The 144,179-nt window shown below is 42.6% G+C and overlaps 4 protein-coding genes across 4 annotated transcripts; 2 read left to right on the top strand and 2 right to left on the bottom strand.

Moving 5' to 3' along the window:
• Window positions 1–11,289: 11,289 nt before the first annotated feature.
• Window positions 11,290–22,599, top strand: GRPEL1 (GrpE like 1, mitochondrial). Its single transcript, XM_065404785.1, has 4 exons — window positions 11,290–11,413; window positions 14,711–14,879; window positions 16,620–16,701; window positions 21,998–22,599. The coding sequence occupies exons 1-4, from the start codon at window positions 11,343–11,345 to the stop codon at window positions 22,342–22,344; spliced, it is 669 nt and encodes a 222-aa protein (XP_065260857.1). The 5' UTR covers window positions 11,290–11,342; the 3' UTR covers window positions 22,345–22,599.
• A 7,438-nt stretch (window positions 22,600–30,037) lies between these two features.
• On the bottom strand, window positions 30,038–34,319 carry TADA2B (transcriptional adaptor 2B). Its single transcript, XM_065405644.1, has 2 exons — window positions 34,050–34,319; window positions 30,038–31,030 (listed from the first exon to the last, which is right to left on the bottom strand). Exons 1-2 carry the CDS (start codon window positions 34,317–34,319, stop codon window positions 30,038–30,040), a joined length of 1,263 nt encoding a protein of 420 aa, XP_065261716.1.
• A 460-nt stretch (window positions 34,320–34,779) lies between these two features.
• CFAP184 (cilia and flagella associated protein 184) lies at window positions 34,780–36,571 on the top strand. Its single transcript, XM_065405739.1, has 2 exons — window positions 34,780–35,679; window positions 36,026–36,571. The coding sequence occupies exons 1-2, from the start codon at window positions 34,780–34,782 to the stop codon at window positions 36,569–36,571; spliced, it is 1,446 nt and encodes a 481-aa protein (XP_065261811.1).
• A 7,676-nt stretch (window positions 36,572–44,247) lies between these two features.
• Window positions 44,248–134,906, bottom strand: TBC1D14 (TBC1 domain family member 14). The gene is made up of 13 exons (XM_065404894.1): window positions 134,173–134,906; window positions 102,959–103,079; window positions 78,397–78,515; window positions 71,068–71,150; window positions 69,335–69,452; window positions 66,190–66,296; window positions 65,068–65,148; window positions 63,431–63,525; window positions 61,999–62,070; window positions 58,777–58,905; window positions 55,226–55,335; window positions 46,672–46,930; window positions 44,248–44,372 (listed from the first exon to the last, which is right to left on the bottom strand). The coding sequence occupies exons 1-13, from the start codon at window positions 134,889–134,891 to the stop codon at window positions 44,307–44,309; spliced, it is 2,079 nt and encodes a 692-aa protein (XP_065260966.1). The 5' UTR covers window positions 134,892–134,906; the 3' UTR covers window positions 44,248–44,306.
• Window positions 134,907–144,179: the final 9,273 nt, after the last annotated feature.

The following is a 144,179-nucleotide window of genomic DNA, read 5'->3' as shown; positions in this document are numbered from 1 at the left end:
GGACAGAATTAATTGCTGGTCAGGAGAGTGGCAGATGCGAGGGTGAGCCAGTTGATAATATGAGAGAAAAAACTGCATGCTCCAGACTCAGCCTGCATGATGCAGAGTGGGTCTCCTTATGGCTAAGTGAGCCATTTCCCTCTGCTAAGAAAGAGGGAGTCCTGCTGGAGTCACATGGTCATAGGTGCTGGAACTAGGGGTGCTGAAGGTGCTGCCGCACTCCCTGGCTTGAAGTGGTTTCCATTAAATACAGGGTTTACAGTTTGGTTCAATGGCTGTCAGCACCCCTGCATGCAGTCCCACATTTAAGTCACTCTTTGCTATTACTTTTGATTTCTCTGCAGGGATTTTACTTATTGAGCCAGATTCTTCACTCACACTGATGTAAATCAGGAGTGACTCAGCTGAAGCCTTTGGAGTTGCATTAGTATAAGATTGGTGTGGCTACGATTATGTTATGGAGGTCATGGAATCCGTGACTTCCAGAGACCTCCGTGATATTTTCTGCCCCAAGGCTAGAGCTGTCAGTAGGCAGCCCTGCAGCTCTCAGTGCCCATGGGCAGTGGGGGGACCCCAGAGTCCCCCGCCGCTGTGGGTACTGGACCCTCCTCCTCCCCATTTTGTCAGGGATATTTTTAGTAAAAGCCCTGGAGGGGTCACGGGCTTGTGTGAATTTTTGTTTATTGCCCGTGACCCCTCTGTGATTTTACTAAAAATATCCATGAGAAAATCTGAGCCTTAAAAACTGACACCAAGGGAGAATTAGATCCATTATGTTGGAGTGATAGATCAAACATTACAGCACTTGAATGCACTATGGAAAAAAAACAGAATCTGCACAACCTGCTTAGTTCTCAGTGAACAGTGAAGTTTCTTTCAGCCAGGGTTTACTTTTTTTTTATTATTATTAAATAGTCAAGCACCTAAAGCTCAAAATGAATGGCAGTCACCCCATAAGGAGACACAGATTGGGTCTCCTCAATATCTCAGCATCTCCCTCACTCCTATACTTGCTGATCTTATATCTCCACCCTTTGGGGAATTATGGTGTCTGCTGGCAATTAACTTTAAGGACCCAACAAGAGTTTTCTTAAAGAAATATTGGTAAGCCTAATTGCAAGTAGCTATACAGCCTCGAAAATCTGTCCCAGGCAGCCAAACCCCAGCTTGCCATGCAAAGTCCAATCACTCTGTGACCGTCTGCCTAATGGAGGCTTGTTCTTTCCTACCTAGTGCGGCCAATCTTACTTGCAGGCAGACCAAGCTTTTTTGTAGTAGAGGGGGAAGGTGAGAGTGGGAGGTGTGGAAAAATCCATATCAAACCACTTTCCACTCTAGTCCCACTGCAGGAAGCTAGCTTATGATTTGCAAAGTGAGTTCAAGACTTCAAGGCCTCAAACCCATCACATGTATATCTTATGCATAGGCGAGACCTCCTACAAAGCATATAGTGTTGAGCTGCTATAGTTACTAATTCTTATTGAAAAGAAAGAGCTGACAGCCTAAAACAATTCTTTCCCTGCATAGCAAAGAGAAGGTGGCACTGGTACATGAGTAGACTTGGCAGGACGTGGTGACACTTCTTAACAGGTCATAACTGCAATTGCAATCAACAGAATCCATTTAAGGATGCATTTTCATTTATTCATTCTATGATCCTTAAAATAATTTCAAGGTTAACCTTATGCCGGCAGCTAGTCTTCCCATCTTTCTGAGCTCTTTCAAATTTACAAGCCCCATTCACAAGGAGAGAATATTTTTATAGCTGTAACATGACAATTTTATTTATTAAGCGTTCGCCAGCCAAAGCACTCAAGGAGTCATACAACACAATAAACACCTGATTAAAAACACAGTAGAAACATAATTTTAAAACAGATGCTTAAAACCTCAAACAAAGCAAGCCAACTGAGGGGTCTAATAAATATGATGGCAGCACTGTCAGACAAAAATAAATAACCCTTTTGCAATGGTAAATTTTTGATTTTTTGGGGTTTGGTTTTGTTTAGAGTAGGGAGAGATGAACTGAGTCAAATGTCAAGAGACGAGGGAGTTCCACCCCCACAGCAAAGGCAGGTACATACTAGCTGACCTTATTAGCAATATGTATCTCCACAAATATACATAGTGCTGTATAAAGCAAGTTTAGTGCCAAACAGGTAAAGGGGTTCCTGGCCAGAAGGGCTCACATTCTAAAGCCACTGATGGAGACGGACATTACAAACAAAAACATGCACAGCGTGGGAGTCCCTCTTAGAGCCTTAACGATTCATAGAAAAGGTGGCATTAGCATAGTTTCTTGAAAGTGAAGATGGAGGAAGCTTGCTGGAGAAGCTATTTCAGGCAAAGGGGGCAATGTGATAGAAAGCATGGAGGTGAGATGAAGGCAGAGGAGAGGCAAGTAAGGATGCAAACTTGGGCAGTGTTAGGACCAGCTAGGTTCAGAAAGGGAGTTCTAAAGGCAAGGAGAAGCAGCTTGACCATACAGAACACGGAAAGCCAATGTAGAAATTCAGAGATAGGGGAAAATGTGATCAGAGACAAAGAAACAAGACTGTTAGAGCATTGCCTCTTTAACAAAAACTATGGGAATTTGGAGCAAAGTGCCATCTTTTATAATCCAAAGATAGTAAATTATTCCATATATTCTCTGTCATACGTAGAGAGTAGAAGGGAAATATTTTACTTTGTTTCTTGGGAGGTATAAAATTCTCCGTTTGCACTAAAAATTATAAATTTTGAATGGTCAGATTCATCACCTTAGCAATGTTCAAATTTAGGGGGTCTAACTAGCCTTCACTCCCACTTCTTATTGCAGGTGGTTAAAATTTTTTCCAATTCAAGCACCGGGTTATAGGTTCATTTACTGCCTTTCATCTGCAGTGGATCAATGGTGTATGTGACTCTTGATCCTGATAGTCCTTTTAGGGGGCATAACTTTTTATTATATTGTTCAAAGATGGTTCTCTTAATGATTTTTTTCCCCAACTGGAATGCTCCCTGGGACACACTGCAGTATATTATGGGTAAGTGGTCTTGTCTAAGAGCTTTTCTAAAGGGCACAGGTGGGAGTAACAATTTGTCTTCATTTTTTGGTAACTTGTTCAGTAATGCTCTTGCAGATGGGATAACTTTTTTAAAATGAAGTTCAGTTTATATCTCTGTATAACTGGTTTGCAAATATTCTAGTGCTCAGGTTTCAAAGATATTTTTGTATTTCACTTTTGGCTTTTCCCCCTCAATTCAATATTTGAATTGATTAAAATTATATACAAATACCTGATCAGAGGAGAGATAATATATGAAAGTCACCTTTGCTCTCTTTTACCCTTAAGGCATAGTTAACACAGTTATGGTTCACATTTGTAACAGCATGTAATAGGATTCTGTTTGCCTATTGAATATCAGTGGACTGAATCTTAGCATTAAGAGAAAGAACTATTACCGTGTCTCTTCACTGAAATAAAAACAATTTTAAATTTTGCTTCACACTAAAGCAGAGATTATTTAAGAACAAACATTACATTTATATAGCACTTTTCATCCTGAAGGACCCCAAACCCTTTTCCTACAAATAAATAAGAGAGACTTCCCACTTATCTGACACTTTATATCTTCAGAATACTATAAAAACATTAGCCTTCACAGCTCCATTGTGAAGGTCCCACATCAGAGATACAGAGACTGGAACCAGTTGGGAATTTTCAATGAATTTTTTCATCAATTTGTCAAAACTGAAACAGGTGCTGGGTTTGACAAATTTCCCAACCTGAAAAATTGTTGCGAAAGTTTTGACATTGTCAAAACATTTTGTTTGGTCATTTTCTAAATGACAAATTCTAGTTTTCCTGTTTGAAACAACTTTTGTTTTGAAATTTAAGCTTAGACTGAAATAATGCTAAAGAAAAAAGGTTGAAATATAAATGAAATGTGTCAAAGTTCTTGAGATGAAACATTTCAATAGAAAAAAAAAAGAGGAATTGGCTTTTCAGTTCACAAATATTTTCGAGATTTCAACTTCTGGTCATGATTTGAGAGTGGAAAATATTCACAGGTCAGGAAAACTGTTTCCCGCCCAGCTCGAATAGAAACTAAGGTAGAGAGTTTAAGTGACTGTCATGGGCCACAGAGGGAGTCATTAGCAGAGCTGGGATTTGTACTCTGGGATTCCTGGCTCTGTATCCCATATTCAGACCATTAGTCCATACAAATGATCTGTAGCTTCATCCACCTCTGGGGCAAAATACTGCATGAATCTGTTTATTATCTCTCAACACTTGGGATTTAGGACAGCAACTAACAGAAGGCATGGCTACACAGTGTTACGCATTATGCACATATGTCATTTATGTGTTGGGCAAAAGACTGCCCAGCTTGATATTGTGAGAACTAGTCAATAACACAGGTGTACAGGCTATTCAAATGCCGCTACACAGAACATTCAGCAAATGTATATTGGACACTCTTATCTGCACAAATAAAATAAACTCACTAGGTGGCACTATAACCGAAACAATACAAGCTGCAGTATTTTAAGTAAGAAGAGAGAGTGAACACATTCTCACCATATTTTAAGTTGAAATTAAGCCTTTTGGAGGCGGAACTTTCTTCCTATGGGTAGCTAGCATAATGGGGCTCCAAACTCAGCTGAGCTCTCTAAGTGCTCCCTTAATACAAATAATAATGTTCGTGTAACTGGAACATTAGCCTTGGCCAACAACAGTCATAATGCAAACAGGCAGTGTGTAATCTTGCAAGCTTTGCTTTGCACATGTGCCTCAGTCTTGACCCACCAACATCTGTGATATTCTAGTTGTAGGCTTTTCTTCACAGCTGTGGAAGTAATGAAAATCCCAACAAACTCACTTTCACAAGGGTCATTTCCAAATCTTGATTTCCCTTAAGCTTGTTTACTTGCCGAAAGCTTCTGAACTACCAGTTGGATTAGTGCATTCTAAGGGCAGAACAGAACCTAATTCACATCGGAAATATTTAGTCTAATATTTATTTCTTGATCACTAGTCACATCTGCCACCAGAGGCTGCTCAGCAATAGTTTAGCTCAATCCTGTTAGCTTCTTTTGTTACAATCAGAGCAATTGCAGCTTTCAGTGATGAGAATAGTATAGCATCAGGACCAGAGGGCTAAACAGGAAGACCCATGCAGAAGGCGTCAGGGGAAGGTGACAGGCACAAAGAATGAAAAGGACAGACTGTCTGAGTTTTTAAAAAGAGACCAGTAACCTCCCCATGAAACATTAATATGTCAGACATTGAGTCCCTACTCCCTGTTCACTTTCTTCCTACCCTTCTGCATGCATCTCCCTTCATGAGCCTTCTCCACTCATTCACTCCCTGCCCTCAATCCTGCTACAATATTATAAGCATTGTGTCAGAATCTACAATGTTTTTCTTAAGTCTTGGTAAGGACAAAAATTGAAATGCAACAGTATCTTTGAAAGCAACAATGTCACAACACAAAAGTCATTGTTTTTTCATGCTAGTAATGACAAACTCCCCCAAGACACATTGCTAATTCTGATGTTGGAAGTGAAAATTACAATGTTTGTTGCCACTACTATCAGATCATTTACTGGGATGGCCAACTATCTTCCAAAGCATCATATGCTAAAAGAAACCCCACTTCCACATAACTAGTGGCCAGTGCTAATAAAGATGCATCTGCTACACTCATTGTTCTCAGAACATAGGATTTGTCATATATCACAAGGCCATTTGTCTTGTAAGTTATATATGCTGCTTCCTGCAGCAGTCAAGCAGTGATGCTTCAGAGGAAGGCAATACTACCCAAAAGAAACCTGTGCTCAAGCCCGTGAGCTCTACAGCAAGCTTGACCTAAAAGTTGTGCACTAAAGTCACTAGATTCTGCAGCACTCTGGTATTCGAGACTGGAAATGCTGCAGCAGCTTCAGATGAATTTTTAGGGAAGGTTCTTTTTACGGTACTGAAAGCTATGAGAACAGTATTTCTTGCGTTTAATTGGATAATAAATTCAGTTTACTGTACTTTTTTTTTTTACTGCCCCCAAGTTTTCAGTGTGCTTCAGATTTTGTATGGACAGTCCATAAATGAAGGAAGAAGTTGTCAGGCAGCAACAGTATGATATAACACCAGTGAAGGCATGGGAACTGGTTTGAGATAAACACATCAGCTTGATGTTTCTGCTCAAATTATAACAGTGAGATAATTATCAACCATGACACCACTTGATACCTCATTGAAATGAACAAGGGCAGTTCACACTTCTTAGAATATTTTTCAGGCTGCCCATAGACTCAGGCAAATACCGTACATGTTTATGCTGTTCACGTTTGGAAAGTCATCTTTGGAACAATTGGGAAAGAAACTTTAATGTTCTTAAATAAAAGCATAGACTCTAGACCAGGGGTGCACAAATTTTTTGGCCTGAGGGCCACATCTGGGTATGGAAATTGTGTGGCGGGCCATGAATGCTCACAAAATTGGGGGTTGGGGTGCAGGAGGGGGTGAGGGCTCTGGGGTGGGGCCAGAAATGGGGAGTTCAGGGTGCAGGAGGGTGCTCCAGGCTGGGACCAAGGGGTTCGGAGGGCAGGAGAGGGATCAGGGCTGGAGGCTGGGGCATGGAAGGGGGTTAGGGGTGCAGGTTCCAGGCAGCACTTACCTCAAGCAGCTCCCAGAAACAGCGGCATGTCCCTACTCTGGCTCCTACACGGAGGTGCAGCCAGGTGGCTCTGCGCGCTGCCCTGTCCGCAGGCACCACCCCTGCAGCTCCCATTGGCCACGGTTCCTGGCCAATGGGAGCTGTGGGGGTAGCGCTTGGGCAGGGGCAGCATGCGGAGCCCCTTGGCTGCCCCTACGCATAAGAACCGGAGGGGGGACATGCCGCTGCTTCCGGGAGCTGCGCAGAGTGGGGCAAGCCCCAGACCCTGCTTCCCAGCGGGAGCTCGAGGGACGGATTAAAACATCTGGAGGGCCAGGTGCGGCCCCCGGACTGTAGTTTGCCCCCCCCCCCCCCCGCTCTAGATGACAATTGTGCATCTAGGGTGTATTCTGCAGTCAATTTCACAGCCACGGGATTGTACTTAACACTTAACCAACTATGCAATGCTATACATGGGGCAGAGGAGGACATTAATTCCTAACGTGTTGGCAGCTGTTTCTCAGAAACATTAAGGTTTTCATATCTTGTCTAGACTGGGCCATGACTTTACTTGACTGTCCCTTGTTCTTGTTTTTCAGAACAAAATAAAGGGAAGAGACTGACCAGCTTCCAAATACAAATGTTCTAATTCTGACTACCCCACTAACTTTTGTCACTGTATTGTTATTTAGGTAACCCACACTTACACAATGTGTCTCTTTATCCCATACTTTGTAAGGGTGGTACATTTATATCACAGCAGTCCCAATCAGGGGTCAGGAGAACAAAGAGTCCCTGCCTCAGAGGTCCCAACCCAAATTTACGATAAACTAAAACAAACAGACAGACAAGGATGGGAGAGAGAGAGAAACAAAGATGGATGAGTTTGTATAAGTTAGTAGTCTTGGGGTACGTGCAGACTACCCGCTGTATCGGCGGGTAGCGATCAATTTATCGGGGATTGATATATCGCGACTCGACGAGATGCGATATATCGATCCCCAAATGCGCTCCCCGTCAACTCCGGAACTCCACCGGAGCGAGCGATGGTAGCGGAGTCGACGGGGGAGCCGCGGCTGTCGATCCCGCGCCATGAGGATGGGAGGTAAGTCGGAATAAGATACCTCGACTTCAGCTACGGTATTCCCGTAGCTGAAGTTGCGTATCTTACATCGACACTTCCCTCCTCCAGTGTAGACCAGGCCTAAGTGATCAAATTAGTCTTAAGTGGCCACCATCCTAACCAATGCTAAGTCTAGCTCCAAACAGATAAGGTCTGGTCTTCAGTGCCCATCTCTGTATCTATACATTCATGCTACACAATATCTTTCCTAAAGCTAGGTAACCCAAATGAGGTACAGCAGCACCAGAAAAAAGGGCATACCCTACCTAGATACGTCACTATTGCATATTAGGCTATGTCTATATTTATGGTAGCTTGTAGAGTACATACACTACACACCCACTTAGCACTGGTATAGGTAGCAGCATAGACCGTGAGGTGGGTAAAGACCTGCTAGAACCTTAGGGTATGTACCCTACACAGCTCTGTACACACCCAAGCAGCACCTCCCACAACTACACTGCTATTTTTAACAGTGTAGAATCCAGAGGTAAAAGTAAGCCAGTATGTCGTTCTGGTAAGAGCTGGTACACAGACGACCATACTGGCAAGGGGCAGCTTTCCCTGGCAGCGGCTGGAGCCCCAGGCCTTTTAAATTGCTGCCAGAGCCCCAGGGCTCCCGGCCGCCGCTACCGTGGGGCTCCAGCAGTGGTTTAAAGGGCCCGGGGTTCCAGCAGCGGCAGCTGGGCCCTTTAAATCGCCACCGGGCCGCGCTGAAGGGCTGGCTGGGGGAGTCTGGCCCCAGCCCCGCCCCTTCCACCCAAGGTCCTGCCCATTGAGCACCGCCCCCCGCCTTGCTCAGGCCCCTGGCCGCCCTACATACCTGCAAGTTCCTTAAGTTACTTCCATCCCTGGTAGAATCCCACTGCCTGAACCTTTCCCTGCCTCAGATAAAGGCGTCGGCCACGGGGAAAGGCTCCAACAGTTCCCTGCTGCCAGAGCCTTTCACTGCAGCATGTAGCTATGCTACCCTATGCATCACGGCTAGCGTAGACAAGGCCTCAGTTAGTCTGTCCCTACCCTACTTGGCTTTTTAAGCTAGTGTGACCCTAGGGACAGAGAGAACCACAGGAGCTCCCAGCACCACAGACGGGGCACCATTTAGGGGGGTAGGGGAGCTCTTAACGGCAACAGCTTGAGTGTGATGTGATGAGTTCAGAAGCTGGAAGCAGCACAGCATTTGGGGCAGTGAGTTTACACAATAACAAAAGGCTTGTCATTAAAGTAAATTAAGGATCCTTAGATGATCCTGAAAGCATTGCTAGGCATTCTAGTTAAAAGATAGGAAACAAAGGGCTAGTCTACACTGGCAACGTTAAAGTGCTGCCGCAGCAGTGCTTTAATGTGGCTTGTGTAGTTGCGGCAGAGCACTGGGAGAGAGCTCTTCCAGCGCTCTAAAAAAACAAAAAACAAAAAAAACCCCACACCACCTCCATGAGGGGCTTAGCTCCCAGCGCTGGTGCACTGCCTACACTGGTGCTTTACAGCGCTGAAACTTGCTGCGCTTAGGGGGGGTGTTTTTTCACACCCTGAGTGAGAAAGTTGCAGCACTGTAAAGTGCCAGTGTAGACAAGCCCAAAGAGTAGGAATAAATGGTGAGAATGGAGAGAGGTAAATAGTTGTCCCCCAGGGGTCTGTACTGGGACCAGTCCTATTCAACATATTCATAAATAATCTGGAAAAAGGGGTAAACAGTGAAGTGGCAAAATTTGCAGATGATACAAAATTACGCAAGATAATTAAGTCCAAAGCAGACTGAAGAGTTACAAAGGGATCTCACAAAACTGGGTGACTGGGCAACACAATGGCAGAAGGTTTCAGAGTGGTAGCCGTGTTAGTCTCTATCAGCAAAAAGAACGAGGAGTACTTGTGACACCTTAGAGACTAACAAATTTATTTGGGCATAAGCTTTCATGGGCTAAAACCCACTTCATCAGATGCATGCGGTGGAAAATACAGTAGGAAGAGATGCATACACACACGCCTCTAACGAGACTAAGATCTTGGAGTCATTGTGGATAGTTTTGAAAATATCTGCTCAATGTTCAGTGGCAATCAAAAAAGCTAACAGAATATTGGGAATCATTAGGAAAGGGATAAATAATAAGACAGAAAATACCTTATTGCCTCTATGTAAATCCATGGTACACCAACATATTGAATAGTGCAGATTTGGTCAGCCCATCTCAAAAAAGATATATTGGATTTGGAAAAGGTACAGAGAAGGGCAACCGAAATGATTAGGGGTATAGAACACCTTCTGTATGAGGAGAGCTTAAAAAGACTGAGACTTTTCATCTTGGAAAAGAGATGACTAAGGGGGATATGATAAAGGTCTATAAAATCATGAATGGTGTGGAAAAATTGAATAAGGAAACGTTATTTACTTGTTCACATAATACAAGAACTAGGGGTCACCCAATGAAATCAACAGGCAGCAGATTTAAAACAAACAAAAACAAGAAGTATTTCTTCACAGTCAACCTGTGGATGTTGTGAAGGCCAAAACTATAACAGGGTTCCAATAAGAACTAGATAAGTTCATGGAGGATAGGTCCAGCAATGGCTAACACCATGTTCTGCATGTCTCTTGCCACTGTTTGCCAGAAGCTGGGAGTGGGCAACAGGGCAACTTCATGATCGCCCGTTCTGTTCATTCCCTCTGAAGCACCTGGCATTGGCCACTGTTGGAAGACAGGATACTGGGCTAGATGGACCTTTGGTCTTACCCAGTATGGCCATAACCATTCTGATGTTCTTATATAAAATCCAGATGTATCTGCCTCCTGCTAGACTCAGCTCCCCTCCCAGAGCGGAGATAGAACCCAGGAGTCCTGACAGGGTCTCTCTCTCTCTCTCTCTCTCCCCACAGAGTTAGTAACGAAGTAAGACTCCACATGAAAATTTTAAATCTAACCAGTGTCCCTTAAGTGACTTGCCACAAGATGTCAGAACATGCTACTAGAACTGAGTGGGTCTAATATTTATTTAGTTTTCTTTATAAAGGCATTAGATACAGGGCTCCTGTCAGCTAATTGCTAAGTTACCTGCCAAAACACGGAGTTTAAGTGCCTAAGTAGCCCCAAGAATCAGAGTTAAAGGTGCCCCCTCCCCCATCTGAAATGGGCACCACAGCCACAGGCAGCCCTGGATGGGGGAGGGGGGGCAAGGCACTGGCTTAGGCCAGGGCAGCAGGGGGGCCCTAGTCCCCTTCCCCAGAGAGCCCCGCAGGGCCTGAGCCCACCAGTGCGGGAAGAGCTGACGGGCAAGAGCAGCCTAGAGCGCTCACTGTCTCCCCCTCCCCCCAATTGGCCACGCCCAGCCCTCACCCGTGGCCTCGCCCCTGAGCGAAGGCAACGGAGTCGTCTGCGACCTTTCAACTTCTTCTCACCCAAGTGTGCTATGAGCCAGGGAGGGGGCAGGCCCCACCCCCAAGGGGAGGCCGGCCCGGCTGATTGGAGCTTGGTCCTGTCACTCTCGGCCCCAGAAGGGTGCCCCTCCCGCTGATTGGGCCGTGGCTTGGCCGTGACCCCGGGCGTTCGGCGGAGAGCGAGCAGCACGCACTCAGCTCGGAGAAGTCATGGCGGCGGCTCGGTGCGTGCGGCTGCTGTTGAGACCGCGGCGCTACCCGCTGCTGAGCTGCCCGCTGCGGTAAGGGCGGCGCGGGCCCGTCTCTCCCCCACCGCTGGGGGGCTGCGGCCCGGGGGCGGGGCGCCGGGGCGGAACGAGCCCTGCGCTCCGGTCCCGGGAGCGCGCAGAGGGGCCGGCGGGGCGGCACGGGCAGCGCAGACCCTGACCCTCCCCCTCCCCCGAACGGCTGCTGAGTTCGCCTGGGGTGGTGGCGGGTAGGCGGCTCCCCCCGTCCCGCTCGGGGAGCCCAGCGCCTGTTGGCCGGCCCGCATGCCTGGGTCTCCTCCGGGTTAGCCTGTCCTGGGGCCTGTGTTTTATAGGCGAGGCCCTAGGGAAGCCCCGCCCACAGCAGGGTCTCTGCCCTCGATCACCACCTGCCCCTCGCCTGGGCTCGGCCTCCTCCTTCCCCCCACCTGGGGAATGAACATTGGTGACTCTCTCCCGGCCTGGGTGGGGGAGTGAAGATTCTTGCACCTTGTCCCACACATCTACCCTGGAGAGCAGCAGAAAAAGGGGTAAAGGCAGGGCCCTACCGAGCTAGGGAGTCACTCATTCACTCAAGGGGAGACAAGGTTGGCAGTTTGCTTTAGGGGATGGAGTTGTGCAGCTCTGTGTGGCACATCTCCTTGCCATCAAGAGAAAAATGTCCTTGTCATGGTCTCATCCTCCCCCACACCCCCACCCCCAAGAGTGGGGGAGAAGGTTTAAGCTTAACCTGTTTGTTGGGAGGGAGGCAGCCCATGTGAGGGAAATCAGTGGCTCACGGGTGAGAAGCACCCCACAGGGAGCTGCACAGAACTGTGTAGTTCTGGTGGCTGCACTTTTCACTCCCACCATAGAGGCTGCAGGATTGTGTGTAATAAAATGCCTAATCTCCAACTCAGTGGCATTTTAAATGCTGCAATAGAAAATCCTTGCTGTTGCCAAACTTATGAGAGTAGTGTAACAGCAGGGAGAAATCCCCTGTGAAAGCAAATTAGCAGTAGCCACACTCAATCTGGTGCTATGCTGTCGTGTCATGTCATTACTGCATGTCATGTTTCATGTCATATTTTCCCCCAAAATGTCATGTTTCACAGCTCATGCAGTTTGGATGCATTTCTGTTGAAGGATTTAATGATCAGATAGACAAGGCAAGGGGGAGGGAGCCAGTAGTTACTGTCATTCAGCAATGGGTGTCTAGGATAAAAGTGCTTTATTTCTTAAAAGAGATCACAGGTTGGAGTGAAGAGACTCTCAGGCAACTTTCAAACTCACTCAAGTTAATCAGCTGCATCTGTATTTATTAAGGCATCTAAATAAATATGGCAGTGCCTACCTGTGTGTAGGCTTATAGGTTTTAAGTTGTTGATGCAAGATGTAAGAGGGAAGTGTTCTAAGCATATGGGGCTTTGTGAATAAAGGCCTAGAGTCACTTGTAGGAACAGAGGCAAAGATACGTGAGGGAAAGAGGATGTCCTCATGTGCCGCCATCTTTCTGCACTTGCTGCCCCAACACATGCACCTCTCACTCATGGAAAAATGGGCACAAAATCATTCTAAAGCAGAGATTCTCAAACTGGGGGGTGGGGGCCAGCGGCACGCAGAATGTATTCGAGGGCAAGGGGCATGACAAGCTTTTAGGACAAAAAAAAAAATTACTGTGCACACTTTACCCACAGCAATGAATAGCTAGCAAAGCTGATTCATCCAGACATATCAGGTCCTCAGATGGCGCTGTGCATTTTGATGGATTTCTGTTAAGATTCATAGCATTATGCCAAGTCGTTAATCCATTTGCAGCATTGACCACAATGCAGTTTTGCTTTTGCTCTTATTACAATGGATTGTTGGCTCATTTGTGAAATTCAAAGAATTGCTCTGCTCCAAAAAACAGGCATACCCATCACACTAGTAACAGCAGTGTGATGTCTGTAAGCAGCATCTTACTTAAAATTTACATTACTATATACTGAAATGGCTCTGTTTGAATCAATGCCTGACTGTTTTTAATATTTAGTGAGAGTTGCATATTGATTTTTTTATCAGTATATGTACGGGTGGGGTGGGAGGGTGCAAACTACTAGAGACACAAAGAAGGGGGTCACGGTCAAATAAGTTTGATAACTACTGTCCTAAAGAATAGATATTTTAAATTAAATGAACCACTAAGAAATGTCAGATACAGATGATTACGCAAAGACCTCCATTTCTGCTGATGCCAAAGAATCAGTAGTGTAATAGAATTCTTTTGCTGATTCCGAGTTACTCACAATACTTGAATTTTTGGACTAGCCATTTACAAATGAGAGAGTTTTCTGGATTTTTCTTCACCAGCAGGTAGTTATTCCAATTCCTTTGTTTTAGAGGAAACTTAGTGACTGAAGTGTTGCAGATTATTGCATCATGAGACTTCAGCGTTAAATGTAAATTAATCAGGACATTAGGAAATTAAATTGTTGTGGATTTGTTTCCAAATTATATACCCAATGAAAAGGAAGTGGCCTCATTTTCCCTCAACCATCTGAAACTTTCCCTAGTAAACTTAATAAATCTTTATTTGAAATAATTAAAATGTGTTTGCCTGTATTGCCTGCTAGTGGTGGCTGTCTTGCTATGGAATGACACCTGCAGCTGTACAGGCACACCTGAATCCAGCTAATGAATAAAAGACTTCCATCATGCTTGAACACTAGAGAACAGTAAATTGATGTGACTAAGGACTTGAGGCTTCAGCACACCTTTCAGGCCTGATTTAGTTCTAACCAGTGTTCCTAAATGTGTTATCAAATAAGCTTTTATTTAAAAACATGCCAGGCCTCATAATTGCAGAATCTGGGGCAAAAAAGCTAGTGAGTAGTCACCTCTCTTTAAACGGGGAAGGAAAATACTACCTCTGTTATGGTAAGGGTGTAATTTCAAGCTTTCTGTGCATGCTTCCAAGATATTTTTCCCCAAGATAGTTTGAATAGGAGCGGGGGCGCAGGTAGATGGGAACAGTGATTAGGCCAACTTGTAGAGTTTTTCTAGTTTTGGGCTGTCAAGACTGCAGAGATTCTTGTGGACACCATTCCATATCACATATGGAGTTACAGTTAGCAAGGAACTACAGACTAAGGTCTTGCAAATCTTATGCACTGTGGGACTACTCACAGTTTAGCATATGCACATGGCTTGCAGGACTGTAGCCTTAGTTTCTTCATAAATCATTTTTCTGACTTTAGGATGGAGGTTTCTTCTGTATGTGATAAAGGCAAATCAAGTGTTCAGTATGTCCAAAAACCACTAATCTTTCCTAGGATGAGCAGCTGACTATTGCTCTGACTATGTTTGCTTTAGGACTTCTCCACGGTTGCTTTGCATAGCAACACAACAGAAAAGCACTGGACAGAACTTGGAAGATGACCAGAGTCAGAGCCAGAATAAACCGAAGGCTGAACCAAGGTCTGCTGAGAAGATATTCATTGAAGAAAAAGCCAAATTGGAAGAGCAACTAAAAGAAATGACTGTAAGGGTCTTTTGGTCAGCCAGCATGCACACATTTTAGGAAAAGTGTGAAGTTCCAAGTGCACTGTACACAAGCTAGATAAGACTATGTAGCAATTATTTCATGAATGTAATATTCTAATTGGACTTTTCCCTTTAAGTAGTACATAGTCATTTTGCTGGGAACAGACTGCTAATAGGCTCTCTGGGCCTTATTTTTCAATCTAGAAAAATGTGGGTGATAATACTCATCACTGAGGCCTGGGAACATAAGCTACTTTATCTTTACTCACATATTTTCTCCTTAGCCTCTCTTTCTCTTTTAGTAATCCTGGAGGAGTTAGCCTTTTTATCCAGCTACTGAACTAAATCTGAGTTTAGTGGTTATATTGGTAACAATAGCAGTGGCATGAGCAAGGCATAATATATGAATACACTCTGCAGAGTTCTCCAAATTCTGCCAATCCACTTTTTCCCCAGCCTGCAGTGGCAAAACCTACTGTTTTGCTTCTTGGCATCTCTAACAGGCACTTCCAGAGGTGCCAAACTGCATAATGTCTTTATGACTGAACTGAGACCAAATTAATTTTTATTTATAACCTAAGACCTGAAGCCCTTTCCTGTATTTTCAGCCTTCTGGGTCTGCATGCTCATTCTTTCTTCCTGAAAGTGCACTCAAAGGCTTATCTCTTTCTCACCAACAGAAGTTGGTTCAATAAAAGATATTACCTCACCCACCTTGTCTCTCCCTTAGTTAAGGAAGAATGAGCAGACAGGTTTTGGAAGGTAAAGCTGAGCAAACATGTAGCCCCTGCAATCTGAAGATGTTGGCTACTATGATGAAAGAACTAGTATATGGTGACTCCGGCATGTGATAAATTTGCATTCATGGGCTAGATTGTAGCGTTCCTTCCTCAGTTGGTAGAGAGCAGAGGTGCCAGGAAGCAGAGGTACAGAAGTGTCCTATTCCCTTGTAGTGTGGGGTTCAGAATGTTTAATAGGTGAGAATAGGCGGTCTGGGAGGATGTGAGGACAGTTCACCAACCAGTGGCTAAGTAAGACTATTTTGCTCTGCTGATAACAAATGGATTGACACAAAAATAAAAAGACAACATCATGCCATGCTTGTGGCATACTGAGTCAGTGCAGAGGTATCCCATGTGATGTACTAAGTCTGGTCTGGAATGTATAAGGGTTTAGGAGAGGCAAACTTTTTGACATTCCAGTACTTCACAGCTCTAGTTAAGAATTAAAAAAACCCACCCCCACACTGACGCCCAGATCCACAAAGGTATTTAGGTTCCTAACTTCCATAGATTTTGATGGACGTTAGGAGCCTAAAATACCTTGGTGGATCTGGGCCTGACAACCTGGAAGCACATCTTTTCTTCCTGTGCCACCTCCGTGTATCTTCTCCCTGCCCCAAGTCCCCTAAAAAACAAAAAACCACTTGTGGGCAAGAGAGTGAACACAGAAGTACTGAACCCTCCCCTGTTTTTCCACCTGCAAAATGAGGCTAATACATGCCTACATCACAAGGACATGAGGATTAGTCTTTGTATACTCATTTGAAGTGCTAAGTACAAATATTGTTTGGAATTTAGATGTAACTTTTAATAACATAATAAACCAGAGTCTAGCTTGTTAAACTGCTGCTTTGTAATGAAATTAATAGAATAAGAGCCTTGGTTTGAATTATTGGCACGCAATATACAGGCTGTAATGGGATCTTTTCTGTAATATGCTTTATCTTCTTCCTCAGGACAAGTACAAGCGAGCCCTGGCAGATACAGAAAACTTGAGGCAAAGAAGCCAGAAATTGGTAGAAGAGGCAAAGTTGTATGGTGGGTGGAGACATTACTTGTGTGCATGAGCTGTATTGTAAGGTGCTGTAATACTAACTTGAAAAATTAAACTTGGAAATTCAGAGCGGACACTGCCACTCACCCACAGCTCCACCATTTGGAACTCCCAGATATATTGGCATATCCTTGTTATAACGTGTTGCTGAGAGCCTGAAATGTTAGTGTCCTGATTTAAATTTAAAGTGATTTGAGATGCTTCAGTGTCATTACGATTTCACTGGATGGGTGTAAAACTGCGTGAGTTTTAGAAGCGTTAGATTTAGATGTACCTGGATTCCTCAAAAAACTCTGGATTGCTTGGTGTCTGCAAAATTTTCCAGAAACTTATAAGTATGAGTCATAATGGCCCTTGTACACTGAAATGATGTATAATCTTCATGTTTGGATCTGCATTTGTTGGATTTATTACATGTGGCATTATTATACCAGTTTCACAAGGAAAGTATTTACCATACTGCACTGAAGTGTTGCTGCTTTTACTAGGAAAGTTTTAGCTGTTTAACACCTAGGGGCAACATAGTCCATATTATGAATTTAACTGCTTGTGAGCTTTCATTGTAGAAAGTGAGGGAGCCAAACCCAATACATATAGGACTGGTGAAGTCTCAGTGCAACTTGTAGCCTGAATTCTCTTCCTCTTCCCAGGTCTAACACCCCACCCCTCCACCCCCAAATCCAATCTTAAATTTGAGTGCAAGGGATTTGAAACCAGAAGTATTCAACTACTTGCTTTCTTATTACTTTTTTGAAAGCCTGTTGAAATTTAAGTAGATTTTTCGGGTAAGTCGGAATGCCAAAACTCATGAATGCTTAACGTTAACTTAAGTAAATAGCTAGATTTTCAGAGGGCTGAGCACATGCAACTGCCACCAACTTCAAGGAATGCTAATTGTGCTAAGTGTCTTTTTATGTCATGTTTGACAGTTCTGACTAAAGCATATTTTAATAGCTCTTTTTATCCTCTGAAAACAAATGTGCAAAATGGAAATGGTATTGTAAATATTGTAGTAGCAAAAGATAGCACTGTGACCCAGATCCACAAAGGGACTTAGGCCTGGTCTACACTTAAAGCTTGTAGTGGTAGAACTATGTTGGTCGGGGTGTGGAAAAAACTGTTGTTTCTTGCCAGAACAGTGACAATACCCACCTAACTCCATACATACTGGCTACAGGATGCCTACCATATAACCTTTAGCACAGTGGTTAGGGAACTCACCTTGGATGTGATAGAGCTGGTTATTCCCCCCCCTCCCCCCCCACCTGAAGAGGAGAGAGGATTTGAATAGGCATTTCCCACCACTCAGGAGAGTGCCTAACCACTGGACTGTAGTTGTATTCTTACTTTATCTGGCCACTGCAAATATACAAAATCGAGTGGCTTCAAGATGAGAGATTGAGACCCCTACATCAGAATATTCCATAGTCCTGTGACCAGGGCATTATTGACTTGTGAGGTAGGAAACCCCTGTTCAAATCTCTTTTCCTCAGGCAGAAGGGACAGTTGAATTGAGATCTCCTGCTTTCTAGGTAAATGCTCTAACCACTGAGCTAAAGGTCCCTCTGCTGCCATGGCCTGCCCCCAACAATTTTGTGTTGAGTAAGGCAAGTTTAGCACACGCCCACCAGATCGGGCCTCATGGGCGAGATAGCCATTGCCCTACCTATCTTCCCCTGGTTTGAAGATCGCGTTAGGGCTTAGGCATGAGGGTAAGCGTCTGGGCTCTTGCCTGAGGCAGCAGTGTGCATACTCAGAGATAGAAACTTAGGCATTTCAAAGACACTTACAGAATAAATGTAGGTGTTGAGTTTAGGTACCTACAGAGATAGGAGGCAGCCAGGCGGAGGTTTTGTAAATTGCAGTGGTGCCTAAATCTGGGATTTAGTTTCCTTTGTGGATCTGAGCCTGTATAGTGTGAATCCATAACTGTTTCATCTTCTTTCCTAACCTACAGTTGACAAAATGTAGCAATATGAACGGTTACATGTTAACATTCGTTTAACTCCACAGTTAAAGCCTAAAAACAGGATAGCCAATTAAATAAAGATTAAAAAGAAGCAGACTTCAGTTCAACATCATTCAGGACTCTTGTACAGTTTCCATGAACATTTGAATACTTTAATTTGAAATTCACTCCTCACAAGCATTCATACTAGTATGGTGCCTAGCACAGTGGGGTTCTGATCCATGATTGGGGCCCCTCGATGCTACAGCAGTACAAAAGATTCAAGTAAATCTTGAGTGAAAGAAAAATTTCAGATTGTTTACATGATTGTAAAATTGTCCATTCACACTTGGCTAATTATTTCATTGAGGGAACAGAAGCTCTATGCTGAGATTTATTCAGATACCCACAACAGCACAAAGTGCAAGTACTTGTAAACTGCAAACTCTTACTGGAAGAAGCTTGTCAATTTCAAATCTGAGACCACCTTGGATATCTTGTAAGCAGCAGAAGGACAAAGCAAACTAGAGAAATGCAGTCTAGATGAAATTACCGTAAGGGGGGCGCATAAGTGGTTGAAAGACTGTACTTGAAAGGTAGTTATTCGTGGTTTGCTATCAAACTGGGATGGCGCATCTAGTGGGATCCTGCAGGAGTTAGTCCTGGGTCTGGTATTACTCAATAGTTTTCACTAATGACTTGATAAAAGAGTGGAGTGTGTTCTTATAAAATTTAGGATGACACCAAGTTGGGAGGGGTTCCAAGCATTTTAGAGGACAGGATTAGAATTCAAATTGACATTGACAAATTGGAGAATTGGTCTGAGTTTAACAAAATGAAATTCAGTAAAGAGAAGTGCAAAGTACTGCACTTAGGAAGGAAAAATCAAATGCACAACTACAAAATGGGAAACAACTGGGTAGATGGGCATTATAGTGGATCACAAATTGAATAGGAGTCAACAATGTGATGCAGTTGTGAAAAAGGCTAATATTCTGGGGTGTACTAACAGGAGTGTTGTATGTAAAACATGGGAGGTAGTTGTCCCACTCTGCTTTGCACTGGTGAAGCCTCAGCTGGAGTACTGTGTCCAATTCTGGGCATCACACTTTAGGAAAGATGTGGATAAATTGGAGAGAGTCCAAAGGAGAGCAACAAAAGTGATCAAAGATTTAGGAAACCTGACCTATGAGGAAGAGTTTAAAAAAAAACTGGGCATGTTTAGTCTCCAGAAAAGAACACTGAGGGAGGACCTGATAGCAGTCTCTAAATACGTTAAAGGCTGTTATAAAGAGGATGGTGATCAAATGTTCTCCATATTCACTGAGGAATAGGACAAGAATGGCCTTAATTTTCAGGAAGGGGAGATTTAGGTTAGATATTGGGGAAACATTTTCTAACTCAGCGTAGAGTTAAGCTCTGGAATAAGCTTCCAAGGGAGGTTGTGGAATGAAGATTTTTAAGAACCAGTTGTACAAACACCTGTAAGGGATGGTCTAGGTTTAGTTGGTCCTGCCTCAGTGCAGGCTGGACTTGATGACTTCTCGAGGTCCCTTCCAGCCCTACATTTCTATGATTCTCTGAAAGTTAATAAGTTTTCACTCTGCTCTGGACCGTGAACTATTTGCATACTCTGTGGTGTGGCCATTTTATCTGTAAGCTTAATTTGGGACTTTCAGTGTTTAAGGTAGCTATACTTGAAGTTTTGGTTAGTTGTTAGGTTTAAAATCCTTTGCTTAGCATTTGACAATCCCATATCCATTATCGGTGTCTAAAGATACCCGTATCAAACTATGCAGATATTAAAGTGACTGCATGGCCTTGCTGGTAAAGTCTGCATTGTTTTGCACAGGTTCTAGGCCTGCATAGAGGAAGGAATCAAGTGGATTTGAAACTTACTTGGAAAGTTTCCCTGAGCAGCCAGGGTCCCTATAGAATTCTTGCATGGATACTGTTAGCTCAGCACCCTAACTTCAATTTTAGCTGATGTACGTAACTTTGCCCCTTGGTAGTACCCCAAAAAAGCCTTGTCGATGGAGGAGGGAATATCTAAATGCATTAAGTGGCAGCCACATAGGCCAGTCTCACCCAGTTCTCTGCTAGAACTTATTCACACCTAATCCTGGTGTCCTGGCTACATCAGTTACCCTGGTTATAATCTAGGCTTTGATATTCTCAACTTGATTTTGTCCATAATGCAGCATCTCATTGGCTCACCTTTATGTGGAAATACATCACTGCTCCTGAAAAATCTCCTCCACTCTCCTTGACCACTTTTCTGGAGACAGTCCTACAGCAGGGAAGGACTGATCATGACTGTAGCTAGCCAGCAAGCAGCTTCAGGGGACACAACCATTGTGCTATAGCTCTTCTTGGAGTTACTACATTAAAAAGTCGGATGAACTGGGAGAGCTTTATGGGACTCAGCTAAAATCCCCTGTGGAAACTAGCCAATGGAGTTTTGGGCAGAAGGTGTGGCTTCAGAACCCACCTCTTTAAATGGCACATGGGGGAAACAGGGGGAGGAGTTCTGCTGAATAAGATCTTCAGCTCTGTCCCTGTTCACATCAGTTAGGCTACTGGTTGAATAAGGGCCTGCTTCCTCTCCCTTTTTTCCCATTCAGTGCTATTATGAGCAGCTTTAGCAGCTCAAGTGAAAATGCAGATGTGGGACACAATGTGAGAGATCGGACAAAATAGGAGTGACACCAGAAAAATCCCAGGATGGGAGAGGAAAAAAGTGAATTACTTAACTTGAGGGTGGTGATTGTGTTTGTGTCTCTTGGCTAATTTAATAATAATTGGACTACTTGCTGAGGGAGTCATATACTTTCCCTACTCCAGAATTAAACAATCCACTTCTGTATTCTGTATTTTTATATTGTTGTTAGGTTGGTGGCCTGCAGGAACTCAGAAATATAACTCCCTTGATAAGATGTGTTTGGGAAAAAAAGCGCATAAGTGAAATTGATTTAGTATCAATTTGAAATCTACTCATAATTTTAAAAATGAGTCAAGTAGTTTTATTTACTACATCTGCCTATTAGTCCACCTGTGACTTTTTGGTTTTATAATTGCATTTTCCGGTTTTAAAAACTCTCTCTCCTACTGCTGTATGACAGAATCTACACAAACAAGGGATGCTGACACTGCACAAACTGCATAAATGCACAGACTAAAATGGGGGGCGTGGGTGAGGGATATTAACTTTCCCCTGATCTCAGATAACTGTAACAATACTAGGGTTTTTTAAAATGTAAATTTAACTATATCCCCTTAAGAAGAATGAATTTGATGTTGCTTGTGATTTATGGTTGTCCATCTCGTTATAGGGATTCAGAGCTTCTGCAAGGACTTATTAGAAGTTGCTGACATTTTGGAAAAAGCAACTGAGAGTGTTCCAAAAGAGGAACTCAAGGATGAAAACCCTCATCTGAAGAACCTGTATGATGGTCTTGTCATGACAGAAGTACAGATTCAAAAAGTGTTCAAAAAGCACGGCCTGCTCAAACTGAATCCTGTTGGAGCCAGGTTTGATCCCTATGAACATGAAGCTTTGTTCCATTCTCCCGTGGAAGGGAAGGAGCCTGGTTCTATTGCATTAGTATCCAAGGTTGGCTATAAGCTGCATGGGCGTACCTTGAGGCCTGCCTTGGTGGGAGTTGTGAAAGAATCTTAGTGGCCCAATTTATAAGAATTAAAAATGCCATACAACTATTAGATGGCTGACTAGTTTTCCTCTTCCAATGTGCTTTTTTTTCCATTCCCACACTCTGTGGAAGGCTTAAATTAACCAGTGAAACTGAAGCAAATGCTGAAATTGTATTTCTTAATGGACCATAAATAATCTGATGGACCTCCAGAGTGCATTTTTTGTATTGTATTTTGCACTTAAGCAGAGCTGACAAGAGCCATTAAACCATCTGTATTTTGGATAACATTTTATCTGTAATAATCCTGGCTACTGAAGGTATGTTAAGTTGAAAGATACAAAATATATCCACAGGAAACTGCATGGTAACAGTTGGATCACTATTTAGAATGAAGAACCCTTTGACGTTGTGTGTTCTTTTGTGTTGCATTTCCTAGTATCACTGTGAAGAGGTACATGTAATTAGCTGTCTGCAAATGCCCACACCAGCTTTCACAAAGCAGACAGGCTCATCAGCTGCTTGCTCACTTGCTGGATTGCTGTTTCTATGACATGTCTATTTCCTGGAATAGGGCCTTTCTTTGAACAGCAAAAGTTTCAACACCTGTGTGATTCCTGATCTGGGTTTAAGAGGTTGTAAATAAAATACAGGGGGGAGGGGATTGGCTTCATTGCTTTTATTCATATGCTTCATAATCTCTTCTTAAGGAAACCATTTAATATTTGTATGGCATTGAAGTAGTTATAGAAGAAAAAACTGTCCAATCTCTGGATTTTTGAATATAATCAGTTTGCTATGCAAATTTTATTTGCAACTATATTGAAGGTCAAAATAGCAACCACCAGAAAAGTTAAGTATATAAAAGTGGTTTTGGCATCTGTTACCTTTTATAATTCATGTGGAGGTATAAAGACCTGGTGATCATGGTTAAAAGTAACTGGATCAAACAACACAAGTGAACTCTACTTCATTTACATTCCTTAATAAGAGTTATTTTCCTGTTTATTGGTTTATATTTTAGCCTTGACTACACTAGCTGGGAAGCAGCATCACTTTATGAACAGAGTAATGGTTAGGCTGGGCATTTACTGTAATCCTGTTCCTATGTTACCCTCAGCTATGATTGGCTATAACCAGGCCTATCCCTTCCCCCTTAGCCAAAAAGTACCCATGTTGTAAAACATCCTCCCTCTACCTCTTCCCATGTTTACATCCCACCCATTGGGGGTGTGATTTTCAAATGCACTCAACATGGGCCTAACTGTTGCCACTGGAGTCATGGGTAAAACTCTGTGACTTCAGTGGGAGCAGTTAGGTTAAAGCTGAGCACTCTTAAAAATTCCACCCCCACATTTTTGGGTGATGATTTGTGGTATAGGTGTGTGTTACCTTAAACCTGGGAGTCAGCTGTGAGAAATTCTTATCTCTAGTTACTGGGGTGCCTGTATACATGTATTCGCTGAACCCTCTCTGTGTAGCAGTGGGAGGAGGGAGAGAATGACTGGTTTTTAAACCTCCTGATGCACCCCAGTGAATTATTTGATAGCACCATGCCAGCTGATTTGTACTAGCAGAGGGCCTAGTTTGTTCCCTTTAAATTGGTCTCCGTTCAGGCAAAAAAGTCTGGATATTTATTTAGTTTCTAACCTGGCAAATTAGAAAGCAAAACAAACACTTCTTTGAGATTATATATATAGAGAGAGAGAGAGAGAGAGAGAGGGAGGGAGTCTTTCATCTCTCTACAGAGAGAGATGTTATCACCGTTGTCTTGGTCAACAGCTGCTGATTTCATACCAACTAATGAATAAATCATCAGGTATTTGTACATTAGCCCATGGTGTCTTCATCCTTGAAGTTATTCTACAACTTAATTAATAACATGGTGGAGAATGCAGTAATGGCAAAAAACCCCAATCTGGCTGCATTAATTTAAACCATGCTGGTGCCATAAGTTTTATAACACCTGAATAAGAAAACAATTAGCAAAGTAAAGTACTTTGTGCTCTGATATACTTTGTATCAATGGATAGATGTCACCATACTGGTATTTGGTTTTGTGACTTTTACAGCAGGTGTTGCAGGGGGAAGGGAAGAAAAAGTGGTAGGGCTTTATGTTGCATCCCCAAACAAGCTCTGCCCATGTCTGTGAGAAATCTCTCATTGTGCTAACGGTAGGTCATCACAATTTGACACCTTCAGCACACACACAGTCATGACTGTCTCTCCTTTGGGGTTTGAGTGCCTCAGTTGTGTCTCTATGAGGTCTGGGAGGTGTTTGATGCTGGTTACAGTCTCGTGCTTCTGTTAAGCAACTGTTTGGACATAACGTGACACTAGCACGAAGAAGGGGGATTGCTGCAGTATGGATTGTTTTGGATTAACTGACCTAGACTGCAGAGCACTATATTTATAACATCAAAATTGTCTCTGCGATGAGCTATCAAGGGGGCACAGTAAAAGTGACACACATTCTTGAGATCTACTTACATATATGCATGGGCAGCTTTTTACTGCTTTCCACCTGATTACAGAGCAGTGGCTTGGGCAATGTTACTCTAGTTACAAATATAGCAACTTAAGCTGCAGTTTTTGGTGAAACAAGTTTGCTGTTGAAAGAGCTGAAAATTCCCTCCCTTCAAAAGGAGAGAGCAATTAATGTGACACTAATTGTTTCAGTTGTAGCTTTTCCCACTTGGGAACAGGCTGGAGCTTGCTACAGTAGATGCTAGGCTCCTGCACTAATAGCAACAAAAAGGACAAGGTGAACTGATTCATACATTGTGCATATAGCCCACCTAAAGGGCTCAAAACAGCTAGATACAGACCTAAGCACAAATCCATAAGCAGGAAACTGGTTTTGTTTTAATTGAGGCAGTATTGGGCCCTTTTATTTTAGTGTGTCTGTGCCTATTGTCTCCTTTCCCCTGTTTGAGAGTCCATGCAACAGAGACTGCGTGACCAGCTATATACCAAGAACCAGTGCATGCAGGAGCAGCTGGGGGAAATAGGCTCGCCTACAACCTCTTTCCCTTCCTCTCCGCAATCTAGCATGAAAGAAAGGGGCAGGGGGAAGAGTAAGATGAGTAGCAGGAAGTATAGCATATGGGGTTGAGGAAGGAGACAGGAGAAGCAGCCCGAAGTCAACATTGGACCAGTAACACAAACCTGCCACTGGCTCTTTTTGAGGCACCAGCACTGAGTGCTCAGTCCATGGCATAAAACAGAAAAAGGTACTTGAATAGAGTGTACTCCTGTACGATTACTGCAATTTCACACTGGCCTTCTCCTGGGCAAGAGGAATTATTTGCCTGCTTTAGCTATTTGGAATGATGCAGTTACAAACTGCTCCCTTTGATTCTCCTGCTTTTTCCCCCTCTCTCCCCCTCCCACCTGTGCAAGCACTTCTACTTGCAGGAGTCTAACTGCCTTTCCTTAAAATAGAGGCTCCATCACTAACAGTAATGAAAAAGACACTATTAATGTAAAAACAACCCAGTTATAGATATACAATGGGAAGAAATCTGTATATGCACAATGCCCCCATTAGTTAGATTTTACATGACTGCAGCACATGGTGTGGGTATAGCACACCTACACCAGAGCACACTTCAAATGAATGCACTGGGTTTTTTTAAATAAAACCAAAGCCTACTGACCTGAATACACTTAACAGGAAGCTGCTATCTTCCTTCTTTGCAGTATTAGGTTACCATAGTTTAAGAGTAATTGGGGTACATGCAAAAGCATCTTGCAAGAACTGTATTAAAAAGAGATTGAGTGGCACACACTACTGCTACACCAGCCCTACAGAAGAAAAATGGTAAAGTGCTTCGGTTTAACTGAAGCCCAAGGCCGTTCCTGCACCCTGATTCATGCAAGTCCACTAGAACCATTCTAGCACCTTGAACAGCTACAGAATACTGGGGAGGGTTTCCCTAATTCCAGCATACCGGTACAAGCCCTCCAGCAGCAAGAAGTGCTAAAATCAAAATTGATTAGCACACATTTGTAAAGGGAGGGTGAATGTTTCATAGTTACAAAAAAAGCTGGTTGGGTAAGGCCTCATTGGAACTTGGTTGATCACAATAGATGTATAGCGTTAGGGCTAGGATACAGTAGCATACTTAAAGTGGAGAGTATCACTGTGTTTGTAGTACAGGGTCAGTACTCTAAACACAAGCTCAACTGTCACAGTTTAAGCTCATTTTAACTCTTAGGACAGATAAGCTATTTGAGGCATCCACTGAAAGTCAAAAATAGCATGTATGTTTAAAAACAGTTCCTCATGAATTAGCAACATGCAAGTTGGGATTAATTCAGCACAAGAAAGGATATATATATGTATATACACCGGTACGGTTTGGAGAGCTATTATGAAATATTACCCTCTGCCACAGAAAAGCAGTACAGTTTCAGTCAGTTACTGGATTAGGATAATTGCATGGCACATGTAAAGAGTTCACTCATAACAGAAGGAAGGCTTAGGCTAAGAGATCAATTCCATAGGAAAACGCTGAAGAGCAGTATCCTCTAGCACAGGGGTGGCCAGCCTGAGAAGGAGCCAGAATTTACCAATATACATTGCCAAAGAGCCACAGTAATACATCAGCAGCCCCCCCATCAGCTTCCCCACCCCACTCCCAGGGCCTCCCACCCACCGGCAGCTCCACCCATCAGTGCCTCTCCCTCCCTCCCCGCACCTCCTGATCAGCTGTTTCGTGGCATGCAGGAGGCTCGGAGTGGGGGAGAGAAGCGAGGGCACTGCAAGGGAGGGGGCAGGAAGGGAGTGGAGTGGGGCAGGGCCTGTGGCAGAGCCAGGGTTGAACAGTGAGCACCCCCCAGCACATTGGAAAGTTGGCACCTGTAGCTCCATCCCCGGAGTCAAGAAGCCACATAACTTCTGAAGAGCTGCATGTGGCTCCGGAGCCACAGGTTGGCCACCCCTGCTCTAGCCCAAGTCATCTTTAAATAAAAGGATAGTTGACAAGGAGACCTTGCTTCTAGGGAAGCCCTTTCCAACAGATTAGCAGTCAAAGCTAATAAACACTCTTGCATCATTGAATCTGCTTCCAGGATTGAAATAAGTATTGATATCCATGGTTTTCATACATTAAAAATACTTTATTTTACATTCATTCAGATCTTCAATAAGTTATGTCTAGCACCAAAGTAACATTTTTGGAAGGGCTGAGGAATTCAGAAACTACAAAGTGTAAATGCAGAAGAACTGATTTATACAATGTTTAGTTGAATCATACGAGTGCCTAGAAGTCTGATTCTTTTAGTTATCCATCACATGGGCTTCAGAATATTGCTTCAATTAAACCCACTAAGAGTTGTGCCAGAGCACCTTAGAAGTATAAAAGTGATGTAGATTTAAAAAACTACTAAATGAAAGTTATTTATGCAGGTGAGGTTCCAGAATACTGAATGTATGGTGATGGTATGGCACCCAGATAACAGGGTTTACAAATTGAAAAGAAGAACCAACCACCTAATCCAGTACCAGGCTTGAAAACAGAGACAGCTTGAGAACATCTTTCCCCTTTCCATGTAAGTAGGGCATGGAAACTTATCACATTTTGTAGTATCTGAACTTGTGCATGCACAAAAGGATACACACGACAAGTGGAGGTGGTTCTCATAGCTGTTGAGCACATTGCAGTCATTTATACTGCAAACAAAAATGTGGGACTGACAGTTTTGTCTTAAGCATCTTACAACAAGCCATTTACAGTTATGACAAACAAAGCCTTACACAGCTGGGGACGTAGTCCTTGCCTTTCTGAAGAGACTTAAAATACCAAGCTCAAAAGAAAAAGGCACTATAGATTCCCTTGGAAATGCTGGCTTTTGTACTAATATTCTTCTCTTATTAGGACTCACTGTTAACATTGTTTTGGTAATGCTGGATACATTGACAATTAAGAACACTCAGAATTCCATGTGTAGAATTCACTCTGCAGCTTGAAAGAATATTACACGGTTTGGTGATTACTTCTCTGTCCACTGCATAAAATATCAAAACAAGTGTTACGACATTCTGAATGCTCAATTTTTTTTTTCTAGTTATCTTAATAAATCTTCAAGTCCCAATTTTTCAGAGTGCCTGCATTCCAAACATATCAAGTTAGCTTACTGTTAAGAGACCTTTCCAAACAGGGATGCTCTAAGGAAGGAAAGCCAGCAAGAACACAGGGAACAAGGAATTAAAAAACATAAAATCCAGAAAACCCTATATAGCACATAGTTCCCTGCATTTTACAAGAATATCAACTGTAACCAATTTTTTTTTATTTGATACATTCAGGTAAGGTACTTGTAACAATAAAAATTCTGCTTTAGTTCTTCAGATTCTTTCCCTGCTTCAATTAAAAATCTGATACATAGGATTAATGTTTTATGGATCAGATACTTCTTTTTGTATGCTCGAGTTAGGGAGAGAAACTTGTGCTTGTTGCAAGCACTAAACTTGGACTGTAGCCCTTTAACAATAATTAAAAAAAAAAAAACAAAAAAAAACCCCCACCACCCACACCTTTTCCCCCAAAGCTACCTACGAGGTTGGTATGTCACATTTTCAGTGAAATATCACATTATTTGTACTGAAGTAGACCAAGTAGCAAATTAAGATTTTTGCTGCCATTTGCAATAAATTTGTCTCAACATATTTTAAGCAAAATATGTGCAATGGGTAACATGTAATGGCTTGATTTAGTTTCATATTTTTTAATGAGCAGGGGACTTTAGCTGCAAGTCTGAAGTAGCTCCCATGTTTTTACGTCAGTGGTTTGTACATCAGTATTAGATGAAAATGTACATTAACAACTGACCAGATTCAGAAGAACATTACATTTCGCTGGACCAGTTAAGCCCCCCCATGCCCAGAGTAGGGGCAGGGAACTCTGTGACTACTGAATTATCGGTCTGCAACAGGAGTTTCCTACAGGATCTATGCCAGCACAGACCCTGGAGTAATCTGCCTAAGTGGCAATTCAGTGTGAAAATAAGTTTTTAAGAATCTGCTCCATGAGGGAAGTGACTGGAAGCAACTTATCCACCATATTCCATGTCCCTGTCCCATCCTGTTGGCTCACCTCCTCTTGCATTTTCTATATGTGCTCACATCACTCTACCACAATACAGGTCCTTGTTACTGAGTAAAGAGTGCTGGAAGCTAAGCACTATTCACAAAAATGCTCACTTCAAGTGTTCTGTACTTCAAAGCTCAGAATTTTTGTAAGTTTCATTTGGCTACCAGCACCATGAAGAGAGAGTGATACAAGACAGGCTCCACCAAATGAATGCTTCCATCTCCCACCCCAAAACAAGCAAGTGTTGCACTAATAACCCTTTTGTCCAACAGCAGAGAGTATAACAACTAGCCTTGGGCTACTGGATTTGAATATATCAAAGTAAGAACATATCCGTTCCAATAATGTTCCAAAAGAGATGAAATCTGATCCACCTCATTCTGCAATGAATATTTAGCGGCAAATCCTTTATCTTAAAGTACTTAACTTTAAGATCACACAAGAAGTTACAGTTTGGTATTTTCCATGATCCAATGTAAGAGCATCCTTTTGGACAGAGGATTGTAAATACTCATGTTTTACAGGGAAAAATCCTAGCTTTGGGGAGGCAGAGAAAGTAACAGAGTCATTTGGCCCACGATGAACCATTTATTCACATTGACTCAGCTTTCAAATCAGACGAGTTTCATGAAGCATCCCTAGATATCCAACCACTTTCTGTTAGGAAGTTTAAAATCCTTTTCTTTAGTACCTTGTCCAAATAACTGGGAAGGCGACTTTTTGAGGGAATACCCTGTCTTTTTTGGAGATGGTCTTTAATAATTATAGTTTTCACAGTCACATAACGTGCCGGACTCAGATTTAGAGAGCTACAGAGCACCTTTTCTCTGTCTGATAAGAGTTCAAAGCCAGGCAGATTTTCAATTGCAGCAAATTCCCCATCCTTACCATCTTCCTTTCCTCTCTTGGAATTGGCTATATTTTTATTCTCCTTCCTCTTCTCCCGTTTATGTCTAGCTGCCTCATATTCTGCTGACTCTTCCATTTTGGTGATTCCATTTCGACGGTACCGCTGCAGTTCTCGAATCTTTGCTCGAAGTACCCTCTCCTTGTGCATGTTTTCAAAGAAGTCTTCAAACTCCTTACAAGACATGAATTGATAGAGAGGCCTCAGTTTTAACCTCAACTCCTTTTCTTCTTTTGTGATCTTCCGTTTTGGAGTTTTTTCCTTGTCCTTTTTATCCTTCCCAAGAAAGGCAGGTACCAGATTATAATCTCGTGCAATGTTTTTCCTCCGTTGCCTCTCCTTAAGTTTTCTTACATACATATCAACGTGAGCTCTTTTTAATTCTATTTCCACATCATCATCATCATAGTTCACTGAAAGACCACTGATCAGAGTCTCAGCATCCTGGTCATACTCAATCTCATAGTCATCTCGAAGTGGCATATATCCCAACTGCTGCTGTTCCGCCACTGATATGTCCAAAGGAGGGAGGGGTGTGGTCAGGCTAGGAGAAAGTGGGCCACCACTAGGACAAGTGTGATCTGTCACTCTGTTAGGTATAGTGTCAGGGATGCAGGCTTTTCCAAGGTTGCCATGGATATACATGCTTACATAGTGTTCCATCACTTCCTGGGGAGTTCGGGATGCTCCAACATGAGCAGCCATATCCTCCTAGAAGGAGAAAATTAAGGAAATTAGTGATGGCTTGACTTATTAGCTCAGTTCTAAAAATACACCCAATTATTAGGGATAACCTCTCATGTTTTCCCCACACATCAACCTGAAATATCTTTGTTTTTCTAGCAATATTTAGGTTAACCATTCTACTGTGCATTCACAGAGTCTTCTTCTGGTCCAGTATAAAGTCCACCCCACCTATAATATCTCTTTATTCCACCAAGATGTTTCCTCGATCTAGCTAGATTTCTAGAAGGTATACAGATGCGAACAGCACCTCAGTGACTAAGCTCTAAGACAGATGCTACTAATGAGTATTAACATAGCAAGCTACATCAGTTTCTCAGTGAATCTCAAGACACCACCAGGATCTACATGAGCACCATCTGGAAGTGACATCCTCAGGGCCACTGCCAAATATAGGCCTTTCATGTCTCAATATCAAGTGCACCTTGACAGTATTGTAGCGTCCCTGAAATCTAGCAAAAAGTAGAGTAATTCCACTGGTTGAATCATATGTCAAAATTCTCTGGGGAACAAAAGTTAACACATTTCTTTGCAGAATATAAGAGGATCAAACAATCCTATTTATTCAACAGCTTGCTTGGCACATAGTGTAGGAAAAATAAGTGGCAATCATTCAACTCATAAAAGTTGTTTCCATGATTCAGGTCCTCCCTCCCAACAGAGTTTCATACCCTCTTCACTCCAACATTTTACAGAAGGGGAAAAAGATTGCAACACTGAAACTGTATACATTTAAACAAATGAGAGGCCTAAGTCTAGTACCCTAGTCATGTGTGTATGTGGTTGTTTAACTAGAGAAACATGGAGGAAGAAGAGGGAAAACTCTAAACAAAATTTTAAAAAGTATTTTGTCCTGCAGAAGTTGGTAGCAATTTTTCTAAGAAAATTTAGAAGCAAAATTCAGTTCTATGAATATTTATTGTGCCAATATTTTAATGATTATTTAATTCAATAATTAAACTATGAAATAGAGATATTTAGTTCTTTAAATGTAATTCTTAATGCAGCCTTAGCCATGTAGTCAAAACTGATGCCTTCATATCTAATTTTGCTCATTTGGAAGTGGAAGTTCAATATTTGGATCATATTTCCCATTCCCCCCCCCCCCTTTTTTTTTTTTTAAATACACAGTACACAGGTGAGAAAGATTAGTGCTTGCACATCTCTGCAAGAATAGTTTGTTAGGTAACAAAAGGCCACAGCCATCATAATAAGAAGTGTATTTAATGAGATTAGGTTTTATTAAGCAGTAAGAATTTCAAAAAGAAAAAAAAGACTTGCCCTCATATTTATGAAAAAAATGGGATGTGGAGTAGGGCACTAAACAGTACGAGCTTGGATGAGTTGAGGTATCTTGCTGTCTTTCTGAAGAAAAGCCCTGTTTCAAGCAATTATCAACATAAATGGTGATTGAGTCAGCTTCCTATATTGTACCAAAACAAAGAAAATTTTGTTAGTGTAGATTAAAAAGGATGAGTGTGTGAGACCTGAGAGTTGTGACATAATGGAGTGAAAAACATAAATACAATGAAGACAGGTGTGATGAGAATAGGGAACAAAGGAGTAAACAGAGTCAAATCTGCAATGAAACTGGGATGGGAAATTGTGTAAAAAGGGAAATCTTTACTGTTCTTTTTTAGATGACAGATTCTGTTGTAAGTCTTTGGGGAAGCACTTCCTTTACTAGAATCCCCCCTGCACATACTAAGTTATTGTGCAATCTGTGGGGTTCTTTGGTTACTATTTCTACACACACACCTATGGACTATGACACAGGTACGGGGGTGGGGGTGGGGAGGGGGGGGGAGGCAGGGTGTCAGACATAAAACTTGATTGACCCTTTCTGAAAACCATGTTGTTGATGGGTCAGTTTTAGATTAAAAACAAAAATAAAGCCCCAAGGTTTCACAAAAGCTTTTTATTAAGAAAGTATTCTTAATTTAGCTATTTAATAGAGCCTTTGACTTTAGACACTCACCTGCAGTGTTTGTATCTCAAGTACTATATACAATGCCACAGGGGACAAGAATATTTCAAAAATGATGTTATTCATACCCTGCATACTATCCTAAAATAAACAGATGTTTGTGTCAACATGATCAACAGTTAATGCTAACTTCAAAAGTGTCATAACATTTCAATGTTATCTTCTTGAGAAGAAGGAAGAAGTTGCCATCTCCATGTTACCATTTTGGCTCCTGCAGACTCAGTAAGACAGCTCAGCATCATTTTGTGCAGGTTTTCTTCACAGATGTAATAACCAGAAATTGAACATTCCCCCGGACACTCCCTTAAGTGGAAACCTTAAGTTGGACCAAGACTGTTGGTCTGGTCATGACCAGAAAGTTGTTGTATGGGCCATCACTAGCCAGAGACTCAATTCAACACCTATGCATGGGACCCAGAAAGTGACTGACTAGATACACCACAGAGAAGTGAAGTTTGTCCAGCAGCAGCATAAACAGCACTAGCAAGTCTGATGGTGTGGAAAGTGGTCAGGTTTCAGTGACCGCAGGTATAACGAGCAACAAGAGGACAGAGTTTCTATTTTAAAGACTTGTGAATTTTACCCAGACCATGGAGCGCGCCTGAGCGGAAAGGAGCAGCTGGGGAGGGGGGGCTAGCTGCCAGCACCTAGACGCCGTACAGCTGACACGCTGTACAGGAGGTGGATGGGCAGGGGGGAAATGGGCAGGGGGCGGGGGGTACGGCTGGATCAGCCCCCTGGGGAGCTGTGGGCCCGCTTCGCGGAGCGGGGGACGATAGAAACGGCACATCACAGTCGGAGGAGCCCCACTGAGGAGCGGTCCCAGGTCCCGAAGCAGCGTTAACCTCCCCCTGACGCACCGACTCAGAGACCGGCTCCCTGACAAGCCCACGGCATGACGGGCCAGCGCAATGCTCGGCCCTGAGGCTGCCAGGCCGGGCAGGGAAAGGGGCTCTGAGCTCCGCGTCCCCCTGCGCTGCCCGGCGGCCGCTCGCTTACCCAGTTGCCGAAGCCGAACTGCTCGATCGCGTCCAGCAGCAGCTGCTCCTCCCGGCTGCTCCAGCCGCCCTCGGCCTCGGCCCCCCAGAGGGTGAAGCGGCCGCCGTCCACCAGCTGGTAGCCGTGCCATCGGCGGTGCGGCCCGATCTCGGCGCCTGCCGAAAAGCAGTCTGGGCAGAGCTCGATGTCGGCGCACTCGGTGCAACGGAAACGGAGCGAGCTCACCTCAGCCAGACAGTACACGCAGTACTTCTTCCCCAGTTCCGCCATCTTACCCCGCCCGCCGCGCCGCACTACGCACGCGCGGCACCGCCCACACCCAGGGACGGCCAATGGCAACGCGCCCAAGGGGCGGGGACCCGTAGTGGGAGCCCAATAGAGCCAAACAATCTGACACGCCCCTCGTAATTGAACCAATAGGGTGAGGGCGATGAGGCGTGGCGAAAACCCAAGGACCAATAGAATTCGAGGCTCTGGTTCCGTCCGCCTCCACTACAACCAATCAGGTAAGCGAGCCTAGGCAGCCCCTTCACTGAGTGGTCGACCAACAGTTTGGGGCGTCGGCACAGTGTCTCCGCAGGGAGGAGGCTACTCCTCCCATTGGCTGAACGAGTCCAGCCTTGTTGCCTTGACAACGGAGAAGACAGGTAAACAACGAAGCGAGTGGGGCTGAGACCGACGCGCCCGAATCAAGCCGTGGACCGGCCCGGTAGAGGGCCCAGCTGAGGGGATGGAGGAGGAGGCGGAGGCCGAGGCCCCGGTGCACCCCGGGGAGTCCCCTGTGGAGGCAGAGGGCCCGGGGCCCGTCGCGGAGGAGCAGGCGGCCGGAGAGGAGAGGCCGGAGGAGGCCGGGGGCGAGAGCCCCCTTGAGAAGCCGTCGGGGGAAGAGGCTGCCGCGGAGGAGGGGGCGGCAGAGCCTGAACACAGGGCGGGCACGGAGCCTCCTTCCCCGGCCGCTGAGGGAAGCCCCGAGGCAGAGGCGGGAGCCGCCCCAGAGGCGCCCACCAGCGCTAGCTTCACGGAGGGCGAGGCCGAGGAGCCGCCCCCGCTGCAGGTGGGGGAAGTGCTAAGCCCCCAGGAGAGCTGGGGGGAGGGGCGGCCCAGCCTGCCCCTGCTGGAGCTGGGCAGCCCCACCGACGAGGAGGAGGAGGAGGAAGAGGAAGGGGAGGAGGAGGCGGCGGCGGCGGAGCAGCGGCGGCGCGCGGAGCTGACCGAGCAGTACCGGCTCCTGCTGGCCGAGCGCGAGCGCACGCGCCAGTACAACGGGCACCTGCAGTTCAAGCTGTACGAGCTCTTCCGCAAGAAGGGCGAGGAGCCGCCCCGCGCGGAGCTGGAGGAGCTGGTCTCCGACAAGGAGCAGCGCTACACCCGCTACCTGGCCATGCTGGAGGAGCTGAGGAGCCAGCTGGCCCAGCAGCGGGCATGGTACCAGCTCCAGCTAGACGACCTGGAGCAGCGCTGCACGGAGAAGCTGGACCAGGTGAACGCCGACTGGCTCGCCTTCCAGGCCTGCAAGAAGGAAGTGACCCTCTTCACCCTGGGGCGCCAGCTGGGGGGGAAGGAAGCTGCCATTAAGGAGGTGGAGCACATCCAAGCCAAGGAGCAGCGTAAAGAGAACGAGATGAGTGAGGTGAGGCCACCCCTAACATGGGACTTGTGCTTCCAGAGCAGCGTCCATGAACCCTATGGGATGTGGGACCACAGCTAGCATCACATTAGAGTACCTACCCTTTTAATGTAGATATCTTCAACTTTGGGCCAGATTTGTAAAAGCAGTTAGGCACCTACAAATGAAGGAGCCACTTTTGAAAATCCTACTTGGTATCTAGCCCCTGCTAAAAATCAGTGGAAGATGCTTCAGGGATTATGTCATTTATACTTAGACTTGACAAAGCACAAAGAAGGCCTATCCTGATAGAGAGGTGGATTAGAAACGCTAATAAATCTTTCCTGGTCTCTCATTTCTACCATTCTAGGTCCGCCTGGAAAACATCAAGCTGCAGCATAAGATTGAAAAGCTTGAAGCAAGCCTGAAAGCTCAAGAGGAGCTGGCAGAAGGACTGCACCTGATAGACTTTGAGCAGCTGAAGATAGAGAACCAGACCTACAATGAGAAAATTGAGGAGCGCAATGAAGAGCTTCTCAAGCTCCGGAACAAGATCACTAATACAGTGCAAGTCCTGACCCAGCTCAAAGAAAAACTCCAGTTTGTAGAAGCTCAGAATCAAGACCAAAGGGCCCAGCTGATGGAGACTGAGACACTGGTGGCCCAGAAAAGAGAGATTCTGACCAAAACCAAACAGGCTAGGGATAGTTTACGGGTACACAACTTGAAGTTGCGACAGAAGTGTGGGCTTCTCGGAAGTGAGGCACTGCTGCAGGACTTTGAGAACAAGGTGGATGCTGCTGAAGTACTAAGTCAGCGGCTGGAGATGCTGAAACGTCACCATGCTGGACTCACCCTTACTTGCAAAGCCGTAAAGAAAAAAATCAAGGAAGCAAAATCCTTTCTACCAGGATGAGGATTTTGGAGAAAGTGAGGTTAAAAGACAGAAAAACAAAAATTGAGCACTTAAATTGGTTTATTTGTCTCTGAAATTGTTTTTCATTTACAGGCTTGGAATATAGTAAAAGGGTGAAATAGTCTCAATTTCACATCTAATGAAAACTTTGTTTCCAAAGTTTTAATGTTATACATTCCATCAGGAGACTGCCATGAAGTTCTGCCTTTTTCAATGGTTCATGAAGAAACCAAGCATATTTGGCTATTTACTCTATCATATTGATATTTTAAGTATGCATTTAAAACACACACACACACTGGCACTATTCTAATCGCTGGCAGCATCACCCTCTGGTGTAAGCAAAAAACTGCAAGTCAAATACCCTCAGATTCCAGTCCTGGTTCTGCCACTAACTCACTGTGTGGCCTTGGCAGTCTGTTCCCCCGAACTCTAAAGTAGGTGTACTTACCAACCTGTGTCTCAGACATGTTTTGAGGATTATATCTTCAGAGAGTTTTACAAAAATTAAAGTGATATATATAGATTGTAAATAATACAATTTATCAGGAGCTTTAGTATTAATACATAGCAATTGTCTTGTATTTATATGCAGAATACAGTGTACAGGTGTTAACTAACCTAATTATCCTCAAGCTACGGTTGGTGAAGCACCAGTGATCTGCAGGGTTTTCCTTATTGGTCCACAGAATTAAACATTTTGACAGCCAAGCAGCAGAGAGTTGAAAGGGAGATCCATGAAAAGTTCTCTTATGAAGATGTTCACAGAATGAAAGAGCTGCAGAACTATGGATGCTAATGAATCCTTAAATCATTGCTGCGAGGGAGTTAACTTATTGGCCACTGGTGGATGAAAAATGCTTGCAGAGGGCAGAGCTGGAGAGGGCTCTCTCAGCCCACTCGTAGCATGCACTGGTCTAGTAAGTAATGAGTGGCTAGTGACTGACCTTTTTCTGGTTTCTAAAGCTAGAAGAAATGTCTCTACAACAGTGAAATGATGTGGGTCAGAACAGTGGCAGGGGGTTATAACTTCAGTACTTAAAGAGCAAGATGACACGTAGTAGTTTTAACACTGGTATTTACATACTAAGGCAATAGATACCTTAGACCAGGGGGCGGGCAAACTTTTTGGCCTGAGGGCCACATCAGTTTTCTGAAATTGTATGGAGGGCCGGTTAGGGGAGGCTGTGCCTCCCAAACAGCCAGGCGTGACCCGGCCCCCTCAGCCTATTCGACCCCCCTGCTTCTCACCCCGACAGGCCCCCACCGGGACTCCTGCCCCATCCAACCCCCCCTGTTCCCTGTCGGCCCCCCAGGAACCCTACCCAATCCAACCCCCCTTCTCCTTCCTGACTGCCCCCCTGGGACCCCTACCCCCATTCAACCCCCATTTCCTGTCCTCTGACTGCCCCGACCCCTATCCACACCCCCGACCACCACCCCAAACTCCCCTGCCCTCGATCCAACATCCCCCCCCCCGCTCTCTGCCCCCTTACCGCACTGCCTGGAGCACCAGTGGCTGGCAATGCAACAGCCGTGCTGCCCACAGCACCAGGATAGGCAGCCGTGCTGCTTAGCTGGACCAAGCCACGCCACCACGTAGCACAGAGCGCTGGGTCAGGCCGTGGCTCTGCAGCTGCGCGGCCCGGCAAGAGCTCGCAGCCCCGCTGCCCAGAGCATTGCACCGGCGGCACAGTGAGCTGAGGCTGTAGGGGAGAGGGGACAGTGGGGAAGGGGCCAGGGGCTAGCCTCCCAGACTGGGAGCTCAGGGGCCGGGCAGGAGGGTCCCACAGGCCGGATGTGGCTTGTGGGCCATAGTTTGCCCACCTCTGCCTTAGACATACTTTCCATAGAGATCCAAATCTCTCCTAACCCCAATAAGTCATGGTGGTTCATCTGTGGACTTAGTACAGATCCTAAACTGCACAAGTTGATGCAATAAGCATCATTAGACATATCAGTCTCAAGGTCTGCACATGTTCAACATACATCTGAGAAATGACAGCATCATGAGGTTCTAATTACAAAATGAACAACAAATATTCTTGCCTTCTCAGTAAGTCCAGTGCACTAGATCTTGGCTAGAATCAGCAAACAAACTTATTCTGAGTTTTCTTAGCTAAGATATATAAAAGAGTAGATTAAAAAGCATTAAGTTTCTAAAAATGTTTACAACTATTTTTTTCTAAGTGATCTCTGAAGTAGCCTTTCTGAATCACCTCAACACTGGGAAAAAGAATTGATACCACACTAAAAAATTGTCAGTTGGGAGGGAGGAATTGTGATCATAATGGAAAGCTGGTCATTTTATTACTGAGAGCATAAAAGCTTGGTCTACTGTCCTGGAAAGATGATAGTCTGAAAACAATCCTGCACAGGCTTGGAACAGATTAGATGCCACAGTATATGTTTTTCCATCTCTCTAATTAGTTTGATTGGTGATTTTTTAATTTTTTTTTTGCAAAATGGTTTAAAAGTCACAGCAAAACAATTCAACTGTACTAAACACCCCATTTTTATGTCAATTGGTTTTTGGTGCTCTACTAAATCTCCAGTAGTGATGAGAGACTACAAAATAGGTTGACTAATTGGGGCAAAACACCACTACCCAATTTAATCTCTTCTAGACACTAGCCAGCACATGGAGACATATTCCAATAAATATAGTGGCCAACATCTTAAGTGAAAAAGGGAAATAATTTATTTATAAAACCCTGTTTCTTTCAGGTTAAGCCCCGTTACTCAGGCTAATAGGTAAGCTCTTCTCCAGCTAAAATTTTAAGTTAGAGATGTCCTGTTGTGCAGTAGAGCATCTATTTGGTTTCCTACTCAATTGTTTTGGTAAAGATATACGGTCATATGAATAATAGACTCCCTGTAACAGAATTACACGCTATCTACTTGAGCCTCAGTTTGATGATCAAGTTACAGTTCTCTCTCACCATAAAACAAGCTTCATAAATGCCATCTTCCGTTGTACTTACTACTCCAAAGGAGCAGTATCTATTATTCCTACTTTTTGGTGTATGTTCCAAAGCCCTACCAGTGTAGTTGGATTTCCTTTAAATAGTCATAAAACCATAAGAACGGCCATACTGGGTTAGACCAAAGGTCCATCAAGCTCAGTATCCTTTCCTCTGACAGTCCCAATGAGTCTTCTTACAGTTTGTTCCTTTGGTCTTAAGCCTCAAGTAAAAGAAAGGGTCATATAAGCCATTTTCTTTTAAGACTATTAAGCAGCAAGGGCTAACATTCCTTTCACTTTCAGGTACATATGGCCTGGGGGAGGAGAGGCTAGTAAGCATGGAAAAGAAGCTCCTCAGGATGGAGGTTTGACTCAGATAGGGGAAGAATGTAGGGAGCAAATGCACTATGCAGCAGTTAAAAAACAAACATTCACTTAATCTTATGCAACTTCCTTGGGATTTTGTTTTCTCATTGTGTCCCAATGTTGTGGGAACAAACAATTACCACTCTGGTCTTCCAAAGCCCTTCCTCCTGAGGAAAATGATTAGAATTTGAAACTGTAACCAGGGGTCGGCAATGTGTCTGTACATGGACACAAGTGTCCATGGTAAAAATTTTGAGGTCCGTGGGGGTGCTCACCTCAGGCAGCTCCCCACAAGCGTCTCCCCCCCATGCTGTTGCTGGCGGAGGCGCAGCCAGGCGCCTCTGCAGGCACGCTGCCTCCATGTCCCTCCCCCCGCCCCACCCGCAAGCACTGACTTTGCAGCTCCCAGCCCATTGGCCAGGAACCATGGCCACTGGGAGCTTCGGGGGCAGTGCCTGTGGAGAGGGTAGCACGCAGAGCCACCTGGCCGTGCCTCCGTGTTGGAGCTGGAGAGGGGACTGGGAGCTGCTTGAGGGAAGAGCTTCCTGGAGTGTGCACCACTGACCCCCTCCCACAACCCAACCCTCTGCCCCAGCCCTGATCCCACTCCTGCCCTACAAACCCCTCATCCCCTGCCCCACCCCAGAGCCTGCACCCCCAGCTGGAGCTCTCATCCCCCCCAATCTCCTGCTCTAGCCCAGAGCCCACTCCCATCCTCTGAACCCCTCATTTCTGGCCCCACCCTGGAACCTGCACCCCCAGCGCAGAGCCCATACACCCCCTCCCACACTCCAACCTCCTGCCTCAGCCCAGAGCCCCTTCCCACCCCCCGCCAATGTCTGTCACTAAGTCTGGTAATTTTGTCAAGTGTCCGTCGTGCTAAATGGTGGTGCTGACCCCTGACTGTAACATGAGACTCAGGAGATCCATGGACCCTTTGTTCCCTTCCTATGGGAAAGTACAATATGGCACCATACAAGAACTGTTAAACCTGAAAATCCCTTTCTTTGTAAACCTTATGTACCAGTATGTGCTAGCTGAAAAAAAAGGAAGCAATTCCAAATATTTTCAAGCAGACTGGATTATAGCAGTCAGAACAGGGAAGGGAACACAAACAGTTTTAAAAAAAAGAATACACTATGAAATTGTAGCATATGCAAAGTTGGGTTTCTGGTTCATTCATTGAATGGAGTCAGGAAGAGGAGTTGATTCCTTATCAACAGGTTGGGTATTGGTATATAAACTCAGGAACTTTGGCCTGGATTACACTGTAATTGACACAGTGTGATCTAGGTAACTTTACATGACTTTAATAAAACCATATTTACAGTTCAAAAAAGTTCATTTGATACACTTACCTAAACAAAAATTGATAATTGTACATAAAAACAAACATATACAGAGAGTGTCAATAGTTCTTTACATATTGTTCTAGTATTTAAAACATTCAAAAATAGAAGCCATTATAAAGTACCTTTCAAAATGAAATTCTTTACTAAATGATACATTTTGACTATTACTGATTGAAGATGCAAAATATTTTGTTTTACTGTAAAGTGCAGGTTGCACAAAATCCCAAACCAGGTTGCAGTCTTCCTAGTTTCTCTTATTTGCTGCATGTAAAGTGAAAGTTGCAGACTTCTAAATTATTGCAGCATTTTCATTTTTTTAAACCCGTTGGGAGGAAAAAAGAACAGCTCTCTGTTTTGATGGAGAATAGGGAAATCTCAATGCATCATGTTACACGTATCCCTGAACAATAAAATCAAGATGGCAAAATCTGGTATGCAATCCCTGAATTTAATTATGAAAACCTTCCTTAATAGCTAATTAAGATATTTGGTATGCTGTCAGAAAATTAAAAAGCTATAGTGGCAAGTAATCCTATTCCATTATACATCTCAACAGCATTATCAAAATTCAAGCGTATTTTCAAATCAAGTATACTGAAAAGTTTAAACTGCATCTTTAGGCAGGTGAAAAGTTTTCCCAAATACAGGGTTTTATTTTAAAACAAACTGTGCAAAGCTCCTTATTGCATTGCTTTTCTTCATTACTTAAAGAACATACCTTTATGTACACAAATAAATCAATTAGAAAATATATACATCTAAGAAAACACAAAACAAAAAAATCAATCACAGAACAAAATAATTACATCTGCAAGTAACAAACAGTGCACAAGTGCTGCAGCAGGCCTTTTTCCACAACCAAGCCCATTTTCAGTGTTAACATTAAACATCCGATTAGATGGGGAGCAAAATGAGACCGACTGGGGATGGCTGCTAAATATCCAGTGGCAAACATTGTATTCCAATAAGGTAGGTGAACCGTGTTCTGACACTTGGTTTAAAAGGACCTACAAATTAAGTTGTAATGAAGACTAAGTTACAGTTTCAAAGCCAGCTACAGTACCATCTAACTGGATGTATACCGAGGATAAAGTTGGTCTACATAAATACGTAATGTATAGTATGTAAATGTATAGTGCAAATGTTCTGGATGTTAGGCCTCTATACACCTTCACAAAAAAGGCATATCTGTGATATTAAAAAGATAATGTAGATCAAAAGGTACCGACTTTCCAACTTTCTATTGCACTTCATAGCATCTACAATGTCAATACCAGTCATGAAAGGACCAAAGCTAAGCAATTTCTGATGAAAGAAAGGAAATGCCATTCTGATGCCTGGACATTTACCTTCACTAGAATTTTTACTATGCTGCCAGTTACTGAAGAAATTAATGGCCAGCACCAGAAATAAGCTAAGTAGCTAATTATGGTAGGTATACAAAGTGCGGAAGGGGAAGAGAGGCCAAAGAGGTAACAGACTTACAAGCTGCATTTGTATTACATTCTCTTTGAAGTGACAGAATCCTGAAGCACTTATTTAGAAAAATCATTGTTGCATTTGAGTCTTTTTAAAGATTATGGTCAAAATGCCACTTAAGGAAAATATATTACTTCACTAATGGATAGTATTTTGCATGTATCCTATAGACATTTTACATTATATGCTGTATGTGCTTGGAATTCAATAGTGTGTGCAAGTATACTTCCACTTTTATTTCAGTTGTGTTAGTTCAGGTTCTCTCTCATCTATACTTGTGTTTCAGACAACATTAGAGCAGCCAGCATAAAGACAGACTGAAGGGTGATTGTGAACATAAGATCCAAAGCTAAAGAGGATTCAGAAATTCCCATTTACAGCTATCAAATGCATATTGCTTCAGTTATTTTCCCTTTTCAGTGTTGAAATTCATATGATTTATAAAGCAATTTATCCCACGCAGTTTTTTGTATAGTGTACAATGTAAATCATGGACACTTATGATTTACAATCAAACATTCAGTTGATGAAGGCAGAGAAAATTTTAGCTGTATAATGGAAATATGCAACTGCAGTTTGCCATCTGCGTAACTTGCTCAAGCGCAGTACCATGTGGTACAGGCTGGTCTTAAAAACACCATTATCCTCAAAAAGAACTAGATCAATGGATGAATTTTACTCATCCCTTTAGGGAATTACCATTTCTTGACACTTTCCCCAGCAAACCTCACTTGCTAATTACCATTTACTAGCATCTTACTTCTGTTCAATAGGGGCATGGGAGTGAGCCAATGGGAAATAATGCTATAGTAATACTACAGATCATCCCTTGGAGAGTTTAGTATCCAGTGGGATTAATGTGGCACTTTCCCAATGCATCTATATTGGGAAACACTGTTGCAATGCAGGTTGAAAACGGACTCTGTTGCTGTACTGCTAGTCTGACTCCTCCCTCCCTAGTTTTTAAGTGTATTTTCTACTTACCATGGTGTTTTTGTTTGGTCTTTGTTTTCAGTTAATGGGATGGAATGTAGTTCTATTTTACTTTAACAGTCTCTTTGGTAAATGAGGCCTATAGCTTTTAAAAATAGGGGACATTTCTAAGAAAGTGATCCTTACCTCACTTAACTATAAACTCCAGCACCAGTTACTGAACAGGTTCTCCAAATCCACCTACTCTTATGCATGTATATTCTGGTTAAGAATCAAACTGGGGAGTAGCTTTCAAAGCAACTCACACTGTTACCAATTACCAGTATTTAAAAATACTTATACTGAAATTAAAAAAAGGCAAGCTTAAAATTGCCTGGTTTCATTGCCTTCGTTAAAAGTGCAGAATGTATAATGCTGTCCACAGCAAACACTCATTCTAGTACGCTTCTTAAGGCTAAGCCTTGGTTTTGTTACTTAAAAAGTTTTTCTTTTACATTTTTTTCTTTAAGGCCAATTCCAGTGCTAAACAAAACTCAAAACAACACACTTATTTGCAGCTCTACGTATGGAGTTCATCCTGACATACATTTGCCACTTCAGATTCTTTTCCCTTGAATGTCCATTTGAGGCAACCATAGTTTCAGTGTTTGAGTGAAGGGCTTCCTCTTTCCACTTCCCGGTTGTCTTTCTGCAGTGCAACCAGTACCTAGACATTTCAAAAAGGGAGTTGAGAGGAAGAAAAAACACACAATTAAGTTAAAAATATACTTTAACACATGTTTGGTTACAGTGCACCAACAAGCTATTGCATGGTTTTCAAAAAAGTTTCAAACTTTGAAAGAACCTCTACACTAAATGGGAGGTCTGAAACACAGCTAACATGACAAGACTTTGGGGCATTCTGCCATGTGGGCACTGTGTCACTTTTCCATCCCATTTGACAAGGTACAAAATCTAAGGTGAGGAGAAAAAACCAAAACCATACACCACGAAGCCTAGAGGTTGGGTTCTCTACTCTGCCACGCTTATAGGAGAACATCTCCTTCTGCCACCAGAAATTGCCTGAGAAAAAACATAATACCAAATGAATCTTAACTGCCTGAGACTGTAGTGAATAAATGTTATGTTAGGTGATGACAGTGGTTGCAGTAACTATCAAAGAAGAGGACTGAGTTACTGGGTTTCAAAGGAAGATCTCAAATGGCACTGCACTGATTTGCTTGTCTTGGTCAAGGCACTGAAGTGAACACATGTATAGCTTGTAGCCTGGACACTCGAAACAAAGGGTACGTCTACACTTACCGGAGGGTCCGGCAGCAGGCAATCGATGTTCTGGGATCGATTTATCGCGTCTGGTTTAGACGCGATAAATCGATCCCGGATCGATCCCGGAAGTGCTCGCCGTCGACGCCGGTACTCCAGCTCGGCGAGAGGAGTATGTGGCATCGACGGGGGAGCCTGCCTGCCGCGTCTGGACCCGCGGTAAGTTCGGACTAAGGTACTTCGAATTCAGCTACGTTATTAACGTAGCTGAATTTGCGTACCTTAGTCCGAAGTGGGGGCTTAGTGGGGACCAGGCCAAACATTTGTTGCAGGACACAACTGTTTGTGGTCTACCCTAGGGCTCAGCCAAGGTGGTCTCTACATTTTCATACTTCAGCGCACAAAGAAATGCAGCTACCAGTAAGCAGCTTCTTTCTCTGCAGAAGTATGGGCAGAAAGCCAAATTTGCTTTGCCATATTTGACCACTATTTGGCTGAGGTTATGACTGGGGATCCTAGTTTTCAGTGATAAAACAACGAAATTATCTGATAAAAATCAAACATACATACAAATATGTGTTTTCCTGCGATTAAAATGAAACGCTGAACTTTAGTTTCCCTACCCACCATATATATACGTATCAGTTGAACCGGTTTTATTGATATATTTACAATTTTAAGCACGTTTGAAGCCTGTCAGTGCCAATCATTATGATAAAATAAAATTAACAGAATAATCCAATCACAGTGCCTTGTTTCTTTATTGTTGTCGATGGCCCTACTGATTTAAGCTTTGTTTTCATTTCTTTTCATTCAGTTTATGTTTAGCGCTTTCCATATGTTCTACAATTGTCTGCCTTTGAATGTAATCTACAGCCCTGCTGCATACAGTACAGAACAGCCTATTACCATCAGCGTGAAATTTGTCCTTGCCAATCTCAATGACATGGTCTTTAAGGGTGACAAAAGTTTTCAGCATCTTTTCAGAATTTAATTACTCACATCTAGAGGCTGAAGTGGAATTTAAGATGCGTTAAAACACAAACCCCTATATGCTGTTGAATAACCTCTATATGCCGAAGCAGTTTATTGAAGTATGCTTAGTTTAAAGCACATTCAAAAATCAACCACAAGAGAGGGAGGTTGCATGCATTGAATAAGTGACATTGATACTTTCAGTAAAATTTAGTTAATAGTAAAGATGTTTTTATTTTTTCACAAAACATAAAAACTAAAGATTCTCTGTAAAAAATGCAAATTCCAGGTTTTCTGGGGCAACTGGATTTCTAGGCTCCCTGTTAATTACAACAGTTTGGCAACAGAGTACTGATGGAGTGGAGAAAAAAAATTCATACAGGATTCAGTTGTCTCATCTTTTCCCACAAACCAAACCAATTTTTTTTTTTAAATATGAAGTTGTAATACTGAACTTCTATGTCTGAGGTTTTTTTAGCCTCCTTTGCAATTAATAGGAGAAAAATCCTGCACGCTGCCACTATTCAAGCTTGGATCCACCAGAATTTTAGCGTAACGAGGATTGATCCAACTCCTGATTCCCAGAGGGGAAACGTTCAGGACAACCAGCCTTTTCACTAAACGTTCACCTGCCAGCATTATAAAGTGATCTACAAGCCTACCAAACCATAAATATACTCCGCTGCACTGTTATGCATTTTCTCAGGCATTGCCAAATGCTCCTTCATTTGTTATACAAAGGAGACAAACAAATAAGTTCTCTTTACCTGAGCCCACTTTTTGTTTCTACTTTGCATCTGAATCGCAGCAATAGATGTGAAGAATTCTTCTGAAGGCAAGTCCTCTGGTAACTTTGTTAGGAACTGGGCTATGTGAATAAAGTCCATTTTGGTCAAAATATCTTCAAAAAGTCTTAATATTCCCAAGGCTGTACGGAATAGGAACTCCTCTCCATCCCGGCAGAACACATCCCAGACACGACATGCAAGGTCTAGTGGCAAAGACTTGCTGTACAATGTGAATATCCTGAAAACAGAGGAAAATCTTTAGGGTTAGGATGTAAGAAAAAAATTTAAGCAGCAGCACAGAGGTACACAAGTCTTAAATAACAGCTGAACAACAGTTTGTTAGTGATCAGATACTGGAAAGTTCATTTATATTTGGTATAAATATATACACTGTTTCACAGAAAGTATAATTTAGATTGCAAAGCTATTCAAAATGTGCTAGGTGATGTACATACCTATAGGAAGACCTAGTTCTTTTCCCTAATGGGCATAAAATCCGTAAAGAGAAAGAATGGGGGGGGAAAGGTATGTAATATACAGAACAGCTTGAATGACATTAGGCATGTCTTATATATTAAGTTTCCCCACTGCACTCCCCCGCCCAAACTCCTTTTGTCTTTTCCCATGCTAATTTCCAGTTTAAATTCCAGGGATCTTATGCCATGCATCTCCCAACATTTGATCCTGCTCCCCTCCATATAGATGAGTAGTTCTCTCAGGATATACAAGTGAAATAGGTGGCTTATTTAGTTTGTTCCAGCTGCCATGGAAGAAGTAGATCTTCAGGTAGGATTTGTGTAAGGAGAGAGTAGTGGAGCTTTGATATCCAGCTCGGAGGAAGATGATGAAGAAGGTGTGGCAATGGTCGCAGGAGAAACAGACAAATTGAGCAACAGGACTGACATAGCTGGTGGAACACAAGGGTGGGAAAGTTCTGGTAATGAGATAAGAAGGTAGGGGAACAGTGTTTAATCTTGAGGGTGATCACGGGAAGCTTGAATTTAATGGAACAGAGAAGGGGAAGCAGAAGCAGCTGGTAGGATTAAAAAAAAAAAAGACAGACATAGGGCCAGGAAGATTACTTTAGAGACTGTATCTTGAATAGGGCCTGGAGGGGGCAAAATGCGTGTTGAGGTGGCCAGAGAGGAAACCGTTCTAGTAATCATGATGGGAGATGAGGGTTTCAACAACAGCTTTAGCGGTGTGGCCACAGCTAAGATTGAATCTTACTAACATTGTGTAAGAAGAATCTGCAAGATTTGGACACAGCAAGGGTGTGTGCTGAAGGGAGAAAGAGGAATTGAAGATTTACACCCCCACCCCCACACACACTCCCCTGAGTCCAGGCCTGACTGACCAGGAGAATTATTGTATTCAACAGTGACAGAAAAAGGGAGTGGGGAGAATTTTGGAAGAAAGGTCAGTTCAGGCTACCCTGAATTTAACAAGATGGCAAGATACTCAGTGGGGAATGGATGAAGCAAGAGGCAAATGTGTCAATCACAGGCAAAAGATGGGGTAGTTCAAACTGTGTGAGTAGATGAATGTGCCAGAGAAAGGCTACAGAAACAACAGCCTAAGAGAGAACCTCCTCTTGGTTACTGAAACCACATTCTCACTAGCCTCCAAGGGCCCACAGGTCCCCTGAATTGCCCAAAATATTGACTTTATTACAGTATGAAGTGAAGTGGAGTGGAGTGATACTCCAACTCCTTCGTTCACTCCTCTTTGTTCTGGAAGACAAATCTGTTTTGATTAACACTAGTAGCATCATAGTAGTGACCAAATTTCAGCGTAGAGTCACTGGCATCCCACTGTACAATATTAGACTATAGATAACTAAACAAGTAATTCATATTGTATCATTACTAATTCCAGCTTCTAACTATACCTCTGCACTGAGAGTGTGGCTACAGCCATACTGCAAGTACATTTTCTAGCATTCTGAATCATCACAGTTAGTGTTCCTATAGATTGGAGGTTGCCCTCAGGTTCAGAAAGTGCTGCTGCTTCGCATTCTGGAGCAGGAGCCTCTCTGAAGAGACGGAGGAGCCATTCCCCATTGAGTGCACAGGGGAAAAGGTTGCATAAGACTGATTGCCATCACATACAGCCCCCAGCTAAAACCTCTCCAGCGCATTATCCACGATCTACAACCTATCCTGGAAAATGATCCCTCACTCTCACAGACCTTGGGAGGCAGTCCAGTCCTCGCTTACAGACAACCCCCCAACCTGAAGCAAATATTCACCAGCAACTACACACCACACCACAGAAACACCAACCCAGGAACCAATCCCTGTAGCAAACCTCGTTGCCTACTCTGTCCCCATATCTACTCTGGCGACACCATCAGAGGACCCAACCACATCAGCCACACCATCAAGGGCTCATTCACCTGCACATCCACTAATGTTATATATGCCATCATGTGCCAGCAATGCCCCTCTGCCATGTACATTGGCCAAACCGGACAGTCTCTACGCAAAAGAATAAATGGACACAAATCGGACATCAGGAATGGTAACATACATAAGCCAGTAAGTGAACACTTCAATCTCCCTGGTCATTCTATTACAGATTTAAAAGTCACTATCATTGAACAAAAAAACTTCAGAAACAGACTTCAAAGAGAAACAGCAGAACTAAAATTCATTTGCAAATTCAACACCATTAATCTGGGCTTGAATAGGGACTGGGAGTGGCTGGCTCATTACAGAAGCAGCTTTTCCTCTCCTGGAATTGACACCTCCTCATCTATTATTGGGAGTGGACTACATCCACCCTGATTGAACTGGCCCTGTCAACACTGGTTCTCCACTTGCGAAGTAACTCCCTGCTCTCCATGTGTCAGTATATAATGCCTGCATCTGTAACTTTCACTCTATGCATCCAAAGAAGTGAGGTTTTTACCCACGAAAGCTTATGCCCAAATAAATCTGTTAGTCTTTAAGGTGCCACCAGTCTCCTTGTTGTTTTTGTAGATACAGACTAACACGGCTACCCCCTGATACATAAGACTGATTGACTCTTTCGCCTCCCCCAGGAAGAGCGTGGATCAGCACGTGGTTAGTGCTAGCATGGGGGGTGGTGCCTATAACTGCTCACTGGTACCAAGTAGGGAGGTTACAGACCCTGTACCATCAACTCTGGTTCTGGCACCAGGGCCTCCGTTGAGTCCTGTACCAATGAGGGCGATGCTGACACCGTTTCCATGTTGGTGGCATACCAGGTGGCTACAGACGTCCTCTACCTTTCCATCCTGACTTCCTTTGGCCCAGGACTTTGCCAGGCTAGCATCGCTGGCTGGATGGGCCACTGAATCCCTTGGGTCTGTCAGCACCGCACCCTGATGTTCCCCTTCCACAGTCCGTGGAACAAGGGCAGGTACCAGGCTTGATGCAAGGGACCTCGGTGCCAGGAAACTCGTTAGCACTGCAGATGTTACCTTGGCAGCTTTCACCGCCCTACACTTTGGCACCATCAGCTGCTCCAGTACCGCTGATTACTTGGAGGTTGACACTGCCTCGGTCACTTGGTGCCAGTGGTACCACTTCCATCATTGGCACCAGTCCCTGCCTTGTTCTGGGCGACAGATGAGTTAGACTGATTACTTACTCCTTCAGGACTGGCCCCACCTTTATCCCAGAAACCCGAGGCTCCTCAACATCAAGGTCGGGGTCTTCCTCCTCCTGCTATCCATCGTCCGCTCCACATCGGGGACCATTTACAGAGTACTACAGGCACCAGCACTTATCTTGCAGTCGGGCAGGGGCACCTATTGGCCACCCACAGCCTATCCTTACCAGTGACCTCCACGGAATCCATGGGATGCTGCTCAGTCACAGAGGTTGCACTCTAAGGCGAGATTGCTGGGCAGATCGGTGATGGGAACTGTGGACCAGTGAGGCACCAGTGAGCCTTTCCTGTGCAGAGCCCATGGAGCTGCCTCTTCCAGCTCCGCTAGTCCAGGAATGGGAGCCAGACTTGGCAAAGTTAACCACCCCTTCTTCGTACCAGACAATACAGCAGTGCCTAGTTCTTCCTGTTTTCCAATGCTAAAGGATTTCAAGGGCTATAAGGACATTTTGCGGCACATGGCTGCTTCACTGGGCATTTAGGCGGAGTTCTTGCAGGAGAATACCCATAAGTTAGTGGATATCCTGCAGCTGTCTGTTCCTGGGACAGCAGCCATGCCTATCAATGATGCACTTCTAGAGCCTGAGAAAGGTCCTCAAGAGCATGTCGTGTTTGGTACCACATACTGTAAAGCACACAGAGAAACGCTATTTCATCCTGGTGAAAGATTTTGAGGGCTTCTACTTCCATCTGGGCCCAAACTCCATACCTATAACCACAGTGAATGACAGGCCGTGGCAAGGCAGGTTTAAGTCCACTCTTAAGAAGAAAGTGTGACACTACACCCCATATTCATCATGGCGGTATGATTATGTCATAAAATGTAGTATCTTTATCTTTAGATTTTTATATATATAAAATATCCGTATAAATCCTTGGAGCTCTTGGAAAGCTGCTTTTTAAAAAATTTGGGGAAAAAATATTTTTTGAAATTCAAGTCATTTCAATTTTTGATTTCCTGTCTACTGAAACTGACAAGTATAACTAGTTGACACTAGGGGGAGCTAAAACAGCTGCAAACTTTAATGCCTTTTCTAGTCCCTTGGACATCACTCAGGGGAAAAATTAAATATGGAGGAATAAGATTAACTTGATTTTACTCTTGTAAATTTTCCTCTTTATTCCCTCTACTAAAGGGGCTATCTTTACATTTCATTCCATAAAATCCTATCTCTAGTAGACTTTCAATTGAAATGAAGTTACAAGTGTGACATTTATGAAAATATTTTAAGTATTAAGAGGAATTAGTATCAGTCTTTTTACAGATTTTGCTTTAAACTACGATTTAAACAGCCAATCCTCGTTCAGTTTCTGCTGCTCATGAGCAGCGTTGTGCTCTTGCAAACTTTATATAAAATGCATGATTTATGCACAAATTATTGTAGAAATCCTTTTATTAATAAAGTATGTTTAAATATTCATAATCTACAGGACAATCAAAAGGTGGATATAAGACTTTGTGAATCCTCATCTGTTTTTAGATGCCCATATATCAGTAGAAAGTGCTCTCTTCTCTCCCACTTGGGTTTACTCCTGTTAGATGCAGACCTTTCCAGTTTTCTTTTGTGTCACATTATCTCTTGCACATATACTACGATCCAGTTTGGATCAACGGTTACCAAAGACATCTGTGTGCTCTACTTGGAGTTAACCTTCAGGCTACCTGGAAACTTCAGCTAATACAAAAATATGGCTGTCTTCTTGCTTAACTAGATTTCTCACAAGAAGCATATCACACTTGACTTTGGAGACTGCACTGGCTTCCAATTCTTTTTCAAGTGAAATTCTAGATGTTAGCTAAGATTTATAAAACCCTTCATAGCAGGGGTTCTCAGACTTTTGTATTGGTGACCCCTTTCACATACCACGCCTCTGAGTGTGACCCCTCTTATAAATATATAAAAAAGTGTTTTTAATGTAACACCATTATAAATGCTGGAGGCAAAGCGGGGTTTGGGGTGGAGGCTGACAGCTTGTAACCCCCTCGCCCCCCATGTGATAACCTTGAGACCCCCCTGAGGGGTCCCAACCCCCCAGTTTGAGAACCCCTGCTTTATAGTGTGGATCCTGGATATTTTAAAGTCCACTTCCCTCCACATGACTTAACCCAGCAGTTGAGATCGACTAAGATACTTACTCCAGGAGGCCCTAAAGATCAATTCTGAAACTTACTGGAAGATAAACTCTTGTGCCTTGAATACTGTAACTTCTTCCGCTCTATCTACCCTGACACCCCTCCTACTCCCACTTTCATGCCTTCTTTCATGCCATCCCGGTGCATGAAACAGCATCCCAGCCCCAACTCAACATGTCCTCATTCTTCCATTGCTGCAATCCCTCTCAAAAGTTTGTCTCCCCCCTACACACACACACACACACACACAAAAACTACACCACAGCTTTTCCATTCCAATTTTACATTAAAGAAGTGGGCAAAATCAGAATACCCTACATTTGCACTCTCCTTTGGATCTCCTGGTATGTCTTGTGCTACGTATTGGTCTCAGACTGCAAGCACCTTGGGACAGGGATTGACTTTAAGATTTGTTCGATGAATACTGTATAAGCACAATGTTGGAGCATTAACAGATAAATAGCACTTGAAGATCATTAACATATCCAACCTAGATTTCAATACAGACTCTATATTATATTCATGTTATTTGTGTAGTTTTGTGTTCAAGGTTTTCAAAAGTGATTGATGGATCTGTAAAATGGGAATAATACTTCCCTACCACTTGTGGAACTCCTTACCTGAGGAGGTTGTGAAGGCTAGGACTATGACAGCGTTTAAAAGAGAACTGGATAAATTCATGGTGGTTAAGTCCATTAATGGCTATTAGCTAGGATGGGTAAGGAATAGTGTCCCTAGCCTCTGTTTGTCAGAGGATGAAGATGGATGGCAGGAGAGAGATCACTTCATCATTGCCTGTTAGATCCACTCCCTCTGGGGCACCTGGCATTGGCCACTGTTGGTAGACAGGATACTAGGCTAGATGGACCTTTGGTCTGACCCGGTACGGCCGTTCTTATGTACCACACATGGATGTGGTGAGAATACATACATGCAAGCCTGAAGTGTTATGAGATCTACTGATCAAAAGCGCTATATAAGAGGTATTTTTATTTTAGGTGCCTCAGTTTTGGGATATTTAAAATTAAACACCTCAAAGTGCTTGATTTTCAGAGGACAGGAACTCAACACTTTCTGAAAATCAGATCCTTTCTAGGAGTCTCCAGTTGACCACACCAAAATGGAGGCACCCAAATTCATTTCCCATTTTAGACAGTCTGAGCCACTAAACGCCAAGGCATTTTCCAACCAAGTAGAATATTAAAAAAACGTTAACTGTCACAACAAACCAACTGAAAGGAATGTATGGTTAAGGCTGAAATGTAAAACAGGTTTAACCATTGACAGAGATTTCTGGATGTAATCTGACCACATTTGAATGCTAATGTGGTTTTTCGGTCTCAAACAGTGAGTTTATCTAACCTAGTCACAGCACAAAAAACTGACAATACAAACCTATCTAGGTTACTTAGCAGTACTTATAATCTGAGGAAGTCTCCTGAATTGATGCATGTATGGATTTACTGCAGCTGGTGTGCCAAACCCCAAAACTCTGGGGCTGCACAGGTAGTTTAGGAAGGAGAAACCCCTTTACAATAAGGTGCCTCCACTTATATTAAAAGAGCTTATGTAGAGGATACATTAAATGTGAGAAGTTGTGATAGCACACACTGATTAACCACTTTTAACCTGCGCCAAATTTAACATTAAAATATTGTATTCTGATCCTGAGATTTCTATCAGGACGAATGGTTGAAATCTTGCTTGATCAGCCGTTAATGAAATTTCAGCTGTATCCAAACCTAAACTTGCAAACAGTCCCCTTGGAGTTCTGAAGCCAACATACTACCAAAACACCAGCAGCAGCCTCATATCCAACTACTCTCCTCACCCTGAAATTTGAAGGGGTTCAGATTTGTGGTTCCATTTCTAGTCAAAAGGCACTAACTCAGATTAAGGACTAACTGAAGGCAATTTCACATTTCAGAACACTTTCAATTGCCAGAAACCAACAGATACTCTTTTGTTCTCTCCTAACCTAACCAAAACATTATGTTCCTGTGTACACTTCATTATGTACACTTCAACTTTTAACTGGTCTGTACCAACTAGTGGCACAGTTGACTATAAACATGATTTGTGTCAACACACACCACAGTTAATACTGTGTTAATAACTCTGAAAACTAACCATAATTCATCCAACTAGATAGAGGCCTAAGACAACACATTTGTCTTCCCATAACCACTGATATACTGTTGTGTGGCCAAAAACTGTATAGCCATGCCTGTGCAACCTGTTTTTCTGGTTCTCCTTCCTTCCAGCTCTGTGCAGAAAATCCCATGCTGCGGCTCCCCATGTGCTGTTCTATATGCATGTCTCCCAGGCACTTTATCGCCTACTCATGCAGTATGGGATAGCTACCAGATTTTCCCAGAATGCAGATTCAAATGTGTGGTAGATAGGGAGGTGCAAATTCTGTTGACACACAGCTGATTTGTGAAGCAAGCTGATGCATGGACACAACTCAGCCATGAGTATGATAAAAAGGTTAGATGAACGTCACAAACTGCTTATAGAAATAAGTTTCTACTTATAGCCTGGATAGGAGTTTGTTTCAATTTTAACATAAAAACTACATTTTAACAGTAGACAGTTTTGAAACAAAGTTATTTGCTGAAAGAAAGTACTTAAATAGAAATGCTGACTGAACCCCTACAAATTTTGTAAGCTCTTTGTTATCTATTATATAAACATGTATATGACGCTAAAAACTAATATGTACACATTGATAATTATACAGTACTCGGACAGTCTTACCAATCAATAAGATAGATGTCAGGAGTCAAGTTATTTTTTTTGAAGTGAGCAAACAACTTTGGCAGATTTTCCTCAAAGAATACCTCAAATGCTGCAAAATAGGTCAACATCTGGGAAAAACAAAAGAAAAATCATTAGATATTAGTTAACTTTTTTTTTTTCTATTGAAGTTTTAAGGATCTTAATTTCAGGACTGCTTCTTGAAACAGGCACAAAACCCCAACAATATGAATTATACACTGTAAAGTACATAAGTCCTTTGTGTAAACATTTGTCTAAGTGCTGGCATGTGCATGTATGTTTGAGTTCCATTCCGTATATCCTCCTAAAGCTGTTCAATGGAAGAAATGATTCTTTTGGATCTAGGCCAGTTTCCTTTTGGAAAGGAAAACACCAGCAGGTGAAATAAGCAAATTTACTGGCTATTGCACTTAAATGTAATGGAAAAATTATGATGATGATGATAACTTAAGAGTGCTTTCTGTTAATACAGTAATAATATTAGACTGAATGAATTCCAGTCCAAAGAGTTTACAGCCAATAAAGTGAGGTTGGAAGCTAAGAAGTTTATTAACCCTTATTAGAGAGTTAATAATGACAGGTTATACTCTTACAGACAATTTTCACTCATAGTATTCCAAGTGATTTACGAAGGAGGGTAAACATCATATGCATTTTACAGGAGGGGAAACAGAGAAGGCTGAAGGTCACTCTGCAAATCAGTAACAAAGATGGAAACAGAAATCAGGTTTGACTCCCAGTCCAATGCCCTACTAGACCTTTAATAGAAGGACAGAAATTGATTGTGAAATTTATGATTCAACAGCCAAATATAATACAAAAAACACAATAGGATTTGTCACACAGGTGGAGAGGTAAACTATTAATGAGTTAAAAACAAAAGATTTGCTCTTTTCTTGCTCCTCCCCCATCATGCCTTCTCTCAATCCCACTGGCTCAGCAAGGTTCTCCCCCTCTCTCCCCATTAATAGATTTTTGGTTACAATATGTATTTACAATATTTCCTCCCTAAAATGGGAGGAAAAGACAGATTCTCCCAACACAAATACAACAGTTGTGGTGGAAACAAGAGGTCTGCTCGTATGACACAAGGGAAAGTGAAGTGGATGGAAGGAAGAATGGAAGCGAGTGCATTTTTTTTTTTTTTTTTTAAAGTCCCCTTTAACCATTTGACAGACCCATTTTTCTTCTTTTCCATGTACATTCTGGAGCTTTTCTGTTTCAGCTGACTGGAGTGTTAAGCAAACAGCTGGAAAACTGAGCCAAGGAGCACAAGAACTTAGAGCAACCAATCAAAGAGCGATTACATGGCACAGAAATAATTATACAATAATTCTGCAAAATCCCTGCATTCAATGTGTCATTGAGAAAAAGCTGTATGGTGAACATGAAAATCAGAACTAGAGTACAGGGAATTGTGTAACTGGAGGAAAAACTGTCCAATTATGCATTAGTAACAGTACAGAATTCCTGCAGCTGGCTGTGAACTCTATTTCTCTATAATGTAATTTTAAAAAAAATCTAAATATAGGTAGGTAATGCAACGTCCAGTCCTAGCTTCTAAACTAACTTAACATTTAGATGTTAATGCCAGTGCATACTAAAGCCTTTCACTTGCACAGCATTCCAGACACTATTTTATGTAACACTCTTACAATGGTCTGAAAAACGTGGTGCTGTATTGCTTTCATTAGACAGACAGCCTTACTAGAATTGAAATAATAGCTGAAGGGTATTTTATCTTGATCCTGACGGATTAATTGGTAGGTATTTTTACTCAAGATTGTATGTAACAGTGTATTCTACCATTTTCTTAAATATATGTCATGTTTCAAATATTGTGACCACCACAAGAGCAGGGATGTATAATTTTTATTTATAAGTGGAATAAAGTGAAGCCCTGAAATGAATATGTAACTATAGACTCATGAAGTAACATGAATTCAATAAAACAATTACTCAACAAGCTACAAAAAAATAATGAAATTACAAGAACTACTAGTAGTACTAATAGTGCTATGGCCATAAATCGAACATTTCCAGATAGTTTAGAAAATGTGAAGAATGCATGAATAGTACATATGTCAATTTCCCATTGTGGCAATCAAAATGTATTGAATTTACCTCTTGGATCAATAAATCTCATTTACCGTAAGAGAAGTTTAGTGTCAGATTATCATATCTGTTCCACAGATCATTGAACAGGCACAGTGGATCTGCACTGAATCTGGAAAGATGTCCCATCTCAAGCTCCCCTTACTAACCATCAGAAAACATCCTCAATCATCCTATCAAGTCTGTTACTTTTTCCTTATTACTACATAAGGGTAGCAAGATTTTCCCTAGGACTTTAATCTAGGATAGGCAATTGGGGAATACTGTAGTGTTATTTCCACAAGCTCTCACCACCACTTTCCTAAAAGTATTTGTTTACTTCACTTCCCATTTAGTCAATAGGGGCTAAAACTGATTTGTAGGGCAATAGTCCAGTGGGCTACCAAGGCACTAACTTTCCACTGGAAAAAAAAGTTGTTCTAGCAAGTATCGCTCTGCTGCCAGCCTCATGGGTAATGTATTTGTGTACATGAGCAACAGCAGTGCTCCCTCTCTATTGCTGGGTGCAGCAAACTGGAGTCAGAACAAGATTGATCTTGCTGCTGCCAATGTGAATTGAGTTGCAACATGCCACATTAAAGGCTTCTACTGCTGATGAGTTTCAGGAATTGCAACAGAGCAGTCACATGTATCAGTCTCCTACTATACAAGGGCTAGGGAGGAAATGCTGACAGTTACTCCCACAGTGATCACTCTGTTACTGCTCCTTTTTTTCCCCACTTGAACTTTTAAGAAACCAATATCTTATTTTTATGCATATACTTCTAGTTTTAAAAGGAAAAACAGGGAAGACGTACAGAACGTCATATTTCTTTGTCAAATAAAGCGATTTTCAAAAAACTCATGAGGCAACTTAAGCAGATCTGTTAGAGCTACAACAACTGGAATTAAATTTGGAAATTGTGGTATTTTCCCCATGTAGTATGTTATACATGCCAGCTGGGAATTTCAAAGGAGCCTAAGGAAGTAAGGATTTGGTTGCCTAATCCCCTTAGCTACATTTCAAATCCGAGCTGACACAGCAAAATATGAGAGAGAGAAATGGGGAACCTGATTCAAATTGTAAAGCATCAACAGTTTATTTTTAGCAACCTATTAGTTTGGGACAAAAAGTGCCTTCCAATCCATTTTTGTAAGGCTGTTAATCTGATTTGGGCTCCCATTTACAATGCATGCACTAAATTGGTGCACTTAGAATAATCATGCTCATAATCTCGGAGCATCACACAGTACTGGGCAGCTATTTCATTCAGTTTTCCCCTTTCAGTAAGTTTTATTTTTTAACTGTTGCTTTAAAAATAGAGGTTTGTTAGAACTTTGAAAAACAGACTATGAACCCTTGCTGAAGTTCTGTCTTGTACCTGAACAGATCTTCAGTATAAACATAAAGGGATTAGCGTTTCCTGTGTACTTACAAGGCCATGGTCCACTCGAAAAAATGCCATCTGACAGGGTTTATTCAGAAGGTTAGAAAAAGCAATGAAGGCATCTGCAGTATCCAAATTCAAGATCAACACTGCAGCTATGAATGACATGCCCTGAACCTAAAGAAAGAAGATACAGTTACTGGTGAGTAACCTATTTCTACAAGAATGTTGTCTCTTCACAGTCATACTTGTGTGATGCACCACTGAGTTTTCTGGTGGCACCTTAAAGACTAAGATTTATTTGGGCATAAGCTTTCGTGGGTAAAAACCTCACTTTTACCCACGAAAGCTTATGCCCAAATAAATCTGTTAGGCTTTAAGGTGCCACCAGACTCCTTGTTGTTTTTGTAGATATAGACTAACACGGCTACCCCCTGATACTTGACACCACTGAGTTTTGTAAACCTTCCAGAAGGATGTGCTTATTGGGGCCACACAAGCATCCTCTCTCAGGACATCAAATTTTCACAGCAGAGGTCCTAACAATTCCACAACCATCTCAGGTTTCAGAGTAGCAGCCATGTTAGTCTGTATCCGCAAAAACAACAGGAGTACTTGTGGCACCTTAGAGACTAACAAATTTGAGCATAAGTTTTCGTGGGCTACAGCCCACTTTATCAGATGCATAGAATGGAACATATAGTGAGGCGATATATATACATACAGAAAACATGAAAAGGTGGAAGTTGCCATACCAACTCACTGTCTGAAATGGGCCATCTTGATCACCACTAGAAAAGGTTTTTTTCTCCTGCTGATAATAGCTCATCTTAATTAATTAGCCTCTTAGAGTTGGTATGGCAACTTCCACCTTTCCATGTTCTCTGTATGTATATATCTTCTTACTATATGTTCCATTCTATGCATCTGATGAAGTGGGCTGTAGCCCACGAAAGCTTATGCTCAAATAAATTTGTTAGTCACTAAGGTGCCACAAGTACTCCTGTTCTTTTTACAACCATCTCAGGTTTTTTTTCAGTAAACCAAAGAGCCCTCAGGAAAAGGAAAGGATGACAGAAGTGTGAATATGCAGAAGCAAGGCTCTCAAAGAACCAGTTACTTCTCCTTCTGAGGTGGCCTGTGCATGGTCCCACTTGCAGGAAGCTGGGTTGTGGCGTTCACATTAAACAAGGACTGCTCTCCTGAAATATCAGAGTTAAACACTATGTTGAGAGACAGAAGTACTGAATAAAGGCATAAATAGAACTACAAATAGCAGCCCTATAAATCTCTGACGGAAATAGTAGAGGCATGCCATCGATACTACTTTAGATCTGGGAGAGTGAGCCTTAAGTGAGTCCTTAGTAAGACCTTCAGGTACTAAGACTCACCCCAGCTAATGTGCCTCAACCACTTAGTTGACTACTATTGCATGGACATTTGCTGCAGTTCTGATCGCAGCATCAGATATTTCTGAAACTATAAACTTTGGCTCCAATTGTTTGGCCTTTTATCAGATACACACACCTCTGTGGAAGATTTGAAGGAAAGAATCTCTTCTACCTGAAGATGGATGAAACACTAGAGAAAGAGAAGAATACCAAGACCACCGCCAGCGTTTGGGCTTCCTAAAACATGACCAGAGGACGAGGACCTACACTTCAGCCTCCTACCAGTGCCACAGTCATCATCTTAAGTCCACTGGTTTCTACCACCTTTAGTACCAGAAAGGGCAGCCTCTTCAACAAATGAAGTAGGAAAATGGGAAGCACTTCATATATCTGCTTTATCATTGACTATTCGTATGTTTTCCCTGTTTGCAAGACCTCAGACATGGCATGTTACCTGAGAGTCCAGAGCCAGTTTAACATCTATTTCCCTCCCTTCCTCTCTTCCCTTTGTGGATTCTTTCATTCATTTCTTTGCAGCATGGAGTGTAATTTCTATTCACTGCTAGTTGCTAGAGGTGATTTGGCTAACATATATAAAACCAATCCACTCTATGAGCTTGTCTACACACTGACTTTGTCCACACCAGCTGGGCTGTAAATTCTAATGCACACCAGCATGTTGTGCACTAACTAGCCTATGTGGATCCTGCTGGCACATGCTAAAAGTTCCCAAATGCGCATTCATGTAGTCCTGTTTCTGACAGTACTATGTTAATGTGCACTAGGGAACTTTTAGCGCGCCAGCAGGGTCCACCGCCTTTAGAATTTACACTCCAGTTGGCATGGACTAAGGCACCATGTATTTGAGCGTTATGCTGCCTACCAACCACCCATTTCCATCCCTTTTAGGGACCTCTGGTTTCTGATCTGTCCAACAGATTTCTTATCCTGATTTCTCTGACAATGAAGCCAAAAATGATCTGATGCTGGATCCAGGGACCAGGCCTCCTCCATGAGGAAATCTTGGACCCTCTGCTGCCAATCTAAGTAGGCCTGAGTTGTGATGCTGCAGATGTTTAGAACAGTGGGTGTACATACTGGCCTCCAGAAACAGAGGACCATGAACTACACCCTATCTATCTATCTATATATATATATATGATATCTGCCCTTCTCCAGTTCCTCAGGAACCAGATCAGCCAAAAGTCACAGAAACAATTATTGAAAAATGGAAAAAGAGGAAAAGGAAATTCTGGTTTGGGGTATTACCACCTCCTCCACTCACACCCTCCCAAAAATAACTGAACCAGAGCAATACTGAATGTATGTCCACACCTGGCCATGGAAAAAGAATTGAATGAAGCAGTTAGAGCCACACAGTCCTTTTATAACCTGCACTCTGACTGTTCAGTGGTGTGAGGGAGCTTACGCAGCCCCAATGGGCACTGCTTTACAGAATGTTCCAGAAGCTTTGCAGTGCCAGGGCACACATCCCAGAAGTGTGAACACAGAGGCCATCTTGAAGAAGAGAACATTTTAACAAGCTGTCACCTCAATAAGAGTGCAGTGAAACACAGTATGTGGTTCAGACGAGTGACTTAACCAGATGGCTTGTATTTCAATTTTCATTCAGCACATATGTGCGCCCTAGATTTTGTGGAAGTCTTATCTCTACTTCATTAAAAAACGTTCAAATCTAACAATGTAACAGCAAAACATAACAGTGCACATATCCCTTGATACAACATTTTGTATAAAATATACCACAAAATAACCAAGATGTACAGCAAAACCAAAAATCCTCACAAAATCATTTTAGAACAGTCTAGCAAGTGAACAGAAACACTCCCACATAATTGCAACATATAACTTCACTTACATAGCCAACATCAGGTCTGTAACACGTATAGGCGCCTAAAATACTGTGCAATGTGTCATGGTAAGGACCACCCTATAATGAAAAATAAAAAAATTAATCATACAACTTCTGTAAATATTCACAATCTGTGAGAAACTCCTAAGCTGTGTAGAGGATTTAGGGAATGTCTACACAGCAAAGAAAAATCCACAGCTGGCCCGTGCCAGCTGACTTGGGCTCAGGCTTTGGGGCTGCTTCATTCCTGTGTAGCCTTCTGGGCTCACAAGGTCCTAGTGCCTGGGCTCCAGCTGGAGCCCAGAAGTCTACACAACAATGAAACAGCCCTGCAGCCCAAGCCCCGTGAGCTTGAGTTGGCTGGCATGGGCCAGCCTTGGGTTTTTCTTTGCTGTGTAGACATATCCTTAGACACATATTCCATTAAATTTTAATAAAAGAGGTTTCCAAATTCCCAGTGGTTCTCAAACTGTGGGTTGGGACCTTAAAGTGGGTCGTGACCCCATTTTAATGGGGTCGCCAGGGCTGGCCTTAGACTGGCTGGGACCCAGGGCCAAAGCTGAAGTCTGAGCCCCACTGCTAGGGGCAGAAGCCTGAGCTCCACCACCCTGGGCTCAGGCTTCAGCTTCAGCCCTGGGTGGTGGGGCTCAGGTTACAGGCCTCCCTGCCCAGGGTGGTGGGGCTCGGGTTTTGTCCCCCCGCCCGGAGCAGTGGGGCTCAGACAGGCGCAGCTCAGGCTTCAGTCCTCCGTCTTGGGGTCATGTCGTAATTTTTGTTGTCAGAAGGGGGTCACGGGGCAATGAAGTTTGAGAACCCCTGCCCTAGACTGCTTTGAAAATTTTTTTAAACTCTTTCAACTTTTATATGGAATGCATCACTGTAATGTCACTAAGGAACATCTTCCCACGCCTATTTATTCCAAATGCATACAGTTCATCCAGCAGGTTAACGACCAAAGTGCAAAAGGACACAAGCATTAGAAATTCACTACAACTTTATGAATTGTTACATATTAGTATCAAGAAAGGTGAACACTAATCAAGTTGGTTTAGCTCTATCTATTAGACTAGCAGTAGGGTTGAGCCATGAAGAAAAGGATAGCAAGAACAGTCGCAACATATTAAGGAGGATTCCCATAAAAACTATGTTAATTTCAAGTCCTGAGAAGTCTTACAAGTTGCCATACATTACACTGAGCAGTCTTAGGCTCTGCTGAAATCCTTTATACTTGTCATTCAGGAACACCAGGCATTAAATTTTACCATAAACTACTCATACATTTAAATACCAACATGCAAGTTTGCACTAAAGAAGACTTCTTCTACAAACATTTAGAACATAAAATAAACCTATTTCAGTGTAAACTTTTCAAAAATTTGTTTTTACTACTTAAGTGTACATTGAAAAATATTGTGTGCTTAAAAATTAAATCGCTTACTTGCTGGAAAATACAGAGATTGGGAAATGTTCTAGAAATATCCAGTTTTATTAATTCCAGACTTGCTTCCCTGTCTGCTGCAGAAAATCCAGCATCTGCAGAAATCAAAATAAAATTCCAGTGTTTAACACCTTTTAATACACACACACATACATATATATATATACACTCTGGCTTGAAGCAGTCCCTTAGTGCAGGTTATTCCTGAATAAGTCTGAATGCAGTGATATCAGAGAGAAGACGTTAACGGTTGTGTAACAGTACTACTGCCAAGTCAGGGAGCATACACAAACCTGTGTACCATACCCTAGGATGCCGAGGGCCTGCAGAGCAAATAACCTCTCTGAAAAAGATTGTTTTTGCATAAGGGTAACTGAAATATAGGGGCTGACAACTTCTGCCCCACACCTCTAACTTCTTGCTAAAGGTTTTTTGGAAGGCACCTAAGTAAATTTTCTGCAAAAAACATGTGGAAAAAAAGTGATCCCATGTCACACACACCGAGTAAATTTGGTATTTTGTACATTTAATTTGCCATTGCGTTTACATTTACAGATGATGCAGAATTGTAATATTCCCCCAGCAACTTTTTAAATGAATTTTAAGCAAAGAAAACATGCACCTACAACATGAACTCGTCCCTCCCCCCCACCCCCAGTGTCCAAACATTACTATCTATTCATGTTTTGTCTGTCCTACTGAGTATCATCATCAACTCTACCTGCTTGGGTTTTTGCAGTGAAGGCAAGATACAAGTTGCTGCTACCCAACACTTACACTAACCACATGTTGATATAAACTCTGGACAATGAATAGTCAAAGAAGCTAAAAAACTATATTAGATACCATCCCTGTATTCTAAATAAGATATTTTAGTAGAACGGAGCGTGGAGACTCCCATAAGAAACATTTTCACTTTGTTGTGAAATGCCCTTGTATAATGCACTCATGGTTCTGCTCAACATGTCTCCTTAGAGAGGTGGTCATCCTAGCAGATTAAAGTATTTTATTTCAAGCACCCAGATTTCCCCCCCCCCTAATCTCTTCTCTCCACACCCAACCAACTGGAAAATCTCAACATGCTGAGTCTGTGACAACAGGCTTGAAGCTCTCTCATGGGAACTAATGTTACACTGAGCTATTAAGAAAGCAATTTGCTATTACTAAAGTTTCAAAGAATTTAGATCCCCGAACTAGAGAAAGAGAAAGCAACACATCTTAAGGTATTACAACACAAACAGCAAATCTAAAATATTTATATAAACCACTCATCCACAAATCTTTAAGCTATTGGTAAAGGAAGGTTTTGCGAAACAATTTTTTTTTTTTTTTTTTTTTAAATTATAGACAGCTGAATTTAAAGATACTTTAAAGAGGAAAATAATGAAGTCAACTACAGCATGCAAGAGATTAACACTTCATTTAAAAACATTTTTACCCTCCTGCAGAAGTGTTTTTAATACCCCTTTACCAACCACATATCCCACACCTACTATGCTGATATTTTTCCAGCTTTTTAAACTGTATTATTTTAGTTTAACATTTAGGAATGATTTTAAAACCACCACCTCTTCATTTGGTAATGAAAAGAAAGTTATCACACAATATGGAATAATATTTTGCCAAATAAAACATACCTTCACATTCTCCTTCAGAGCCTCCTGTGCTAAGTGATCGCCACCTCTCTTTGGCACGAGCCAAGCAAATATCATAGAGTTCTGAAAAACAAGTACTTTTTAAAATCCATCTTCAATTACAGATTACATGTCAGCATGCTAACAACCCCTAACCCCCCCCAGTAATAAGAAATAAAGTAAGTATCTGTAAAATAAAAAACTAATTGAATTTTAGGTAAGTTAGGGTGCTGGAAGCTTTGTTTCATCGGGGTATAATTTTGATGCAGTGAGCAGATGTAATCCTCTGGGTGGAACTGATTATATAAATATTTCTTCGCATGTGTTTGGGTAACATACTTCTGCCACTCAAAATTCCACCCAGAACTATGACAATTAGCTCACAAACTCTTCCAATTCCATCCTATAGCAATTTCTGAGGTACACTAAACAGCCACAGAAAAGGCATATGCAGTAGAAGGAAACCACAAGAGTATAGGCAAATCCGCAACATTTCCCCTTTTGTCACCATTTTGGAATGGTTAAAAAAAAAAAAAAAGACTGAAAAAATAACATAGTACAAAATCAAGGAAACAGACTAATGTATTACTGATATCATCACTAATGAACATGCGGGAAAGAGGACTAATTCCACACCAGGTTTTGTTTCCAAGTTAGTCTCTCCTTCACTCACAAACCAAGTGTCTCACTTCAGAATAAAACCAGTATGTGCACACCCACAGGCACTACATAATTAACAGTAATTATATGAAATACCTTATTTTCTGTTGACTCTGAAATGGGGTTGTTAACTCTGAACATCTTTATTTATCAAAGCAATGTGCAGCAATAATATTCCAGGACTATGACTCAAACTGAGCAGTGGAATAAAAAAAAAATCCCTACAACACCCCCAAAATTAAACACCCCATGCGGAATAAGAAAGACTGTATGCACTGTGGAGCAAAACACATGGTATCCTTAAATGAAAGCAAAGTACAACTGACCATGACTTCATCGTTCCCCCAAGTTCCGACACATTCTAACTAAATGGAAGTCTCTCTGCTAAAGCGTGATTTATTTGATTGATTGATTTATTTATTGATCAGTGTCTCAAAATGCAGACAGAATACATGTCAGTCTCACCATGGGTGATATTTAACTCATTGCCGATTGCCAAGCTCCAGACTTTGCCTCTCACGCTTGGAGGAATACCTTGCCACCACAATTCTCGAACTTTACGGGAGCAGCACCTGTTTAAAATAAAATGTGTTATACTGAACTATAGGTAGGAGAAGGTGTTGTAACTGCATTGGAGGATTCAGGCCCAGGTGTATGTCAGCCTGCCATGGGCCCCCTGAGAAATCAAACAGGGATTGTGCAGCATTCATTCATGCTTTTGTACTATCTAAACTTTGAACTTTGTTTTAACATTACCTTCTTCCTCAGACTGAAGGCTTTTGACTGGAACCCTGCAACCAAGACTGCTAGAAATCTGCCACTCTGTATGGGCCAATGTGAGAGAGACAGAGACAAAGTGCACAAGCGGGGAGGGTGGAGGGAGGATTAGGAGAAGTCATCGTCCCTGATTTTCCATTGCATGAACTGGACAAACCCAGGTCTGCAGTATAAAATATTTTTCCATTCCAGTGATAAAAGATTATCTTCTCCCCCATTCAAAACCCTGCCCATGAGATGAAAATTTCCCAACTGTTAAGCTGCGTGGACTCTCCAGGGGCAAAAAGCACTGTACATGGCTGCAACACGTGAAGTAGCAAATTTGGAAATGGAGATAGCAAGAGTCAAAAACATTTAAATGAAACAGTTCTAAACCATATTAAATTGATGGCCAATAATCCTAAGGCTGCTGTAAGGAAGATTGGGGAAGCATTCGACCACCAGGGGCAAGTGTGTTTAAGGGGGAGGCAAAACCATGGAAACATATCCACTTAAAAGCAGACTGCTGTATTAACCACTGAACCAAGTGGATTTATTTTGATCACAATATTCCTTTTTTCACATTTCGAAGGATCAGTAAATTGACAAGAAAGGCACTAACCAAAAGTCTATGTTATGCTTTGGTAAAAACTAGAAATGGTAAGCTTTCAAAGCCCTTGTTTGTGGGATTGACTGCTTTCTTTTACAAATGTCAGTCGAAAACAAGAGTTTTAGAGACAAGTAAAATTAGGACTCTTTCAACTATTAAAACAGAGATTTAAATTTTTAACTGGTTTTTAATTTCTTCTTTCAGTTCTCTAGAAATTCCTTCATCATCAAGTACCTGACACATTTCAATACACAGCTGCCCAGGATGTTTTTAATCTTTTATTTGCTAACTTATGGTACGATCATGCATAGTTTACTTGTGGGGGAATTCTGTATCATTGTGCACATTCAGAATTCATGTCCCCCGCAGATTTTTTTTTCCTCTGCAGAAAATACATTCTGCTGGAGAGGTGCTGCAGTTACGCCTTTTGCCCACCAAGGGCTACTATGACACCAGAACAGAGAGCAGCTGGCTCACTGGCAGTAGCAGCCAGCAGCGTTTCTCACAGTGCCCTGCCCACTGGTCCAGGTTAGAAGGCATGGGATGCGGAGGGCGAAGGAGGGGGACGGGGAATGAGAGAGAAAGAGAATGGGGCACATGGGCTTGCTGGGGGTGGTCACAGACGGCGATTCAGAAATACTAATGGAGGGGACAGACTGGGCAAGGGATGAATGGGCATGGGGTGCAGGGACACATGGGACAGAGAAAGATGTGCCTGACTGATTGGGAGAGGCTAGGGGTCAACCAGGGTCTGCATGGGGAAGGCTCCCCAACTCCCTAACAATCCCTCCCTTCCCCTTCCCCTCTATCCTGTTCCATACTTCTCCCATCCAAACCCAGCAAGCCTCCAGGTTCACTCCCAGGCTCCTTCCCAGCAACTACTTCCCTCTCCCTCAGCTCCTCCAATACCCTGGAGTCCCCCAAGCCTTTGCACTGCTTCTGAGGATGCAGGAAATATGTTTCTGCATTGTATTTTAAATGAATTCTTATTCAAAATTCTGTATTAATATGCCTAATAAGGAATCTATTTGTCAAAAAACATGTCCTGAATCTTTTTTGTCCTCTGTATTGTTACAGATATACTTGCTGGCAGATACTTTGAAATAAATTACCAAAATAATGGAAACTGTCAAAATAACACAATATAATCATGCCAAATAAAATATGCAGAATTTTGTAGAATTTTAAAACATTGTGTACAGAATTTTTAATTTTTTTGCCACACAATTCCCCCAGGAGTAAAAGTTCCATTCAGTCAAAGTCAAATAAGGAGAAATGAAACAAATAAAACCCTTAAAAAACGTGAACAGCTGAATGTAGCTGTTATGGTAGGCAAGACATTGATGTTTTTAGGCATGCTAACTGCCTGCACTGTGTCTTTTAAAAAGTGTTAGTTCTGAAAAGAGGGGTTTGGGGGTTTTATTTTAATTTTTTTACTATTGTTTTCCGTATTTCCCCCCCCCGCCGCCACTTGGTTTGGCATACATGGTGTATCCCACTGTAAATTAAGAGGCTTAGTAACATCATACCTGTGCTTATCTACAGACACATCTGGGAGTACACCATCAAAAGCCCAAGCAGTCATGGAGAACCAAGTCCTGACAAATGGATGGCTATAAGTGTTATGTTTTCTAGTAGCTTTCTAACAGAGGTCCCAGTCACCAACCACTCCCTGACCTTAGATTATTTTTGAACATCACTGCTGTATACGACATGCTGAAAAGGTTAGAAGAAATGGACAGGAATTAAAATTCCCACACCAAAAACTAAAGCAAGATTCAGAAACTCACTACTTTTAATTAACAGCAGTAAGAGAGAAGTGGTCATTGTGATGAAGCATGTCTCTGAAACATGGGTTTTATTCTATATGCAAGGGAGACCATAAATTAATATGCTCAAGCTAGTATAAATTATACGGCTATCTACAACTGTAGTCAGGAAACGGATGGCTACATGGCTCTATGTAATAGTACGTTATACACAGTTATGTTCAGTCTAATTGTCTAATTTCTTAAACTCTATTAAAGGTAATAAGGAAACGGAATTAACAAAATCCCCATCATCTTTGGCAGCACCACCTGAATACCTTCCTTAAACAGACCAATTCCCTTTGCAAGTCACCTTTGACTGCTACACACACTAGCTTCTAGCACTGTTGAAATAAAGTGATCTTGACTAATCCCTTAACTTCTCAGGATATAGGAAGTTATCGTTAAGCACAATATAAAACATACTGTGTCTTACATTGTTTCCCAGTTGGGTAAGATTTCATTGTTCCAAATTAAAACTGCATTGCCAATGCTTTCTTCCAGTCTACATCGTTCTTCCAGTTGTTTCTTTTTCCTCTGGGCTTCTTTAAGCTCTGAAAAAAAGAAAATGACAAAGTCAATACAGGTAATACAAAAGGTAATATTTAAAAAAGCTAAGAGCCATTAATGCTTCATGGCCATAAAAATTCAACCTGTATATGCCTGAAATCACATTCACCTGCTCAAGCAATTCCAAAGAACATCCTAGACACACTACAATTTTCAGAAGTAATATAGTTATCAGGGCTGCAGAGAAGAAATGGAGTTGGAATGGCTGTAGAGAGAAATGAAGGTGAGCCTCAATCTTTAGCTGGAGATGAACATTTCTTTGGCCCTATACACAGTGTAGGAGTGCTTGTCCAATAAGCATAGCCTGGATGGCATACTTGTGCTCAAGGGGCAAAAACTGCCTACAGTACAAGCAGAGAGAGGAGAGAGGCAGCACTCCCTGGGATTGGTGCCTGAGAAATGGATACAGTGATATGGTGCTGCACGAACAAAGGGAAGATTACGTTTACTGCTAGGCAAAAGACACTCAAAACCCCTACAGTAAATACTTTCAGTAGAGGATTAAGAGCAGGCACCAAGCAGATACTTGGTTCACATCACTACATGTGGCCCTAGGCATGCTGTCCAGCAGGCTGGACATTATCTCCAAGGTCTTGGACATGAACAAATACTCAGAAGACCCAGTCGCAGGCTGTCCATTGTTACCATACTCTGTTTTCTTCCCTGCATTGGGAAATGGTGGTGGGCAGTCAGACCTGGAGTCTGCATGGCAGAGCGAATCCACTATTCACAGTGCCAGCTCCACCTCGAGTTCACAGCACAGCAGGGGAGAGGCTGAGGTATTTCCACTACCAAACAACTGCAGATAAGGAAAACCACTAGCAGAGCCTGGGGCACATATACCCATGTCAGTGAAGAGGACAGAGATTACAATACAAAATCAAAAAAGTGCAGTGTTTTTGTAAAGATTCCCCTCAGAGTATTTAAGCTATGGGATGTTTTTTCTGACATGTACTGACAAAGAACCCTGCACTCATCCAATAAGATCCCATTTAAAATATCCCACCTGAGGGATGCATTTCAATATAGTTCAGTATTAGAAAGCAATTAAATACAATGGCCAATGATTTTTCAGTGGGTTTGTGGAATCATGGAATTAGTAACTGTCACACAACTTTAGCTCTTCTCTGGAGAATTTTAGCTTCTTTTTTGATAGACCATTTGGGGAAAAGTGTCTGGATTCCTCTAGACTGAGGGGCTGCAAAAGCACCACAACTGGCTGGTGGATAATTCCCCCAGCTCAGCAGAGGCTGTATACTTCTCCCCTTGCAGCCACTGGCCTAATGGTAATCTCCACAGCCATTTGGAGATGCTGTACTGAGGAACAGGCCACAGGCAGCCCAGTTAAGGCCACTGTAAATTAGAGCAGCCTATAAGCTACTTTAATTTATGTCATGCTCCATCAGCCCACAAACTGACCTAGAACCTGAGTAGCGAAAGGATCATTTAAAACTACCTTTGCCCGTTTTCCTGGATTGTATTTTCTATAAGGGGCAGCACTGAATCGGTTTGTCATATTAAAAGGGCAGATATTGAGGCAAGTATATTTTTAGATTTAACATCCCTTTACATTTCCTGATGTAAGAGTAAATCCATCACCTCTTTTTTTTGCTTGCACCACCATTTCTTCGTACTGTTGTCTATGTTTCTGTGCTTCTTCTGCTGGTTTTGCAGGGAGGTTCCTTGATTTAAAAAAAATGTAATATTTTAGTTTGGCATGCATAACTTTAAAATCTCTGGGCAAAGTAAGGCGGAAGCATAATACTGCGACTTGTCAGTTTTTTGGGGAGATTTTTCCACAAATGACAACAAAAGATAAGGAAAGAACACTGACAGCATACAATCATTCTACACAGAAAAAATGCTGAGTAATTTCCTTTTGTTTTGTAATTTGAGCACTTTTTTCAATGAACACACTGAATAATTTTCATAAGCCAATAGAATATACTAATGCTTATCCAGTTTATGTGTTTAAGGCTGCTATACTGAATCAGAGTATTTTCTACAGCTACTTGTCAAGGATGCAAAATTTTCATTCTATCCACCTTCTTTCTTCCTGTCACAGATCCTCAGTACACAGACTCCACCCACACCCCCTCCTTTACCTGTGCAGTCACATCTCCCAATTCTAACTAACTCTCTCCCTCTGCTCTCAGAGACCTTCCTCCCTATTTCAAAACTCTGTCCCTAACTCCTTTCCTCACTCCTCCAGTTGCAAGGGTCCCCTGTTCCCCACCACTACTAGCTAATCACTGAACCCTAGGCCAACAATTTGGTGTTAGTTCAATTACTAAAAGCCTGGATTATATTCTCACTGCACAAAAGCACATTGTCATACAAAGATCTTTATTAACTTAGAGTTAATGCTGCTGAAGTAATTAACATAACCATTATACAAAATATACTACAGCATTATCCAAGTATTAAGACAGGAAGTGACTAATAAGTTTGTATGTATTCTATTATCCTTTACAGTTTATACATTTAGTTAATACGGACATGTGACAATATTACCTCATTCATCTGGTCTCTAATTCACCTTACACAGTCCTTTAACAACTCTTGCTCAGAAGACAGCTATCTACTCTCAACATACACATCAACATAGGTATGTTTGAACATCTAAGTAATTAATTCCATAATTATTATATTTGTGATGTATATAAACTAAAAGCATTCATAATATGTGTCTTGTGGCTAAGAGTCAAGGTTGTTATAGGAATGGGTAAGATGAGTTTTCGTGCAACCATGTATCTTTAACCATGTATATGAAACTACAAAGGTAATAGGTTATTCTACATAAGTCACTTCCTGTCTTCTTAATGCCTTGCTTTCTTACAGGTGATGCTGTAGCTCTTTAAGTTGCATAATGGTTGAAAGGGAAAACAGGGAAGAGAGAGAAAGTACACAGGGTTCACTGAATTGCCAAATAATCCCATTTAAATTTCTTTGGGGGGGGAGAATCTTCTCACTTAACCTATGCCTCAGGTATTAGCCATACAACATGTGCCATGATTAAGGTTTGTGCCTTCTGAGGGTGTTAAAAGTAGAGGGATCCAAAGAAAACATTAACAGCAAGTTTACATTTAAGAGGTTTTTCTTCTTCAACTTCCCCACTCCCTGAAGTAGGCCTTGGAAGGGGAATACAGATGACCCCCAGGCTGTGCTCTTTGAGGAAGAGGAAGCAAGGAAGTATGCAGTACTGTCAGGGGAGACAACGGCAACACAACAGAATGCCTAGGCCACTGCCAGTACTGAAATATCAATTATTTTGCTTATTGCCAAAAACACCAGTAAGGCCTTTGTAGGAACTTAGCTTAACTAAGGCAAAGTTAAGGAGGGAGGGGGCAGCAATCACAAGGAGTGAGCCTAACTCTGCGCCCTTCCTGATACGCTGGGGTAAGCATCTGTGAAAACCAGAAAGTCTCTCTATATTTGACTTCTGGTTTGTGTGTGTCTGGACTCATGAGACTGCAGACTCTGCAAAACCACATCTGTATAACTAATGGCTTAAAAATGCTTGCTTGATTGTTTTTCTTTGATTGACATGTTGATGTGATTGTAGCAGTTACTAACAAAGGGAGTAGACAGGTCTGAGGAATTTGGATTTGACTATCTGAATGTGTCTTGGAATCCCCAGTGACAGGCAGATAGCTGACTACTTGAACCTTGTCATTTGACCAGTCAAGACCCCTCCAAACCATGGGTAACTATTGTTTGGGGGTGCTCTATAACGTATTGTTTTTGTATGTGCTTGAGACTAAATAAAGCAGCAGCTTTGAGTGAAGGCATTCCTGTGAGAGTGCAGGAGACTAATAAAATAAAGGCTTTAAGTGAAAGCACTTGACTTTGTGCGATTTATGCCAACCATCTAGCAGACGGAAGTGCTGGGTCTCCATTGATTTATTTCCTAACACTGCCTTGCAGAGAGTAAAATTACCAAGTGTTCTGGGTTTAGGGAACCCCAGGTAACAGTACCATAATGAGGAGGATCACTGAACCAAAGGAGATGTCCACAGACAAAGCTTGGACCAGAGCATAATTCCTGGTGAAGGTGCATATGGATCCCCAAGTAGCTGCTCTGTATATTTCTGAAAGGGTGATTACCTGTATGGAGGCTACTGAAGCCACTGGGGTGCTCATAGAATGGGCCCTGATGGTTTGAGGAGAAGGGGCTTTCATATGATCATAGCAAAGGATGATGCAGGAGAAAATCCTTTTAGAGAGTTTTTGGGGAGAAAAATACTTTCCCCTTCATTCTTTCAGCAATAGCCACAAACACCCTTGGGGACTTTTGAACGGGTGCTGTTCTGTGCAGGTAGAAGGCTGGAGCCCTATGCATGTCCAAGGAATGGAGTCTTGTCTTCTCCATGCTGTGGTGAAGCTTAGTGTAAAACACTAGAAGGTGAACAGTCTGGTTAGGGTGGAACTCAGAAGGCCACTTCAGGTATGAACTCTGGATGTAGCTTCAAAGAAATCTTGTCCTTATATACAGTTTTTCACAAGGCAGGTCGACCACAAGGACCCTCAAGCTCCCCAACCCTTCTAGCAAAGGCAACTGCTGTCAACAAGGCAACTTTCAAAGAAAGGTACAAGGGAGGAATAGAAGGTTAAAAGTTTGAACGGTGGCCTCATGAGAACAGAGAAGACGAGGTTCAGATTCAGACAAGGACTGATTTCAGAGTTGGAGGGGGGGAATGTCCTTATGACACCCTTCAGTAACTTTGTATTAGGAGGATGATTAAAGCCTGAGTAGCCCGCCACTTGATTACCAAGGAAGTAGAGTTATGGCAAAAAAAATCATATACCAGTGGTTCTCACCACTGCACCAGGAAGGCATCCCCTCTGGAGCTGAGGCCGTAGATGCCTGGGGAAGTAGTAAGCCAAGCACTTTGTTATGCTGTGTTGAGATATCGAAAACATGACCACCCCCATCACCACCCTGCCACCATTGTTGGAAGATGTGCTGTGCTGTTGATCGGTGGCGTTCCCATACCTGGTCCATGTGTAAATGCCTGCTGAGGCTGTCTGCCAGGGAATTCATCACCCCTGGGATGTGTACTTCTGAGAGTATGATTCTGTGCCTGATGCACAAATTCCAGAGGTGGACTACCTTTTTGGGGGGAGGAGGAGGACGGGGGGGGGGGGGAGGGAATCTTGCTCTTCCCTTCTTGTTTATATAATAGATAGGTGGTTGTCCAAATGTGTATGGACTGAATGATGGGTACGAAGCCTGCAAGCCATTCCGAAACTGCTCAAAACTTGAACAGGTTGATATGTAGTCTGGATTCCTGAGGGGACCAGGAGCCTTGGGCTGTCTGGTCATCAAGATGTGCTCTGCATCCTAGCAGGAAGGCATCCATTATGAGTGTCTTTGTAAGTGCTGCAAGAAGAAAGAGGCCCCCCCCCACATACTACATGGTATTTGGGGGATAGGTTGTCCATAACCAGATTTGAAGGCACTTTAGTTGCAGTCATGCAAATGGAGTGACACAGGTACACAGAGCCATATGGCCTAAAAGGATGAGGCAGGATTGGGCTGAAGAGTGAAGGCTAAGGCGAAGCTGGTTGATGAGATCCCTCATGGGGAGGAATCGGTTGTGAGGTAAATAGGCCCTTCCTGTGACTGAATTCCACCCCAATTAATACTATGTTTTGTGTGTGTGTCAACATGAACTTGTCTAAATTTACTTGGAGTTCTAATGAATGAAATAGTTGGGAGTGCAGTGATGGTTGTTGCTTGTACCTATTGGCATGACTGATCCATGAGCAGCCAATCACCCAGGAAATATCAGTCTTCCTTGTCTACAAAGAGATGCGGCCACCACTGCAAGAACTTTCATAAACACCCTTGGGGCCATCAAGAAGCTGAAGAGGAGCACCTTGCATTGAAAGTGCTCTTGGCCCACTGTGAAGAGCAGAAAACTTCTGATAGCAGGGGGAATATCCAAATGAAAATATGCATCTTTCAAATCAAGGGCCATAAACCAGTCACATGAGTAGAGGGAGGGTATTAAAGGCCAACTTAAAGTTCCTTGAGAAAAAGTTCTTTCCTACATGAGGGAGTGGTATTGGCTCTATTGTTCCCAATTGAAGGAGGAAGTCAACCTCCTGTTTGAGAATTCTCTTATGGGAGAGGTCCTTGAAGAGAGATGGGTCAGAGAACTGGGAGAGAAGCGATCTAGCCATTTGATACAACATCCAGGACCCATTTGTCCACTGTAATAGTGCACCACATCGGAAGAAAATGGGCCGGGCAGTCACTGCAGGGTGTGGTAGCAGGCATTGTGGAGACTGGTTGTCGAACCTCAGCTGGGACATCAAAAATGACTTTTGAAGAGGTGGCAAAGTGAAGGATGGTGATGCAGGGTGCCTATCTCGCTGCATCCTCTAATTTCTTGGGGGGTTCATACGTCCTCTGTTGAAGGAAGGATGAAGGCAGTGGTCGATGTTGAGAGAGAAAAGAGGCCTGAAGTATTTGCTTCAGGGGTGGCAAAGTATAAACATCCAGAGAGTGGTAGATAGCTCAGAGTGGCAATCCTCAAAGGGAAATTCCTCCATGGTGATTTGGATCCCTCAGGGGAACCCCAAGGTCTACAGGCACAAAGTCCGTCTCATGACTACTGAGGTAGTCATTGGAGTGACACTGTGTCAAGGGATGCCTGGAGGGAAGACTCTAACTGGTTAACCAGGATAACCAGAACTGAAGCCTGCAATCCTGAGGGTGTTTGTTCTCTAACGCTAACAGCTTGTTGTAATTCAAAAAGTCACACTTGAACAACAAAAGCATGGTAATTCGCCATTCAGAATGCTAAGCTAGCTGAAAAAAAACATCTTCCTTCCAAAGAGGTCAAGTCCTTTGGCTGTAGTGGATTTGGACTGGTGTAGTTGAGTTCTTTCTATAACAACCTGGACCACCAGGGAATTGGGATTAGGGTCTGAAAACAGGAATTCCGCTCCCTTAGGGAGAATACAGAGGCATTTCTCACCCCTCTTTGGCATCTGGGCACAGGTGGCAGCAATGTGCCAGTTCACTCTGGCAGGTTCCATGATGGCCTCATTAATTGGGGGTGCCACTTTAGAAGGAACCATAGCCTAGAGGATGTCCAGGAGCATGTGGGCTGCATCCTAGACCTCTTTCAGTGAAATCTGGAGAGTCTGTGATTCTCCCAAGAAGGGCCTGGTACTGTTTAAAATTATCTGGGGGTGAGGGAAAGGCTGATAATACTGCCTCATTGGGACAGGATGAAGAGAGTGATACTGGTGGCTCTGGTAGCACCAGCAGTTATGGCCAATCCTCCATCCACTGCTCCTGTGGGGACTGCAGTTCTCCATCTGGTGATAACCACTGCTTGGTGTGGAAAATAGGGTCCTCATAGTCAGGTGCCCAGAAGTATGGAGCCCAGAGGCCCAAAAAGGATGATGGGCTGGGCTGTTGGGGTATGGAGGCAGGCCCCATAATGGGTATCATTGGTCCCTGGGCCACAATTGCTGATGGTGAGAATGCAACGGCCAGCAGAGTGGATCTGGAAGCCCTGTCTAGGTTGATAGCTCTATATCAGGCATCTGAAGGGATGAGTATCAGTTTGTTTTCATTGAATGAACAGTCCTGCCCCAACACTATATAGGAGTCGCCATGTTAACATATAACATATTTTATGATTGAACACATATACCTAGCACTTAATAAAAGACTTGACCACTGTTCTGTATGTGCAAGAAAAATACTACGTGCTTTAGCACCACCACAGCCAGACAGCTTTATAAGCTAAGGCCTGGGCTACACTAGCGGGGGGGTTCAAACTAAGATACGCAACTTCAGCAACGCTATTCGCATAGCTGAAGTCGAAGTATCTTAGTTCGACTTACCTGGCCGTCCTCACGGCGGCGAGTCGACTGCCGTGGTTCCCCCGTCAACTACGCTTACTCCTCCTGCCTAGGTGGAGTATGGGCGTCGATTCAGGGATCGATTTATCGCGTCCAGACGAGACGCAATAAATCAATCCCCGATACATCGAACACTACCCACTGATCCGGCGGGTAGTATAGACGTACCCTAAGTAACTAACACGATATATTGGTAGACAATTTGATATGAGCTATTTTCACTGTCATTAAATAGTGGAAATGCACTTGTGAAAAATATGTAATATATTATTCTACATCAGGTTTTGTTTTCATTTACTCTTATCTTTAAACTGCACACACAACTACTTTAAATAGACTATTTAAAATTCAGCCTGCCATGGTGATTTAGTTTTTTTTTATCTGTTTCTGCATGCAGTAAAGCCAGACATTCAGCATAAATTCTCCAAAAAAGCATATGTAGAAGTAAGAGACAAACCACAATACAGTTCTTTCCAAGAAGTCAGATATGGGTTTGGTTGTATAAGAATACTTCTGCGTAAAATAAGAGGATAAGCCAATGTATCAAGTGCCTGACATCCTTCATACTGTGACACTGAACCCACCACAGAGCATTCTCTGGTACACTGCTTCATTATTTATGAGGATTGGACATCTGCTGTGCCAGGGACACATTACCCTTGCTACCCTCAGATTCTTCAGCAAGTGCTTGTTAATTTTTTATTCTTGGGTTACCTTAAAGATGAACTACTTAGCCATTCATGTTTGTAAGCTAATTAAAAATTTCTTTTACCACCACTACCACCAGTGTTAGACAGTAATTAGTTCATTTTTTTTATACAAAAAGATTGAAACTTACAGAAGATTTTATTAATATGCCTTAGAAATATGCCACTCATTTATTCAGTAGTTTGGAAGTTTGGGGTTTAAAAAAAAAAACAAAAAACAAAAAAAAAAAACTCATCTGCTTAAATAATTTATAGTCATAAAATATGCACAGTGAGAAAGGTTTTTCCATCTTAAGTTTAAGAGGCCTCTACTATGGTACTATGCAGAACTTACGCTGGCCTGTCTTCTAGAATAAGCGCTGTGGTGGAGAGGGGTTCAAAGTCAAGATTTTTCCTCACATTCTGTTTAGGAGAGAGTGGCTTGTGAGCTCGTCCAGTTTTTTCTTCATATTCCTGCACAAAAAGAATATAATTGGTTACACTGATGGAGAATATCAAAGCCGTGCACTGTATCGCAACAGCTACAGAAACATGCAAGATGAGAACACTTTCAGGAAAACGTATGAAACCTTTCTGTACAATTCATAATCAAACTCCAATTATCATTTAAAAAAATGTCTTGAATCAAAGTCAATAGTAATCCCCCAAAGTGAAGACAACACTTAAAATTGTATTGAGTAATGGTCTAATTTCCTTCATTTTAAAAAAATTAGTCTAAATTTACTTCTACAAGTAATATTTTAAAAACTCAAGTTGAAGACTGTCTATGAGCTGTTGCTAAGAGTGATACTTGAATATGCTAAGTATCAGGGGGTAGCCGTGTTAGTCTGTATCTACAAAAACAAGGAGTCTGGTGGCACCTTAAAGACTAACAGATTTATTTGGGCATAAGCTTTCGTGGGTAAAAACCTCACTTCTTCGGATGCTCCGAAGAAGTGAGGTTTTTACCCACGAAAGCTTATGCCCAAATAAATCTGTTAGTCTTTAAGGTGCCACCAGACTCCTTGTTGTTTTTGAATATGCTAAACATTTTACACTCATCTTTAAGATTTGATCTATTGATGAAGTGCAGAAAAATAACTATTTCATGACTGCAGACTTCCAAACCAAAATTCTTTAAAGCAATAAACACTTTGTCTTTATATCTTGCTATAAACTATTTCTCCTACTCAAACCATTTGTAAATATATCCAAGCGGAATGAAGAAGAAATACTTTAATTGTGGCTAAATAGAAAACCTATTTATTGCTTATTTCATCTTGAAATATTGTTTACATTAGGCCAAAGGTTCTAAACTTTAAGACCCAGCATAGTGCCATGTCTAAAACTCAAACTACCTTTAATATTTTTTTTAATGTAGTTTTAATGGATCCTTATTCTGATAAACCAACCCATGTTCCACCCTACTATGGCACGTGAACCAGTGAGTTAGGCATATCACCAATGATGGTATTCTACAAATAAAGCTAATTTTAAAGTGTTCATATTTGGTCTATGAGGGAAAAAAGTCAAAATTACAAATACTTAATGTGTTAATTCTTACCATATAGTCTGCCACCTCACAAATGCAACACTATCTGCAAAATCTGAGTGCTATAAACAAGTAATTTGTGGGTGCATCCATGAACAAGGTTTCATCCATGAGACTCTTCTACATTCTCATTGATGAAAACTTCTTCCAAAGAATACTGAGAGGCTGATTTATTTATTTTAAACCACCATGTAAACTATATAGAAAACCACTAAGGAAGTATTTTTAAAAGGCCCTAGTACAACTGAAGCAGGCTTGGTCATTCAGGATTTCCAAAGTAGGTTCCTAATTTACTGAAAGGCATGAAAAGTACTTTTTTAAAAAGTGCAGCATCTTTGCTTTCACTGCTGAAACAGATGCAGAATAATGTGACGGTCTGTTTTAACTCCATCTACACACTACAGACCATATTAATAGAAAATTGCTACATCTCTGCTAATGGTCTGCCACAGCAGACAGCTGCAACACACCAGAAACAAACATTTTTAACACTCTGCCTCAGCTGTGTGTATAACCATTAATATTTGCACCAAGAGGGAAGGCCAAAGGTCTTCTCCCAAACTCCCAATCCCTTATTCCTTCATGCTTCTGCCATGCTAAATCATAGAAAAAAAAAGTTATATAATTATTACATGTAATCTGGACCTAGTATCTGAGATTTTAAAGTAATATGAGAAGTGGGGGGAGAAAAGAAGCATTTGGAAACCACCGATAGAGAAGACAGGACACTGCAGGACTGTGGAGCTGTTAGGCCAAAGTTAGAGGAATCCCCAATTTTCCTGATTTAGGAACACAAATTGCCATACTAGGTTAGACCCATAGTCTAAGATTACCAATACCACATGCTTCAGAGGAGGATGCAAGATACTCTGCAATAAGCAGTTATTCCTTAACCTGTGTATATGGAAACTTTATTCCTAATTCCCTTCTCAAAGGTGGTTTCTGCCCCCAAAGGTGGTTTCTGCCCCCAAAGGTTGAGGGTTTCCATCAACTGCAGTGGATACAGAGGTATTTGTACTCTCTCTCTCCAAACAACGAGTTTCATGTTTCCACAGCAATATGAATGAAAAGAAAGCACTTTATGATCCATCTGGAAAATCATGGTGCTATCATGAGGTCAATTTCCAATATGTTAAATACCACTGTTGTATTAGTTTGACTTCCAAAGAGTAGCAGCCACCAGACTAATTTAAACTATCATGAACAGTATTTATGTATTGGCTATTTAGTTTGTACTGACTAAGCTCTTCTCTATGCAAAACTATATCCAGAGAGTAGAGAAGAAGTACAAAGAAATGTGCCAAGGGTGGGGACACTAACAGATTACATACTTGGAAACTCAAAGATAAAATAAAGTTGCTATTCTTAAAATTTTAACAACCCCCTGGAAAACTACTGATCATAACGGAGATAGAAATGCATTAAAAGGCACAATGCCAAAACATGTCCTCAGTTACACCATCATAAATCTGGAGTACATCAGTTTTACTCAGTTGAATGAAGCTGTTACAGCTAAACTCCACTCCCTCTCCCAATTTCTCTCTATCAATTACAAGCCTGCATTTTATACTTATATAACAAAATTAGTTGTTTTTGAAAATTAACTTAATCAAACATTAACACGTATTACTGCTTCCAATGGCCAACTGATCCTTGTTCCTAAATTTACAACAACATTTTAATTGTTTGGATTATTACTAATAGAAAGCACATTAAATTAAGTTAAAAAGAAATTGAAGATGATGTATGGAACTCATTATATATTGCTCTTCCTAAAGCATACACAGAAGACAGACTAAAAAAAAAAATCAACACAATTTTAAAAAGGAATGAGAATTAAGTGACCTGCTTTATGGAATTTGTGAAAAGACATGTTTTAGAAAGAGTTTGCATTCAGTTGAAGAGTGACTGAAAAACAGAGCTGCTTCTGGGAGGTTTAAGGGACTTTACACAGTGTTCTGGAGTGGGGATTTTGTTTTCTATATAGAAGAACCGATTTTGAAAATACTTCATTCACACAAGACCCATTTTTTTCCAGCCCAACATCTTTTTCCACCACCCACCCACAGAGTTACTATATAAATATTATATTGAAATACAAACAAATTTTAGAGGCTACTTTGTTGTGGCTATTTAAGATACTGGCTCATTAAGAGATACTATTATTCCACCCCCTCTAAAGCCCAAATCCTCCTCCTCTATATTTTAGCAAATGTCTTTGGATGTTTTACTGAACACTACAGTGTAAAAGAGACCAGTGAACTTGTATCATCATCAGCATGCTTCTAAAATGGGAGTGGCACATTTTATAAAACAAGCTGTATGAATTGTCAGTAGTATTTTTACCCTTTCAAGCAATATCCAAAAAGGAGTAAAAATGACAATATTTGACAGTCAATATTCACAACTCATTTCAAAATATTTTTGTTATGTTATTAAAATATCAGAAGACAACAGCGTTTAAATAATCCTCACGTTAATGAACAGAGGATGCAGTCTCTGGCATAGCATACTCTGAAGATACAGCTATGAAGTAGATTCTGAACTCTACGCAAATTCACATTAAGAATATTTGCTGATTGAGAGTGTAGCAAGATCTGTACATGCAGACATACTGTAGCTAGCAAACACCTCTTGAATTGCTGAACAGCTCTTAAAATAAGTTTCATTACTCTTGCTTGTTTATAAATATATACAGATTAAGGGGTATTAAACCAATATAGTAATAGATATACATGTGCAATTCATATAGGATGAAAACAACCATTTGAGACTTAACTCTCCAAATACAACTTTTAAGGTATATGCCGTGACAGCAGGTCTACTTTAAAATTTTAAGTGAAATGACAAAAATAGTTAAACAATAACATGCACACATTTTGCTTGCTTTACACCTCATTACCAATAAATGATTTTGAAGCATGATGCATAAGGGGTCTGGAAATTATTTATATTGTGTGTTTATTTCGAAAGCTACTGAGTTAAAGACTAAATGTACCCAACATCTGTTTTTATCTTGCTAAAGGAGCAAAACAGCCTGATTTATTTTTCATTTAGCAGTGGTATACTCTCCTTAATCACCACCTTCATGAAGATATAGTACTTCAACCTATTTCAAGGCTAAACAACCTTGCTCTGCACAAAGAGAAAATATTCTCCTTTTGAGAAGTTGATTTTACATACTTTTAAAAAGGATTTTAATACCTACAAAAGGTTATCTTAAGGTTTACATTTTTAACTATACATTTGAAAGCTACTCTCTAGCCTATTTTGTTTTTACTAGCCATCAGCACAGTAACAGCTTACCATTCTCTGTGGTGGTGCTGCAAATAATGTACTATTTTAATATACTGCCTAAGATGTTGCATACATTCCGAGCATCATGTCTGATACATTCACTCACCATGAAAGCCGCAGTTCTTCACAGACAGTTACACTGGAACCCCATTTCACCTTACATCATTTAAGGCCTTGCTGATTCAATAATATAAAATTCAAGACCTTCATTGTCTTGACTCCACAGAAAAAACACTGAACATGCATGCATCAAGGAGATCAGATACCATTAAAATTTAAAAGGCTATCATATGTTCCTCCCTCTTGCTTTCTTTCTCTTCCACAATCAAAGCTGTCTGCAGTTGAATGCTCCAGCACTGAGGAAGCAAGCTGCAGCAGTCATGTTAATCGTCTGCAGATGTAACACATCCAATCAGTTCTCTCCTTTTCCTCCTGTCATGCCTTAATTTACAAAATGCACACAAGAGAGGACAAGAGCAGATCTTTATTCTACAGGCAGCATCTCATTACATCAATGCACTGAAGCCATCTGATAGTACAATCTCTAACTGAACAAGAAAGCAGAAAATATTTAAGAGTTAAGAAAAATTTAACAATGTTGCTGCATTTGGTAATGAACTGCAAATTCAGTATATTTTTAGAAAGCAAAAAGGACAATGTTCAAATTCATTCAGCACTTTCTATCCTGTACCTCAAATCTCTTAATCAATGTACACCTAAAGCCAATGTGCAATTATTGAATTGCAGCTATGGGTAGGGTGTAATTGGGCTTCCATTAAATGCTAGCAATACACAACACAAAGCTTTTCATCTTTCAGATTTTTGTTATTGTTTATTCTCTAGAGAGTGAATGTAGCAGAAACTATTCACCAGAATTTGTTTCACAGGCATCCTAGGCTAGCACTGAATCCAGGCTCAAGATATAAATGGCAACTAGTTTTTAAAAATGAACTCCAAATAACCAAGGAATGGAACACTTCTACCAAAAATCCCCCATTCCATTAATTTGACATTAAAATTGTAAGATCAATCACACTGAAGTCAGGAAATTTAGCTTTATGGTTTCCATAACAAGTGTAACTTGGTCAACTTGTCCCTAAATATATGTACTACTTTCCATTCCATGCCTATGCATGCAAAGAAAAAAAATAAGGTAGGCGAAGTAATACATTTTATTGGACCAACTTCTGTTGGTGGAAGGGACAAGCTTTCGAGCTACACAGGTTTGGAGAAGGTGACCTGAGTGTCAGAGCGCCGTGTAGCTCAAAAGCTTGTCCCTTCTACCACCAGAAGATGGTCCAATAAAAGATATGACCTCACCTACCTTGTGTCTCTCAGACTTGTATCCTGGGACAAACATGGCTACAACACTGCAAACATCTGAATTAAAAGGTGGTCTATAAAATAAAAAGAGAGTCATGCTTTTTTATTTCTTCACCTGGTATAAATGCAGCATGAAATATTTTTGGATTTTTCTGCCTTTTTTTAAACTTTGAAAGTGTCAGGAACATCACATCTTGTCCTCTACTTTTACTTGATGTCTACTTGGAAGATCAGAAAATTGGGATCTCTCAGTCTAAGTTCCCTCTAAGCTGCGCGGCCACGCAGCAGCCTATTAAATGCTGCGCAAGTGCTCAGGGCTGCCACTGGGAGAAATGCCCCTCCCCTGGCCCAGACCTGCCGCAGTTGGGGAGAGGTGCCTATCCTGCGGCCCTGGAGCTGCCGCCGTGGGGAGAGATGCTCTCCCGCAGTCGCGGAGCTGCCGCGGGGCATCCTGCACCCCAAACCCCTCATCCCCAACCTCACCCGAGTCCACGACTCCAGCTAGAACCCTCACCCCCCCGCACCCCAACCCTCTGCCCCAGCCCTGAGCCTCTCATCCCCGGCCCCACCCCAGAGCCCGCACCCCTAGCCGGAGCCCTCTCCCCCCGCACCCCAACCCTCTGCCCCAGCCCTGAGCCTCTCATCCCCGGCCCCACCCCAGAGCTCACACCCCTAGCCGGAGCCTTCACCCCCTGCACCCCAACCCTCTGCCCCAGCCCTGAGCCCCTCATCCCCGGCCCCACCCCAGAGCCCGCACCCCTAGCCGGAGCCCTCACCCCCTGCACCCCAACCCTCTGCCCCAGCCCTGAGCCCCAGCCAGAGCTCAAACCCCTAGCCGGAGCCTTCACCCCCTGCACCCCAACCCTCTGCCCTAGCCCTGAGCCCCGCATCCCTGGCCCCAGCCAGAGCTCACACCCCTAGCCGGAGCCCTCTCCCCCCGCACCCCAACCCTCTGCCCCAGCCCTGAGCCTCTCATCCCCGGCCCCACCCCAGAGCTCACACCCCTAGCCGGAGCCTTCACCCCCTGCACCCCAACCCTCTGCCCCAGCCCTGAGCCCCAGCCAGAGCTCACACCCCTAGCCGGAGCCTTCACCCCCTGCACCCCAACCCTCTGCCCTAGCCCTGAGCCCCGATCCCTGGCCCCAGCCAGAGCTCACACCCCTAGCCGGAGCCTTCACCCCCTGCACCCCAACCCTCTGCCTTAGCCCTGAGCCCCTCATCCCTGGCCCCAGCCAGAGCCCACGCCCCTAGCCACAGTCCTCACCCTCCCAACCTCTCGGCCGCACCCCCACCACATGTCACACATCACCTCCATATTGAGGCACATAACAAAATTCATTCCGCACATGAGTGGGAAAAGTTAGTGGGAACACTGCTCTCAGTCCATAATCAAAAGGAAAAGTAGCTTTGAAGCTTCAACACAGATCTTTTTTAAATTGTCTGTATAGTATTTAAATTAAAGATTTAAATAAAGAAATATAAAACAGTTTCAGACAATCCTTCCCCTCTTAAACTTCCCTTCCTTGGTGTCATTATCCTACTAGACCCCCAGGAAAAACAGGTAGATAGAACAGGACTGATTAGAAGGCAGGAGAGGTCACCTAATGACAGGAGAACTACTCTACTCTAGACAGAGTGCTGTCTCTAAACTGGAAAAATGGTGTTTCAAAGCATGTTAGCTAACATGAGTTAATTAACATGTCTTTAAACACAGTTTACCACAGAATAGATAATGCAAAGGTGGATTAGGGTTTTGTGGGGCCCTGAGCCAGAGCAAGTGGGGGCCCCTCCCCACCCCTTCTGCCTGCAGTCATCCCCCCACCGCACCTCCTGCTCCTGATGGGGAGATGGGGTCGGGGCACAGGGGCTTCCCCTGCTCCCCGGTAGGAGCGCCGGGTGGGCAGAAGCCCCCATGCTCCAACCCCACTCCCCGGCAGGAGCGCAGGGCAGGCGGAGCAGGTTGGGGGCATGCCCATTTTTCTGGGGCCCACCAGTTGGCCCACTGGCTAATCCGCCACTGCCCCAGTGATGTTTAAGAATGTATTAGCTGGTCTTAGTTTGATAGATTCTAAACATAGTAATGATGACATTGATGATTTAATCATCTATGTACATAGATGGGCCCCATCACCATAACATCTGAGTGTCATGTGGTCACTATCTTGGAAAATAAATCTTGTGCAACTCACGCACAATAAATGGATAAATTTTAAACAATGATTCAGAAATGCTGATTAGGAATTCAAGAAAGTATCTGAAGCAACAGAGCATTTGAAATAGAAAAGCTTTCAATGTGATACCTGGATATCCAGAGTTCAAACTTTACATCAGGTATGAATGGCATAAGCATACAGGACCAAACTGAAAGCTAAAATCATGATGAGAAAAGCATGTGGGCAATAGTCTTCCTGTGGTAAACCTTTGTGGTTTCATCTACTGAGAGCAGACTATAACGCAGCTCTTTTTGAGGTTGAAATATACAGGAGTTTTCAACTCAACAGAACCGTCATCAACCAAGAAACTCTTTCATCAGTAATGCACCTTTCAAAGAGTTCATTTGGCAGAGATGGAAACCTGATGAAATTGAAAGATACTGCTATGGAGTCAAAAATAAGTCGCGTGTTGGTTTAAACACTTATCTGCACATTAATAAGGAGCAGCTGGTAACACTACTTTTAGATTGCTTAGCACTATAAAACATTGAGGTTGCCCATCCAAATACACAACAATATAGTCTTTAGTTACACAATCCCATGCTACTTTTTCCACAATACACCTTCCTTATTCAGAATACAGGACGGCTGCACAAGGAAGCAGAATTAAGGTTGTAGAGGCAATTGTAAACTTGGCATTTCCTAAATTTTGAATGTTTGACTTTACAATCATAATATTGTCTCACTGTGCACCCCCTATCTAATCTCAGCGCATCCATCTGATATTTCTTGTCTTATACTTGAGTTTGTAAGCTGTTTGGGGCAGGAAACAGCCTTTTTGTTCTATATTTGTATAGCAACTAGCATAATGGAGTCCTGGTCCATGACTAGGGCTCCTTGGCACTATGGTAATACAAATAAGTATTAACTTTCTTTTAATGTATGTTGTAAGGATAGAGCAGGGGTAGGCAACCTATAGCACGCGTGCCGAAGGCACACGAGCTGATTTTCAGTGGCACTCACACTGCCCGGGTCCTGGCCACCGGTCCGGGGGACTCTGCATTTTAATTTAATTTTAAATGAAGCTTCTTAAACATTTTAGAAACCTTATTTACTTCACATACAACAATAGTTTAGTTATATATTATAGACTTATAGAAAGAGACCTTCTAAAAACATTAAAATGTATGACTGGCACGCAAAACCTTAAATTAGAGTGAATAAATGAAGACTCGGCACACCACTTCTGAAAGGTTGCCAACCCCTGGGGTAGAGTGATCAGAAAGAACATCATTTCAAGTGTCTACTATAAAACGGGATCAAAAATAAAAGAGAGAAAGCATGTAGGTCTTCTATTCAAGACGACAATTTAAAGTCTGACCTTTCAATTTTGTTTTGTTTTCAAACAAGACATATAGGAGCAAAACCAAAAGCTATTCTCAGAACTGCAAATAACGTTGATATTATTGAAAAACTAGATAGACTTCATCCTATTAGCTGTCACAGATTCTACTTATAAACAAGACCACTGTTACGGCTAATTAACTGAAGAGCTAATAGAAGTTACTGAAAATGATAAAAGGAAAACAATAGGATGCAAACTATTTAAGTTGATAAGGAACACTAACTAGCAAGAAGTGGCCAGCTAATCAACATACCAAACCAAAGAGCAACAAGGCTCAGCACTACACAAAGCATCAACCATCACGGCAAGATTAATGACAGAGTATACTTAGAACAACAAGGGCTCTTTCTATTTGACTTAAGAACTATTTCCTAGCCTAAATAAAATTCAAGGCTGATAACTAGAGCTCTCTGGAAGATTACATTGCCATTTCACAGCATATTTTTGTTCTGCACTGGAACGAAAACAAAAAACTTTCAAAATGGTTTCACAAAACAACTGTGGCTTCTAACATGTATTTCCTAAACTGAATGATGACTCTCTGGGAAAGGCATGTAAAGAACTGGAGGCAACTGAAGTAGACTTATCAGCTGACCTACTAGAACAGAGATGGGCAAACTACGGCCCACGGGCCACATCCGGCCCACGGGACCATCCTGCCCAGCCCCTGAGCTCCTGGCTGGGGAGGCTAGCCCCCGGCCCTCCCACACTGTTCCCCCCTCCCCCACAGCCTCAGCTCGCCCCATCGCTGGTGCAATGCTCTGGGTGGCAGGGCTGCTAACTCTTGCCGGGCAGTGCAGCTGTAGAGCCGGCCTGACCCGGTGCTCTGTGCCGCGCGGTGGCATGGCTGGCTCCAGCCGGGCGACACGGATGCCTGCCCTGGTGCTCTGGGAGGCGCGGTTGTAGTGCCGCCAGCCACCAGTGCTCCAGGCTGTGCGGTAAGGGGGCAGGGAGCGGGGAGGTTGGATAGAGGGCAGGGGAGTTCGGGGTGGTGGTCAGGGGGCGGGAGTGTGGATAGGGGTCGGGGCGGTCAAAGGGTGGGGAATGGGGGGGTTGAATGGGGTCAGGGGTCCCGGGGAGCACTCGTGAGCAGTCAGGGGCAGGAGTTCCAGGTGCGGTCAGGGAGAAGGGGTGGTTGGATGGGGCAAGGGTCCGGGGGGAGAAGGGAGCAGTCAGGAATGAGAGGAGGGGTTGGATGGGGCAGCGGGGGGCAATCAGGGGTGGAGGATCCGGGGGCGGTCAGGGGACAGGGAGCAGGAGGGCGTGGATGGGGCAGGGATCCCAGGGGGGCCGTCAGGGAACAGGATGGGGCAGGAGTCCCGGGGGGGGGGGGGCCGTCAGGGGGCAAGAAGCAGGGTGGGGGGTCGGATAGGGGGCAGAGGCTGGGCCACGCCTGGCTGTTTGGGGAGGCACAGCCTCCCCTAACCGGCCCTCCATACAATTTCGGAACCCCGATGTGGCCCTCAGGCCAAAAAGTTTGCCCGCCCCTGTATTAGAAGAACTTTATGACAGTAAAATGTACTTTCAACACAGATTAAGTAAAAACTCCACAGGAGATTCTGAACTTTATCTCAAAGAACAAACTGCACTTAGTATTTCCCAACATTTACATAGTATATCATAGCTTCATAGATTCTAAGGCCAAAAGGGACCACTGATCATCTCCTCTTACCTCCTGTTACACTTGGGGGGATTCTGTGCCTAAAGATTCTGCAAATTTTATTTGTCAAAATAATGCAATATAATCACACCAGTTTCAATTGTTTTGGTAAGTTATTTAAACTACAATACAGAAAAAAGTCACAATAACTATTCAGCATGTCCTAAACACATGAAAGTTAAATTACAAATACTTGGTAACTAATACCCTGCATTCTAGTTATAATCCTGGATTTTCATTTAAATTACTTTACAGAACACCAAACGGGGGGGAGGGAAGTAGAATGTCATTTTAAATGGCTCAGACTTTCAAACGTCATACATACACATCAAAGTCATACAGTTTTGCTAATCATTGTCCTGAACCTAGCTAGGTACTTTGGGAAGTGCTTGGTTCGGATTGTCCTGACATTTTATTGACTGCGTGGTAAATGTTTATTTGCCCTCAAAAGTCTTTTTTTTTTTTTTTTAAATGGGCAAGTAAAAAATCTAACCCCACTGTGCCACTTTGGCACAGGAAAAAAGTGAGAAAGCGCATAGATCTTCCTAGCTGATTCCCTTACTGTCATTCATAAGGCTTTACATCACTCTGTCAATGTAGGGGCCTTAAAACTTCTACAGGTTTTTATGCTCCTGGGGGAATTGACTGAGAATGGGAACAGTTAACAGAATAATTAACAATGTTACTATGCATACAGGTTGCTACATTTCTGCCTCAGAGAATGAGATCAATTAACCAGCAACGTTAGCAAAATGTGGGTTTTTTACAAAAGCTATTTGCTTTAACTTAAAAACAATTTTCAGTAACATAATACTGATATTTAATTAAGTGTTTTTTCAATTCTCAAGAAGTTACATTTTACTAGGTAGGCAGGCTGCTACACTTCTGCCTTGGGGACAGAGCCTTCCTCCTGCATAACAGAGAGACCTACCCTCCTCCACGCCCCTGGAGTCGCAGTATCAAGAGAAAGGGACAGTCTCTCTCTGACCTGTTGGCTAGTCCTGCCCCGAGCCTCCCCCCGCAGTGATTTTCATCTCTGAAGCTGGTCCAGGCACACTGGAACAGATGTGCTGCCTGGGCAGAGACACGCATCCCCCCACAGATTTCTTTTGTGTTTTTCTGCGTGGGGGGGCACAGAAATGTGGTCCATATGAATTCTGTACCTCTGCATCGGCGCAGAATTCTGTCAGGAGTACCTCCTGGATAGCACACACCACAGAACTTCCCAACAATACTTCCTAGAGCATATTTTTTATAAAAATATACAATCTTGTTTTTAAAATTGTCAGTGGAGAATCCACCATGACTCTTGGTAAATGGTTCCAGTGGAACATTACTCATCTTTTTACGCCTTATTTCCAGTCTGAATTTGTCTAGCTTCAACTTCCAGCAACTGCTATTACATCCTTCTTTGGTAGATTGAAATCTTTGTTCCCCATGTAGACATTTGCAGACTACTCAAGTCACCCCTTATCTTCTCTTTGTTAAACTAAATAGATTGAGCTCTTTGAGCCTATCACTATAAGGAAGTGGTTCATAACCAGGGGTACATGTACTGATGGGGGTACACAGAGGTGTTCTGAGGGGTACAGCAACTCATCTAGATCAATGTTTTTCAACTTGGGGTGTCGCAACCACCCCAAAACTAGTCCTGCAAGTGCAGGGTCAGTGTTAGGGGGTGGTAAGAAGGGCAACTGCATGGGGCTGCACGTCACAGGGGGCCCCATGAAACTAAGTTACACGCTTCAGCCCCAGGCAGTTGGGATCGGGCTTGATCCCTGGGTGGTGAGGCTCAGGCTTCACACTCCTGAAAGAGGTACAGTAATCTGGAAAGGTTGAGAACCACTGTTATAAGGCATGTTTTCTAATCCTTTAATCTTTCTCATGGCTCTTCTCTGAACCCTCTCCAATTTATCAACATTCTTCTTGAACTGTAGACACAGAACTCCAGAAGCAGTCACACCAGTACCAAATACCTAGGTAAAATAACCTCTCTACTCCTACTCAAGCTTCCCCTGTTTATGCATCCCAGGATTAAATTTGCTCTTTTGGCCAGAGCATTACACTGGATGCTTATGTTCAGCTAGTTATTAACCACCAACCCCAAAACTTTTTCAGAGTCACTTCTTCCCAGGAAAAAGTCCCCCAACTTCTAAGACCTACATTCTTTGTTCCCAGATGTATACACTTACATTTAGCCATATTCAAGTATATATTGTTTGTTTGTGCCCAGTTTAGCAACCGATCTAAACTGCGCTGAATCAGTGACCTGTCCTTTTCATTAGTTACCACTCCCCCAAATTTTTGCATCACCTGCAAATTTTTATCAGTGATGATTTTATGTTTTCTTCCAGGTTGCTGATAAAGATATTAAATAGCATAGGGCCAAGAACTCCCCATTGAAAACAGACCTGCTTGATAATTGCCCATTTACAGTTGCATTTTGAGACCTATTAGCCAGTGTCACATTAAAAAAATTAGAATATACAATTAATCAAAGTGTCATGCAGCACCAAGTCAAACGCCTTACAGAAGTCTAAGTACATTACATCAACACTATTACCTTTATCAACCAAATTTATAATTTCATCAAAAAACAAAGTTTGACAGGATCTATTTTCCATAAACCTTCATTGACTTGTATTAATTACATTACCTACCTTTAATTCTTTTATTAATTTAGTCCCTTATCAGCCACTTTATTATCTTGCCCAGGATCAACATCATGCTGACAGGCCTGTAATGACCTAGGTCACCCCATTTACCCTCTTTAAAACTTGGCACAACATTAGCTTTTCTTCCCAACTTCCGGAACTTCCAAGACCTATTGAAAAATCAACATTAAAGGTCCAGCGAGCTCCTGAGCTAGTCCTTTTAAAGCTCTTAGATGCAAGTGTGACATTACCCAGGATACAATCTGGACAGATGGACAGCTATGTCCCCTCAATTCTCCAGCCTAGGGTGCCTTTTACCTGGCTTCGCTGTGAGAATTACCGCTCCTGGTCTGCACTTACACAGCGTCCATCACGTACTGAGTACCTCCATCATGTAAATCACTCCCAGCTATATACTGTGAGTTCTTTAGCCAGCTTCTGCCCTTATATAAATCCATGGTACGCCCACATCTTGAATACTGCGTACGGATGTGGTCTCCTCATCTCAAAAAAGGTATACTGGCATTAGAAAAAGTTCAGAGAAGGGCAACTAAAATGATTAGGGGTTTGGAACGGGTCCCATATGAGAGAGATTAAAGAGGCTAGGACTTTTCAGCTTGGAAAAGAGGAGACTAAGGGGGGGATATAACAGAGGTATATAAAATCATGAGTGGTGTGGAGAAAGTGAATAAGGAAAAGTTATTTACTTGTTCCCATAATTTAAGAACTAGGGGCCACCAAATGAAATTAATGGACAGCAGGTTAAAAATAAATAAAAGGAAGTTCTTCTTCAGACAGCACGCAGTCAACCTGTGGAACTCCTTGCCTGAGGAGGTTGTGAAGGCGAGGACTGTAACAGGGTTTAAAAGAGAACTAGATAAATTCATGGAGGTTAAGTCCACTAATGGCTATTAGCCAGGATGGGTAAGGAATGGTGTCCCTAGCCTCTGTTTGTCAGAGGGTGGAGATGGATGGCAGGAGAGAGATCACTTGATCATTGCCTATTAGGTTCACTACCTCTGGGGCACCTGGCATTGGCCACTGTCGGCAGACAGGATGCTAGGCTGGATGGACCCTTGGTCTGACCCAGTATGGCCATTCTTATGTTCTTCTCGCGAATTACAGTGCAGGGCCACACCAGCAAACTCCCAATCCCAGACCTTCCCCAGAAATGTGCATCCTGTACTGCCCAGCACCCTCCTGGACAATACAAGCTCATATAAAGTCCGTCAGTTCATTAATAAAAAATGATATGCACAAATCCTGTTATCTCAAATGGAGTTACCCAAACACTTCAATCCAAACACACTGGTTTAGATATAAAAATAAAACAAGTTTATTAAATACAGAAAGACAGATTTTAAGTGATTACAAATTATGGGGCATAAAAGTAAGAATTGGTTACAAGAAAATAAAAATGTAGGCCTTATGGTATGGGAATAAGCATCTTTATGACTGTAATTGTATCCATCCTATGGGGGCTGTACCACTTTAGCTATAATAGTACAGTTAAAGCAGTACAGCTGCTGAGTGTAGAAAAGGCCCAAAAGAATCTGAACTACAGCATTGTTTTTTTGGACAGAGAGCAAGTGACAACACAAGCACCAATAACAAAGTTTTCATTCCTTTCTAATATTGTATTTTTCATTCCCTTTGTTAATGGTACTTTCACATACAGACAGAAACCTAGAAAGCTCAGATTTCTCAGGAGCTAAGGGAGATTCTGTTAACACAACTATCTATACATGAATAATCAGCCATACACTTCTTGGTATTGGAATCATATAAGCCCATTTGTAACTTTACAAACCCTTTGTAATTTGCCTTTAACTCTTTAGTAAAAGAGTATTTTGCAATCTAATTACATAGGCAGTTCTTCCCAGTATTGGGGCTCCTTTGCTCCTTCTTTTAGGGTTTAAGTGTTAACAGAAACCTGCAAGAATCTTCTGCACTAGATAAGTTCCACCCTGGGTATTATGTGAACCCGAGTGGTTGAAGACACTTGCCAGTATTTCTACTCTCTCTATGAAACCTCCTATTGTCATGCTCGTGCTCAAAATCCAGAAAGACGACTGATGTGTATGCTGGGGGGGATAATTTACACTGAATGTAAGGGACCCAAATCTCTGCATATTTAAGAGGTGTTTGTTCACTCCATATTATAATATGGTACCACAAACCCTACACTTACAGACATATGCTGGGTTCCCAACTCACTCATAAGGCCTTCTAAAAAGTTTTCCTTTAGACCAACTTCCATTCTTGGTTTCAACCCTAAAGTGACTTATGGCAGAAGGATTAAGGAAGATACTTTTTATTGTGAAGGAGGGAGCTCATACTTAAAAAAATCCTTTGGTTTATTTAGGGGCTAGTTACAGAAGAATTATAGGAAGGAATTTAAATTACCTCTCAGGGCATGGCTAAAATCTCTCTTCTTTCAATATACATCACTCTCCTCGGAGTAATAACTTATTGCCTAGGACCTTGCTAGTTACAGCCGACTCTCTACAAACTGAGAATATAAAACAAACCAGCTGATTCATGCGGTCACACCCTTACAACATATCACTTCCTGATAAGGAAATGGCTTTAAGAATGTACAAGATTATGCAGATACAATTAACACAGGACCACTTCAAATGGGTTTATGAACAGACCCTGAAAAAAAGCTCTCTGTGTAAGCTCAAAAGCTTGTCTCCTTCACCAAAAGAAGTTGGTCCAATAAAAGGCCCTCACTCACCTTGTCTCTCTTTATGAACATAAGACACGTACAATTCTGTTCTCTCCCACCCTACAGGGTTTATATTCAGGGAGTCCTTGGGTGAAATCCTGGCCCCATTTTAATGGGAGTTTTGCAATTATCTTCATTGGAACCAGGATTTTACCCATTGTCTTTAAATGACTCTCCACTCACTCAGTTATCTAGTTTGGCTGTTTTACAACTTTTGACACATAGGTAACACAAACAACTTGTTTAGCCGGTTTGACCTAACAGGCCTTTTGAAGGTAATTAGTATTCAAAACTGATCAAACAGGTGTGTCTTTTACATGCACTGACAGCTTGTCTACACAAAATTACAATCAGTTTTATTCAACTGTTTATCTAATTTCATTTTTAAGACAGTGCAAAATCCCTGTGTGAACACTCAGCTATAGCAGGTATATATGCTTATCAGCTAATGAACTGGCTCTATCAGATGTCAAAATCATTAATTGTAATTGGTTTTTCATGCTGACTGATTAGGATAATAAAACAAAAACAAAAAAATCACAGGGAAGAGAGGTTGGGACCCTAAGAAAGCTCTCTCAATTTTTCACAGTTCAAAGATTTGTTTCCCTCACCCTATTCCCCCCCCCCCCAAAAAAAACCAAACAAACATCCCCCAGTTTTATACTGAAACCTCTCCTAAAATTATACTTTCACAGTTCAGGGAAACAGTGCCTGTATTTCCCATCCATGGGCACTCGCTTTTAGGCTTCCGGCTCCACAGCTGCCACCTCTGTTGGGCGGAGACCCCCATCTCTCTCCCTCCTGACCAGAGTTTTTCCAGGCTGCACAGTTCACCACCTACTCTGAGAGTTCCCCAGCAAGCCAGGCTGCCTAAACAGGCCTCTCTGCACTCTGCTTTTTCCTCATAGGCTATGAACAGTTCTAATTGCCCACAGTTATGAGTTACCACACAGCTCTTTCTAAGCGAACATTTATTCTTAAGATGAAAGTATTACAGAGAAAAACCAGTCCTATGGGGCCTCAGCAGGTCAAAGTCCTTCCAATCCGTCCCAGGAAGGATTGGGAGCCCCACTGGACAGAAGGCCCTGTTTGTTTGTGTGATCAGAAAGAAGGCTCAGAGTCCATTTAAACTCAGACTATTTATCCAACAGTCTTTTATCTGTTGACTCTGGAGAATACAGTTTGAACTAGTACACCTCTACCCCGATATAACACCGGTTCGCATATAGCGTGGTAACCCTGGGGCTGCGGCAGCAGGGCTCGGCCGGCGATTTAAAGGGCCCGGGCTCCCCGCAGCGGCCGGAGCCCGGGGCTCTTTAAATCACCGTCGGAGCCCTGCCGCCGTTACCCTGATATAACGGGGTTTCACCTACAACGTGGTAGGGATTTTTGGCTCCCGAGGACTGCGTTATATCGGGGTAGAGGTGTATATATGACCCTTTTCTCTGCAGGTGTTACAGCCTGAGTGAATTTGCTTCCACTGTTCTTACTTCCATGAGGGGGTGACCATGCTCCCCAGGAGCTATATACTATCCCTGGTCCACAGTGATATATAAGCTTGCCATATCTGTCACATAATTCTTGCAGATTTCTTTCAGTCCCAAATGAGACTGATGGAAGAAAAAAAAATAGTAAGTACTTAATAAATTAGGGTCAATGAAAACTCTGAAGATTTTTAAAAGATCTGGTTGCCCCCTTCAAAACTGAACTGGTCTTGCAAATTCTAATGGTTACGTCTAGTTCAGAGGGAGGTGGGGGGGAGGCAAAAAACAAACAAAAAAACTTGTCTTGTACCTATCTGGTAGAAGAACCAAAAGAGTGAATCATGAATAAGCCAGTGACTTCACCCTACGAGTCTAATCAAAATACATGTCTAGTCACAGGGCTCCACTTAGCTGTCCTGGCACAGTATTCCCAGAAAGGATTGATGTCTGGGCCAAAGCAAGAGCAGCTGACTTGACCAAATATTCGATGTATCAGCCATTTTGACCTGCTCACAATGCTAAAGAGAATCCTGGCAGGAAAATCCAATCAGATTGGATTTCCCAAGATTTGGGAGGTGTGGAGATAGAGTACTGCACATCTTATTATTCCCTAATGTCAGGCTATCCTGTTGGGCTTTTATAAATACAAGGAAAGTTCTAAAATCTAAACAATTTACTCACAGACATGACAGTTTGTGGACGGAGGAAGAATCAGCATTGAGCAAAACTGAGGAGAATGGATAGCTTAGGGGACGGATAATGGAATACAGAGCGTCTCTTCTGTAGGATGCCAAGTAGAATTAACTCAGGCAACTCACGTCAGGATTGATTGACAGGACTGCTGCTCAGGAGCCTACATGAAGTAAGTTTGTGGACTCAGTCCCACCCACTCCAAGCAGGCAAGTAGCTGTTTTGCATCATTAAAGCCATCACAACTGGCAGATTGTGGGGATCACTGGTGCAGATAGTTAATGCTTCCCTACAAGCAAGCAGGATGCAAGCCAACTTTAAACAGGCAGTAGAAAGGCCCCTGCTCAAAAAGCTGTCTCCGTTTTAATTACCGTGTCAATATCCAACCAGTCTCTAGCTTTCCACTGTTGGAAAAGTTAAGAGGTAGTGGGACCAGAGCAGTTACATATGCATTTTGACCTCATTCATCTGCAAGTGTGGCTTTAAACACAGATTTGTTACAGAAATTTCCATAAGTCATGGGTAATTATTTTCTCCTCATAACTAAGGTAATGTGTCCATCTGATTGTTAGCTCTATCAGGGGCTTGAGGTTCCATGAACTGAGAGGTGTTAGCAGGACTTTGTGTAAGAGGATAGGAAGGCCCTTCAATGGTCTTATTTCACTCAAATTACGAAAGGTAACAAAGTACTTTGCTTGCTCTCCTGTGGGATTCTACAGGGATCTCTCTCATCACCACTCCCATTTAATGCATGAAGGAGAGGAGACAGAATATCCTTCTGGTCTGCAATGTCACCAGTTGATGGGTGACATTCAAAGACACATCTCCTTTAGTTTGCTGTGCTCTCAGTACCTGGAAGACATGGTGACAATTAGGAGAAAACTAACTTGATTCAATCTCAAGCTGGAAGTGACACCATAAAATGGAGAACAATCTGAATAACAGGTAGCAATGGCAGTCACTGGACTATTAGATCTATTGCTGATTCTAGATGCCAAGATTATAGCTGTGGCATGCAGAGCCTTTTACTCTCTTCTTCTACCCTTTCTATAATCTAAAGGGTGGAGAAAACAATCAGTTATGTGCACTAGTGTTTCTGGGCTTTGTACAAATAGTGAATCTAGAGACTAATATTAGGCTATGCAGCCCCAAGTGGTCTGGGATACAGGTATCTCAGAGATAGCTTCCCTCCCTATGGTGCACCTGCTGGGTTGTTTTTGTCATGTGCTCTGGAGGTCAAACACCATAGGATTCTTGTCTTGGGCTCCCAATGAAAAACCCATGGTCTCAAACCTGATCCCTCAAGTAGTCTCCCAGAACTAGGGTTTGGAGACCTTCAGGTTGGAATGTAATACCAGTCTCTTTGGTCAGATTTCAGAATTTACCTTTTACTGATATACTACTAGTAGTCAGGTACAGGAATTCCGGAATTAAAATTTTTGCAGTGATAGTCAATCAGAAATTTAAGTAAATACCTCTTGACCCCTCAAGTAGGAATATGCCACATATTACGCTCTAATGTTACAGGCCTAGACTTTAAGTTCTCTCTTTCTGGGCCCGATCTGCACCCAGATTTTGCACAGACATTCTTGGAAACAAACCTTATGTAACAACTTCTTTATTCAAGACCAATAAAAGGTAGTTTAATACTTTCCTTTCCTCTGAAACAATAGAACAGACATTTTCCCTGAACAGACAGCATTCAAAAAACATGATCGTGACTTCTAATTTTAGAGAGACAAGGTGGGTGAGGAAATGGTTTTTTATTTGACCAACTTCTGTTGGTGAGAGACACAAGCTTTCAAGATTACATAGAGCTCTTCTTCAGGTCCAGTAAAAGATATTACCTCACCCATCTTGTCTCTCTAATACCCTGGGATCAACACAGCTACAACAATACTGCATACTTTTCATTTTAGGAAGATTTAATAGCACAAACTATTAATAAAGTTGCCTGGCACTTCCCATTGTAATACCCTGCTTTCTGTTGTTTATAACTCTTCCAAACTTTAACCAATTAGGCTAAAATTTTCCATTTCAGGTACTGCCTTAGGGTACGTCTTCACTTACATCCGGGTCCGGATGTAAGCAATCGGCTTTCTGAGTTCGATTTATCGCGTCTGGTTAAGACGCGATAAATCGATCCCGGATCGATCCCGGAAGTGCCCCGGATCGATCCCGGAAGTGCCCCGGATCGATCCCGGAAGTGCTCGCCTTCGACGCTGGTACTCCAGCTCGGCGAGCGGAGTACGCAGCATCGACGGGGGAGCCTTCCTGCCGCGTCTGGACCGCGGTAACTTCGGACTAAGGTACTTCGAATTCAGCTACGTTATTAACGTAGCTGAATTTGCGTACCTTAGTCCGAAGTGGGGGGGTTAGTGTAGACCTGGCCTTAGGCTGAACATTTTTGGAAAGTTTTAGCCAAAATGGTTCAGCTGTTTCCGAGAGCAAGGTAATGAGAAGTACATTGTTTTGCAATGTCATTATATATATACATACATACATACATACACACACACACACACACACACAGGCGAGCCTGTCTCTCCAGCGCGCTCACTGATCCCACTGCTGATGCCCAAGCAGCATGAAGGAGGAAGCCGCCTGACTTCAATGCAAGGGGGGGGGGGGGGGGGAAGAGCCAGACTGGGGGAAAGGGAAAGGAGTAGATTAACCAAGCTCCTATCCCAGACTAGGACAGAAGGGGGTGGGAAAGAGAAACTGACTAGAACTGGGGGGAGGATCCAGCCCTGCTGATGTAGGTGTCAATGACAAATTTCTGTTTTTCAGTTTGTTTTTTTAAAAACCTAAAAATCTGCACACAAAAACTACATTAAAAATAGTATGTGATCATGTAATTAAAGACTCTGATAATATATACATGCAGAAAAAAAATGGGTGAATTAAGTGTAACTTCTGAGTGCTTGATTTTGCAACTGTAATAAAGTTTTTTAAAGTAGTTTTTTGGGTAAAATAGAACAGTTTACAACTGATAAAATATATTAAAGACCGAATGAGACCCTGCATTATTAGCATTCACAAAGCTCTTACCGTATATGCTGAAACATCTATCCTAGTAAACAATTATTCTAGATTAAATCTTCATAGGACAGACTTAGGGTATGTCTACACTTGCAGAGTTTTTGCGCTGTAAGTATCACAGGTGATAGGGGACCGGTGAAGGAAAAGCGCTGGTTTGTGTACTCAGTTAATTCCTCAGGCATCAGAGAGTGTTTACACTAACAGCACTTCCATCCCAGATGAGAGCAGCGCTATAGGACAGTTATCCCACAGTGCAGCTCTCTCAATAGGTCTTGTAGGAAGGGGGGGGGGTGAGCAGGCATTCTGGGTCCCTGCTCAGTGCCCCATGATGCACTGCTTCATGTCCCAGCAGGCCCATTACTTCCTTGTTTCTTTCGTGGCATTTTTTTTTTTAAAAACCCCTGCTGTCTGGCTGCTTTCCCCGCCATATCTACAAGCAAAGGGAAAGGGAAAGGGAGTTTCAAGCTTCCCGGGGTTTACGGGGGAGGGGCGTCCATTTACCTGGAGTCAGAGAAGCAGAGATGCTAGCCAAAGTGGTCACTTTGGAACTGTGGGATATCCTCCGGAGGCCAAAAGGTGTTTACACGGGTAGAACAGGTCTTCACTTTCACAACAGCGCAAAAAGAACAGCGGAAAGAACTGTATGCCTCTCGTGAAGGTGGTTTTCTTTTTGCGGTGAAACTTCTGAGTTTCACCGCAAAGTCATTAACAAGTGTAGACGCTCCCACAGTTTTGGCGCAAAAAAGGGACACTTTGTGCTTTAAATGGCAAGTGTAGACATAGCCTTACATCACAACATACAAATGACTGAAATTAAAATCATTCATTCCTTTCTACCAGCAGAGCAGCTATGCTATTTCTCATGGCCCCAACTTCTCTCTCTAGGAAGTGTGGTGGCTGATTGGCTAAAGAGCTCGACTACAATCCTGAAGATCGAGACTTGCTTAATCTCTCACTGAAAGGCTACTTCCAGTTCGCCCAGCTGTAAAATGGGTACCTGATTCATTGGATTAGGTCAGTCAAAGGCTGCCTTAGGTCCGATATGATGCTGGCCACTTTACTCCCTTCTGTATCACTGGCTATGAAACTGATGTGCATTAGCCACCTCAGCCCGATGAGCCATTGACTCAGGGGAGCTTTGACACAGCCTTTCCACAGTTTGAACAGAGTCAGCTATTCTTCTGCCCTTTCAAGTCTTAACTATGGTATCTAAAGTTTCAGAATTTCCACATTTTGAAAATTAGTTTCAGGAAAGAGGCAAACGAAACTTAACAGATAACTTTCTGAAAACATTTCTATTTGTATTTGAGAGCAATTAGGGAAGACTGTTTAAACACTTCCAGTTCAGCCAGAAACTCAACTGGCTAGTGTGAGTGAGTGTGATTAAAGCCTTTTGAGAAAGATACTGCATATCATTGTAAATGACTGTTTACCCTTTTCTAAGGAATCCCACTATAAGATTTAACAGGTACAGTATTTAACAGAATACTGAATAGTTAAGGGTACTGGTAAGTTCTGTTCCTATTGAAGAGACAAAGTACAGAACAGCAAACAACTGAAATTACAGGGAACAGTCATACTCTACCATAGGGCCTAATAAAACTCCAGGAATCAATGGTGGTAAGTGTTCCCATCAAGAGTCAGACGCACAGATGGTCATTTGAAAAGCACCGCTTCAGTAATTTTAGAAGTTTTCAGGGAAAGGAATACTTCAGGGCAGAACTTGAAAAAATCCTCTTCCCAAATATAAGTGCGAAGCTCCTTCCAGTAACTGGGGTGGAAGAGTTTAAGCCAATTTCTGAATAATTTAACACTTCATTAAGAGTCAAATTTCTAGCTATTCTAGTTGCAAAGATGTTTCACATGACAACCGAGGACTTGTATACACAAAAAAGTTGTCAAGCTTTAATTATACCAGCACAGTTAAAGCACTACAAAGCCCCGCTAGCATGGGCGCATTTACACTAATGTAAGTGTGCTTATACCAATATATCTTATTCCTATACAAAGAGACCAATAAAATATCCCAGCATAAGGTATCTTTATTTTGGTATAACTGCACCCACACAGGGATTATACTGGTATATCAGTTAGAAAAGGTGTCATACTCCTGATGGTTACCAGTACAAAAATCTGTGTGTACCAAATAAGTACCACTCTTCCCTATCCCCCAGCTTCTTCATGTTATAACTATAGTTACACAGTTTATCTATCCAGAACGTTTCAGGCAGCCCTTTTCAGGTTAGGCTGCTAAATTATTGTAGTAATCTTGCAGGCTGGACACATCTAAATTTGAGATTAAAAAGTCTAACACAGACAAACCCTTTGAAGTTGTTAATTATATTGAGTTGGCTAATTTCATCTATGACACCTTTAAATCAAATGCACACTTTAAAACACTACAGCACAGGTAATCCACCTCCCTGAGAGGTAGTAGCTAAGATAATGGGAGAATTCTCCCTTCAACCTAGCGCTGTCTACACGGGGGTTAGGTCGGTTTAACTGCGTCACTTATCGGTGTGTATTTTTCACACCCTTGAGTGACAGTTATACCAATTTAATTTCCTAGGGTAGACCAGGTCCTAGTTTAGGCAAGGCCTAAGTGTCCAACCCTACCAGCATGATAATAAAGATGTTAAACTGTATTGAGACAAGGTGCTAAACTTATTACTATTTTTAAAATGGCACTCAGACTAGCTAACTGGATTTAAAAAATATATATAATTCAAAGTAAGAACATTCTGAGAGTGGGAGGTAGGTTGTTTGTTCCAGCCCACCACTCAAAATTCTATTTGTAATTTTGTTTGTTTGAAGGGCTAAATATGCTTCAGAGACATGGACGTAAATCACACAACTTAACCAGCCTCAATGTACAACAGTAACCCTAAAGCAAAGGAAACCCCAAAAATAAAGGATAAGCAAATACCTTCTGTATTCTCTTTGGATCTTTTTGTGAATTGTCTCTCAGAGGTACTTTTCCAAATAACTTCCAGCCCAAATCATTTTGTTTCTCCAGTCTTGTGTTTTGTTTTCTAGTAAACAAATTCCTACACAAAGAAAAGATTCATAAGGATTAAAAGGAATTTAACATTGACCAGGAAGGTAGTTAATTTGCACACTTTTTTTATTCAAGCTGTTTGTACTGCACTGTCCTGTGTAGTACCAGTTGTACCTGCAGAGGGTACATGACTTCAGGGCAGGGATTCCCTTCTTTGTGTAGCACCCCAAACAAGCTAAGTACTGAAAGTTATCTCCAACTTTATGTCTTACCTACTAGAAATTCTTACCTAATCAAGTTCCTAAAAATATCTTCCATTATTGACAAAATAATGTATAGACCGTGTCTGCACTAGACTATTTCTCTCTCAAATGTCCCACTGTTGCAGCTCCAAAGGGCCAAGTGAGAGCAGAAGCGCTAGTATACATAAGTCTCAAGGAGGAATGACAGGCTTTCAAGTAACATGTCATTTAACCCTGCTTACAGCAAGTTTACACAAAACATCAGCAGCTACCAGTACATCAGGCACCATTGGGACTGCACTGATAGCAGTAAGCATGGGAAAGTCCAGGGAAACTGTACTTGTGTATATAAGGCCTTCCATATGGAAGTGACATTATCAAGATTTATTATAGACAATATCTGAAGTTCCCTCCTTTAGTTTCATCTACATGTGTTGGATGAAATTTTCCCACTGTTGCTATCACAAGTTCAGATCACCTGGTGGTAACTAACAATGGCAGAATTACTGGCCATCAGCCTTTGTAAGCGGTTTTGTGTAGACCTTCTCCGAACAGGATTAGATGATGCTGTATTTACAGTATCAGCTGGTCCCTTCTTTCACTCACGCTTCCAACATAGTTACCACTGGTGGACCTGAATTGGTGGTAGCAAGTGGCACTTGAAGCAAAAATATCCTAGTATAGCGACAACCGTAGTCTCAGAGGAAATCTGATAAACAGTTCATGCATTTGGCAAAAAGGGCATGAAACAGAGTCAATTACTCCAGATGCCTTGAAACAAAAACCCATACACAAATGAGGAGAAACTCAAATACAAAAGTCTCCTGTGCCCTGCATACAAGTGTTACAAAACCAGGATTTTAAATTTACATTTATGGGGAAAATGTTCATTCTTCCCTGCAGCTGGTTCACTCGGTTTGCCTGCTGGTTGCAATGGAATGTATTCTAGAGTACTGCAGTGTTTAAGGCACTCCTTCTATTTAATTTATGACTGATAAGCTCTTTTAGTAACCTAACCAGCTCAACATCTCCAAGTGCTTTATTCTCATAAGATATTATTGCAATTATGGAAACTGTTACATTGTATGCAACTGTATAAAAGTCTATGCCCTATTTGGCCTGCTTCAATTAAAAAAACAAACAAACAAAAAAAACCACACACACATTAAATCTCTCCTTGAAGAGGCCAATAGCAGATATGAAATGTACTAATTCTGATGTCTGCTAAATATCTCAAATTAACCAGTTTATTTATATATGTACTAATACATATCACAAACTATTCCTTTAGCAAAGGCTATACAATTTAGACCAGTACATGTTCACAGCTAAGTAAACAGTTCTCAGTAGCTTACAATGTTTTATATTAACCTGCCATCAAAAACTGGCAAACTTTCCCATTGCTTGTTTCTGCTGAGCACATATGAATCCATTATAGGCAACACTGACCCACACATTCCATAACTGATTAATTTGGTGGAAGGCCTAATAATGTCATCACAATGTGTGTGGGTCTGTATTGTAATTGAGCTATTTTTACTGGTTTAGGAATACCTACCTCAAACACAAAAATCTTATTTACAAGAATGGATTACATGCCTCGATACCCTCAAGAGTATACTTAACTTGAAGGTCCTCTTTGGTTATCAGATTAAGATACAGATAAGATCAAGAAGTGTATTAAGGAGTATGGAAATCACTATTAGTCAGAGGCAGCTGGTGTTCAAAGTAAGTGGTGGGGACACACCTCCTAGGCACACAAGCTGGCCATTTTTTCCATATTGAAAATATGAGACAATGAGGGAAAGGGGAATGTTTTGGTGAGAGGTTATGGAAACTGGCTAAGAAAAGGGAGAAACCTAGTGCCCAGTTTCTCATCTTCCACTACCTGTTTACTTTCAGAATGTAAAAAGACATTTTACAATAAATCATGCGAGGGGAGAAAGTGTTACTCCCCAATTCACCCTCCCCACCCCCCACGCCCTGTCTACACACCCATTCATCCACAATCCGGTCTGCCAAGCCAGCTCAAATCCCTCAAACCTCAGCTTGTTGTGGAGTCATCACCAAGACAGCAGGTTGTATTGCACCAGACAGTAAAACAGCAACATTGGTAGCCATGTCATCAGCAACAGGGCTTAGTCTCATCATCCCTCAACGATCAACCCTCCCTTTTAAGTGTTCTGATATTACCATCTCTATCAATAGATATCAATTATCATCCATATCTTTGTCACTGCTATTATTTACAGAAATATCACTCCCAGTTCCAATAATACTGAGCTACAGGCATGCACACCACCACCACCTGACTTGCAACAATAATGACTAGGTAGAATTTACAAGGCAATTATAGAACCATATTAAGAAGTCTGAATACCCTGGTGAGTTAAATAAAGGATTATTGTATGAACCATTAGGGCTCCTACTTAGGAAGATGATTTCACGGAGTTTGATTTTTATTTACACCAAATACACCACACTGCCTACAAACAATTTAAAAAACATCAGTTCTACCTGAGCAAGTAATATAATGGTGGAGTTTAATTGTGGAGATATGGACTTTGGAAGAGAGAATTTCATACAACACTTAATATTTGTTCAAGAGATGGTGAATATATGAGGATCATTATTTTTAAGAAGATTACTGTTGTGGAAATGCAAGAAAGGGACAAAGGAAATACCAAATGTCAGGATCCTGACAAAAGGAAGAAAGGAGAGCAGCAGAATACGGACCCTGGACTTCAGAAAAGCAGACTTTGACTCCCTCAGGGAACTGATGGACAGGATCCCCTGGGAAGCTAATATGAGGCGGAAAGGAGTCCAGGAGAGCTGGCTGTATTTTAAGGAAGCCTTATTGAGGGCACAGGAACAAACCATCCTGATGTGCAGAAAGAATAGCAAATGTGGCAGGTGATCAGCTTGGCTTAACGGAGAAATCTTCGGTGAGCTTAAACACAAAAAGGAAGTTTACAAGAAGTGGAAACTTGGACAGATGACTAGGGAGGAGTATAAAAATATTGCTCAAGCATGCAGGGGTGTAATCAGGCAGGCCAAAGAACAATTGGAGTTGCAGCTAGCAAGGGATGTGAAGGGTAACAAGAAGGGTTTCTACACGTATGTTAGCAATAAGAAGGCGGTCAGGGAAAGTGTGGGACCGTTACTGAATGGGGGAAGCAACCTAGTGACAGTGATGTGAAAAAAGCTGAAGTACTCAAAGCTTTTTTTGCCTCTGTCTTCACAGACAAGGTCAGCTCCCAGACTGCTGCACTGGGCAGCACACTATGGGGAGGAGATAAGCAGCCCTCAGTAGTGAAAGAATAGGTTAAGGATTATTTAGAAAAGCTGGACATGCACAAGTCCATGGAGCCGGATGCAATGCATCTGAGGTTGCTGAGGGAGTTGGTTAATGTAATTGCAGAGCCATTGGCCATTATCTTTTAAAATTCGTGGCGATCGGGGGAAGTCCCAGACGACTGGAAAAAGGCAAATATAGTGCCCATATTTAAAAAAGGGAAGAAGGAGAATCCGGGGAACTACAGACCCGTCAGCCTCACCTCAGTCCCTGGAAAAATCATGGAGCAGGTCTTCAAGGAATCCATTTTGAAGCACTTGGAGGAGAGGAAGGTGATCAGGAACAGTCAACATGGATTCACCAAGGGCAAGTCATGCTTGACCAACCTGATTGCCTTCTATGATGAGATAACTGGCTCTGTGGATATGGAGAAGTGGTGGATGTGATATACCCTGACTTTAGCAAAGCTTTTGATACAGTCTCCCATAGTATTCTTGACAGCAAGTTAAAGAAGTATGGATTGGATGAATGGACTATAAGGTGGATAGAAAGCTGGCTAGATAGTCAGGCTCAACAGGTGGTGATCAACAGCTCAATGTCGAATTGGCAGCTGGTATCAAACAGAGTGCCTGAGGGGTCGGTTCTGGGGCTGGTTTTGATCATTAATTATCTGGATGATGGGATGGATTGCACCCTCAGCAAATTTGCAGATGACACTAAACTGAGGGGAGAGGGAGATATGCTGGACAGTAGGGATAGCATCCAGAGTGACCTAGACAAACTGGAGGAGGATTGGGCCAAAAGAAATCTGATGAAGTTCTACAATGACAAGTGCAGAGTCCTGCACTTAGGACAGAAGAATCCCATGCACTACTACAGGCTGGGGACCGACTAGCTAAGCGGCAGTTCTGCAGAAAAGGACCTGGGGATTACAGTGGACGAGAAGCTGGATATGAGTCAACAGTGTGCTCTTGTTGCCAAGAAGGCTAACGGCATTTTGGGCTGCATTAGTAGAAGTATTGCCAGAAGATCAAGGGAAGTGATTACGATACAGACCCGTTTACGCGCGGATGTCGGGAGTCAAGCAGTCACGATTGCGTGTTAACGGACCGTGGGTTAAGAAGGCCATGCTGAAATAAATAAATATATACACACACACACTTATCTAGGATTACATACGTACTCACAGCGTCCCAAATACTGCAGGCCTATCTGTTAACGGCGCTTTGCAAGATTATAAATTCAAATGTGTAATCTAATAAAAACATTATTATTACTACACAGCCATGAAAGTAACTCAGGACACTTACCAGTATGGGGCGGGGGCAGCTCTGGCCCCCGGAAGGGGCGGGGTCTCGGGTGGAAGGGGCAGGGCTAGGGGTCAGCATCATCCAGCCAGCCCTTCCAGGCCGCCTGGTCTGCATTGCCCGGGGTTCCCATGGTGATTTAAAGGGCCCGGGGCTCCGGACGCCGCTGCTGCGGTAGCAGCGTCTGGAGCCCTGGGCCCTTTTAAATCGCCGGCCCCAGGGCAGCTGCTCCCCTCCCCCCCCGTCGGCGGCCGAGGGGGGCAAAGGGGCAGGGACCTTAAAGTGCTGCAGGGTCCTTTGCTGCAGCAGCGCTTTAACCTTGCTTCGTCTCCCCCATCGGTGGCCCTGCTGGTAGGGTCCCTACCAGCAGGGCCGCTCATGGGGTGGAGGGTGGGGGGAAGGGGCAGCAACGTTAAAGTGCTGCCGCCCCTTTCCCCCCCCCCCCCGTCGGCGGTAAAGACGTACAACATGTTTCCGCTCCGCACTTCCTGTCGATTTCTAGGTCAGTGAGTTAGTGAGCAAATCTGTAGCGCTACATAGCAAGTTCCTGTACCGCGTGTTAACGAGTCTCGTGTGTTAAATAGCTAGCACTGGGAGGCATGGCGCTACCGCGTGTTAAGTGGGTCTGTAGTGTATTCCCCTCTACTTAGCACTGGTTAGGTCACATCTGGAGCATTGCGTCCAGTTTTGGGCCCCCCACTACAGAACGGATGTGGACAAATTGGAGAGAGTCCAACGGAGGGCAACAAAAATGATTAGGGGGCTGGGGCACATGACTTATGAGGAGAGGCTGAGAGAACTGGGCTTATTTAGTCTGCAGAAAAGAAAAAAAAAAAAAAGAGTGAGGGGGGTTCCAAGGAGGATGGAGCTAGGTTGTTCTCAGTGGTGGAAGATAACAGAACAATAGAGCAATGGTCTCAAGTTGCAGTGGGGGAGGTCTAGGTTGGATATTAGGAAAAATTATTTCACTAGGAGAGTGGTGAAGCACTGGAATGGGTTACCCTAGGGAGGTGGTGGAATCTCTTTAAGAGGTTTTTAAGGCCTGACTTGACTCTGGCTGGGATGATTTAGTTGGGGTTGGTCCTGCTTTGAGCAGGGGGTTGGGCTAGATGACCTCCTGAGGTCTCTTGCAACCCTAATCTTCTATTATTCTAATGAAGAATCGTGTGATGAAAATAGAATGGCAAACCAAACCTGCTACCATAGGAAACACTCTGTACAAACAAGTATAGCCAAAACTTCTGGTAGAGCAAAGATTTTCTTTAGAGCCATCATTAGATCTGGAGTCATGGGCAGGGCCGGATTTCCCATTAGGCACAGTACCTATGGGTGCCGATATTCTAGGGACAACTAAAAATCCAAATGTTGCCACTCCCAGGTCCTGGCAGGGTTGAGCACTCCTCGCTCAGCCTGGTGGACAGAGTCACCTCCCAACGGGGCCGGGGAATGCAGCTGGGGGGCAGGGCTTGGAAGAGTGGGTTTCTGAGGAGGTTTGTGGGGGGCTCTAGGCAGTGAGAGGGTGGGGGGCGCAGGACAGTGGGAGAGGTCTGTCTTGGGGTGCTGGGCAGTGGGGGGGGGGTGTCTGTGGGCCGTGGGGCGCCTAAAAGTTAAAAGTGGTGGGGCACCACCACCGCCCGCGGTGGCTTGGAGCTCTTAACTGCCACAGGCAGGCGGGGGGCTCTGTGGCCCCAGCTCCCGGCTGCTGCAGCTGGCAGGGAAGCCCTGTGCCTGGGGTACCCTAGATGTAAATCCAGCCCTGGGCTAGAATTTTTAACCACAAACTATCTTCATTCCCTCAGCCAATTCCAAAACAAAGTCTTAGATATTAATGAGCTCATGACAGACAGAATGATCAAAAAGAGCTGAATATATATATAGCATGGTTAAGAGAAAACTGGGGACAGAATCTACAAATATCTTAAGAGTATAAATGCTGTGGAATTAGAAGAATTTAAAATAGTAAACAAGAGGTATAAGAGTATGTGAAATGAAGCTAATAAAACATTTAGGCTATACATCATGAAGTGTCCCTGATATCAAGTTGTATTAGGTTGTGAAAGTCTTGCATAGTCGCCAAAAACAGAATATCACTCGTTACTTGTAGAACTAGACTAGAATGAACACTAGAATTCGTACTGTAGGGAACAAAGCTGCATTGCCTCAAGAAGGCAGACTGGATGATGAACAAATAACTGTTTTTCAACTCCAACCTTTGTACCGTCTGCCCGTTTGTCATTGGACAGGTATATTATATTACAAAAAGCAACCATCATTGACACAGGGAGGCGGGATAGCTCAGTGGTTTGAGCATTGGCCTGCTAAACCCACGGTTGTGAGTTCAATCCTTGAGGGGGCCACTTAGGGATCTGGGGCAAAATCAGTACTTGGTCCTGCTAGTGAAGGCAGGGGGCTGGACTCAATGACCTTTCAAGGTCCCATCCAGTTCTAGGAAATAGGATATCTCCATATATTTTAAAAAACACACACACACCACTGACAGGCATCCTTTATGGCCACGTCCACAAATTACAAGAATCTAATATACTATGAAACCTAGACGTGAGTGTACCTGAGTTGAGGTACATTCCGTTGTAAGTATATCCAAGCTCAAATTCACTTCTTTGTAAATGAAATGCTTCCAGGGATGTGGAATCCTTTTCATAAAGATGATGGTCATGTGATTTTTTCCCCCCTTCCCCTCTTCCCCCGTCATCCCCTACGGGAGGGTACTAGTACTTGCTATGCCTACATGATAATTTCTCCCTCCCAGTGAGATTTAAAACTAAAGTCTATTCTTATCCTGAGAGCAAAGAGAAGATAAGCTAGTACAGTAAATGTACAAATAAGGTATTCGTTCTACTCTCTGCTAGGTATTTGCACAAAGAATTGAAGTGTACACAGAAAGGCCAAATTCACACATTTCTCTTGAATCCAACCTAGCAATCACATGTTCTTCCTATTTCAATTTACACAAAAGTATTAATAGAGTCTTTTACAACTCACCTCTAGTCCACCAAAAATAAATTAACATTACAACTAAAGGGAGCTACATAGAGAAGCAGCATTTTTCTTTAAGTATACACAGAAGCAGGCAAACAGGAATTACAAGGTATAAAAAACAGTAAGTCTAGTCTCCATGTTATTGTGATTTTCAAGTCTAGAAGTAAGAGGACAGTTCTCTTTCAGGGTTTGTTTTTGTTGTGGATTTTATTTATCCTGCAGCATTTGCTATTCTATTTCATAGACTGAACCATCTTTTGTAACACAAAGTTTGTTATACGCTGATTACTTAGTTCTCATGAGATCCTTCAAGTGTAAGGAACAATTCTACCCAGGCATTTCTCATTAACCTGTCACTGTAGTTCATATATGTAATTGTGCAATACAAATTACAGGTGCAATTTATGTCCAAAAACTGTGTTCTTCAACTCTCACAGTGAGGTCTACCTGGGGGGCAGCATGGCCCAGTGGACATGGCACTGGACTGAGAATCAGGAGACCTGGGTTCTATTCCATGGAGTAACTGTGGACAAGTCAGTTACCTCCCCATGCCTCAGTTTCCCCATCTGTAAACTGGGATAATGATACTAAACTCCCTTGTAAAGCACTTTGAAGTCTACAGATAAAAAGTGATATATGAGAACTGGGTATTGTTATTATCACCACCATGTTTTTGGAGAAACAAGCCAGCTCTGGTCCACACTATGAAATTTAACCATGTCTAAGTACAAGGTCAGCACGGGTCACATGGCTAGGGGCTGAAAATGATTTAGTACTAGCCACAGGCAAAGAAATCATATTCAGCACTATGAATTAACTAAACATTAACACTGATACAAGGTCTGTTGTGTAAATTGTTGTGAGAAAGTAGCTGATTTGGTTTATGAACTTTGCGTATTGGGCTAATTGGTGACCTCTTCTTTACACCAATCAATATTTTGTCAGACATCCACCTGCACATATACTGTTTGAAACACTAACTGCACCTAGCTGTGTACCTCCTATAGCACTAGAACTTTACACAAGGCATTTAGGGTTTGCATTTTTTTGGTGGGGGCAGAAAAATAGGGGGTCAGTTGGGAAAGAAACCAGCACTCCTCTCCCCAAGCTAAAACTTAACTGTGAAAGTCGGGGCGGGGGTGGGGGGGGGGGGGGGAGAGAGAAACGCATCAGTACCTGACCAGACAATTCATCTTGTACACTGTGCAATAATCATGCCAAATTAATCTAACTGAATCTGCAAAAACAACAAGGAGTCCTTGTGGCACCTTAGAGACTAACAAATTTATCTGGGCATAAGCTTTCGTGGGCTAAAACCCACTTCATCAGATGCGTGGAGGGAAAAATACAGTACACAGGTATAAATATACAGCGTGTGAAAATGTTGGGAATAGGCCACATCCACGCTAATTGAATTGGCCTGGTTAGCACTGACCCCCCACTTAGTAAGGCAGCTTCCATCTTTTCATGTGCTGTATATTTATACCTGCTTACTACATTTTTCATTCCATGCATCTGATGAAGTGGGTTGTAGCCCTTGAAAGCTTATGCCCAAATAAATTTGTTAGTCTCTAAGGTGCCACAAGGACTTCTCATTTTTGCTGATACAGACTAACACGGCTACCCCTCTGAAACCTAACTGAATCAGTTAATAGAAATTTTGTCTGTATGACTTCCACTATAAGGTCTTGGGGCAGTGGCCATATCTTCCTCTGCCTGTGCTGTGTCAAGGACCTATGCTCAATTAATTAACTGGAAAGGCAGCTGAAACAACAAAAAAAAAAAAAACAGATACAACCAGCACCCTAAATTAAGCAAATTATTTGGATTTCTTTTCTGTTTCTGTCACATCCAAATACTGGTACTTTGTTGGCCTTCAAATCCTGTTTGGTGCCCCCTACTCCCAGTGCGCCCACTCCTCTGACTACAATGCAGTTAGAGAGACAAGGTAATATCTTTTATTGGACCAACTTCTGTTGGAGAGAGAGACAAGTTTGCTCAGTGCAGCTGTCATTTGACATAGTGAAGACATGGCTCCATCTTGTCTTGGGTAGAATAGGGGGAGATTAAAAAAGTAGTATTTTATCAAACTTCTCCCACATTCTAAGCCCTCGCATTTTAAGTTCTATGTTGAGATTCCAAAACAAGATTCCACATTCAGCAGGTTGTACAGCCCTTCATATGACCACCGCTCATTTAATCAGCAGTAAAATAATTGCTGACATTTAAGTCATTAAGATTCAGAGTCAACATGCATTGCAACGAACAAAGGTAGTTAAACTTTGCTCAGAGCTATTGTTTCTAGATGTCGGCAGACAACATGGCATTGGTTTATCCTCTGTTCACGTATGGCTAGGGCTTCACAGCCATGAAGAGCAAGCAACTTTTCCTCACAATGAAAGTGTACATTCTGGATGGCAGTCTCCAAAAAAAGTATCAGATTCCTAAGCCAGCACAAACTGGCCCAAATTAGATTATTTTGTAATATTAGTCAGAACCTAACCTTCCTGTAACTGTGATCCTGTAATATCCTAAAGCCTTGGTCTATCCAAGGCTGTGACATGGTTAAACCACACTTAGGTCCTAACTACACATCAAGACAAAAAGTGTAAAAGAAAAAAGTTGCAATACTTTTCATCTGGAATGGTCATCTGATCATCAAGCTTTGTGTTATGTTTAATTCTAGTGCCACCTACGCTAGAAAAATTGCTGCAACGTGGCATTTGGTTGCAACACTAGGTCCCAGCACTTAAAATACTGTTCTGTTCTTGCTATATGGACAAGACCAAACTATTTTACCATTGTTCCCAAATCCTGCAGAGTCCAAGGAACCAACATGATTAGGGAATGTGATTTTCTCCCATTTCCAGTGCTAGATCCAACCATTTGACCTATACCTGACACTATACTGTTGTAAAACTAAAGTCTCCATTCGACTCTCCCAGCACAGGCAGAGCTCTGCAAGTCTCTGAAAAAGGAACCATTACTTCTTCCTCTGTTGTACAACTCAATAATTCATAATCAAAAGCTTTGCTTTAAGTTTGAGTTACCAGAGCACAAAAACCCCCAAACATTAATTGTTAGAGGGGAAACAAGCTTTCCTGATTTGAGCAACTCTGATTAGAGTTTTTAGAAAACTAAATTGAGCAGCCTCAAGTCTGAGCCAAGTTCATGCATGAAAAGGTTCAGTCCAAAGGATAATCAGTGAAAGGGGGTCAGTCATGGCTAGTAAAGAGCTACAGATTAAACAAAAATAACTGTACTATGTTCTTACAGTCTTTCACACACACACTTTTTTTTGGCAGACTCTAGACTTTTATTTTAAAAATCAAGTTTTCTAACCTCACATTTCACAGTAGTTTTAAGTCACAAAAAATTGTTTGGATACCTTACATTTAAAAAAGAAAAGAAAAGGGGGGGGGGGGCTTGAGGCATCAGAAAATTCATATGCCAAGTATTATCTCAATCTACTCTAATGTATCCTTCACAGCCATTACAGTACATCAGGTTGTGTCACAGGAATATCTGACCTGATGCATCATGTCCATTGTATCATTAGTATGGAGGAATTAAGAGTGTCATGGGTTTAATTTGCACTCCTACTAAAAATGTGAAACATATCAACACTAAACTGCAGCAGCAGTTTATAAAAGAGTTCTAAGAGTATGGACAAAGATGACATCACACTGAAAATGGAAAATGAGTCTTTCTGCAGATTCCCTTGCAAAATGAAGTGTGGCACATAAAACATGTTTTGCCTGGTTATTGCTGAAGTATTTTCAATTTGTGAGAAGAAAAATTCTCAACCTGGAGAGAACATAAGTTCCCACTCAAGAGTGAGCTTTAAGATGACTGATCTTTTACTTGTGCAACACATCTGGTTTAGCTGCTAGTACTTTCTGAAAGCAGTGTTCAATTTAGATTTAGCAATACATTATGGAAAAACAAGGAGGGAGGGAAATGGTATTAAAGGATAGCTACATTAGATATCTTTAGTGTCTTCACTATGTTAAAAGATAATGCAATTCATCAGGAATAATGTTTTATGCTAAAATTTAAGAACCATTCAGCATTCATTTAAGATGTGTTTAATAAATAAAATAATAATAATAATAATAATAATATATGGAGATATACCTATCTCATAGAACTGGAAGGGACCCCAAAAGGTCATGGAGTCCAGCCCCCTGCCTTCACTAGCAGGACCAAGTACTGATTTTTGCCCCAGATCCCTAAGTGGCCCCCTCAAGGATTGAACTCACAACCGTGGGTTTAGCAGGCCAATGCTCAAACCACTGAGCTATCCCTTCCCCCAAATAATAGCACTCAAATTATTTTATAGTGCAAACTGAAAAAAGGTTCATATACACCTGGCAATACCAAGACACATGCAATATTGTGCCCTCCCACTGCTATCAGGAAGCCTTCTAGTATCATTCAATATCAAGAAAACTTGAAAAAAAAATCAAATCAATTCCACTGGCACTCTCTCAAAGCCTTTTCAAGTTCAGAGTTTTTTAAACTCACACCACATACAAAAGAGCATTGTCTGCTGCTTTCAATCTTCCCAAAAGGCCAGGGAATCCCCAACAGCAAACCTCAGCTCCCACTCTTAGTTGGATAGTTTATATAGCTATTCCATTAGCTTGTATTGTCTATTCAGTTATTTTCACACTCTTATTTACAGAGTTTAAAAATTATAATATATTACTGAAGTTGAACTGCTACCTTAAGCGAATACAGTCACTTTCCAATTAAAAAACAAAACAAAACAAAAATCTTGTATACAAACCTGTCCACTAAGAGGAGTATAGAAGGTGCTGCCATGATTTCTGTTGCTAATTTAATCCAGATTTGAAAGTCAGCTGCAAGAGTCCTTGATACGTCTCCGAATCCTTTCACAGTCAAATCCACACAGCTAAAGGTTTAATGTTCTACCTTCACAGAATGCTGTCAGAGTCAAGGAACTCTACCTCTCAGTAATTGTCACTGTATCAACAGGAAAAAGGAAGGACTCACACACTGTGTATTCATCAGAGGGTGGGGAAAAGCAGAAAGTCAGGCAGGTAGACACACCTTTTGAAATCTGCTGTATACAAACTCAAATTAGTCTCCCTTCTGGCCACGTGTACAGTATTGTATCCATATGTAATTCTTAGAAATAAAACCTTATAAAAAAATGAAATTTGCTAATTTGGCAGCTAAATCAAAGTGTACATATAGATTATAAACATACATAAAGTGATACTTGTTAACCCCCTGCTTTCAAACTTCCACATACTTTTCATCAAGTTGTACATTCTTACTGGGGACACGGTCTTCAGAAACCATTAAACATTAAAACAGGAATTAGTCATGGGCTAGGAGGGATCGGGGTGCTGGAATAATTTTTATGGTGGGGGTGCTGAAAGCCACTGTAAACCCTGTATGTAATGGAAACCACTTCAAGCCGGGGGTGTGGCAGCACCCCATGCACCTGTAGTTCCAGCACCTAAGGGAGGAATTGTGCTTCGGCTTCTTTTGGAAATGTCACCAACATGGAAATCACACTGTGACCCTAGAACCTCCTGACGCCAACTGGCAGAGGTCACAGAGGGTGCCATGTGTTTTACAGGGATCCCCTGGGTTAGTTATATACATAATACTTCACTAGAGGGCAGCATATCAAGTCTAAATTGAGAGCCAGTAAAAAAAAAAAACACCTCGTCATCATAAACATTGTGAAATGTATGTAAGGAGAATATCGAAAGAGTTATGTACCTATATTAGAAATTACATTATTAAGGTCTGCAAGTTAAAGCAGGTCACTAGAAGGTGACAAACATGTTTCTTTCAGACAGGCAGGAAACGCTTATCTGACTGGTTATACACAAATTGAGTATTCTATACTTCACAAGGGCATGGATCACTTGATTACCTGCTCTGAAGCACCTGGCACTGGCCACTGTCGGAAGACAGGATACTGGGCTAGATGGACCTTCAGTCTGACCCAGTATGGCCGTTCTTATGTGGATACCTGTTTACATACTAAACCACCCGTTGATCAAGTTAAAAAAATTAACAAGAGACCACAAAAATCTACAGGAAAGAATACAGAGTAGGAAGGTGCCCAGTTTATGAATAAAGATCAAAGGACTGTTTTGATCTATCCGGGGTTGCAGACACATATCCTGATAACTTTTACCAAGGAAGTTAGCTGACAGTGTGCTTCATGAATGGAAGATTACAGTCAAATGCCTTGCTGCAGTATGCTGGAAGGATTTTGGCTGAGCTTTTGCTCTTATGAGAGTGTCTTATTAGTTAAGTTTAGGCTCATCTTATGATTTTATATGTAACCTTTTATTTCCAATATTTCTGCTTGCTATCATTCGCATCTGTTCTTTGTTAAATAAACTTATAATGGCTTTCTCTATAAAGAAGTGTTGTGTTTTAATCGGAGCTGTGTTCTATATTGTAGCTGGTAAACTGTGGTGTATTGTTCCTTAGGGAACAGAAGATCTGGGAATTTTGAAAATATCTAGTGAATCGGGTCTAGATGCTCCAGGACAAACGTTTGGAGTGTGCCTATCCTTAACCTGTAAAGAGAGAGCGGGGCCTGCAGAAGCCTTGAAGGTAGTGCTTGTGTTGCCAGAGATTGGTGGTGTTGGGGAACTGACCCACAACAGACAAAGCATCCTCACGCTAAGGCAGGTGGTAATGAGGTGCCTCACAACCCTGGGTATCCCTAGGAAGCATCATATGTACCTTCAGTGGGCATTTTAAAATCTTAAGCACTGAAAATTAAAAAGAGCATCAAGCAGAATTGCAGTTTCGCTGGTCCCAAGATGCTAGCGAGACAAGGTGGGTGAGGTAATATCTTCTACTGAACCAACTTGTTGGTGAGGGAGACAAGTTTGAGACATTTAGTCTAGCAAAGCAGGGCACGTGCACTGAGAGAGATATCATGGAGCATGCAATGCTAGTTGTGGGTGTATGCCACAAAGGGGAAAAACACTGAACTTACTCATTGTAGGAAAGAACGGCTCAATACAATGCTGGGATAAGAACGTCATACTTTTTCTGGTAGAAGTACTTGACTTTAAATGTACACTGTCAATCTATAGGTTCTTTTAGCAATCAACATAGATAATTACACAGCCTTCAATATAAAACTGCTAACTGGCAACAATGATTGACTTGACTCTCACATACAGGCTACCATAATTTCTTATTGGACATCACCCAATGTTCATTTGTAACAGCAAAGAAGTTTATTTTTGTCTTAATGGGAATCTTGCACTCAGTCACCCCTAACCTACTCACGGATGAATGTGGATGGGCATGTGGGGATGGGGAATTTCAATTAAGCTTCCAATGAAGGAGATAACCCACCACTTTTCTATCATATTTTTTATCTTGTTTGCCCTTGTATCCCTTCACCACATTAATTCATATAGCACCCAAAAGTATACTTAATTGCTTTACAGAAATAGAAAAGTTTTATATTTACTCCTACAAGCTTGATACACACATCAATTTCTCCCAGCCAAAATGCTGGATTCTCTAACTAATCCAGAGTTGATGTCATGAGTCTCTAAGGCGTCTCTGTACCCTTAGCCAGCCTCACCGGCAGTGAGCTGAGAGAGGGCAGCCACACAAAACAGGCTGAACTATTTTGCTTGTTGGTCTCAAAGAAGTTTGCAGGGAAAGTGAGCTCTGAGGAGACACATACAAAAAACTCCATTGGGTGAATAGGCCCAGAATTGAGATGCTTGACACACAGCACATCAGGCTCTTCCCTCCTTCCAGAATCACTGCTGGAGAGGTTACAGAGTTAGGGCTTGTCCTCATGGGGGAGGGGGGGGGGGAAAGAGGGGTAAATCGACTTATGTTATGCTACTCCAGTTACATGAATAACTAGACCTGCTAAATTGATCCCTGCTGCATAGATTGCAGCAGTGTCAATCTCCCCGTAGTGAAGACCAGCCCTAAATTATGACAGTCCTTGACAATTTTTGAGGCAATACTTCTCTCATAATGGCCTAGATTACAAGATTTAACAAGTTATATCCATATTAAGCAGGGGGGGAAATAGTATAATCAACATCCAGATAGAGATTAATATTTTTTCTAACACCTGCTATGCCACCAATCTCAGGATATATTCAGTAGCACTCAAAAGTATCCTGCTCCAGACCCATATAACCTAAATTTTAGACTTTTACTCTATTAAGTCTAACAGACCTTCAATTATCCACTGCATTCTTATTGCAGAGTTGTAATGCAACTATCCCCTTTACTTTCTCTCCAGACCATTTTTGTCTTAGCCTTTATTACATCACTTAGAGCAGAAAAACTCCAACTGTATTTTTCCACCTCAATTTTGATATTATCAAACTGAAAATATAAGGGAGCTAAAAATAATGTACTATGGTAATTAAAGAATGGTTTAAAAGTTCATTGATTTATTATGAAAGTTCTCACTTAATATCCAATTATTTAGTCTATTTGCACCATGCATAATGTGTTTTTGCAGAATCAGAGCCACTAAGGGAACACAGAACAGGGTAGAAATTAAGTAGGACTCTTGAAGGTCAAAGTAATGTTGCTGTTTAATTTCTGCACACTGTAATACTCCACAGTGGAAATTACTGATAAAGGAGTCAGACTGAGATTAGGTGGTATTTTGATTATAGATGGTCAGAAATATACCAGTCATGTGACAGGAACTGTGCAGATAGCTGGGGTGTTTTTGTTTTGTTTTGTTTTTTAAACTTAGTTGAGCTATTAGCCACCACAGTCTGAACCAGGGTAATCACCCAAGCTACAAAAAATTGCCGCAAGCTCCTTGATATCGCCACCCACAGATTGAAAGAGTGTACTTCACAATGGCTATGTCTACACTGCCAAGTTTTTTGCCAAAAGTTATACCACCTTTATTAAAGCGCTTTAATTAAAACCTATGTTGTATGTCCACACTAGCTCCTTGTGTCGCTGGAGCGCATCCACACTAGCAGCTCTTGCAATGACAGACAGCGGCGAACTGTGGTAGCTATCCCACCATGCAACTGGCTGCAGGGTGCTTTGGGAAGGATTTGCAATGCCTCATGGGGCTGGTACAGCATCAACATCATGCATCCTACTAGATTGCCAGCCGTTTTTCAACTGAAGTGTGTGAGGGAGCGTGAGATAGGGAGCGTGTATGGATGGGATGGAGGGGGAGAGAGTGTGTGTGTCGGCATGCTGTCTCTCAAGTTCAGACAGCTGCCCAAAGCAACCAGTCCTGAGGCAGGGGGAGGGGGAAACCCCTGACATCAATACCCACCACCCTCCCTGGCTCTGCACAGCACAGCCTCTCTCTCACACACACACCCGCCCCTGCCTGCGTGTTCACCTGCGTGTTTGTAGTGTGGGAGACAGCAGGAGCATTCCACGTTAATGATTTACTCTGTGTGTACCCAGAGCAGCACAGCACCCTGGCTGTCAGAATGGAGCTTTGAAAGGGGAGAGGTGCATGCCTGCAGGGCTGCTGAGTTCAAAACAAGGAGCAGAGCGGTCACTGCAGGCATTGCGGGACACCTCCATGGGCCAATTACACTGATAAAAGCAAGCAAGGTGTTTACACTGGCACTTTGGTGATAAAACCTTTGCACAAAAAGCCTTATCACTCTCGTGGAGGTGGTTTTATTACAACGCTGCAACCGAGGAGTTTCATCCAAAAAGTGATTTTGCAGTGTGTACGCCTCTGCTGTTTCATTGCCAAAAGCTGCCTTTTAGCGAAAAAACTTGCAAGTGTAGACCAAGCCATTGTGTGTAGGTGTTGAACTCTCATAGTTTCCTCTGCACATTTAATGTTCAATGCCTTCTACACTATTCATATTGAGCTACAGGAAAAAAAAAAAAAGGTCTCAAACGCCTCTAACTAATGGAAATGCTTATTCTACCTATATTTCTCCTATCTTTTAAATACTTTAAAATAATTATGAAATATGTATCCTATAATGGTCTGAGAAAAGGAGATACCAGAAATCACATAGGAATAGTGGTTATAATGTCTCAGATTTTACCAAAGACGTTAGGTTTTCCCACTCGAATTCTACTTAGGCCTCACATGTGCCTACTTTTAAAGTACACCTCTACCCCGACATAACGCTATCCTCGGGAGCCAAAAAAAAAAAATCTTACCGCGTTATAGGTGAAACTGCGTTATATCAAACTTGCTTTGATCTGCCGGAGCACGCAGCCCCGCCCTCCCGGAGCGCTGCTTTACCGCATTATATCCAAATTCGTGTTATATTGGGTCGCGTTATATAGGGGAAGAGGTGTAGTTCACTTCCAGTGAGCCATGATGGAGAATCTGACGATTTAGACAATTTTCTGAGTACAACTTGTGAATCTGGTTGATGTTATGAACTTGCTGCATCATCCTCTGCAGGGATATGGAATCCACAGTTTGCTGACAGGACTGTAGCACGTATCTCCTAGACCACATACAAAATGGTGAGTTCTGAGACCTTTAACGGGTCACTTATTTAGCTGGAAGCTGAGACAGTCTGCACCCCTATGTTCACCCCGTTTAAAAGACTATGTTAAATTTTGTACAAAGCATACTATAGAAAGTATCATTTGAAAGCTCATGATTTGCTGATTACTTCCTGATAAAATATGTGTGGCAACATTGTATGTAAAGATATAAGATCCCATGATATTATCAAGACATGTTCCAACATGTTCTGAAGGGCAGTTACAAATAAGTTCCCCAGAGACAAAAAGCTAGCCAACACCTCAGCCAGGTGACAACAAGATCAAATGGACACTCTTCGGAAGGAAAGAGATAGTGGGCAAAAACCTACATTTTGACAAAGCAGCAGCATAAGGTTCCCAGCCACTCAGACTTTGTCTCCTTAACATCAGCTGGAGAAGATTCTTGTGCAAGAGAAATGGCTATAAGAAGCAGATGCCCCAAATCATCTCACCCTTGCTCTCTACTCACGCACCTGAAGAACAAAGGAATCAGCATTGGACTGTGCGGAGGGGAGAGATCCTGACTGAAGGAGGTTCAGCCACTAAGAGTACTGGAATATCTGGTGGTATTCACTCAGCTTGTTAAATCAGGTGTTAGTTGTGTTTTACTTTTAATTTCTTTGTAACCAATTCTGACTTATATGCCTCATTACTCATAGTCACGTAATCTTTCTGTAGTTAATAAATTTGCTTTGTTATTTTATCTAAACCAGTGTGTTTGGCTTAAAATGTTTGGGAAACTTCATTTAGCATAACAAGATTTGTGCATATATTTTTTTATTAATAAATGACGACTTAATATGAGCTTTTATTGTCCAGTACAAGACGCACACTTCTGGGGGAAAGTCTGGGACTGCGAGTTTGCTGGTGTTGTCCTGTAATGTATACTGTATACTCATACAGTATAGCTGGGAGTGATTTACATGCTGGAGGCTGTGTGTGAGCAGACCAAGAGTGGTTACTCTCACAGCGAAGCTAGGTAAAAAGTACACCAGGTTGGAAAAATGGGGGGGACACAGCTGTCCATCAGTCCAGATTGTACCCTAGGTAACCTCTCAGAAGCATCTTGGGACAATAGGTTAGCTGAAGCCCAAGGAACAAGCTTGAGGGAAGATTCAAGGAGACATGGGAAGCTTTGGGCAGGAAAGAGGAAGAGATGGGCATGCTTTTGTAGCCAGGGAATTCAACTCAGTTGGGGGGCCAGCTGTGAGTAGAGAGTTAGCTGATCTAGAAAGGCTCCCTGATTCTCAAAAGAAGCTACAAGCTGCAAGACAAGGATCCCAAACACGCCAGAGGACTCTACAGAAGCCTAAAGAATGTTCCAGAGTAGTGAGGAACCCAGGGGCAGGGAAATGCATATAGGTGTGCGTGTACTGTTTTGTATACATTTGTATTTCTCTTGCTACCTAAGCTGTACGGGGAGATTTTGGCAAACCAGTAAAGTGCCTGAAACCACTATGGCTTATTGCTAAAAGCAGCCTAGTCAGCAGGCTTAGCTTAACCAAGGCAGGAGGGGAAAGGGTTTTGGGTGCCACAGAAAGGGCAGCTTGACCCCACATCCTTCCTGATAAGAATTGTGTTGAAGTTGCTGATACATGCATTTTAGAAGAGCAGGATGTGCCCCAGGAATGTCTATTGGGGCCTCAAGGTTGCAAATGCTGGAAAGACCCACACCTGGTTAATCAATAATCAGAAGGAACCTCTTGCTTGACCATTGAAACTTCTTACTTAACAAGGTTTCTTTAAGGGACATGTCATTCTATTACTAATGTATAAATAAGGGGGGGAAAGTTGGAGGTAGTTGGACTCTTTTGGACTCTCCCTCTGAATACATCTTGCGGTCCCCACTGGCAGACTGAAGATTTGGCCACCGGAAGCCTGCCGCTGTGTCACTCGAGAGCCACACTCAGCTTTGGGGTGTTTTACTAACCTGTTGCGGACATGTGTAAGTGCTTGAGACTAAGTAAAGTTTAGCTTTAAGTGAAAGCACTCTTGTGTTGTCCTGTTTGTGACAGCCATCTATCGGTCGGACGGCCATGTCTCTCCGATCTATTTCCTGACACCACCTTGCACAGAGTAAAAGTTACCAAGAGCTTTGGGTTGAAAGAACCCTGGGTAACAAAGGAAAGGAAAATAGCATTTCAGAATCCTGGGTAAAAGTCCATCCACGTGTCAGTTTGCTTTCACTATTGCATGCCCACAAATAGGTAAACTGTAAACTGGAAGGCTCACACCTTTGGTAGGATTCAGTGGGGAATATTCAAAAGCTGCTGAGGAGGTGGCACTAGTTCCAGGGTACAGGGTCCCCACTGCAACCAGGGTGTCAGACATGAGGTCCACGCCTGGTGCGCATGCCTACAGGTCCAAAGCCAGGGACAGTGCCTAAAACTCTTCATGGCTCCAGCAAGTTAAGAGCACGTAGGATTCAGCATTTGGATCCCATCACAACAGGGGGAGCTCAACCAGATATAACAACAGGCACATACTCAACTTCAATTTAGAAAATGATTTAGCAACTCCATTTGGTACACAGCAGAAGACATTCCCACATCCTGACCACTTAACATTACCCTTGAGAAAGAATCCTTTGTTTATTATAATGACTTGCCACTCAAAAACTCTAATTTATCAAATTCAATAAATGGTCCCATAAAGGACAATCCAAAGTTTAAGTTCATTGTACAGACGAGTAGTAAAGGACACATGGATGCAACAATAAAAGTAGGAAATTTAGTTTCTGACATATTAGATTCCTTTTTCTTACACAAATAGTATCTGCCCCTACCACAAAGCACTTTCTATTTACAAGGGTAGTCTATTTTACAAATGCGGTGAGAAGCCTAGAGGTCAGGAACATTTCCATTAGAGGACTTTAAGAAGTTTGATAATAAAAGGACACCTTGAAAGTAATCAGTCCCTTATTCCTTGTGTCATACCAACTGACCTTGGAGCTAAAAATAAATGAAGCTGAGTTACGTGTCTCATTCTCACAAGTTATAGGCAACACACTAAAAACACATCCAAATGCATTAGCTTTATGATTCTTCCCGAATAAATCCTTAAACATTTTACTCAAAAACCCAGGCTACATAGCTGGTTTTGCTAGCCATAGTAAATGCTGAGGATGCTGACAATCAGCAGCTAATCAGTCCCAAAAATTTTGCTTGCTGCTAAACAAGGAAATAGAAACTATATATTCCAGTGTTTTCCCACAGCACTCCACACAAAGATATGATCCTCTATAAAAGTCTGCATACTGGACATGGTAGAAAACTAAATCTTTAGAAACCACCAAGAAATGAGTTTTAAAGTATTAATATAGAAACGTTTAATTAGAAAGTGACGAGTCTAGCACACACACCTCCATATATTGAGAATAGAGGTATTGCAAACGAATAAAAAAAGCCAGGCTGACAAGGGACACATGGGGGGAGGTGGAGGGGGAAAAATATATTAAAATCTGATGCTGCAAATGCATTATCTGTAGGGTTGCCAAGATTAAAGATTATGTCATGTGAAGAAACCTCCAGGAATACGTCCAACTAAAATTGGCAACCATTATATGTGGTTCTGATGCAACATCCACTTCATATATTTGCAGCTAACATATACTGACTTCCTGTTCATGTGTGATGCCTTTTGTCAATATCCCCCCCTCATAAAAAATAAAAATAAAAATTATGTTTGCTTTCCTGTGACCTGATGTTAATGATTATTGTACTAAATAACTCACTCACCACATTGTATTTAACTTTTCCTGAAAGAAAATATTTAAGAATCTCAGAAACAGAACTCAAAGAGTGGACAATTTCATGTACCAGAAAGAGTAAAAAACAACAACAAGGAACTAGAGGCATTTCAACCATCCTGTTCAATTTATTTACGCTGGAAACTAATTAAAAGTTTCTTGCCAGCAGAAGGATTTAAGATGGAGCACCTTTCTCCCTACCCCTCCCGAAGGAGCCTCTCAAATGAGTTTTAGTAAGAAGTTGAAAAAGAAATAAAACACTACAATTCAAATTAGATAGTACAACAGTTGTCTAAAATCTACATAGGAGGGGCATGAACTAAAGTTAATTGATCGTTTCACTTCAACATCTAGTCGAGAAGAGGCCACATGACAAAGGTCATACTTTTGCCTAGCAATTTAACAATAAGCACATTATTAATATTGCAAACGAACTTCACCCACTTTCAGCAATCTTTATCAAAAGTAAGTATTGATACATGATCATTCCAATGCAACCTTGCAAGAAAAAAAGACTTGCTGAAAATAGCAAACATGATTTTGTTATTCAAGTCTTTTTGTTTTTGGTTCTGTGATAAGAAACACTGGGGGAGGAAAGGGACAACTATGGAAGAGCATTGCCCTTTTATTCTTGTTTGAATCAGCTTGCAGTAATCCAGACCTTAACACAAGCATACAGATCACTAGTTTGCTCAAGAAAAGTTCTAAAATGGGTAGGCCTAAGATGAAATATTGATCCTGATATCAAGTTCCCCAGTCCATTACTCTATTTTAAATATTGTCAATTTTAGTCTCTCCCCTGCTACAGGGTCAACAGGTCTCAGCAGATGCCCCCCACAAACAAACAGCAGATAAGGTTAGGGAGTCCTGGAGTCCAGCAGAGCAGCTGTGCCCACCTTTGCTTCATTGTCATTAAACATTTGATTTCTGGAATTCAGAATTTCAACCTTTGGAGCCCTCCAGCTGCAATTAATTGACTTTTTGTGGATTTTTTTTTTTTTTTTTTTTTTTTTATTTTACTTATTCTCCCTCACATTGCCTCCTGCTCCTATCCTCCTCCATGACTTCACCCTTCCTTCCTCTATTCATCTTCTTACCCCTCCCACGATGTTCCAGCAGCCCTCTATAATAAAATTATATCTATTCATTTAAAGATAGAACAGGCACAGGAAAAATACGGTTTGAACATTCCAGCTGTGCATACTGTTAAACTGTCTAATTGCAAAAATCTTACAGCCATTATCCTCCTGCTTCCTCCCTCTTCTCCTTCACCCACTTGTGTCTTGTCTCAAACTAGCTTATAAATACTGTAGAGCAGGGACTGTTTTCTGTTACATTTACACTGTCCTTAGTACCAGGGGGTACCAGTCCTGATTGCGGCCTCCAGGTACTACTGAAAATATAAATAATGAGTAAGGGAAAGATTAAAGGAGATAAAGGCCATTTGTTTAGTGATTTTTGTATGCTTTTATCAACAATTTAGTTCTAAAGCATTTTAATAAAATTTATTATTTTTACTCTGTCACAACAGTGTGCCAATAACAAAAAAGACCTAAGAATGTACTGGGTGCAGGAAAGCCTGAATTCCCCGTCCCCCGCTATCTATCTGATGGCTGCTGGTTTGATTTGTTTTAATGTTTCCGAAGAGAAAAAGTGAATATTAGGTTTCCCCACCAGCTTCCGTTTCAGAGAAATCACATATACGAAGAGCTAGGAATTCACTAATTATAACCCGTGCACGGTCACAAAGGTTTTGAAGTAACCAGTATAAAGTTTCACCCTATGTCATGTTACGTACTTGGAGGAGGTCTGGGGCTAGCAGGGTGACCAGATTTCCCGATTTTATAGGGACAGTCTTGATATTTGGGGCTTTTTTTAATATATTACCTATTACCCTCTACCCCCGTCCAGATTTTTCACACTTGCTATCTGGTCAGCCTAGGGGCTAGGTAACATCCGTAAAGCTTATTTTTTTTTTTTTTAATGCTACACAAAACAGCTAGGTGTGTTACTCTTTTGAGTAGGAGTCAGAGTCCATAAACATTCCTTATCAAAAAGACACGGACTAGGATTTCAGCCTGAACCTCAGACTTATAGGAGAGTCCTCAAGCCAGCCTCCAGAATCTCAGTGTTTTTAACACAGACAAATGCATTAACGTTCCAAACTTCCGCCAGCGTTCCCTCTAATTTTTCACATACATGTGCAGAATGAATTTTGTTATGTGCACCAATATGGAAGTGATGTGTGACACATCACCTCCATATTGGTGAACATAACAAAATTCATGTGGTGGGGGTGGGGCAAAGGGGTTCAGAGTGTGGGAAGGGGCTCAGGGCTGAGGCAGAGGGTGGGGGTTGGGGGGTGCGGGCTCTGGGGTGGGGCTGGGGATAAGGGGCTCAGGGCTAGGGCAGAGGGTTGGGTGTGGGGGGGAAGGAGAGGGCTCTGGGGTGGGGCCAGGGATGAAGGGTTTGGGGGTACAGGCTGCCTCGGGGCTACGGCGGGGAGAGGACTCCCCCCAGTTCTCTCTCCCTGCAGCAGCAGCACCTGGGCTGGGGGGGAGGCGCCTCTCCCCGCCACAGCAACTCCGGGGCTGGGGCCGCAGGATAGGCACCCCTCCCCTGGCCGTGACAGGTGCTGGGCTCGGGCCAGGGGAGGGATGCCCCAGCTGCGGCAGGTTGGGAGCTGGGCTAGGATGGGAGGGGGGGAGGGGCACCACTCCCCCAGCCGCAGCAGGTCCCGGCCAGGAGAGTTCCTGGAGCACCTACGCGGCACTTAATAGGCTACTGCACTGCTGCACATCTTACAGGGAACTTAGGTCACAAGCCTGAAAATGGATAAAAGATCAGAGGTAGACTAGTGAGATAGCTCGTCTCCAAGAGCTCACACCAAGACCTCTTGAATCTTCGAGCCCCATGGTTATCAGAATTCTATTAAAATAGTGGAGCAATTGCATTACCAGCATTTCTCAAAATGGGAGAGGAACATGTGTACATGGGACAGGAGCGGGGGTTGGGGGGGGGGGGGGGGGAGTAACCACCTCCAAAGGGGACAGATAAGAGAAAGATCTCTGATTTTCCAGTTTCCCTCTAATGGCAGGCACAGGTGCAAGTTAACCTCTCAAAAGAAATGCATGATCATACTACCATATTTCCATAATATTATCAGGGAAAAATAAGGCCTTTATACTCTTAAAACCATGCCACCTTTCCAATTGTCAGTACAACAAAGAGATTACAGGATATTCTCTTTTCATTGTTTCAAAACAGCAAGAGACAGCTTTAAAAAGGGTTTTCACTAATTATCCCCAAGCCCTGTATCAACAGACCCATCTACATTCCTCCTTGATTGCAAATTAGAGCAATTCTTTTTCAGTGGCCATAACCAGATATTTTGCACTGGGAATAATAAAAGGAGAAGTATGCTCTCTCTCCTTTCTCTAGGATTATAAAGACAATGACCCAAGTAAAGTAGTAACAGGCCACAGTCATAAATGTGTTGACTAGACTTGGATTACATGTATGGTATCCAGGTTTGAGCCAGATCCATCTTCCCAGAGAACTTACTGAAAGATGCTTTTTTGTGGGAGGGGGAGAGGAAGATGGAAAAGATAAAAGACACCCTGGCAGCAAGGAAAAGCCTTGTGGTGCCTGCTCTCTCCCAATGACTTTATAAAGATTGCTGTTCCTTATCTGGTGTCCTTGAATACGTGGATTTAAAAAAAAATAAGTATCACACACCCTTGGAAGAATGTATTGGCTCACACTACTGAGGGCACAGCTCCTTCTACAGGAGTGAATGCAGAGAAAAAGAAGACGAACTCCACAGATCAGTTCCCAGCAGGGCACGCTCCAACAGACAATAAATGTGTGGCCAAAGATTTATGTGAAAAGCCTCACTGACGCAGATAGCACACAGAAAGCTGGGCCCGGATGGCAATGCTCATAAAGGCTCTGACTCAGAAAACCAGTTAAGCACATGAGTACACTTAGAGTTAAGCACATTTTCATGTGCAGTATTGCTGAATCAGAGGCTAAACATACAATTAATTTATAGCTTCCTCCCATCCTCCATGGCATAGGGAGGAAGAGAGAAGAGCCATTATTTCCCCTCTTCTGTATGGGGAGTATCTACAGGACACCAATCTGATCATTTCTTTATCTGTGTTCCTTTTTCAGGGCAATTTGCTTTATTCAGTCAACTTTAAAAACCTCACTTTTGTCTGAAAGGGTTTTTTTTTGGTGGGTGGGGAAGGAGATGCCTACTTCAAGCACAATAACTAAGATCCCCAAGAGAAAGCTGCCAAGAAGTTTATTTACTTTGTGCTTTTGTCAGCACTTTCTCCCCTATCAGTTTCTCAGCTGTATTCACAAGCAGCTCAACCCTTTCTCATGAACAAGTCCAATGACATCACACTTATGGCTTCCTCTAGGAGAAATTTTACACACGCACGCACACACACTCTTCAATAGGGTGGCTACCAGTAAGAGAGCAGCTTCTGTTTCTGAGTTTGGGTCACCTTGTCATGAAGGCAGGGAGCAACAGAAGCTATTTGAGGGAGCAATCATCTTCACATTCAGGGCTTATCCACACTTAAATTTTATAGCGCTCTAACTTGCTGGCTCAGGGGTGTGAAAAATCACCCCCCTGAGCACAGCAAGTCTGAGTGCTTTAAAGTGCTAGCATAGACAGGCTCCGAGCACGTGCTCCCAGGGCTCGGCGCTAATCTCCTCGTGGAGGTGGATTACCAGGAGCGCTGGGAGAGCTCTCTCCCAGCGCTCATGCGCGACCACACTCGCACTTCAAAGCGCTGCTGCAGGAGTGTTCCCGCGGCAGCACTTTGAAGTCTCCAGTGTAGACATACCCTCAGAGGTTTGAGGAGTGGAGTGGGAACACAAGTCAGGAGGGAAGTGCAAAGAGCTTTCTTCACTCTGCTCCCTGAGTGAACATGGAGTCCCTTCACTTTTCAAACTCCTTTCAAGGGGCTAGGGATTGACAAGCTGCTGATAGCCTTAGTGATGTGCCCTAAGATTATATCACGGAGGTCGCTGGAAGAGACAGATTCCGTGACTTCCAGCGACCTCCGTGACATTGGGGGCCCCACAGCTGACCAGCTGCTGCTGGCAGCGGGGGGCCCACAGCGGCTCAGCCTCTGCTGACTGACCAGTTGCCCCCGCTGGCAGTGACCCCTGAGCTGCTCAGCCACTGCCGCTGCTGGCAGGGGTCCCCCCTGCAGCAGCTCAGCTGCTGCGAGCAGCCAGGTCCCCACCGCAGTTCACAGTTGCCAGTGGCAGCAGCAGCAGAGGGACCCTGGAGCTGCTTAGCAGCAGCCGGGGAACCTGCATCTCCCAGACGCTGGAGCCCCCTGCAGCTCCCCAGCCTCCACCGCTAGCAGGGGCCCCCCATATCTCCCCTGCCACCGCGAGCAGCAGGGGCACACATCCCAGCAGCTCCCAGCCCTGCAGGGGGACCACTCCCAGCCACTGGGCAATGGGGTTTCTGCAGCTCCCAGCTGCTAGAGGTGAGTGGGGGCGGGGGGGAAGGGCAGGGTGCCAGACCCTCCTCCCTCCCCATTTTGTCAGGGATGTTTCTAGTAAAAGTCAGGGACCAGTCACGGCTTCGGTGATTTTTTGTTTTTTGCCTGTGACCAGTCCCTGACTTTTACTAAAAATATCCATGACAAAATTGTAGCCTTACACATCACTAACCAAACTTTTACTACTACAGGTCCCCATCAAGGTTGAGTTCAAATGACAGCTTCAGAAAAAGAAGTAATTCCATACTGAAGGCATTCTAGTGGTTTTTTTTTTTTTTAAAACACTAGAATCGCTGCAACGATACTGAAGTTGTGCTACCATATGGATTTAGGGCCCCTAGACTTCTGGCCATTGTTAACTACTGCACCTGTGCTTTATCTGGTGTGGACCAATGAGTCCTTCCACAGGACAATAGTTGCAAATTTAAAATGCAATTACTTGAAAATTCAGATTGGTGAAGAGGGGAGTGATATCTACAGAAATAAATAAATTTCACCCAGGACTTAACAGCCAGAGGTACAAATTCTCACTCTCCCTGTAATGGAATGCTCAACTGTATTATGCTGTTCAGACAGTAGGTAGCACTACTGTGCGCCACTTACAGGTACTTATTTAAATAAACTTCACCCATACCTGGCAGTACATAAAAGGATCTTATGGAAGACACATCTATGGTATCTCTCTTTGAGAGGGAAGCTCTGTAGTCAGTCCATATCTGATACAGAAGCCTGACCTGCAAGTTGAGGCCCTGTACAAGAAATACATGATACTCCCTCCCGACTCCCAGCAAATTAACTGAATAAAATGGAGTCTTCAACAGTTCTCTCTTATTTCTCAGAGAACAGGATAAATCTCAAAGGAAACAAAGAACTGAAGCTGTGGAGCAGAATCTTTCCAAGGCAAGCACTTACTAGAACCTCTAACAGATGCCTCAATATTAGTGGTCTCCAAGGTAGCATGTGTTTCTGCACTGTGAGGAACAGAGGAAAGTTAGCACCAGGGTGCCATTCTTACACTAGTACAAGATCTCTTGCTGTTAGGTTGATTTTTCCAAGCCCACATATAAAGGAATGCCTCATTGACGTAGTTCCACCAAGGTTTAAAAACTCTGCAGGTTCATTAGATATAGTTACACAAAAAGAAAAATAAAGACAGGAACTGGGTGTCTAAGTGCCTACAAAAGCATGACTTACAACATTAAGTGCTTGGGAAATACGGTTGAGATATCTAGGAAGTGGACAAATAGGTTATATGTGCACACAGGAATGCTGTGTGAAAGACGCAAGGCCATATGGACAATTTCTAATGAGGCAAGTGACAGCAAGTTCCAATCCTGAACAACATCTATGATCCAACTAGTAAATAAGGTTTTCAGGGCTCTTTCAGGTGAAGCAGACACAAGTTCAAAAGGTTTCTACTTGTCTGAGCCACATGAAAGCTACCCCCAGTTAAGGGAAGGAGTAAGAGCAGTAGACAAATGGATTACTTAGCTTCTATGCTGAACTGAGTCTCATATGCACTCCTGGTTGTATCACTCAGTGCCAGAAGTTACCTGTTAGACACGATATGGTACTTTGTTGAAAAATATTTCCCTTTTAGGGAATACCAAAGGTGTCAGTTTTGCTTTCAACCAGGGTGGATAAAAATGTGCTTTTAAAAAGATTTAAAAATTTAAATAAAATGTAAATTAAATACAGATTTAACTATTAAAGCAAACTATTTAAAATTTAATAGCACTCTAACTTGCTGGCTCAGGAGTGTGAAAAATCATCCCCGAGCACAGCAAGTCTGAGCACTTTAAAGCGCTAGTGTAGACAGGCTCTGAGCACTGGGACCATGCTCCCAGCGCTTGGCGTAAATCCCCTCGTGGAGGCGGATTACCAGAAGCGCTGGGAGAGGTCGCGTGCAACCACACTCGCACTTCAAAGCGTTCCCACAACACCGCTTTGAAGTTTCCAGTGTAAACATACCCATAGTGGAGTACTCAAATATACTGGAACTTCAAAATTATTTTATTGTTAAGACATTGTTCTCTAAGTGATTTAGAGTCAGTTTAATAGTTCTAAATCAACAGCTTTTGTTTCTTTTCCCCCCCATTAAGACACTCTTTCAGAGAAGTAACAGAAATGATTGTTCTGTCAGTGTTTCATTAGTCTTTTCTTTTGGCAAATAGAGAAGTTTAAATAAAGAAGAGTAAGTGGTTCATTGAAATAATCAGATAGGCAAAACAGGCTTTTTATAGCCAAAGCTGCAGAACACAGAAATAACTTCCAATCAATAACTGATTTGAATTCGACACCGTACTAGACAACTTGCTCCAAAAATTATCTTAGCTAACGTACCTCAACACAAAAGAATTATTCAGGGTGGTACACATGATGTTTGTGTACTAGCTCTGCTTGCTTGATAAGAAATATCAGTTTAAATACATTATTTTTAATGTAGGAAGCCAGGGCAGCCTTTCAAAAATGTAACTGCTTCAGTGCTGCCCCAGATGTTGCCATTTCAATAATTACCATAAGTGCTCAAGTTCCACATTCTACCTCTGGTCTTGACATTTTCCCATTATGAAGACACAAGCAAATGAGGTGGTCAACAGTATTGTTTCCTAATCTTGATAGCAAAGATGAGCAGTCTAAATACCACTGGTCATAAGGTTAAGATTTTGTCGTGGTTATTTTTAATAAAAGTCATGGACAGGTCATAGGCAATAAACAAAAATTCACAAAAGCCCACGACTTTTACTAAAATAACCAGGGACGTGGGGGCTGACCACTGGGGGGACTGAAGTCTGAGCCCTGCGTGGGGGGGAGGGAGGGAAGGCTGAAGCTGAAGAAGTCATGGAGGTTCATTAAAGTCATGGAATCCATGACTAAATCATATCCTTAGTCATTTGTCACCTTATCAGTGAACTGATGACCTTAAGTCAAACAAAATAAAATGTTTGACAAATATTTCGACTTTAAGTGGAATGTGTTTACATTTAATATTATTAAAATACTTAGCACCGCTAGAACATTTTCTATTCCTAGACCTCCAAGTGCTTTACAACAGTGGGCAAGTATCCTCTTAATTTGGCCGACAGGGAAACCAAGGCATATGTTTAGTGACTTACCCAAGGTCATACAGTAAGTCAATGGCAAAGCCAGGAAGAAAATCCAAATCTCCTGGGGTCCAGTTCAGAGCCCTTTCCCCCAGAACCTTGCTTCCCCCCTTTAAACACAGCTGCAAAGAAGAGAGTTCCACCTTCATTCACCTCATGTGCAGAGTTCAAGCTTCTGTGGATCCCAACCACAGAGCATAGAACCTTACCCACTGCAATGTTTCAGCCATGCGCAGCTCTGGCCTACTCAGGCAGAGCAGAAAGATGGCAGTAATCTTCATACCCAGAGGAACTAGAATTGTTAGCTGAAGGTGTAACTCTTTACCATAAAACCCCTTAAGCACCTCCTAGCCCCCAATACATAGTCAGAATGCTGTAACTTTTTTCTTAAGTATCAAAATCCCATTACCTGGCAAAGAAGCTAGTGAAGGGTCCCAATATTTTCAATTTACTGTCCACATCTGCTTCTTGACAACACGCCTGCTGGCTTTGATCATTGGTCTCCTTAGTGGAATTCAATGTAACATCTGAAAACTGCGCTTCATCAGTCTCCAGGGTCACTATTGCACTTGAGCTGCTTGTGACCATGAAGTCCAAAATGTCCTCATTGCTAACGGATAAAGTTGTTGACAGTTCTGTGCTGAGACTAGACACACTACAGACAGAGATATCATCACTTCGGTTCAGAGCTTTGGAAGTTGGACTGTATAGTTTCACTGTGTCGTATCCAGTTCTTGGAAAAGTTGAGGACTTTCGTACACTGTGTTCATGTTCAGCATTCAAAGAAAGTGGAGGCACATAAGACAGCAGCATGCATGCATTCTGAAAAGTTCTCTCGGGCATGATTTCAGACTCAGACTGTTTTCTCTTCACATTTAAAACACTGCAGTGAACAGGCTCCGGATTCCCTATTTCTAGAGTTGGAATACCAGAATCTACAGATTTAAGGCTACGGCTATCTTCTAAAGCACTAGAATGCTGGCTAGGTCCATACTCAGGCAAAGAGGGCACTCTCGGGGCCCTTGAATTCAAGTTTTGAAGATTCTGGATACTGTTGCCCACTTTGGTGTCCAGAATTCCCATCAAACTCAAACCATTTAAGGAGTTGGATACATTTACATCAGTCATCTTGGTCCAATTGGTAACTAGTAAAAGGAAAGAACAGTTTTGTTTTTATTAAACACTTCAAAAAGTCTCTCTTATTAAAGAACTAATTACTATCATGTAGCTGTCACACAGTACCTAGGGAAAAATCATACACAAAGAATAAACCAAGTAACTGAGGTAGAGGGGCACCGATAACTGAATCATATGTTAGTAACAACGTAAAGCAGTTTGTTTATAACAACTTAGGTTACTAGAAGTGAACAAGGTTTTTCTTAAAAACTACTTCCTTGTCATTACTTATACTCTTTACTTTGTATACTTCTCTCAGCATGTAAAGTGAAAATTCAGCAGTGTCAGTTTCTCTTTCAGTGCTTCCATGATGGGGATTTCAAAAGGTGTTTTCAATGGAATCTTAAGGTGTCAAGAAAGCTTTACAGTGACACAGGAGCTTCACTTAGTTAAGTTCCATCATGACATTGGTATAAGGTGGACCTTTTCAATTTTCTCAGATCAATGTACATAAACTGATTTCTTTTAAATTTGGTATGCCTCAGGAGGGTGCAGGGTAGGCGTAGTGATCCAAATTTGGAGTCAGTTGAGATCTATGGGTTCTGGAGATATATGCCTCCCTCCCCCAGCCATTTTTAAAAAAGCTTCTAGGCAGGATTTTTGTTTTTGCCCAGAGCTAAAGAGCAAACTATTTATGTGATCTGGGTCAGAATGGTCTCAAACTGTCAAGTTTTACCCAAGGTAGTGCATGGCACCCACTAAGTCTTCAGGGGAACAAATTTGAGACTATTTAGGAAAATGTTTTTTTGTTTTTTGGGGGGTTTTTTACACTGCACAGAAAAACAGCTAGAGGGTTTCCATTCCTGCCAATTTATATGCTTTAATCTCGATTCTTGTAAGTGTGCTACAATCCAAATAGTTACTCAGATTGCTTTGAAATTTGGTGTGCCTCATGGAGGCACAGGGCAGCCTAACTAATGCAAATTTGAGGTCATTTGATTTAGGGGTTTTCAAGTTACAGAGGCCCCTCCCAAAAAACCCAATTTCCTTCTGCTGCTTTGTATTGTTAAACTGAGAGGTACTACCAACTGGATGAATCACAGACCTGTTGATGGTTGTGAACTCACCCTTCTTTAACATATCTAAGGTTAAATTAACCCCAAGACCCCACCTAAGAAAAAAGGAGTTTTGAACAGAGTGGCTGGAGGTTGCTGCAATTTGAGAGTAATAGGTGGCTATTTAGTCAGGGGAGGGGGGTGTAATCACTCCCTACCTGTGACAGTGCACCACCAACCCCCTACATACTCCAAACACACCTTTACCAAGAAGACCCAACTACTGCCTCCACCACTTAACTTAGGTGACCTAAGGACTTGTCTACACTGGCACTTTACAGCACTGAAACTTGCAGCGCTCATGGGGGTGTTTTTTCACACCCCTGAGCGAGAAAGTTGCAGCGCTGTAAAGTGCCAGTGTAGACAGTGTACCCAGTGCTGGTAGCTATTCCTCTTGTGGAGGTGAGTTTTTTAGAGCACAGGGAGAGCTCTCTCCCAGCGCTATGCCGCGACTACACAAGCCACGTTAAAGCGCTGCCGCGGCAGCGCTTTAACGTTGCCAGTGAAGACATGCCCTAACATACTGACTGCACCTAGAGTATATGCAAATAAATTGCCACTGGTTACTGCCAGCTCCAAGGGAACAGCAGGAAGGTATGCGTATGCAATCTCCCTACAACTTTCTGTCTTTTAATAGCATTAGATTGAATCCTGTAGGTGAGAGTGAATGGGTTGTACAAGCTCCTCAGCTCCTTTGCCAACCTCACAGTTGCTAAAGAGTAAAGGAATGTGTGTTAATGGGGCATAGCTAAAGTTGCATGGCGAACCTTAGCTCTGCATTTCCTAGTTTTCAGATGTTTGAATTTAGCTCAATTCAATGTTCTGCATGGGGACGACATACTACCAACCAATCTTAACTTAATGTGTTTTTTGTCCATTGAATATTTATTGGTTTGGGGCTGTTATAAAGCTTTTTTCCCTACAACATTTAAACCTTGGCCCAAATTTAAGCTGCATTCTTTTGTCGATTTCTTGACATCCACTGGGAAAATATCAACTGCGTGAAGAAATATTTATGCCATTCAACTTAAACTTATTAAGCAAATCAATTTTGTTTCTTTCCAGTCCACCCAGCTTTTATATATAACATGTTGCTGTCATTTAAGTATAGGTCAACACTTAAGGCTTTTCCTGTCTTTCTTTTATAGAGATCATTTGTTTAGTTGCATTTTAAAAAGAACAGTTGTTACTTTAAGAAAATTCCCAAAGTTCTAAAAGCCAACTAAATTTTATACATTCAAATCAACCAATGCATCAACTGGCCATTCCTTTTGCTATAGGACATCATATTTAATAGGCTAATTTGTCAGTCAAATGAGACAAAAGTGAATATTACCAAGATTGTGGGAGTTAACTTGTCCTGTGCTTTCCCCAAGACTTGGTTATTGTGGCTATTTTGTTGTATTGTCAGGGCTTGAAAAGATTAGCCTAGTCCTACTAGCCCAAAGACTAATGCCTTTGTCTTCACCTGGAAACAAGCTGTATTCTTACCTTTTAAAAAAAGATAGCACAAGATAACGAACATGAGGAAAAATACTAGTAAAGACAAGACACTTGTAGTATTAGCTTCTTAACACTGGCCTGGTCTACACCTAAAACTTAGGTACAACTAGCTACATTGCTAAGACATATTAAGCTGATCTAAGTCCTGGTGTATACACTGCTAGGTGACTGAAAAGTTATTCCATCAACGTAGCTACCACCTCCATGGGGTGGATTTACTATAGCGATGGGAAAAACGCTTCCATGGCTGTATCAAGTGTCTACACTACAGCCACAGAGCTGCAGTGCCGCAGCTGCGCCAGTGTAGTGCTTATACACTAGACATACCCACTAGTAATGTATAATAGTAAGGATCCCGCTCCCTAGTGTTTACCTTGACCTACTAATGTGTGAGAACTACATAGGGCCTTGCCTTCACTAAGATTTTACCTGAGTTACTACATATTAACACACCTTCTTCGTAACATGGATACACCCTAAAACTAGTAGATTGGATCAAGAAACGCATTGCCACACTGCCTCCCACAGTCACATCCTCCGCAATTTAAAGAAATAAGGGATTGGCTACACTTGCGAGTTACAGCGCATTAGAGGAGCCCCGGGCACCCTAGCTCACTACCCATCCACACTGGCAAGGCACGTAGCGCGCTGACTCCATGGCTAGAGCGCTCCTGGTACTCCACCTCGGCGAGTAGAATAACGTTTGATGCGCCCCTGCTGGAGCGCCCCAGTGTCAGTGTAAATGAAATATTGCATTACTGTGCTCTGATCAGCCGCCGGAAACGTCCCAAAACGTCTTGTCATATGCCCTTTGAAAGCTCCGTTTGACAGCTGGCATGTTTATCTGTTCCGAGACAAAGCAACCATTACTGTGGAATGCTGTGTGAGAGAGAGAGGCGCGGGAGGGGGGGGGGGGGGGAAGAGGTCTGTTGTCTCTCAGCCCCCCCATTCGAAAAGCATGTTGCAGCCACTTGCATGCTGGGATAGCTACCACAATGCACTGCTCTCTGTGGCCGTTGCAAGAGCTGCTAATGTGGCCACGCCAGTGCGCTGTCAGCTGTCAGTGTGGACAGACTACAGCACTTTCCCTACCGCGCTCTACAAAGGCTGGTTTAACTCAAAGCGCTCTACATCTGCAAGTGTAGCCATGCCCTAAGAGTCACACACTGTTTCTATGCTACTAATTGCAACATATCCAACCTTCTATTTTAATATGTTAAAACTACAAGGACCAGCAACTTAATAGCTGAAAAACAAGTTTATTGAATACATTTGATTAATTTCACTGGTATTCTAGCATTTAACAAGCTATAAAGATGGCTTGATACCACTAAGTAACATTTGTGAATTAAGTTAAGACAATATTTTGATTTTTCTGGTATTTATCAGTTCTTTTTTGATCAGCCCTACTTACTACATCTCTCACTTAAATTAAACTTTTTTTTTTTTTTTAAACTGGTCCCACTTCAATTTTTCTTCTTTTCTAGATTAGATCTTCACTATTCTTCTCTTCCCTACATCCTTAGTCTCATCTCATCTATATATTAGTCTCTCCTTATTTCTCAGCACAAAAGTTTCTCCTTAGTATGTACACACACATTTTCGCCTTTAATTAACAAATCAAATTTTAACTCATACCCATCCATGCAGCTACACTATGCTGAGAAACTTAACCAGACACCTGAAAGCCAAATGACTAAACCTACTAACCATAGACCAACATAAACGGTCCCCTTGTCCAGGGCAAAACTCACATGATCAACCCTCTCCCCCAGTTCTGCTGGGAAATGAGGAAGGCATTGAGATTCCAAGAGTAGCACTGACGCTATACTCTGCTTTGAATTCTCTCTCCCCCCCGTCTTAAAAAAAAAAAAAAAAAAAAAAGACAGCATCTTCTGACTAGCTGAGCTGATACATATGAAGCTCCTCCTTCCCCTGCCCCCAACATCACCCATATTTTGGTCATTCTCTCTCTGATTCCCTCTCCTATCTCGGTAGAAAATTTCTGCTACTTCACCACTCCACAAGCCTCTTGGCTGCTGCAATGCAAGGAGGGGGAGACACCCTCACTATTCTACCTTTCCCTCAACTTTCTGGTTGATTCAAGGGGATGTCTCTGCAGTATGTCCCCCAAGCTATGTGTTTAAGCCCTCTTCCCCCAATGAATAACTCCAAATGTCTGCCTCTGCTGCTGCTGCTTAGTGCTTTGTCAAGCAGCAGCAAAGTGAAAGTGACCTGTTAGTCCAGTTTCACTGCAGTTTTATCATTTGGTTCTTCTCAGGATACTTACAAATAAGCGTTCTTGCTGAAAGCAAGAGAATATAGTAGCTCAAGAGGCAGATGAACAGTTGTCTATTGGTAAATTGATTCTTGGAGAAATCAAAGTAGGTTTCAACACAGCACAGCGCAATAGTTCTGACTTGGTTTAAAAATTTCTTTCTTTACGCAGGAAACATAACAGGAAGAGTTGCTTTAAATATGCAATCTGTAAATGCAGAAGTACATACAACTACAATTTTCTTTAATGTTTTATACAGCAGAAAGCTACAGAACGTCATACATTTGCTGTACAATATATAAATTAAAGCAACAGACAGTATCCAATTGTCAGTAAAAAAACAAAAACATATGGAACTTGTATTCAGTTTATTATGCCTGTGCCCAGGCCAGGTTATTTATTTGTTTGTTTTAATATAGTGAAAGGATATTTGTTTTCTGAATCTGATAATTTCCAGACACTTTATTTGATACTGACAATTCCGAGGGTTGTTGCTAATGCTACTCCCAATATTGACTTTATTCCTAATTCATTTATGATCAGCATGGCAAACTGTTAGGGCTACATCTCATCACAAGTCTAGTTCTCTCATGCCATATACTGCAAATGTAACAGTTTTACTGTTGAACAAGACAATTCTTATAGCAATGCAACATCTCATTAAATAGTAGCCTACTGGTTAAAGCAGGAAACATGCAGTCAAGTCTTTTGGGTTCACTAGTCCTAGCTCTGCCACAGATTTGCTTTGCAACTCTGAGAAAGTGACTTAACTTTCTTGTTTTGACCCACATCCCCAATCTACAGAACAGGGTTCATGTTTTCCTAGTGGTACTCAAAGAATGAATGTTTGTATATTGCTTTGCGCGCCCCTAAGAACTAGACAGAGTTTGGGTCATCTTGCATAGTCACTTCCATTACTCCTGCCTGAAAAATAAATGACCATTGTATTTTAGGACCAACACAATCTTTGAACTGCAAAGTGGTTACGTTATAGTTTCCTCTAAGAGCTTCAAAAACACTCTTTGGGCAAATGGCTGTAGTATGTCAGATTCATGTACATAATGTTAGAAATCTCTACTGCAAATGATATCAGCATACATTTAAACTGTGTAAAAGGAAATCAATATGCATGAAAAGCATGCAATTTTGGGCAAACAGAATGTAAAAGCAGACCTGGAGGAAAACGGGTTAATACCACAGCACTACCAGTAACAAAAAAGTCCTTTAACTTTAATATAACTTGTCTCGGATGCATTCATCACTGCAAAAACTTTAATGGAAGAAATTTACTTTTTTTAGATGGAAAAAAGTAAGTAATTTTTAACTCTGCCACCGCAGCCAAACCCCTCTCCCAAAAACCAGCTTGCTGTTGAGCAACACTCCATGAACTTTTACAAGTCCAGCTACGGGTTGGAGAAAGGGATAGTGAGCAAGGGCTTTTAAAGGACTTAAAACAACTTCCCCTTCTTCCCTCATGTCAAACACTTTGAATGAATCAGTGTTATAATAAACCTCTGTTCTATGAGTAATGTACAGCTCTTTCCAATAATATTGAAAACTAATAGAATACTGCCACTTTGACAGGCCTTATATCAGAAGAGACCACTTTAACAATATCCCATGCACTCTCTAGAACTGTACCAAAACAACAAGGAGTCTGGTGGCACCTTAAAGACTAACAGATTTATTTGGGCATAAGCTTTCATGGGTAAAAACCTCACTTCCTCAGATGCATAGAGTGAAAGTTACAGATGCAGGCATTATATACTGACACATGGAGAGCAGGGAGTTACTTCGCAAGTGGAGAACCAGTGTTGACAGGGCCAATTCAATCAGGGTGGATGTAGTCCATAAAATTCATTTGCAAATTTAACACCATTAATCTGGCTTGAATAGGGACTGGGAGTGGCTGGCTCATTACAGAAGCAGCTTTTCCTCTCCTGGAATTGACACCTCCTCATCCATTATTGGGAGTGGACTACATCCACCCTGATTGAATTAGCCCTGTCAACACTGGTTCTCCACTTGTGAAGTAACTCCCTGCTCTCCATGTGTCAGTATATAATGCCTGCATCTGTAACTTTCACTCTATGCATCCGAGGAAGTGAGGTTTTTACCCACGAAAGCTTATGCCCAAATAAATCTGTTAGTCTTTAAGGTGCCACCAGACTCCTTGTTGTTTTTGTAGATACAGACTAACACGGCTACCCCCTGATACTAGAACTGTACCAGTTCATTGAGTCTTTGAAGCCCAATTGAGCTTGTGGAAAACCATTGTTGCCTCCATATGACAGGGTTCATAGTTTTGGTTTTGCCACTTCTCAAAAACGTTCTTGTGGGGTTTTTTTTGAAGGGTTGCATGAAAAATTCAGAAAGTTGAACAGTTTTTCATAACATTGTTTGTTTTTACCATTTTTTGACCCAAAAAAAAAAGTTTGGTCTGAAATTTTTCGAGCAGCTGCATCAACTAGTTCTCTCTCTTCCCCCGCCTCCCACACCTCCCTCTTGCTAACTGAAAACAACGGAGGAGCGCCAGAAGGCGCCTCACCGAGCGGCCTGAGAGAATCTGGGAAGTATGAATCTCAAGCGAAAACGGAGGGGACAGTGAGTGGCGACCCAAGCCGGCTCCTCACGGGCCCAGCTGACAAACCCAAGCCCCACCCATCGAGGCTTGGAGCAGCCTGGCGGTGACTGGGGGCAGGCAGAGAAATCGCCGAGCACTCGGAGGGATCCTGCTGAACCGGTCTGGGGGGCAGTTTCGCACGGGCACATTCGGGTTGCCTTTAACGCAGAGCCGCCGTAACGTAGCCCTGACTCGCCTCTCCTCCTGGCCCTGCCAGGTTTCCACGACCGCGCTGGCAAGCAGCAAAGGTGTCATCGCACGTTTCCCCTCCAGCGCCGGGCAGAGTCACACTCTCCTGCCACCCCGGCCCCCGAGGAGAAAAACTTTCCAGGCTGGACTTTACCTGGGTAGCTCTGCCGTCCATTGCTCTCCTCAAGCCGGGCCATGCCCAGCCCTCCCCCAAGCGGCGGCTGCGGAGCTAAGGGGCAGCCGGGGGCTGGTCCATTCTCCGCCTGGCCCGGGGCGCTCAGCAGGGGTGCGGCGTCTCAGTCCCTGCCGGCAGGGAGCCACCCCCAGCGGGGAGCAGGCCCCCCATCCCCGGGACACACACAGCCCGCCGGGCTGCAGGCAGAGAGGCAGCGGCGGCAGCAGGGGTGCTCGCGCTGCTCGGCAGCTACCACCGGGCGCTTCCTGGAACAGTCACGTTCTAAAAGCCCCCCCGTCTCCTGCAGCTGTTCCGCCTTCGCGCCGCTCCCCCTCCGCCGCGGGAGCAGTCTAGGTCTGCTGTTCCCCACGCGCGTCTCTTCCCCCACCTCTGACGCTATTCCTCTCTCCTCTGTTGCGGCTCTTCCCTTTCCAGCCACTCTCCCCAGCAGTTCACTGGCCCCGCCCGCTATCGAGAGAAGCCAATCGGCGGTGAGAGAGCGACCGACGGGGGAAGCGTTTAACCAGGCGAGATGGGGCTAGCAGAGGGAGGGGGCGGAGCTAGCCGATCCCCGCTTGGCTTCCCCGCGACCGGGTTCTGTACCTGTCCTGAGCAGCTCCGCCCACCGCCATTTTGAATTCTCGGGGGAGGGCAGGGGTTGGAGGGGCACGAGCAAGGGGAGACTAATAGAGCGGCCGAGAGCATGGATCAGCGTGGGCCCCTCTGTTGCTGTGGCTGCCCAGCTGCACGGGAGGAAGGGGCCTGCGGGGGAGCAGGGAGACCCCGGGTCACTCTGAGGCGAGGGAAGCGACCGTCTCTGCGAGTCTTTGTCACCCGATGGCGATTTATCAGGGAACCCGCACAGCTGAGAGAAAACGCCAAGTTCAGACAGGCAGACAGAGGGCGCCCTACCTGGCAGCCCGGCACAGCCTGTGACACAGACACAACCCGAGGGGCACAAAAAACCCACCCACTCTGGAAACCTAGCATGGAGGGAGAGGCTTTATTTTGGTGTAACATAAGCTCAAGTTTCGGGGGGATTGGGAGGGGCTTATAAAGTCTTCTCACAAAAAGTTGGAGATCAGAAGCATCTTCCCCCGCCACCCCCAGTGGGTTATTTAGGGATCTGCGGCCCTGCTGTTGCATAGACACTTACTACAGCCACAGGAGGGGTTTTCAGTTGCCTAGTATCACCTAAATTTGGGTTATTGCTGATTATGTACTCTGTGTATCATATGACTTTAAAAACAAACTTTGTATTGGTGGATCATCTAAGCACTATACCCAAATGTACAGACCCTCTTTTTTCAACCTATGTATTATATAATTTTTTTAACATGAGCGTTAATAAATTTTAATCCACCCCTTTGAAAGGCAGTAGCTAGGTCCTCGGAAGAACTTGCCTATTGCCCTAGCT

The sequence above is a fragment of the Emys orbicularis genome, chromosome 5 (assembly GCF_028017835.1).
Source record: "Emys orbicularis isolate rEmyOrb1 chromosome 5, rEmyOrb1.hap1, whole genome shotgun sequence".
Classification (NCBI taxonomy): domain Eukaryota; kingdom Metazoa; phylum Chordata; order Testudines; family Emydidae; genus Emys; species Emys orbicularis.
The sequence above is the reverse complement of the archived record's forward strand: the minus strand, read 5'-3'. Positions and strand labels throughout refer to the sequence as shown.

Excerpts from the sequence above, each read along its gene's own strand:
- TADA2B (XM_065405644.1), bottom strand. The coding sequence starts at position 34,319 with ATGGCGGAACTGGGGAAGAAGTACTGCGTGTACTGTCTGGCTGAGGTG. Across the intron at positions 31,031-34,049 it reads AGTTCGGCTTCGGCAACTGG|GAGGATATGGCTGCTCATGT; the intron begins GTAAGCGAGCGG and ends TTCTCCTTCTAG.
- CFAP184 (XM_065405739.1), top strand. The coding sequence starts at position 34,780 with ATGGAGGAGGAGGCGGAGGCCGAGGCCCCGGTGCACCCCGGGGAGTCC. Across the intron at positions 35,680-36,025 it reads AAGAGAACGAGATGAGTGAG|GTCCGCCTGGAAAACATCAA; the intron begins GTGAGGCCACCC and ends CTACCATTCTAG.
- TBC1D14 (XM_065404894.1), bottom strand. The coding sequence starts at position 134,891 with ATGACTGATGTAAATGTATCCAACTCCTTAAATGGTTTGAGTTTGATG. Across the intron at positions 71,151-78,396 it reads ATTCTAGAAGACAGGCCAGC|GAACCTCCCTGCAAAACCAG; the intron begins GTAAGTTCTGCA and ends TTTTAAATCAAG. Across the intron at positions 62,071-63,430 it reads ATCTCTGTATTTTCCAGCAA|GGTGGTCCTTACCATGACAC; the intron begins GTAAGCGATTTA and ends TTTTCATTATAG.
- GRPEL1 (XM_065404785.1), top strand. The coding sequence starts at position 11,343 with ATGGCGGCGGCTCGGTGCGTGCGGCTGCTGTTGAGACCGCGGCGCTAC. Across the intron at positions 11,414-14,710 it reads CTGCTGAGCTGCCCGCTGCG|GACTTCTCCACGGTTGCTTT; the intron begins GTAAGGGCGGCG and ends TGTTTGCTTTAG. Across the intron at positions 16,702-21,997 it reads AGAAGAGGCAAAGTTGTATG|GGATTCAGAGCTTCTGCAAG; the intron begins GTGGGTGGAGAC and ends ATCTCGTTATAG.